The following is a 123,031-nucleotide window of genomic DNA, read 5'->3' on the forward strand; positions in this document are numbered from 1 at the left end:
AGAGAAATGACAGTGTTTCTTTCTCAAAAATGAATGGAAAACAAGTTATGTCATTTTTCTACTCAGCTGTTAGAGGAAGAGGGAGAAGGGAAGAGGGAGTCAGGACCAGGGTGCCTTTTGTGTGCATGTGAGCATATCTTGTGCAGAACACCACAAATCAAAACAGAGATTCAATAGTGGTGTTTTTTAAACTTCAGGATCATGAGGTCCATGGCAACTGCATTCTCTTAGGAGGACTAGAGAGACAAAATCTATCAAGGATGTCTCCTGCAATCCCTTGTCTTTGGTCACCTACAGCCATGACCATGGGTGTCTTCAGTTTTGAAACAGAGTACAATTTTAAAAACAGGTACAAATCAAGGAAGTCTTTGATTACTTGGATTTCAGGCCATCTGGCATGACAACTGATGCTGTGGTGTGAGCTCAGCAAAGATGTAGATTTCAAGGTGGGTGCACTCATCAGAATATGCTTTTGAAGGAATTTGGTTTGATGCCTGGTTATGCTATTATGCTTATTATGCTATTATGCTTAGATACCATGAATGTGTCACCTCTAGGTCCAGGTGGAGACGAGGAAATTCTGATGGCTGGTTTTGAACAAGAGAAGTTCTTTCATCCAGCAGGGCTAACTGGGAAATCAACCATGCTGAGATTTCAAAGGTTATAATGTTTATTCCAACAGCTTCCAGTGACTGGGGAGGAGATTGTTCTGAAGGGAATACCATAAAGACAAGAAATAGAGCCTGATAATCAGACTGTGTGCTGCTCTCATAGATCCAATCAAGGGAGTGTTAAACACCCACTGCTCTTCAAGCCTCACCCCAATAAAAAAATACTTGTTTTGTCCCTGTTGAATATTACCATAGAATCATAGAAAGGTTAGAGATCATTTTGTTCCACCCCTACTGCCATGGGCAGGGACATCTTCCACTATTACACTAGAGAATCTTAGTTCAACACAGAATCATGTAGGCCAGTCCCCTGAATGCCATGCCCCAACACAGCTGTGGGCAGCATTCCTCCTATTTCAGAAATCCATTGGTGTAATTACTGTGTCACATCTTTGCTAATCAGTGGAGCTAGACCACATTGAGTGGAGGGAGAATTCACTCCACTGTTGCACCCTGGCTTCTGGAGTTACTTTCTTCCCTAAAATAAAGCATGGTCTAGTAGCCCATTGTCAAAGTTTCACACATCCCTCCCTGTTCATTATGCACATGCATTGGAGTCTGTCAGAGCAGAAGCCAGAAAGCCTGAGAGAGACCAGCACTAAGGTCAGGCAGAGGACACCTGGGATTCTCCCTAACATTCCCTGCAGCTACACTGCTGCTCATAGAGACAAGGATTCATTCAGTAAAATCATTTTCACTACCTGGCACACGTGATGTCATGGCAACCCTGGTTCCTCAGTGTTAGTATTTTAATTTCTCTGCCCAAAACCAGTGTATCAGTATTTGCCACCATACCAGTGTACTGCAAGACTGCAGTTCGTCAAAGAAATCTAAAATATCATCAGATGCATGAGAGTGTGCATTACTGCATTTATTCTACAGCAAGAAATTCCCTGCTTCTGCATTCTTTTCCTGGAACTTCAGCTTCATGTGCTATGAGAGCTGATCACATCTAAGCACAGGAAGATGATGGGATTGTACACAAAGCCTGTAACTGTAACCTCATTAAAAAATGCCTTTAAATTTTTGAGAACGGATCTCTGGGTCATCATTTTAAAGATTCTATCCTATGCATACAGTAAAAAAATTATGCTCTTTGTTACTGGGAAAAACCAAGGAAGATGTTGACTGATGAGAAGAGCAGAAGAAGTAAAAATAGATGCAGAGAACAGAAAGAAGGAGGGGGAAGAGTATAAAAGGACTGAGCCAGGGAAAGAGCAGATGCAGAAGTGGTGATGAAAGCAGAGCAGAGAAAAAAGAGATATAGAAGTACAACTAAATTACAATCACAGGCACCTTCATTTGGAGCACTGTTTAGCAGCCCAAATGTCACAACTATTTTGGACAAGGAATGAAAACCATGTAGTCCAGAGAGGAAGGCACATACACTCCCTGTACACATGTGGCACTAGACCTCCATTTATACATGCTTCAATGACAGCATGAGACATTTTGATCAATACCTACTCTGACTGAATCCTGGAAAGTTAAAACTTTACTGCAATGTCCTGGATAACCTCTGCCAGTGCTTCAGATAGTCACTGAAATACCTCAAAGTCCTTCCTGGAACACCGTCAGCAGTGGGGCAGTGACATCACCCAGCTTGCAGGCACATCCTACGTAACAGCACTGATAAAGTTATGCAGAAAACCACAACCTACTTTTAAGATCCTGTGGGGAATAGAAAAGGTAGAAAACTCTCAGAAGCTGTGTGAAAGCCAAACTCAGAATAGAAGAATGCAAGAATACAGATATACAAGGACAAGAAACAATAAGGCTGTGTTTTTAAGCTGTGTAGAGATAGGTTTTAGAAATTATGTTAAGCAAGATAATAGAAAAATGTAAGTTTAATAATAATCCTTTGTTTTTAAGCTGACAACAAGCAAGCATTGTTAAAAGTAAGGTGTAAGCATAACTTTAGTAATTGGCTTAAGAAGATGCCTGTGAGGTTTTAATAGTATCCTATTGGCTAGAAATCTTTTAGAAAGATCTTGTGGTGAAGAAAATTTTGTCTGTTGTTGTTATGGTGAGAGCTTTCACCATCTCCACTGCCTCACCTGCAATGAGGCTGATGCACTGAAATAAAATCTCTAAGAGCACCACACCTGCAGCCCTGTCCTGTTATTACTATAAAGATCCAACAGATCCTTACAGACATGCCTCTTGCTGAATGAAAGTGTGCCTGTCAACAAGCTTGGGCAGCAACCATCCCCCTGCTTGTTATCTCACTTGATGCAGCATCATATCGAACCAAATATATGTCCCCCAGACAAAACTACTAAGACTAGATAGCCCTAAGCAGCAAGGGTGCAAACCAGTCAGCTTCACACCTAGGGCCAGGAGACTGCCACACCAGCCTTGTCTTCCACTCTCCATGCCAGGAGAAGGTGGGGATCCCCACAGCCCTGCATTTGGGGATACTTGAGCCTCTGCTCACTGGAGACCCCACAGCAGAGACTGCAACAGGGAAGCAGGCAGTGACAGCTCACAGCACATTGCACAGATGTTAATGGAAAGGCTTGGCTCACAGCAGAAGATGGCAAGAATTAAAAGGCTCAGTTTTGGAGACTGAATAAATAGTGGATTTTTTTTTTTTAAGATCAGATTGAGACCACTTTATGGGGCAGTTAGAGATGCTGAGGCTCCTCTATATGTGGTACAATTACATTCCAGGTCAGGACACTAAATTACATGTAACTTTTTCTCTGACAGTTCCCATATTTTGGCTTTTGTTGCTGTTGGCTTTTTTCCCCTTCGCTTTATTAATCTTTCTTCTTCCTCCCACACCCACTTTCATCTTCTTCTTTTATCTCCCTCTTCCAGATTTCCTCTTTTTTTGTCCAAAAGGTGGGAAATGTACTCAATGAAACATGTCCTTTCCCAGACCTCCAGATCAACTTAGTGAGCTGTAGGCTGAATTTGAGACATGGGAAAAGTCAATTCAATCAACAGGGCTTCTACCTTTTGGCAATTCATTAAAGCCATGCACAACATATTATACTCCCCTCCCTCAGTATTTCCACGGACAGTAAGCTATTTTTACCATCTTGATCCCAGGAACAATTATAAATAAATGTAGTACTGGGTACTGTAGAATACAACAACTAGGGGAATCTGCACTCATTGCTAAGATAGCAGCTGGAACAGCAGAAGAAAGTAGAGACATGGAGAAAGAAGGGAAAATTGAAATGAGAGAAGAAAATTTGGTGGTTGCATGCCACTCATCTTTGCCTGTTGGAGAACATCAGGTACCACACATTGATCTTGCAATGAAACCACACCATACTACTACTTGCAGATGACAGCCTGACTCTCAGCATGCTGAGGGAAAGCAGCACAAGTGTGTCCCTGTACACAGGTGTGGGAACATCTGCTTGCCAGGATTTCAGCTCAGGATCTGAGACAGGCTTGGGGACTGAAAGGGGGCTCACCAATTTTCTCAAGCCCAGCTGAAGGAAAGGCAGCCAGAGGAAAAAGTATTCCTACATACTAATTTTCACAGTCTATATGCGGCTTCTCTCATCATTTTTCTTCTCACCCAGTCACCTTGGAGGCCAGTGAAGAGGTTACACCAAGCTCTACCTTCCTGTTCTGATAAATATGCCATAAATTCCACAGCATGTTTATCAGGATCCTTGCTAATGACTCAGAATAAGCAAGTATTTCAGCCATAAGATAAGACAAGCCAAGTTCACCAGAGGATATTTTACACAGTGGAACAAACAAGGTATATTTCCAGAGATGGGTGTAAAGGCTTAATAAGATGAAAATGTTCCCTCTCATGTTATCAGACAGGTGTAAACCACAAGGTCACTTCCTCTGTCAGCTGCACGTGCCTCAAGCTCTGCTTGGGAAGTCAGAAAAAGCCACAGAGGTTCTGTTTGTGATTTCCTCATTGCTGCACATCCCTCCCCTATGACTCAGTTTCCATTAAGCTTGGAAGCCAGCATTTCTAAATACTAATGAAAGGACTTTGCTTTAAGTTTCTAGATCCATTTTATGAGAATAAAGATGAAACTTTTAAATCTTATCAATGATGGTGTCAGTGCAGTGAAGAGGTCTGAGAGTGCTCCTCTCTAGCTATATACTCTCTAGTTATTTCTGAGGGGTAATTCCATTTTCAAAAAAAGGAGAAAAAAAAACCTGACATTAAAACCTCTTGCAGGGTTTTTAACATTGGACTGTATGATCCACTTTCATACTCTTTCTTTCTCAGTTTTATATTCAGTATTCCAAACAAGCTTTTTTTTTTTTTTTTTTTTTTTTTTTTTTTGTCTTTCTATCACATTTTTTTTTTGGCTGGGAACTCTTGGGACTGTAAAATATCACACTGTGGCCAGTGTAACAAAAATGCCAGCATTCATATATGTGAGAAGAAAGTGACAGAGAAATTCCCCTAGACCACTACTGTCCATCTTATGGGCAGCTTTGAGTAGAAGCAGCATGATCTGATGTAGAAGGGAATTCAGGTTCAAAATAACCCGTGAACCTTAACATGAAGTTGATCAAAGTCCACATGGGAGAATAAATATACATTTTGTATTTATATGAAAAATTATCTAATCTCAACAGATTTCATGTTTTTGTCTTTCCAAGACAATAGCAAATTATTTTTAGTGCCACTGAGAGACAGCTCTGCAGAAACTAAAACTCTGCAGGATCAGGGTGAGTTCAGAGTAGTAGCAGAGACCCAAGCACACTCCAAATGGACCAGTGAAAGTTGAGATCATCCTGGAAGGATGGATGGGACCTGGTGATTTCTCCATGCCTTTCTCCATTCTCCCTGCCATTGTTTTTGGAAACCCTTAGCAGTTACAATCTATTTATAGTTCACTCTGTTTTTGTAATTTATCTCTGCTATAACATCGTGTCCTTTGTCCTGACTGCACAATACCAACCCAAAGGAATTCTTCACAGCTGGGCTCTCACCTCCTGCTTTATTAATAGGAAGAAGGACCAAACTACTCTCCTCATGCTGCTTAGCAGGATGAACATGCTCTCTGCCCACAATCCAGCTCTTAGCAACACCACTTAAAATGGACATTTTTGGGTATGTGGCCCTACCACAGGGTACTTCAGTTCCTCAGTTGTTTTAATGTTTATTTGATTTTAAATGTCAGTGTATTTATTACATGGGATTTATTATATTTCCCTTTCCCTAGCGATCCTGAGTGTATTTAAGAAAAAAACATAGAGATGTAAATATCTGATGTGGAGATGCCAAGCAAGAATGATTCAACAAATTTAAAAATTAAGAAATTATTTACATTGGTCTAAGCCCCCCAAATCCTGAGTGAATGGATGAACTGAAACAAAGGCTGCTCAAGCTGAGTGTATCTGAAAAGGGTGCAGCAGTTATATCCTTTTTCCCATGGCTGGATGGAAAGTGTAACCCCTGTATTATGGGGAGCTGGCCCAGGTAAAATATTGTAGGTGGCAAAGGAATGAGATGAATTCTATGTTTCTAGGCTGAGCTTTCAGTCACCAAACCCAGGCCTTGTCAGAGGGGAGTGCAGTGACCAGGGACTTGGAGAGGTGGTCCCTGGCAGTGTCACCACGATGCAGCAGGAGGAAAGACCTGGGTACCACGAACTGGAAAGCATTGTCTGCAAAAAACTCTTCTTCCTGCTGCAAGGCTGCTGCCACTGCAGCTGGTCTCAGCAGGAGTGCAACCCTTGGCTCAGCCCTTGCAGACCTGCAGTAGCCAAGAGCTGAGGCTGCTGGATGATGAAGGGACATTATCAACCACAGACGAGGGATGGCACCACTGCTCCCCAGCTCCATGCTGCAGTGGAAGGGGAAAGTGAGAGGTCTTGTAACATCTGGGGTGGTGCCATTTGCTGCCAGGGTGGGTAGCATTCCTTGGGTGCAGGCCCACCATCCATCCTTCATCCATCCATCCTTCAGGGGAGCCAGTGTTTCCAGTCTCTCATATCTGCTGCTCCGCACCGAGATGAGGAGATGGGGAACGGACCAGTTTCAGTAAACAAGAAGTTCCTGGACTAACTGCCAGCTCCTTGAAACTTAGATTTAGGAGACTAATTCAGAGATGAACTTTATGAAAATATTTGGAGGATTAGTTCATATGGCATTTTTAGCAAAATGATAGCTGAAGAAAAGGAAAAATTATTTACTTTGGGTTTGTTTAATAAATGAAAAGAGGAACATTACTGTATGATTTCCATAAGTGCGTCAGTACTGCAGCTGGCAGCCTCCTGACCCCTCAAATTACTATCCTCCTCCAGCCCTGTGTTACAACAGCACACTGCTCCTGGGCCAGCAGAGCCAGGGAGATGTTTGTGTTCCTGCACAGCAAGCAGGCACCAGCATGGACCTCATCCTCTCCTCCTCTGCAGCAGGACTGCAGCCTCACCACCTTCCCATGGGGTGAGGGGGAGCAGAGCCCGTCCCAGACTCACTGCCCATCCAGCACAGGTGGCAGAGCAGGGATGCAAGGTAATAAACATGTTGGTGTGTGTGCCATACACCTCATGCTTGGCAGGTCCTTGCTGTCACTCTCCCAGCCTTCATCCCAGCATGGGGGAAGTTTAAAGGCAACTTCTCCAACCTCCTTCCACTTCAAAATCATTCTTCTTCCTTCCTTTCAGCAGCATGATTAAAATGGCAGTTTTAGTAAAGGACTAGGAATGTTTCATTTGCATTCTTCCTTGTAACAGCTTTTGCTCAGACAGGTGGCACTGCTAAGCAATTTGTCAGCTTTCAACAAGGAAGATCCTTGTTTATCTTCTCGAAGTCTAAAGTGTTCCCAGCCAATTCTTCACTGACTTTTCTTTATTCAGGGAAGTTTCTCTTTTGGTTTTCCCATCACATAATATTTTCTTCTTATATTATTCTGCTCCACTTCAACTTCCCTTCCTCTGAGAATGAATTTTCAGGGAAGTCCTGTTTGCTCCTGGACAAAACCAGAAACTTGAAAACCTCTGTATGCAATACGAGAAATCCCTTCTCCCACTGCTCTCCTATTCCATATAGCCAACAGTTCAGGAGGAAACACTAGCCCTGTGACCAACATAAGGATGCCTCAGGCATTGTGACCACAGTCCCAGCTGTGATCCCTGATAGCTCATACTGTGCCAAGATTTTCTGGAGATTCACTGACTCAGGCTGTGTCCAGACTTCTGTGTACAGAGACTGCAGAATTTTTGCAGGAGAGGATTAAAGCACATTCTCAAGAAGCATTTCTTAAGAGGCAATGGGCACAGGCATTGTTCCCACAGCATTTTTTTGAACACCAGGATACATCTTTCTAGCATGAGGGTGACTGAGCACTGGAACAAGTGGCCCAGAGAGGTTGTGAATTCTCCATTCTTGGAGATAACCAAAAGCTACCTACGAGTGATCCTGGTCAACATATTCTATGTGGCCCTGCTTGAGCAGGGGGGCTGGAGCAGGTGATCTTCAGAAATGCCTTTCAATCTCAACCAGTCTGTGATGATTCTGTGTTTCTTTTTCCTTGCAAAGCTCCAAGCTACAGCAGTCTATGTTACCTGTGCTAAGCCACTACCCTGGAAAGGAAAGCTGGGTTTCTCTGACTTCACCTCTGCTTTCTTATGCTTTTATCAGAAAATACTCTATGTGTGAAAAAAAAAAAAAAAAAAAAAAAAGAAAAAAGCACAGGACTTCCAAATAGCAGGAGGGGACTAAGGAGGCTGCAGAAGTGAGGGGAAGCATGATTGCTCATCCAGTGGCTGTCACTTTCAAGTACAGATAAATAATATTGAAGTTCTGCATTGTTGACTGTTACTGCAGGATTAATACTGCTACCACCTCCACATGTCATCTGTAGGGAGATGGCATTCCTGCACCCTCTCATTCAGCCTCTGTCTCTGATCACTCCTGGCACCTGCTTAGAAAACCTTGGCTCATTCCTTTGGAGCTTCTGAAAATTTTCAGACAGGCTTCAGCTTCTCACTTGCTATGCAGCAGTTTCATTTAGCAGACCTAGGAGCTATTTCTTAAGATTATTTTTCATAGATTTCACTGTTCCTGGGAACTCCGAGAAAACCACAGTGCAAACTAAAGTTTAAATAAAGTTGATATGTACTATCATGTGACTTACTTGAAAGCTTTCCTCTTAACCATTATCACCTTTAATTATCTCAGAGCACACACAAGTGTTATAGGATGTTCTTGATGAGGTCAGAGTTTGGGAGTCTGCAGTGTATTTCTCCCTGCTCAGTAGCTGTCAGATTTATTTTGCACTGGGCATGGGTTGGAAGTGTGGATCAGCCCAGCAGAGCACCTGTGTGTGAACCACCACAAAGTACATCCACCCTGGGAAAAGAGCTCCAGCATCCCAAACTCACTGAAATCCTGCTGGGTACTCTCCTTGATGGCTCCATTTCTATCTGCTACTCCCTTTGGCCTGTGGCATTCAAGAAAACAAGAAGTGAAGCCACACATATCCCACACACCAGAAGTGCCAGATGCAGAGGAGTGTCCATGCATGTCCAGCAGCAATATGAGGCACAGAGTCTCTGGTCAGAGTGGCTGTAAGGCTCCCAGTGCTGGGTAAAGGTGATGCACAAACATGCTCAGCTGTCCATGGTTTAGCCAGAAAGTACTGAAGGGCCCTAACAGTATCTGTGCTGGCTGGGATCCCTCTCTGTCTGTGGGTTGGGTACGACCTGTCATGCTGGGGCTGGCCTAAAACTGATGTGAAAGCAGAGCTGGCACAGAGCCTATGTCATGTGCTCCCATTCAACAGAAACGTGAGTTTGGGCTCCAGGCCAGTTTGGAATCCTGTCTGGACTGGGAACCAGCACTGGTGTCACTGGTGTGGGACAATTCTGCTGCAGAGGAAACACACCCTGAAATTCGGAGAGAAAGATGAGATCATGGTATCTTCTGCTCTAACCAAGGGGCAGATGCAGGTAAATATTAACATTGCTGTGATACAGATGTGACCTGGCCTGACAGGATTACATACATTGTGTGTTATGGAAGTGTATTACATGCAGTTGTGATATACATACTTTGTTGCACATGTGTCTAAGAATAGGCATTCACCTGGGTGGTCTCCACAGGTATGACTGTGTATAATCACCCTGCCCACCCACTTTCAACCTCAGGGACTCACTGATAATTTAATGGCAGTTTAGGGTCACAGTTTCCTTGTACACTCATAATCCATTTACTCTTGTATTTATGGGAGCAGCCCAGTAATTCAAAAGTTATCAGTAATCTCTTCTTCTGAATGGGCAGCTTGCTCCACAGGAGAGTCAGGACATGCATTTTACAAGGTGACTCAGTCCAAAATACCTCCCTTGCACAGCCTGTGCATTGTAAAACTGCCTGTGCTGCCAGCTCTGCATCCTGAGTCTTGGGAAAGCAGAGTGGGACCAGTGCTGTGGGCATGGCTGTCCATGCAGGTCATGGGACTCTGCTTGGCCATCACCTGCTGGGGAATGAATGCAAGACCCACACTGCCCCCATGTACACACACACAGGGACATGCTGCTGTGCCACTGTGGCTCCTTCTGTGAATGCTGCCTACACTTTGTCCTTACTTTTATCTTGACCTGATTCAGCTTAGTTTCAGTTCACTGAGACTGGCTCTTCACAGGGGGCTCCCCTGCCTTCACTTAGCTAGCTCTTCCCAAATCAAAAGTGGATCTTCTGTGGCTCAGCAGTGTCCTCGTGCTGGGTTTTTCTTTCATCCATACAAAGTTCAATGATCTCATTCCACCCACTCCCTTTGCTGTAAAGTGGCTCAGTTTTCCCATGGATATTTCACTTGAAAAGATGCTTGCTGAAGAGCCAGCCAGCCCTATGGTGCTCAAGGGTCACATCTCACTGAAGCACGTGGGGAGGTTGTTCCCATCCACCAGTGCTCCAAACAGGACATCTGGTGGTGACTGTCACTGCCTCATTGCTTCTTCCACCACTGATGCCCACCCACTGCCTCGTTTCTTACCCTGCAGGCCATTATGAAGGCACTTACTGCTGCAGGGAAGGGAGCACCAAAGCCCACTGGCCAGCACAGACACTGCAAATAGACAATCAGCATGGGAAGACTCAAGCAGAAAACATTGCTCTCTGTTTCTTATTTCCCATGGTATGCATTTGGCTTCAAACTTGCCTGCTAGCTAGTGTCCTCATGCTTGACTCTCCCACCTCCCTGACCAGCCTCTCTTAGTGTACTTCTAGCTAGTCCTGCTGCAATTTCTGCAGTCCTGGGGCTAAAGTGAAGCAGGGCTGTCTGCATTCATGATGGGTTGGTAGAGTTCTGTCCAAATTCTCTAGCAAAGATTGACTGCCTGTCTATGAATGTTGGGTCTGCATTTGTTTTGGACTTAAACTACTTCTTGCCATTGCTCCTTGATGGTTTTCTTTATCCTTGAAGACCCTGAGAAACTCTGTTTATTATGTTTGTATTACCTCACTTGTAGGTGCAAGTGAATTTGTGCCATCAGTATATTTTATTCTCTCAGAAGTGTAGACAGATAGCCAAATGTTCACAAAACCACATTACAAGATATCAAAACCCCAACATTTACAACACAGGCTAAGAAATGGAAATAAAAGTTGAGAGCAAGAACTCTTAGCTTGTCCTGAAGGGAAGACTTTGGAGCACCTGCCATGACAACTAGAGTTGGATACCTCCTCCTCTGCTGGGACAGCACATCATTTGGCTGTCAGAGGCATCAGACTCAAACACAAAACCTCACAGACCAATGTGCTGTTTCCCAGCTACAAAAGGACTGTTTTTCAAAGCAATTTGAGCAGGAGAGATAGCTTCATTTCACGCTGAGCAGGAAGTTCTTTTAGAAACATAAATGTCCAGTTCAATAACAATTGTGTAAACAAACACTGACAAACTGCATCACAGCTGTGTGCTTATGATACTTAACTCCCCAAAGATTCAAGCTTGCGAAATATATTTGAACTAGTTTTGCATTCTGAAAAAAAAAAAAATTCAAACCCAGAGTCAAGAAGTCTTTCCTTAAATCTGTTGCTAATTTGGGTTAATCCCCAATTACAATTTTCCTAGTTTGGTATTAAATGCTTTATTGTTCTTCTTAATAAGTGTTTTGTGTTTGATTCAAGCTTTCTGTCATTTAAACGGCAATTTATGATGCCAGGAGATATAAATGTATTCACTTATTTCACAGAAATGTTTGAATGATGAATTAGCTGAGCACCATATGGAAAATCCAAGAATATTGTTCATAATGACTCTGAAGTTGAAGTCTTCTGGCATGGTGTAGTTGGGGGAATTCTGTAACTGCCTGTCTCCACATTCACACCAGTGACCCTAACAGCTGCATGGTGATATGCAAGGAGCAAGGCTGTCGGAAATTCAGAAGAATCACTTCTCATGTTATACCACCTTTTATTCCATTAGGGCTGGTTTGCCTAAACCCAGCCCTCTGGTTAATGGCATTTTGCTGCCTTGAGGATCAAACAGGATTTCTGAAGGGGTTGGGCCAAAAACAGGGGTGGCAGGAGGAACCAAAGGGGACTGTCACAGATTGAGGCAGGGCCCCAATCTCACTTCTGTGAGAGAGGTGGGTTAGGGAATTTTGATGGGGAGCCATCGGTCTCAAAGGACAAAAGCAGTCTCTGCTCATGCCCCTCTGCTCCTGCCCATCCTCCCATGGCCAGGACACTGCTCCAGAGCAGTCTTGGCTGAGGAAACAGAGAGTCACCATCTTATTCAGACAGCCCCCACCCCTCAGAGAAGCATCCCTTTCTCCCCCTGCCATGGGCACCTCCGCAGAGCTGCCATTCCCACTGTGGGCCAGGACAGCTCCAGAAAGCAGGGATCTGGAGCCCCTGATGATGGCAGCAGTCACAAGGTGTGCTGCTCCCTTGTCACCTTCCCTCCTCCCAGCCTGCTCAGAGCAGCAGCACTGGGAGAGAGACCTGCAGAGGTGGGAACAGGACACCCTCATTCTGATCCCTGCAGGATCCCTGCAGGACAGCCTCAACCACTTTTGGTCCAGCTCTGAGCCTGGGGAGGTGCCAGGGATGGTCCCATGCCTCACCTGGCACGGTGCAGCTGTGGGGCCCTGTCTGAGCAGAGCAGTACCCAGTGATTGATTTGTGTAATCTAGGAACCTGTTGAGCAATCACACTCCCAGGGCCTTACTGCAAAATTAAATGACTACAATTAACTACATTTCAAAGTCTTGGAATAGGGCCAGTTCCAAACTGCAAACCTGCTTGCTGCTTGCTGGTTTTCTTTCTCCTATTTTCATTCTTTCTTCCCTTTTGGATTCACAAGCTTTCTTTGAGCTGTGCTTCATATGACACCTACTTGCTTCTGCCTTGTTATCCAGGCATGAAGCAGCTCCCACTCCTGCAGAGCTGGTGGTCCAAAGGAAGCTTCTGCAGGTGGGACAGAAGGAATTAATGTGTTTAAACCAACCCAGGAGTGACCCTGTCCAGGCTGAGAGCAGTGAAACAGGCAGCAGCCCCTGACAGGTAGCTCTGGGTGCAGTTACCCCAGATGACATGACAGCAGAGGCTACCCTCACCAGCAGCAGAAGTGTATTTAATGATGCAGCCTCAGCCCCCAGCTGACCCCAGCCTCAGCTGTTATCAAGTCCTCTGAGCAGGATCTAGCCTTGTAACACCCACACTGTTTGCACTGCTTGTCTCAGGCAGGTCCTGCTGCCTTCACAGCAGCTATCAGCAGTTCAACTGCACAGGAGAAATAACAAACCTAAGGCTCAGACTGCAAGCCCTGTGGGGATGGGGCTTGTCTTTTGCAGTCCCTGGGATGCTCAGCAGGAAGCCCTGGAAGCCATGGGCTTCCCAGTCTGGGTGGCTGTGGTGTCAGGCTGGGTAGGGACACAGGGATAACCACAGATGTGCTGTACCTGTGCTGTGACATCCCAGAGCTGGGAAGGCTGGTCTGCTCAGCTCCATCCTTGACTCTGCTGGTAGATGTAGTTACCCTCTGCAGACAGCTCTTGGAGGAGTTTTGTGAAGTGGATGGGTGGGTGTGTGGGCTCAGGAAAATTTTCTGATCTGCATTTTAAAAAAACTGTGTGTTTTCCCTGCAGTGCCTAGCACACCCTCCAGGCTCTGTGCCAGGAGTTACAGGGTTGCCTGGACTCCTTTGCTCACTTTGGTAACCTGTTATCAGTGCACCCTTTGATAAGAGCAGCTCTACAAACCCCAAGCACACTGTGGGGTGACCTTGCCATCTCCTTGGGAAGTCAGAACAAAGCAACCAGGGACCATGGCACAGGTTCACAACAAGCCAAGCTGCCCCAGGGCCAATTCCCTCTCCCTGGGCAGCACAAGCATCCTCATCCTGGCCCAAAGAGTGCTCACACTGCACTCCAGCAGCCCATGAGGCCAAATGCCAGTGGTACAGCAGCTCAGCATGCTGCTGGTCTTGGCAAAAGCCATGCCACCTCATGACTGCAGAAATGAAACCTGCAGAGGACCAACTCCATGAACATGCCATGCTCTGTGCCATGGCAGAGGCTGAGGAGTAAGAACTGTGCACTGAGCTCTTTTTGTCACCAAAGGAGATATCCCTAGGTTGCACAATACTAAGTGGTAATTAATGTGCAAGGAAGAAATGAGCTCAAGCTGTGACTTTTGGATCTAGATACAAATAATCTTAAACTAGAGGGGTTTGCCAAATATAGTATGATTATCATCTAAGAAAAATGTGTTGGTAGTATATGAGCCAACCATAAAGTACACTTTGTTTTTCTCAGTTATAAAATAAGTTCTCATGGTGCAAATAAATACCAAGTGCAAACACGAGCCTTTGTGAAATAACTTGAGCAAACTAGAAAGAAGGTGCATAGGCTCCCTCTACAGTCACTTCTTGGGTACCTAGCTCTCAGTGCTGACCTGAATAGCTGAGATCCCATGTCCCAAGCTCCAGCTGCTGTTAGCAGCTCTGTGTGCACAGATCTGCTATTAAGCACCACTGTAAGCTCCTGCTTCACATGTGGATGTATATCCAGAGGTGACTAGATGCTACATGTTCAACTTTTACATGGATGACATAAGCCCAAGTGAAGCCCTACCAAAAACTGCAAGATGGATGGGTTTTCCATCACCACAGGGACATCCTGCTTCTTCACTCTTCTTTCCAGCTTCTATCTTCCAGCAGACTGAGCCATGTAATCCTGTGCCTTCTTTTGTGCTGAATTTTCCCAATCCCTTCACTGAGCCCCTACAACCTACTTCTGCAGATTGGATTGGCCCCTGTCCACTTAGCAAGCTGACTCAATTTATGGTGTACAGGACCAGCAAGTGCCACAACAAGCTGTAGGAAAGGGGATGGTGCCTTTGCACCATGAAACCAGACTGGCTCAGCCTGGCTGGAGAACCTGCACCCCAATGCACAGGCAGTGCATCTCATGGGTGCATGATTTGCTGTTTGCATGGATGGGTCCAGTTATTTTCCATCACATTCCTCTGAATTAAGCATGTCCTGCTCAGGTACACAGTAGCATGTGATTATGACAGACAGCATGCTCAGAGCTCCCTGTTGAAAGTCTATGTTCTTGCATTCACAGGAAACAGAGCTATGATAGGATCCAAATACACAGTTTAGTACTGAACCAAAATCTTCACTAAGTGGCCAGGATGAAAGAATGACTCACTAGAAGGAAATCAATGCAGAAGTGTTTACTCATGCAAGGTTTGTAGGACAAATATGTCAGCATTCTCCTGGTCAGAAAGTCTGAATGGGGAAGTCTGTCTAAGGTACCTCTAGCAAACTGCTTTAGCCTAAATTCTCAAAGAATTGAAAACCAGTTTCTCTGAAAAGCTAACCTGCCAGATCTCTCTGCCTCAATTTCTCAGCCTTCATGAGTGATTTCATGAGAAGATGTTTTCAGATCTTTGAGTTGGGGCTATTGCTTGGCAGCCAACAGCTCTTTATACAACCATTATCAGTATGGCTTTCATCTGTAATTTTTTTACAGGAGTGTGGTAGGCTTGGCTTTGTCCACATTTCACCAGCCCTTGGAGCCTACACCTAAAGCTCAGGAAGGTCAGAGTACAGGAACAACTTTTGAAGGCTGACTTGTTTTAAAGCAGTCATGGTAATGCTTCACTACTGCAGGCTGAAGGGATTACTGATTATATCCAGAAAACCTGTCACACTTGACAGTGTTTCATGAGCCTGCCTCTGCAGAGTGATAAGGGTCTTCTGTCAGGGGCACAGATGCCCTCTGCTAACAGAGCTGCTCTGGCTTTCTGCCCTTTTCTCATCTGCCTGAATTACCTGCTATATGCTGATTGATGCTAATAAATGGGAAGGCTGGAGGCACTGGCTTACCTCTGTTACACCATCCCCAGTCAGGGTGATCTTTTCCCTCCTGGCTACCAGAAACAGCCTGCCTGACATCACCCCCCAGACCTGCCTGGCTGCTGTGAGGTGCTAAGAGGAATCAGGCAAAACTCTATGGGGGAGGGTGGTAAAGAGGAGGCACTGTGACTGTGGGACAGTGCTTGAGCCCATGCACAGCCATGTTTAGTTTTTCAGCACAGATGTCACCCTGGCAAGCTCTCATGCTGCCTCCATTTGCATGCACTCACATCCACCAGCAGAACTGCATGCATGCCCACTGCCTGCTCTGGCTCCAGCAAAGTGGGAAAGAAACATGCTAAAAACATCTTAAAGACACCATACTCAGGGATATCCAGGTAACAAGTCACCTGCCCTTATATTGGTGGGATGGACCACTCAGTTCCCCAAAGATCAGTGAGATCACACACAGGAGAATTTGGTCAGGATTATTCAAGGGCAGCTTGGATGACTGTAGCCAAAACCTTTGGGCATCTTGCAATATGTAAAGCTACTCGTGGACTCCCACTGTAGTACAACACTTTACTTCCTGGTGACAAAAGAGAATACTCAAGTGGCAGTGTAGGTTTTTGAGAAGAAATAACATAAATCATAATCAGAGATATAACCTTCTGCCAGCATAACTGGCATGTGAACACCACACTGGCAGCTCTCTTCTTGCTTTCTCCAGTATGAAACTGCAGTAGGCAGATTCAGGAAAGGGAGTAAAGCAGATTTCTAGATTTTATACATTTCTTGTTTCACTTAATTCAGTTTTGGCTGGAACAGGCTTTAGCTGTTTACCACTGCATCAAATATGTGAATTGCTGAGTAGTCTGTGGGCAGGAGGGTGCAAGGTTTAAAAGCTGCTGGTGCAGTGAGCTCCTTGAGCATTAACAGGAGGAATAGTCCCTTCTTTGCTTCTAATGAAACCAGACTGAACTCTTCAGTTGTACACAGTCAAGGGGCTGGTCTTTTCTAAGCTGCAAAAGATGTTTATTGCAAAGGAGCAGCCCCCTTTGTGATTCATGACATTTCCTAGGAATGCTGGTCATTGTAACTCAGGAGTGCTTGTTTTAGTAGCTCTTTTAAATTGTACTACTTATCACCACTGTTTTCCTCATTATTTAGTTTTGTGCTTCATAAAATTCAGAGATGTCACTGAGTGCTGTCAGGGGAAAACTACCCCAGGGACAGCAGCCTGCTCAGAGGTTCCCTTCAGAAGCACTAACCAAGCTACAGTGTCTTTGTCTGGCTTAGAAAGATTTGCAGATGACAGAAAAATGGCAGAATTTTCTAGGCAGATATCATTGCCCACAGATGTCTTTTGTCCAAATCTACACTTTTGGTGTCCAGCTGCACAGAACCTCTTCCAGTCCTCCATCACTGGAGGAAATGGGGAACAACATGAAAGGACCTTATGCAATCATGGCCATGGGAACACGACATTAATCACCCTGTCAAGTGAAGGAGGCTGAGGATAGCTCCTTTGCTTAGTCACATATTTACACATTAGCACTGTCTAATGAATTCTCTTTAAATGGTTGCAAACTGTTTGTGAGATGGGGGTGTATCTTCAGCAGCCTCTACCCTCTGCCTCCCCAGGGTGCAGGGCAGGCAGGAGGCAGAGGGCAGAGAGCAGGATGGGCATGCAAGGGCTGGTGACCAATCTCAGGGTCACTCTCAGTTCCCTGGGTGTGGGTCAGCTGCATGTGAACCCCTGCAAGTTCAGTTTGGTCACCTTTGACTCAGAGGCCCCAGCTCATGCTGCACTGACTAGTCTGCTCCCCATTTGAGGCACAACACTACTCTTTAACTCCTAAGTAGCTAAAAGAAATCTGCCCTGATGTGTTTTTGCGGTATTATTTTCTCCTATTCCCTCAGAAGCAGTCATCTATGTCCACTGTAATTTTAAGATTCTCCAGTTGTATATGCACATGGGGAAAAGGATCATACTGCTTTAATAGTATTTATGGCCTCTGAAAATACTGGACAGAGTAATTACCACCTGCCCCATACTGGTCACTGGCACATTCTCAATGACAGACTGAAATGTCCATAAGCTAAGACTCCAGATCTTGCATTTCAAGTATGTCATATATAAAACAAACTAACAACAGAAGGCAAAAAGAAGAGCCAAAGCATGTTCAGAAATGGCATTGAAGAAACAAAAGTTGCTATGCATGGCATGTCAATTGACAAAGTTAACAAATTATATGATTGTGAGTTTAAAGCAAACACCTCAGCTCTTATTTAAGCCTGCAGTGAAAGCCAAAGCCCTGGAAAGCAGCTAAGTTAGATACTTCCATGATTTGTGACACAAAGGTGCCAATCCTGGATGACATTTTAGAGCAGTAGTGTGGATACTTCACAGCTCCCGTGGGTAGGGTGTTCACATTTCCTTGCTTCACTATCATCACAAAAGAAGTCCATCTCCTTTTCCCTTGGGACAGGTGGGCTGGGGCAGAAAAGAGCTCTCCAGCTGTCCTTCACAGCAGGGAAACTGAGCTGAGCTGTTTGGTATGGCCCCAGCAAACTGGTCTGGGTTAGAAAAAGATTAAACAAACAGCCAAATGCTTTCATGCTTCTTTCTGTGCTGAAGGCTCATTACATGAGTGAATATTTCCGACTGTAGGGAAGTTATAGCCAATTTGCCCTCCTCCCTTGTTGGGTGTGTCCTGACAACCTATTAATTGTACCCATTCCCTTCAGGGAAAAGCCAGCCAAATCCTGAGCCTTTTGCCAGTGCTGATGAGGTGAGGGACACCCCAGCTCCTGGTTCCACCCAGCAGGGCCCATGGCAGCACCTCCATCTCCCACCTGGCACTGCTTTTGCAGCAAGGAAACACAGGGCTTGAGACAAGTCTTGGCATCTGGGAAGGAGATGATGCTCCAAGTGTCCTCCACATTTCAAGCAGATGGGTGATGACAAGAGGATGAGATTTTTTCTGAACTATTTTATTTGTTCTGTCAGAGTTTTCCTCCCTTTCTCACTCTTCTTATGTGTTGTTATGCAACCATTTTCTGGGGTGTAGCTTTCACAAGGTTGGAGAAAATCCAAACAAGATGTCAGCTAAAGAGGACAGAAGGTTTCTTTCCCTCTGTTTTCTAGCTGATGCCATTAGTTTCCTTCCTTCTCACACAGCCATGGTTTGTGGGGAATTCCCTGAGCTTCTCTCTGACTTAAAGTCAGTCATGTGTGAATTCTGGGTTTTTATTGGCTCCATGAGCATTGGCTACACAGCAGAGAGGTGGGTGGTGTGTAGACAGGTAGGAGATGAACTCTTTCCTCTGGTTGTTTGCTTTCTGATGTTGTTGAACAACATTCACAATTCAAAAGAAAATAAATGTCACCAAAGCCTGATTGAAAAGGTGTGTGTGTCACTTAAAAGGGAGATGGGTGCTGGTTTCTAAGGTCCTGCTTTCAAAGGCTGTTCTGACCCAAGAATCTACAAAAATGGGATGTGGATCCTTTTACAACGCTGAGGAATTCACACAAGTGAAGAGACTTTGTTTTCTCTCACAGGTGCAAACTGCAATGCAAGCTCCAAGATGAAATTTTAACTCTTGCACCAAGAACTATTTGCTCATCTTTGTGATAAATTTGTTTCACATTAATTTTAACAGTATCCAGATGGCCATAAATCAGTTTCATAATAGGAGTGTTTTTCTCAGATACAGAAATAGATGCAGTTGTTTCTTCCTAGATTTAATTTGATCCCACATTTTCTCAGCTGAGTCTGTATTTAGCCAGTCCTAGACATTATTGTCCCTCATTTCCTCTTTTCCATCACAATTATCATTGTGGATTGTTTTATTAAGTTAGACTCTGAATGAATTTAATGCTCTGTAGCTGACCTGCCTCTACATATTAACTAATTTTTTCAGTAAAATAACAAGGGAGGATGAGACTGGAATTTGAAGAAATGGAGTTAACAGTGAATGAACAATCTTTCTGGAGATCCAGCCAGTCGTGAATTTTTAATTTTTTTTTTTACTTTGTATTCTCAATAACCTTTTCCTCCCAAGACTGCCCCAGTACTGTCTCTGTTGGACAGATACTGCTATTGTTCCCTTCTTTTCACTGTCCCACTCCTCCAAGGGGAAAGATCTCTGGGAAGGGGCAGGCCCATCCCCTGTAGTACTGCAGTGTCACAAAATTAGGATGAGACTCTCACTGATCCCTGCTCCCCAGTTTCAGTGCAGGCAAACCTGCACCACCAGTTAGCTTGTGCAGACAAATCTGCTTGTGAAGAAGCTCATCCATGCACAGATTGGACAGATTGCTTCCCCATCCTCATTAAATCATTACCACACTGCCAGTGAACCAAACCAGCTTTTTTACAAGTTTTCTGCTTAAATGGATTTTTCATCAGTAGATAGTGAATTATTGAAATAATTCATTGTGGACAAGCCTTGTGTGTGGCTACACTTTTGGCAAAAGAAGTTCTCAGGTGAAAGACATCAAATGACAAAAATCCTACATCCAGTCTTCTGTCCTGGGATGGAGCCCTCTGTCTGATTTCAAGAACAAAAGTGGACAGACTTATGACAAATTCAGCTTTTCTTCACATTTTGGAAGTTCTTTGTTTTGTTTTGTTTTTTAATCAGAAACATTTGTTGCCTCCCTCATCCTCTCATTCCCTTAAATCCAAGTTCTTGTTTTCTGACTAATCCCCCAATAAATTTGAAAGCATTCAATCCTTTTTCCCAGAACTGAGGGGTGGTGATGCACCCTCACCCAGGCAAAATAGGACATGAAATAGCAGAGTAGTAGATTCCATGATTGTCAGAAGCATCACTCTTCAGTTCAGCTTTCCAAGCAATCATGTTCCCTAGCAAAGGAATTTCTTGCCACCATATGATGGTGAGAGCCAACAGAAACCAAAGCTTCCAAATTCATAGCCATTTATAGCCAAAATGCTCCTTTGTGTCTCTCTCTGTCAAAATACTGAAGGATCTTTTTACAAAGGCTTTTTGTGAGGCAGGAGTATGAGAAGACATGAGGGAGTAGGATATAATTCCTCCTAAGATAAACACCTGCATGTCAGAGTGTTGAGGGGTCTTCACTCTGCTCACACCACCCTGTCTCAGCTCACTGCTGCTCCTGCACTGAGAGCACCCAAGAGCAACACAAAACACCACAACCAGGATGTTTTGTGCTCAGGGTAAAAACAAAATATCTCAGATGTGGTCTGATGAGGCTCTCGTGGGCTGAACTTTAAGGCAAGTCAAAAATGTCTCTATGGGCTCATGAGAGGATGAAGTTTGAGTGATGGGATTGGTACTATTACTGTGTCACATTACCTCCCTTAAAATCTTGGTGCTGTTGGCTGGTCTATAATTCAGCTCCTGCCACCCAGCACTGCCACTGTAGAGCTCACTGTGGGAGCCCAAGGCATCCATAAGCCCCTTTTCCCTCCCAGTTTTGCTCCTCTTCTTCCAGAGAAATAAGTACAAACAATAAGCACCTCTGAGCCCAGGCTGGCTTTTAAGATTTGGCATTCCAGAATTTGACTAGGTATTAGGCAAGTTGAAAAATAAAAAAAAGGTGGAGGCAGTGAATCCTCAGGATGTGTTGGGCTGTGTACAACTGCATGAACATTCAGGATCAGTGACAGGGAAAGGGCAGAAAGCCCCATCACAGACACCCCAGCACAAACAATAACAGGACACCTTGCCATGCATATTAAAGCACATTAAAGTTTGTGTTTATGCATGAATATTTTCCTAATGCCCTGAGCTTGATTATTCACATGGCCAAACTCAAACATCTGTCACAAATAAGTACTGAGGCAGGGGAGAAAGATCAGCATGGCTTTTAAAGTAGTTTTCCCTCCATACCATGGTGGAAGATCACTGCTGTAGTGCCTTTGAAGGTTGAAGAGTCCTCTCCACAGCTCTTGGGAAGCTGTGATTCACATCATGTTCATCAACTTATATTTATTCTCTGGATTTGAATTTGCCTCCTGACCAGTTCTAGTTGTAGAAGAAGGCCCAATTTCTTAATATTTTAAAATATTAGGGATGTAGGATGACACAGTGCCGTAGAGTAGGGATGGGATAGGAGCACAGAAGTGTCAAACAACAGCCATACTTGCATGGTGGCATTTGGATTTAGGTGCTGACAGCAACAGCAGAGGATAATAACAGTGCTTAGAAAGGTGCAGCCCTTGGCCACAAGACCATCTGCCCATCAGATGATGCCATGGTGAACACCAGAAAATTTGTAAAAGTAAAGTTGGTTGGCCAAAACCCAGTTGGTGAAGTCTGGTGGGTATCCCAAAACATGGGGCTTTTATGTTCTCTTCAGGCACAGTTGATATAAAGTCCAGGTTTAAGTAATTAGGTGAGGGGCAGAGTCTTGTTTAGGGGTCAGTCCCACTTTCATTAACCTGGCCCTGTTTACTTGCTCCCAGGCTCCTTGCCAGAGTCAGATGGTGCTTGGTCCTGAAGTGCTCCTTCCCAAGCTCCAGGGACAGCCCTGGTTATGCTCCAGCATAACAGGAGCAGACAGGCTTCAGCAGCTCTTTAGGGGAAGGCAAGCTGTCAAACTGTGTTACCTGGGGCAGGATTTGAGCTTCACTCACAGCCTGGGGGTGGCACACTCCTACCACCCCCCAGGACACAGTGCTGCTGCTGCTCCCCATGTTGAGAGCAGCCACGTGCAGCTGGACCAGCTCTTGCATCCCTTTGACTTCCCAGCTCCAGGAAGCAATCCATGGATGGGCAAGGGTCACCAGCAAAGAAATGAGTGAAGGACATTTGCCCTTGTGTTTGTTAAGCTGCCACCAGAAGCAGATGCCACTATCACATCATTGCAAAGCAAAGGTGTGCCAGAGCCTGCCACCTGCTGTGGCAGTAGCAGAGTTTATGGGAATAAATACCAGTGTGATGGGTAAGGGTCTTGGGACTCAGCTTCTGTAGTTATTCATTTATTCATCTCAGTCTTTGCTTTGCTTGACTTGCTTCTAACCCACAACCACCCCCATTTTCTGTCTGCAGAGTTTTCAACAGTTTTTATATCAAAGTCAGAAGTTCTGACAGATTTCTTTTAGTGCAGAGCAGAGATATGTCTTCAACCACAGCAAGACATCAGCTCTACCAGACACATAATTACACCCCCCACTGTTCTTCTTGCCCTCTCAGGACAAGAAGCAAATACTAGATTTGCAGCTGCCCAGGCCAAAGTCATGTCATTCCTGATCTGTCCCTGCTCTTCTCAGGGCAGCCTTGCCATGGCCCTGCCTCACTGGACAACATGCTTCCCTGCCCTGGAGGCCCCCACAGCAGCACTGAACATTAACTGAGGCTCAGGTCAGTTGAAAGAGGTGCAAGGTCACTGCGATGCAATCCTGGGGGAATTTCACCCTGCCTGCTAGAGTCCAGCAGTGTCTTGCTCAACTGGGAGTTCTCTCCCTGCAGCTGATTATCTATAGGCAGAGGTATTTTGCAGCCTGCTCACAGTATCCTTATGGAAAACCAGAGCTTTCCAGCAATAGGGACCAGCAAAACAAAGAGGGAAGGGGAGCCACTGTCCCTGTTTTGCCCTGCAGCCATAGGTCTGCTACAGTCGCTCAACAGGATGGACTAGGAAGTTTCTGAAGGTGCTGGACATTTCCTGGAAGACCCTGTGCTGTTCTTGATTCTCCTTGATGCACAGGACCCTTTGTCAGGGTCCTGCAAGTCCCCAGGCCTGATCCCAGCTCACTCCAAAGGAATGCCCCTGCAGGGCACATGTATAATGCTATTACCTTATGAAGGACTATGAGTATTTCTCCTATGCACTCTTTTTCGTGCTCTGGAGTTGCCACATGCCCATCCTTGTGAGCAGCCAAGAAAATAGGAGGAAAAAAAAATCAATTTTTTAAAAACTCTCTGAAAGTTGTCACACAATTGAACAAGGTTACCTTGATTCTATAATGGAGATAAATCTCTTGTATTATGCTGCCTCCTCTTAAGAAAAACCAACAAAGTCAGACTTCATGGAGACTCACAAAGTTTTGTTGGTATGGATCCTGCCATACTCAAATTAACACCTCTTGAAGTCCACACAGCTGGTACAAAAATTTCCCAGCCCTAAAATACATTTCTCTCTATGTACAGAGGGGAAGCAGCTATGCAGCAATAGGGACAATCCTATCAGAAAATCCTAAATGCTGTAAATAAAGGATATGCATAGAAATTGAAATAAGAGAGGCAGGACTTTTGAGAGGGTATTTATTCTAAGTGGTATTTCCATGCTACTGCCCTGAAGCAGACTGCCCAGCAAGAGTTATGCCTTCTTCAGCCACGTGCTACTTCTGATCCTTCTGATCTGACCTGGAGATAGATTTTGTTGGCCTTTGGAGCACTTTGCCTGCAAGAGTAATAAGACATGAACATCAGCCAGGAATGAAGCTGTTCAGGGAGAACCTAGCTTCAAGTTCTTCACCTGCTCAGCCTTGGCCTCCAGGAAATGATCATATGTATTCCCTTAGGTTTGCTCTGGCTCCTCAGCAGATACTGGCCCTTCCCACACCAAATGTGAAGCTGCTCTCAAGACTTCCCTTTTTTCTGTTCAATTGTTAAGGGTTTTTTAAACACAAATATCATTTATAGTGGTGTTGGAGCACATTTGAGAGACTAGTGCAGCTATTCACAAGCCAGTAAAGGCCTAGGTTACTTGTTTTCAAGATGCCTAGGTAGACACGGGGTGAAATGAGTCCAGAATTTGTCCAGTGAGAGTCTGGAAATTACCCAGCAACTTCTTAGAAACAAACAAGGCAGCCAAGTAACCCCCGGGATTCCCTCTGGACAGGGATTTTGCCAAATTTCAAGTGAAAACTGCTACAAGTTCATCATCATGACTCACCTGTGAAAGCTTTCAACATCCTCCACAGTCTCAGGCAAAACTCTTCCTTTGGTTTCAGGCAGAAGCAGCACCAATGCACCGGCAATTACACCAAGCACAGCTTCAAAACAGAGGCACAAAGAGCTTGTAAGCATTTATCAACCACTTGCTACTGCCAGAAAGAATGGACTTGTCAAAGGCATTTTGTTTTCTCCTTCACACAAGATGTGCACCTCAGGTTTCTATATGCAAATCTGCCACACTGGTGCAAAAATGGAGAATGTAGCTGCCCTGTGGAGACAGCACCTAGCCAAGTCCTCTTGTGAGTTATGCATGAGCTAGGACACCTCAAACTGGACAGATCCTTCCTTTATAGAGGAAAGAACCCTTTTTAGTGCTAGAGCATGTCAGGAAAGCAATTCCATCTTTATACTATTCACATAAGATTAGAAAATGTATACACAATGTATTATCTTTTAAGCAATATGATCAAATTCTCCTCTGATAATTTCCTTTATTCAGTTTGCACATGTTTGGCATGTATTTTAAATCTACTAAGTGCCCTTCTAGATGTCCTGTCTGTTAAAATCTTCATATTGCCATTCAAGGTATTTTTTCTATAAATAATGTGCTTACCTAAAGATTCATAGAAGTGTTTCAGGCCCTGACCTGAGAGTTCAGGTCACTAGTCTGCAAAACTTATCTTGCATTTATTTACTAGCCACTTTCCAAGCAGCTGGAGAAGAGCCAGCTAACAAAGTGTCAGAAAAGCTGAAGCATAACAGCCATACTTGTACTGCATTAAATAGGCAACTACATGAAATTCTAGGGTTTGACTGCTGGACTGAGACAAGATAACTCACAGAAGAGCTGTAAATCAGCTCTTTAATCCATCAAATATTAAGCTCATCAAATTTTTTCTGAGCTCTTTGCCATCTGTCAAATGTGTATTCCATTCTACTTTGTTTAAAATGCAAGGAGAAATCTTAGGGGCGAGGAAGACATGAGTGCATAAACAAGTTCCAGCTCATCATAAACTGAAGGCTAAGGCCCTGTAGAGAGCAAAGGGCTTCTGCTGAACTCAAAGCAGCTATGTTGGTGGCTTTTTCCTCCCTTTGGAAATTGTTTCCCCCCCTGCACCCTCGAGGGGTAAGGAGGTAAGGTGGCACTTACTGAAGACAATCAGTGGCAGATCGTGCCAGATCTCCACCAGTCTGTAGACAATGAATGGCACGATGACTCCGCCAATATCACACAAAGAGGAGCAAACCATCACCCCGAGATTCCTAGTTTGGCAGCAAAGGGATCATGTTAGTGTCAGAGTACTGCTGGAAGGGGATGGATCACAGCTCTCACCCTCCCACAGGACAGATCCAGGCACTTTGAGGAACTTCAGATCCCTCACCCACCCCGGTTCTCCCAAATTTTCCCTTTTTTCAGTCGTGTGAGTTTCCCCTTGTCTAAAAGTACATTTCTTTTCTTTATTAAGCTACGTTTTTAAAGCATTTTAATTGTGCTTGACCTACTTTATGTTCAACAGTACCTGTGTATTTCTGACACATTTAAGGATAACTTAATTTAGCATAAAACATCAGCCTCAACTATTTGTTTCCAGGCCAAATGCCAGCTGGGGAGAGGATGCACCCACCTGATATAAGTTGGATACAGTTCTGTATTTACAAAGCAAACCATTTCAAAAGCCATTGTAATTCCCATTCTCCCAATGCAAGCAGTAATCACTTTTAACCAATGTAGATCTGTAGAGAAAATACATTCAACATATTTAAAAGCATCCCAGTGACTTAGCAGGTGTCCATAACTACAACAGTGTTATTTTGTGGGGCCTCTGATCCCATGCCAGTCGATGTTTTTAAGGCATGTTGGATTTTTTCTGTTTCACCCGTGTGAGCGAGGGAACGGGAACAGTGAGCACGGCACGAGCAGCAGCAAAGGGACCCTCACAAAGCAGCATGGAGGCTCCAGAGGACAGGGTGGGAAGCCCCCACAGGGCTTCTCTCCGGTGTCTCACCCTCTGGGATGAGGGCTGTGGCCAGGCAGGCAGCCCCAGCCACCAGGTTTGACAGGGCCCAGGGGTAGCGCCGCCCCACGCGGTCGATGGTGACGATGATGATGATGGCGGCTGGGAACTCAACAAGTGCAGAGTAGAGGAAATCCAGGTACATGTTCTCAGCAGCCATTCCCATGTGCATGATGAGCCCTTGGTAGAGGATGGAGCTCGTGAACCTGAGCAGAGAAGAGCATCCTGGATTTGTTAGATAGTAAGAGAACAGATATCCGTGCCCTGGTGAGTTTTCAAATCCAGAGCTCCAAAACCAGCTCTCTACTGTTGTATTCTTACCAGTTGTACATCAAAATAAGTGTGTTTTTTCTTATCTGTGGTGTCCTGAAAAGGTCAATCAGTGAGGGATTCTGCTTTCCACAATCTTCCTCTTCAAATTTAATATCCTATGGAAGAGCCAGTACATAGTACATTAAATTTCTGTGGGAAGAACTGATGCAAGAGATGCTTACACGCACAAACAAACCCTGAGCTCACCTTAAAATGGGAAGGCATCTTTTTCTGATTTTTTTTAGCGATATTTCTGACAATTTTCATAGCTTTGTCATTTTTTCCTTGAGATATCAGCCACCTGGGAGACTCTGGGAGGCACCTACAATGCAGGTGGATGCCATTATACAACAAAACATAAAGCCTACCTATTCTCCCGTGGGTGGAGACTCTGGAGGGATTAAATAGAGGTAGACAGATTTTTTTGTTTGTTTGTTTTGTTTTGTTTTATGTGCTACTTCCCTCTCCCCCAGTTAGGAGAAGTATATCCCATGGCTGAGATTGGAAGAGGAACAGTTGAGGTCGTGCCTTTAGTCAAAGAGGAATTTGCTAAAGATAAATCAGGGAGGAGCTCCTCTTAGGGAGCCATTTTTCACTTCTACCAATACAGGTTAAGAAGTACTAATTAAGTTAAAACTGGCTCACCAATTAAAAAATATGGAAGAAGGAAGGTAACAAATTTCTTTCTACTATTCCTAACTTATTGACCCATCCAGACAATTTCTCAAATCCGAAGCACTCAAACCAAAAAATATTGATTAAAAGGAGAGGAGAGAAACTAAAACAAAGGAGTACCCACTTGCTTTTTTTGGTTGGACCACAAAAACCTGCAACTTTTCTGCCTTAAAAGAACATGCTAACAACCTGTTACAGTTCTGTTAGCATTAGACAATCTGTCAATAACCATATTTTCAGTGTAAGACCAACCAAGTTATGCCAATGCACCTATTTTCATTTATGGATTAAAAAAAGAATAACGTATACTAATCCAATTTTCCCAGGGCTCTGCTGTTCAAAGACAAGGTCAGGTGAGCGCACAGGCTAGGGTTCCACAAGATCTCAGTGCTATTTCCCTCTCCTTTTTGCTGGGAACCTCCTCCTTGCCCCAAGAGCGGTGCGCGCCCCGGAGCGCCCGGTCTCTGTGAGTACCAGGCCTCGGGAAGCAGGAGCAGCGGGTGCTTGGGGTCAGAGGTACGAGAAAAGGCATTACCAGTAGTAGAGCAGGAGGAAGCAGGTGGGCAGGGTGACAGTGAGCTGCAGCCAGCGCCAGTGAGGGATGGCGTAGGCGATGGCGTCGAAGGCCAGGAGCCCGACGGAGAAAGCCGCCTGGTAGAGGATCCCCACGGTGCGCCGGTACTGCGGGCCGACCACCTCCGTCACTGCCAACGGGACGGGCACGGTGAGGGCTGCTGCACCCGCGGGGATGCTGCAGCACCAGCGCTGTGGGAGCGCCTTGGAGAAACCTGGCCACCCTGGCTTCCCGGCACAATGCCTCCAGACAAACCCCTGCTGCTTTCCTGGCTCTGGCAGGGAGGAGAGCAGTGCTGCTGGCCGTGCACTGAGACACCCAGGGATGGCCTCTGCTGCCGAGAACCCAGCAAATCAGGCACTCCTCAAAGTGCACAGATTGTCTGGTGAAATCTAACACCAACCCAACAACAAAGCTGAATATTTTGTTTCCAAAGCACAGGTGTTCAGCCTGCATCCCTCTCCAAGACATAAGGAAAGCCTGTATCACAGGATGGCACAGAGCTCCCAGGCCAGGCTGGGGTCACTGTCCACCTGCACTCTGCATCTCCACCCACAGCAAAGACCCACACACTCAGCCTTGCTGATACAGAGTTAAAAGGAACAGGCAGGCACAAGCACACTCAACATTTTGCATCCAGTTGTGCAACTTCAAGAAAGCAAACTCATTAGAAAAAAAAACAGTAAGGAACTAATTAGCAGCCAAATGAATTTCTGAGTTTTGGAATAACAGATTAGCTAATTCCGCTCAGCCAAATTATGCACAAAGACATCTCCTCAGGCTCAGCAGGACTGAGCTAGAACCAGCTGAAGAGTAGACAAATGCCCCAGAGGAGCAAGATACCAAGGTTGTTCTGTCCTTGTATCCTTGCCTGGATATTTAGTACTGGCCACCCTTAGGGGGAATATACAAATTTAAGGGGCTTTGGGGCTGGTTCAGGATCTTTTTCATAAGAGAGTTTCAAGAGAATCCAGGAGTAACAGGATGTAGCAGAGAGAGAATATCAGGATAGGGCAAGTCATTGTCCTGAAAGGGACTTCGTGCTCTAAAATGGCTAAAGTTCCCCAGAAGAGGGGATGGAGATTTCATATGTGCCAGGAAAAGATTTAAGAGGCCAAGCAAACATCCAGAAATGCCCAGGATGGAATAATTCGTGTCTTAGCAGAAGACAGTCTGGACTGTGGGATAGGTGATTTTATTTTATTTATATCAGACATCTGGATAACTGAATTAACAAGATTTCCATTCTGAAAGACTTAATGGAAGTTTAGGGCACTGACTTTTACATTTTTACCACTCTCACAGTGAGTTGCATCTTTCAGAGACATTTGGTAAAGCCACCTAATCCAGTAAAGGTTCTATTGATCAGCTTTTAAAATAGTTAATCTGCTGCTTCACTGATTGTTTGCCACTGATATTCTGCACAAGGGACTGAACTTCACTCCAGAAAAATCAGAGAAGTCCCAGGCAGCTCTGCTCTGAACCAGAAAGTGGTCCTGACTTGGCCCAGACCCAGCCTGGCTGCACAGCTGTGCCTCACCAGCAGACACAGCTGGGGCAGGGCACTGGGAGAGGCACCCACACAGGCTGGCTCCTCCGTGGCTTGGCCAGGAATCCCAGTGGATACACACAGGTTCACTAACACCTTGTCCTTTTATCAGCACGTACATGCTGTTCTTCAGTTATTTTTAGGTTCTGAACCCTCTGTTTGCCCTTTAATGCTCTTTGTGTCATAAAAATGCCTCAAGTTTTCCCCACCCTCTGCCTGCTTCTTTAATGGCCTCCTCTGTCACCATTCTGTCTGTGCCTGGGCCAGAGGGGCTGTGTCTGCCTGCTCACCTTTCCCAGCCAGAGCCTGATGGAAGGAAGAAGAGCCATGGAGCCCACACAGATCTGCAAAGGTGAGCTGCACCATAGGGAAAGCCCATCCTGAGGTAAGAGCCCTAATGTACCACCACTCACTCAAACTTGGAAGGCTACTGCTGTTTCTCCCTAATGACAGTGCTTGAAAACATCCTGAGAAGTCAAAGAGGGAGAAAACTCCTTCATGAAACACTAATGGGAGGCATTTTTAAAATGGCTTTTTTTTTTTCCAAGTTTTTTGGAGTTGAGTTTTGTTCCTTCATCTTCTGCAGCTGGGAGAAGGTCCTGAACTCACCCAGGATGTAGCCTGCAGTCCAGCAGCCCTTGCTGACCAGCCCCTGCAAGAACCGGATGATGACTATCCACAGGTAGGTGGGCACGAAGACCAGAAGGATTCCACACACAACGTTTGCAGCAATTGTTGTTAAAAGGCAAAATTTACGGCCAAACCTGGATTGGAAAATGATAGGCATGAAGCAAACCACTAGCCATGGAAGCATTTTAAACTAGTAAGAGCTTTGTGTACCTTCAGGGGGAAAAACCCACAATTTTGCTATGCAAAATAGAGATATTCTGTTTTTCTTTGCCCATTACTCACTTGTCTGCTTTCCTATGCCATGAAAGGTTACTGTGCCTGTTGCTCAGCAATTCCACAAAAATTTTAAAGAAAAAAATAATAGTCCCATGTTTACATATATTACATTGGGACTGAAGAATAAGTATGGGTTAATATTATGACTCTGATATTTCCACACACACAAGATTTATAAGGGATTTTTTACCACAACCTTAGCCTTTAAAACACTAGTAATGTATGGACCTACTTGTGGGTGGGCTGCATTTCACAGCTGGAGAAAGTCAGAGCCTGTTCTTACTAACTAGGCAGAATAGGAGCAAGATGAAAATGGACCCTCAACTACTGGCATTTGTTACTTTTTAACCCCAGGTGCCTGAGCCAGAGGGTCTGGCTCTGCTGGCTCTGAACAGAGAGCTAGAGTGATTATCTGCTTTTTCCACAGTAGCTGCTGCTGTACACATCTGGCATCTAAGCTTCTCCAAAAGAAGCAAAATATTTCCAAGCTGCAGCAGCACAGAGTGTGACAGATTAAGTGGGAGACCCAAACCAGCATTTCCTGGCTTTGGTTAACACCTGAGGGCTCTGATGTGGCACAGGAGGAAGTTTGGGGTGCGCAGTTCTAAAAAAGCCCTCGTGGGCTCTGCAGGGCTCACTGAGCAGATCTGTGCTAACCACCAGCTACAACCTAAAAGGCAAGACACTGGCTCATGCTGCAAATGAACATCCAGGGGGATGACCTTGTGTTCAGAAGAGCAGAGATGATATCAGTTGCACAACCTCTCGTCTAAGTTTGGCTGCTGAACATGGATAAGGCAGGTCAGAGGGATTTGCTGCCAGCCCACACCTACCTGTCTGCAATGTAGCCAATGTTGATGGAGCCAATAAAAAACCCGGCATTCACAGCAGACTGAAAGAGATCCAGCTTCCAGGAGTCCTCACACACCAGGTCAAACTAAAGGAGCAACCACAGTCAGGGACAAGAGAGGGAAATGAGGAGCTGGCTCACGTCCACAACTCTTCAGTTAAAGATTTAAACTTGTTTCTGGGTCAATGACTGTTTTGTCAGCACACCAAAATCCTACTAACTTAACTGATTGTCCAACATTAAAAACTGGAACAAACCCTTGAGCAGTTTACTGGTATTTCCCATTCATGCCCCATCTCTCTTTCCTGGAAAGAGCATAAGTGAGTTATTATCTGTCAAAACCAGCACCAGGTTTGCCCTCATAGATCAAGTCAGCACGGATGTGATGATCACTGAGTTTTTCAGACAGCTTTTTTTTGTGGCTGATGGTGAACATTTCTAAGCAATTCTTGTTGCCTCATACCCTGGCATAGCAGAGTAGTCCTCACAGAGCACTCAGGAGTAAGTGTGATGCCTTCACCAAAAGCATCTTAGATGCCTTCAAGAGCCTGCCTTGTCCCACAACCCATGGAGCACTGGTCTCCTGGAGGAGGGTGGAAGTATCTGCATCTGCCCTGAAGCCATAGCCTTTTATCTCTGCTCTGGTTTTTGCTCAACTGTGTTGCTGTATATGTCTGGAGAGCAGATATTTTTATCCAGGGCCAAGCTGTATAACACATGGGTACCCACATACATTTGCCATCTACTCTTGTCTGATCTTACTTGTAGAAATACATAAAAGCTACTGCAGAAAAAGTTATTGCAAAAACCTCTCTAAATATGACTGAGAATCCCTTCCCTTCTTCCTGGTAGCTGGGTTTAGTTGAATTTATGCATCCACAGTTAACACAATACCAAAAATTTTTTCTGATGCTCTATGGGACTTCCCATGAGGATGTTCTTCCGTATGCAAACTTTTCCTTTGAAATAACACAGTTTACACAGCATTATCCTTTCCTTAGTGCTCAGAGCAGAGGACAAAATAACAGAGCCTGAGGAGTTTCAGAGAAAGTCACAGCTGGAAACTCACTAACAAAATGCAGTTATGTGACATATCTGGTTATCCCCTGCAGGGAGTGCCCCATGGGCCTGGCTTTGCACCCCCTTCAGCAGGAGAGGGGAGACAACTGATGTGAGAGCATGACTGCATGAGCCCCCACAGACAGCGAGTGCCCAGCTTCCCACAGCCTCAGGAGATGATGGTCCACAGGATCTGCTGGAGCCTTTTCCAGCGGGATGTGCCTGCTGAGCTGCTGCTGTGCAAGCAGCCTGGGTCACCCTGCATTTGAGGTGCCTCACTTCCTCACTTTCATATCTCACAGCCTGTAAGTCACTGAAAGAAGCACACTTAGGCTGCACCCCCTTATATCTAGGGCCAATCTCTTACAAAACTGAATGAATGAATGCAGAAGTTGCTAGAGCACAGATTTTAACTGCTCCTGCTAAGTGGGAAAGAATCCTGACCACCTCTAAACATTTGGTGAAACTTTCTATGGTGAGATCAAGCTTGTTATCCCAGTTACTGGTTTATTCTTAAAGTTAAAGCACTGCTAAAGTACAGCAAGTAGCTTAAATAGCACTTTCAGTTTATTCACATTCCTTCTGAGAATACAAAAGATATTGTCTTTTCTACAGTTTATTCCTGAATTAAGCTGTTTAATTGTGGGAGGCAATACCTTTCCCCACACTGATTGCCATCCGTTTTTATTTAAAACCGACTTTAAAACACTTCGTTCTTAAGAAATAAAAAGAAATTTAAAAATTTTAAATAAATAAGAAAAATTAATTTAAAAAAAATAAGGGGGTGGGGGGAAGAAGTTAAGGCCTTTGCATTGGCCAGTTTTGTTTGCAGCACTGCTAGCTGCACTGTTTACACACCTTCACCAATCGGACCTCTCCTGTGACAGGAATTTCATTCAGAACTGGACTTTACCTGGGGATTTATTTGCTGAAATATGCTTTGCTCCCCAGCTGGAGATATAAGCCTCCCGAGCAGCCAAGGCAACACTCCACAGCAAGGACAGAGGGAAGACGAATCTCAACCCCCAGGCGCAAGATCTCAGCGAGAGACAATCCCTTCCCCAGGTAAGCAGGGGGGGCTCGAACCCAGCCAGGGCTCCGCCGCCCCTCTCCCAGCCCTCGCCGTGCCCAGAGGGGACGGGCAAGGGGCTGTTTGTACCTCTGTGACGAGCGAGCTGCCGGGGGAGTCGTAGAGCCAGCCGTCCCGGCAGGGCCCGAGCGGCACGGCGCGGCCGCCGCCCCCCAGGCTGCCCAGCGGGTCGCTGCAGCTGATGCCCGTCGCGTTCCAGTCCACCTCGTACCTCCGGCAGCGGCTGCTGAAGCTGCCCCCGTGGCCATCCCACTCGGGAACCGTCAGATTCAGCTGCTGCTCCAGGCTCCAGCCGCAGCGCTGGCTCAGCTCGGCCACGCCGGGGCTGGAGCAGCGGTGCTCGGGGGTGAACCCAAAGAAGACGACCCCCACGTACACCGGGGTGAAGGAAGCGGACAGCAAACACAGGACAAAAAAGGTTTGCTTCTGGAACCTGTCAAACTCTCCAATGTGCTCTAAAATGTCATCCAGGGTTGGCATTTTGGCATTAAAAACCTCAACCAGGTCCTCTCTGCTGCACTGATATATTTAGCTGGCAGCCAAGCTACTTAAGTACCTTTAACAAAGATATTTGACCAAAAGTCAAGAGTAACTCTATAAATTATTAAACTACATGTTGCAAGCTCTATTTTTCCAGTTTCATTTGAAATCAGACCTTAATTCACCCAGAGAGAATTTGCCTTTAACCCTTAATCAGTGCACTTATACATTCCTGTTCTCTAGAAAAGCCCCTATGGGTCACAGCCTTTCAGTTTTCATTTGGGGTTTTGGTTTGTTTTTTTAATTAGGCAAGTCAGCTCCTCAAATAATAGGCATTTCTAAGGAGCAAACATCAATGGAAAATTCTACCAACCTACAAGCAACACGTGGGTTTCGCACAGAATGGCTGGGCACCACCTGTGAGCAAAGCCTCTTAACCAGGATCTGTGAAAAATAGGTGTGTACACTCTGAAAAAGAAGTGTCTATCATTGAGCCATACAGGAGTAAAGGAAGAGCTTTCCTGAAAACTCCTATATCATGTGTGTCTCACCCTCACCCTCCACACACTTCCATTCCTGAGGAAAACCTCTCCCCACCTGTATCGGGAACACAGTTTTCACCTGACCACATTTTTGCAGTGATACAAAAGAGAAAAAAAATTCACCACAAAACTATGCACTGGGAATGGCTGTGGAAAGTCACAATATACAGTATCTATGGCCAAAATAGCTATTATTTTTTAGCACAGAAGACCTATAGGACTTTAGGCAGACTTCATTGCAGGCATCACAAATAAATGCAGTTATATTAGCCTCCAGTGGTACATTGTCCTGCCTAGGGTAGATACCAGCTACTCCCAAATCTTCTGCTGACAACAGCACCTTTCCATCAGAAAGAAAAACATGAGTGAGGGTAACCTTTAAAAGACATTAAAAAAGGTGAAAAATTATCTGGAAATCAATTGGAATAGCTTAGGCAACAAGGAAAAAAATTAAAGACACAGTACACCGAAAAAAAAATACAAAACAAAAGTAGCTTAGAATGCCATTCTAACCCAGGCATTGAAACAGAACTTGGTCTCACTGCTCATCAGCTACAGACCAAGAGTGGCCTGAGGAGCTACGAAGGCTGTTTTGCAGATCAGTACTTCAAGGTCATTCCCCATATCATGTTTTCTCCTCTCCTGCTTCATCCTCTTCTCCGTCAGGAACATCTACACCAAGCTAAAGAACTCCTCTCCTGGCCACTCACAGCTGTGTCACCCTCAGCCAAGCACAGCACCACCCCACACCAGACCTTTGCCTCCCCAGCTACAGGAGCTCCCTGTGCAGCTGGGGAGAGGAACAGAAGAGCACAGCAGTCACCCATGAGAGCCAGCCCCCACAAACCTCCCTCAGCAGGAGGATGTGTGCTCTCAGCTGGGGCCAAGGGAACTGAAGTCAAGGCCTGCCTGGGAAGTGGGTGAAGCTAAGACATTAGGCTGCATCTTAAAAATGCACCCAAAAAACCCTCATATCACTTCTCCAACAGCTTTATTTAAACAGTTGGTAATGGTGTGCAAAAGTTTCCCTTGAACTGCAAAAGTTCAATCCAGACTGGGCCAGTTTTCCCCATTTCCCACCATTCTTTCTGCAGCCAGCCCAGGGGGGCTCTGTGGGACTCTGCCAGGCAGGTGGCTTTCTTAGGGACACTTCCCAAGGAGTCATGATGCTGACTGGCAGAAATAATTTCACGCAGTTGGTTCATGGATCAAACTCCAAAATGCCAGCCTTGATGACCTGGGAAAGTGAAGAACCCTCTGATATGCATTAAGAGAACAGCTGCAATGATAACAGTATTAAAAATACATCTCAAGCCTCTCACTTTTCCAAGCTCTCCTAATTATAAATATATAAATATATAAAAAATGCTGATTTAAGTTTGAAGAGATGCAGCTTAAGTCAAACTGATTTACAGCTGCACTGGTAACAATACAAGAGGAAGAAAACCCAAGTCTGATTAAAGAAAGAATATATCACTAGGGCCTACCTATATATTCTGATCTTTGTCATCGAACATTGGCTCTCATTTTGAGTGACATGATTAAGGTATTAACCACCACAGCAGGAAAGGGTCTCACCAGGCTGGTGAACAGCAACAGAATAGTGCAAGAAAGATTTCAGACTTGAGATGTGGGATTTGGAATACCCACTTCATATCTTTTATTGAAATTGCTGAATATTTTATATTACACTATTTTGATTCAAAATGGAGTTTTTATAAAAAGAAACCATTGTTGAAACTGAATAAGCCAGCCAAAAGGAACAACAAAAAGTTTCAAAAAATTCTGACCAATGCATGTTCCTGTACAATGCTTTGAAATCCCATTATTGTCCATAACTTTATTTAGGAAACATATATAGAGGTGCAAGACTGCTAGAGAAAAACTGACTTGTGTTTATTACCAGCAACATTTCAAATCAATGACCATGGCCAGGATTCATAGCATACCAACTAGAAATTAGGTTATCAGAAAATATTGGGCCAAATTTATTTTCTTGAAATTAATACCAGAGAGAGGTATTATGCAGACTAGGGCTCCTGTAGTCCTTGGGTTTTTCTTGGTGATGACAAACTTGGTATTGCAGACTGTATTATAGGAACTCTGCCTCTACCTCCTTGAAAACTCTGGTTCTCTGTGCAGTTGGCCTAGTCCAGCCATAATCAAGGAAAAAAAAAAAAAAAAAAAAATCTTTGGGTGCTTGTCAGCTGCTCAGGCAAATACTGATGAAGTCAGTCATATGACCAGTACCAAAAAAAAGAAAAAATACCATGCGAAGAACAGCAACCATTTCAGGCTAAAGCTATACAGAATTGTACCTTTCAGTCCACACCTTTGAACCAATGATCTGTTTAAATTAGAATGGATGCTCAAATTTACAGGATAAATTAGACCAGTTCCAAAATTTACATCAAATCATCCCAACACACAAAAGTTATACTTTTCCTTGTCTCACAATGGGTGAGCCCATAGAAGAATACCCTGCCGGCAGGAAGAACATGTTACTATTAAGCAAACCTGAGTAGTGAGGATCAATAAATACAAGGAGTTAAAATGATAGTAGTCAGATAACTTGAGTCTCAGAAGCCAGGAGCTTCATTGAGCCTTAATCCTTTCCTTTCAAAGGCTTCTCTTTTTTAAGCAAGCATTTAACATCTATGCTGAGACTTTAAAAAAAAAAAAAATCCTGGCTAGAGAGAGTCAACTAAGTCAGCCAACTGGATGTTAGAAATCCAGTCATTACTGAACAGATCATTGTAAACAACCAAGAAATCTTTCTCCTCTTCCCTTTTCAATGGTTTCTTGTTAAAGGCAAAATTCAGAAAAATCTTTCAGGCTGAAGTCCTCGTATTTGGTTGGAAATGCTGTCCCGTAATATATAATCTCTCTATATATATTTGATTAGGCACAAGAGGGGTTATTAAATATTCAACAAGTCCTCATCACTATCATCATGAAACGATGCTGTATTTGTAGAGTTCTGTGCCTGCTGCTGGCCTGGCTTGGCTATTGCTTTCCTTTCCTTTCCTCCGTTCAGTAAATAAGATTTGCTATCGCTGCCAAAACTGTGTGGCTTCTTTTGTGGATGCTTGCTCTTGTCTAGTCCTCTTCCTGTTTGAATCTTTACATCTGGAATGGTTAACACTTCATCCTCACTGTCCAGGTCATCCACATGGAGAGAGGTAAGGGCTTCAGATGTAACAGATTTGGTAGCAATGTGACCATTCTCCTGCCCTCCTTTTGCTGTTCTTGGATTTGATGCTGCGACTTCCTCCATAAGCCACTCTGTCTCATTCTCATTAGCCTCTTCCTCACTGCTTATCTGCAAGAAAAGAAAAGAGGAGACTGTATCTGCCACTCTAGACCAACACACACACTGATCTCCCAAGTCAGACCCCACAGCATGCACAGCCTTGGTTTAAGGTAGCTGTGAGAGAGCTTTTCACTGTGCTGAAACACTTGGTTCTCTTCTTGTACATTTACATGTTATTTGGTGATTTATAGACTGCTCTTCCTTTCCTCAACTCTATCTTCCTTTCCCATTTCATAATATGAATACATACATATCTGCTATGTGGCCTTCCTGATGCCATACCATATAGTATGGTTTCCATACACTAAAGGAACTAGGAATTAAGGGGGTTATTTATTTATTAACAAAAGCTTCATATTAAGAAACAAATTTGATTTTGTCACTGTATTACCTTTGTGTATTTGTAGGAAACACCAGATGATCTTCTGCAGCAGTTTGTTATCTTGTTTATTACAATCTCCCTAAACAAAAGAAAGAATACGACATTAGGAAAACTATATCCACTTATTAGCCCTCACTTTTCTTCACTGGATTTTTACCATCAACATAAAGCATGGCAACAAATGAGCTGCAAACTATCACATTGACCCTGAATCACTCTATCAAAATCCAGTCTGGGATGATGTACATCTTCCCCCTTGCTACAGCCTCAGGCTGACTGCTTTGAAACCCCTCTGGCTTTCATACGTAAGGGAAAAATACCACAAAAGTTGTCTGGAAAGGAGAGGAACAGCAGGACTTGCACTTTTTCGTTGACACTGTTGTATGGATCTAGCCTGACACCACAAAATACTAACAATATTGTCATACTGTTTTATGCTTCTTAATTAGCAGTTGCCCACAAGAGAGGCTAGACCAACTCAGTATACACCCCAGCACTCTTTACAGAGACCTTCAGACAGTAATGGAGAATTTGAAGGAATCAGCATTTGACAGTTGATGTTGCCAACTGAAAAACAGAACATAAATCTCTGAAGTTTACTATTTCCCTTTCATTTCTGGCAGAAAACCAAATCTCGACAAAGAAACTTTCAAAGCCTCTTAATTTCTTACCTCCTCTCCTTTTTGTAGAACAGCAAGATTATGAGACATGCAGTGAGAACAACCAAGAGGACACTAAGCACAGCACCAACAGCCTGGCTTCTCCTTGAAAGACCTCTATGTGTTTGGGTCTCCTCATCTGCCTGGTGATGATTGTTTCCTGGATCACTGGTGGATCTAGCAACGTAAATTGAAATGTTCTATTGATAAATTTTGTTAAACTGGATTATAAACAGCAGATTAAAAGAAGACATGCCACACTATCCTGTCAGTCCAACCTAATAGCTGTTTGAACTGAATTTAGGGGATTTCATCTAAGCAAAAAACAACTTGAAAAACACAAATATATGTACTGTGTCTACATCCCACTATGCTATCAAATAGTGGATGAAGCTACAGTCAAGACTGCAGAGTACAATTAAGCATTCCAGAGCTTACACAGCAGCAGTTATCCACACAAAGCTGCTGTTTTAGAACCAAATCTGCACTTCAGCAAGCTGCAACAGCTAGAGAAATTATCTACCTTTCATCTGACTATGGCACTACAGACACAAAACTCCCTCAATAGGTTTGAATCAGAATCAAGAGTTTGCATGTGCTTTCAATCCAGCAATCTGAAAGCAAACACTCCCAGAAGCAGTCATTCCACTTTTCACAGTGAGGCTGCCTACCTGCCAAGAATGTTGTATAAGCTTCTAGATACAGAGACTCTGCTTTTAACACTGTCCCATCACTAATCAGTAGATTAGCTGATCATATTTAACTGCAGAAATACTTAATTATTCTTTGAAGACCTGTAATGATTTTCCATTTCAGGCTAAAGAAGTGGGCAGATAGAGAGGAAGGCCAGTCTTTGTCACTGCTTCAAATATTCCCAGTAAGGCAAGGAGGATCAAACACCTCACCCACAAACTGTTTGCTCCTCTCCATAACAGGAAACGGCACCTTCTGTTAGCTACAGTAGGTTTTACTTAGTGAAAACAATTATATTAATTCCACTGTGCCTCTCCAGCTTTAGATCCAGATCAGTTTGGCAAGATTTAATTTAGTAGTCATGTGCCCAACACTGCATAGATGATCATCAATTTATCTATAAGCCTACTGCTTTTTTAGCTTCTTCACTTTTCACTGCGACAAATAAATACCAGAAAGCCTTTTGCTGAGAAGTGCTGACAAAAGCTGCTTTCAGAAAACAGTTAACTACTCACATTAGTGGACACACAGCAGATGTGTACCAAGTAAATAAATACTGGCAATCTGCTGTCTCGTGAAGGAATTCGGGGATGCCTTCCTTCACTTCTGGATTGCAGTGGAAGAAAATGGTTGAAGACACAAACTTTGATTTATCTTTACCACATCTGGAGTCAGATGAAAATATGACATCCAAATCATCATCTACAAGGAGAAGAAAAAAATTGTAGTTTACTACTTCCTTGAGAACAGTCTGTAAACACTAGACCCTGGAAAGAAAAGTAGCTAGCTAAAGGAAATCATTGCTTATGCAGCATGAGCACAGATGAAAACAGGAAATTAAAATCTTCTATCTTGCATTGTTTTTACCAAAGTCTTTCAACTTCAAGTCTTTCAGTCTTCAAGTGTCAAGCCCTAACCCCTATTAAAGCCATATTTGCAACTGAGCTTACATAGCAAAACAAAACAAAACAAACAAACAAAAAACCACAAAAAAAACCCACAAAAAAAAAACAAACCAAAAGTAAAAAATCTAAAGTATGCTAGACAGTCTTTGGACAGCTTTACAGAAATGGATTAGCATAGATGTTGTGAACCAAGGACCAATTTCTGATGAAGCAATTCACAGAATATCAAGCAATTCTGTCTGGTGAGCATGTGCTTACCATCAACGTAGTATTTGGCATTTCTGGCAGACCCAACTCTCCGAACGCGCCGTTCATTAGTTTTCACCTGGCAGATGTTTGCTCCAAAGCATTCTGAGAAACTTGAGTTCATTATACCAGAAAGCTGAATTTGATACACATATTTATCACCATTTGTCCGTATGTCACCAGACGCTGTGTACAACCTGAGGAAACAGAGGACAAGTCTGTTCTTAAGTCTAAACTCCCAGGCTGGGGTTATTCCCAAGACATAAGACTGGAAGCAGCAATAGGTGCTATCACTGGTTGATTCCAGAGTAAGATGAGTGATCAGTTCAGCAAACAGAAAAGATGCAGGACTGTGGCTTCCTCGCTGACATAGAAGTAAGGATTATATTTAGCATAAATACAATGCTTAGCAAACACAGAAAGCAAATTTTTCCAGCTATACTGCCCTCAATATGTGAGTGAACACGTAAATACCTCCAAAGGTTTAAGATAATATGGAGATAAAAGCACAATTCGGTGGCTCATACACACTACTGACTGTGAGAACCATATGGTGTGCTCTGCAGCTATGATAAATGGCACAGTGTAGCAACCTTCTCCAGAAAGGTAGCTAGTTCTACCATTCTGTTGTTTTGGGGCTTTTTTACTCACTTGGAATAAACATCCCCCAAAGAAAAGTTCTTCCCAGTTGCAGGATTAATGACTGTTCCATTCACCACCTCTACCTCCTGCTGCTTCACAGCACAAGCTGCACGTGTGTCCCACGTGATGTAGTAAGCACAGTTTTCTTCATCAAACCTACCAAATAAACAACAGAGCTGATGATCCAGGAAAAAGCTACAAATTTTTAGCATCTTGATAAAAGGAAAAGACAACTGCTAACCCACATACGACAATGTCCTGCCTAAGCATCACACCTAGAGTAAGCTAAAATAGTCAAGAATTACACTGGATTTTTCTGCAGTTTCATGATTTTAGAAGACCTGGCTGCATCTGAACTTCCTACTGAAAATTCCAGAATTCCCACAGTGTATTAAAGGGTTTTATTGATATATTTTAGCTAGCAAACACATCAAACTGCTTTTTTGCAGCATGTTAAACCTGCCTTTTATTTAAGCAGGACAACAGGTATAAGCTAGTGTCCTGGTTCTGGCCACAACAGGGTAATATTCCTGCAGCAGCCAGGAAGGGCCATGGCCAGGACCCAGAGATTATCCTATACCAGCTCACATCATTGCTACGGACAGGGGGAAGGACATCTTTTCTAGGGAGAAGGGGTCTCTCCTGGGCCAATACAGCATGGCAGAGGAACCCCAATCATGTATCATCTTGTTCAAATCATTCAGCTCTTTCTTGTAACAACCTGTGTCATTGGTACTGCTGCTGTTACTGTTTCTTTTCTCATGTCATTTCTGTTTCCAGTAAATTGTTGTTATCTCAACCCATGATCTTTGCCTTTTGTGCCTCCTCCAGCTCCTCTCCAGCCTTTGGAAGGGGAAAAGGGGGAACAAGCAGCATGTAGTTTCAGTGGGAGCACTGACTTAGAGAATACCATTCCTAAACCATGACAGCTAGTCAGACATTTCTGCTTAGCTCTTTGATTCACACAGAGCATTTTGTTCAGTTTTCCAACTCTACAAGCAATACAGAGTTAATAACATCCAGACTAAGCAAAAAGTCCTAAAGTTTTCTTAATATTTGTGATCATGCATATATACCTTACTTTAGAGAGCTTCTGGTTAAATACACTGTATTGTGGTGGAAATAAACCAAACTTTATTAGCTCAATAACTTACCTACAGAAAATGTTCTTTAATAAACAGGTTTTGGGCATAGTTAAGAGTGATTGTACAATGACATGGGCTACTCACGCTGAAAACAGCAGCATCCAAGCCATTGTCAGATCTAATTCAGAAGCAGAATGCTTTATTTTTTTCCCATAAATTTTAAAATAAATACAAAGTATGATGTTTATGGCAATGAACAATTGCACAAACTCCAGAAGACCCTATGCCTTGCAAGTATAGACCATAGATTATTTTAGAGACTGTCCAACAAAGCAGACAGTCTCCGCCCTGGGATTTAAGGATTTACTAAAGAGGTACAAAAGAATCAACGGTGAAGACCGTGGTATGTAAATTCATTACTCACCTCTGCAGCATGGGCATGCCAACTGTTCGTGCACATTTCAGTTCAATAATTGTTGTTACTTTCTTATTTTTCCTACATTCTTGCCCACTGGAATAACTAATATACACTGTATCACCTAAAAGAAAAAAATGGTGACAAAAGGTTTTTGTAAGCAGCTGTCAGGAATTTCCTTTGCTCACTCCCTAGACTTCCTTACTTCCAGCATTCTTCTCTCCTGCATGGACCATATATCAATTATAGTACTTCAGTAAGTTGAGGCATTCACACTTGTGATCATTAAAAAAAAAAAAAAAATCACTCTTCAAATACTTTTGTTTTTACATTGTACCCTGTGTTCAGGTGCCCAGTGTGTCCATAACAAATGTTTACATTTAAGATATCATTTTTTTAAACATAAGAGTAAATGAAGATTCCCAATTATAAATTAACTCAGCCAATAAACACAGTCAATACATGTCAGTAAATGGATGGAAAATTTCCCTGAGCACCAACTTGAAAAATATTCCTTAAACTAGAAGCTTGAGTAAAGTTGAGATGATTGGTTTTCATTCATTTTCCTACAAGTAAAGCCAAATAATCATCCTTCACAAGCTACTTTAATTGAAGAAGTTAGCAGATGCAGAGTAAGTCTTTTCAAACTACATGAACAAAAATTACTTCCCCTCTGACAACTTCAGAATCACAGATTGGCTGAGGCTGGAAGGACCCCTGGAGGTCATATGGTCCAAACCCCCTGCTCAGGTGGGGTCACTTGGAGTCAGCAGTCCAGGATTATGTCCAGACAGCCTTTGAATATCTCCAAGGTAGGAAATCCACAACCTCCTTAGACAACCTGTGCCAGTGTTTCGGTATCCTCGCTGTAATAAAAGGGTTTCTTGATGTTCGATAGATAATTCATTTCTTACAGCTTTAATGACAACACTGTTTATTTGCTTCAATCTTTTCTCAGGGCTTAAAGGCCACATTTTGTTTCCATTTTTAAACAGAAGATTCACTGATAAAAATATTTCCAAATAAAGGCTTCAGAATAATTTAAGAAATGCTACAGCCAGGCTGTAAGATTTAAACCTTTAATCTCCAGCTGTCTACAGAAACAAAAAGTAACTTTACCTGTCACATTCAGCTTCTGTGTATGAACAAGTCCAAGAACTTGAACATCTCCATTGTAGCTTTTCCTGCAAATACTGGCTCTTTCAGGGCAGCCTGTGGGTCCCTCGTGTACCCTCTGACAGAGGTTCACATAATACCTATAGAGAACATGGTAGATAAAACTTCTTTAAAATTCATTTAGGCTAAACTGAAGAAGGGATACACAAACTTTAGAATCTTCATGGGAAGCTAGACAGGTTGCAAGAAACTAAATCTCACATTAGCTGACAGAATAAAACTAAGGTTTGGCAGATTACTTCTAACTACTATTTTCAAGTAAAAGACTGCACCAAAAAAAAAAAAAAAATTATCATTTATCAGATTAGGTCACTAGTTAGTATTGACCTAGATCCAAGCTTTTAAATAGCTTTTAGTTGAGACATATTCATCCTTTTAAAAGGGTTACCAACAGAGGGAAAGGGTAAGAATGAAGAATGTGATCACTCAGTCCCTTCAGATAAAATGGGCTCCTGTCTCAGTTGTTTTTTTTATTTATATGAACTGTTAAGCACTGACAGTTTTAAAACACTGAGCAGGGATTAAACAAACACTGTGCCACATTTTAACTGTACTGATAAGCAAACTGCTCCCTATGAGCTGCTCATTACTCACGAGTTCCCATTGTGGAAAAAGATCCATGATCCTGTCAGGGAAGAGAGCATTCTCAAGTCATATGTTCTGTGTTTTTGGACAAACTTGCACTCCATTTTCTTAGGAGGACAAACAGCTTGAGTCTTCCATTCAAATGTCACAGCACAACCAAGAGTCTCACTGAGAAGGTATGGGCTCCCAACACCAGCATTTTCATCACATGTAAAGATAATGGTAGATTCCTTTCTTGCAGTTGCTATAAGGTGAAAGGTTGGAAAAAAAGAAAAAGCATATTTTACAAGAGGCTTGCAGGCATGTATGAATTTTAGTGCAGCTAAATCTCTGTGTTAGCTAAGACCCTTGTACATGAAGTATAGGAAGTACTTACTGCTACTGCAGAATCCCCACTTTTCATCTCCCTGGTAGTTTTCAGTGGTAGCACACCATGGCCGACTCTTCCCTTCTGTAATACATTCCTCATAGGTCTTCCCTTTGTACTTGAAGGGGAACACACAGAGCTGTCCCTTTTCAGTCACTGAGAAGGAAAGGTATAATCCCATAACTACACACAGTAGAAGAGGCACATCCATATTCGGAACCTTATTCAAAGCCTGTACTTCAATACTAAAGAAAGGTCAGCAGCAGACAACAGAAATACTGAAACATTGAATTTAAAGCAAATTAAAAAAACAGATGCAGCACACAATTAGCTACAATGATCCCTACAGAAAAGTTGCACTGTCTCACAGAGCTGGATACATCTTGATGTTGCAGATTAGTATGAGGCTTGTGATTTAGCAAAACTACATGTTTCTACTGCTATATGTAAAATCTATGTCCCTTCTTCCTGTCACAACAAAATCTCGTATTTTAAGGGGAAAATATCCTGACAAGTTTTGAACATAAAGAATGGGTCTGCTCCAATCTCACCTGGAGGACACCGATCACCTCCTGTATATTGCAAGATGACTGTTTCATCCTGGTGGCTGTAGTCCATTCTCATTTCCTTTATGTTTCCAAAGGATGACACGCCACTTTTAGATGTCAGGCACACTGCCCCATCTCTGCATTTTCCCTGGGGCAAGCCTACACTGCACACACCAACGTGGTAATTGTTGGATCCAGAAAATACCTTTGTAGACAACAAGAAGCATCACAGCAAGTCTAGAGTCAATACTTACAGAATAAAACAAGAACTTCATAAACCAAGTCTCAGGCATCACATACATAATCCAGGAGGAAAAGATAACTAATTTTGCAAGTCTGTCCTTCCTTAATATGACAAAGCTGCAGATAACACACAGGACCACAGTTAAAATATGTTCAGACCTTCTTTTTCATTCAAGATTCTGTCAAAGGTGAAGATTTCTCATTCCTTTACCTATCACTGTGTCCATTAACTTCATTCTCAGAAACATTAAAATGTTATATTCTCTAATATTATTCCCTCTGTCAGAGGCCAAACAAGTATCAATATTGACCACAGCATATTTCAGCCTTTTCTCACACAGAATGCTTAAAAGAAACCATTCCTGTAGTTAAAACTTTTATAGCAATAGGCAATTTAAGATAGATAGATAGATAGATAGATAGATAGATAGATAGATAGATAGATAAAGTTGCGCCACAAGAAGGCATTACCTCAAATGATCTTCCAGAAAGGCTGGTCAGGTTAAATGTATAGTGTAGCTGTTCATCAATCACAGAGCAGCCCAAAGTTTTCACTTTATCAGGACACACAAGTGGAGTTTCCCACTCAAACACAAATGTGCAGTCGACTCTCCTTATCATCTTTGGCTTACCCTGTTACCAAAGAACACAGGAAGACACATTTAATTTTTGGAGAGTTTGTTGCTGTCTCTGCACTTTCCCCCTTCCCCAACAGTTAACCTCAGTTACTACCATGGCTAGACTTCAGTGATTGTAGGACAAACACCATATTATAACCAACACAAAAAAAAAAAACTTTAAAGGGAAGTGCATTCTACCTAGAACACAATCAAGGTACACAAGCTTTCTTCTTAATTAGGGTAGAGATTCTGATGTTCAGGTCAGTTGCAAGCAGCAAAAGTGTGAGAGCTGTGCTTCTTGATGACAGATAGCATTAAGAAATTTCACTGGGTTAAGGTTTAGAGAGAATACTGTTTACTTTATGTTTTAAACTGAAGTATTAGTATGGTCTCTGTAATATTCTGAGCTGCCTCAAGTTTCAGCTCATGCCCTATGTTGATGGAAAATGATTTCATGATCCTCAGCAAGGTCTAGTTTGACAAACATATCTATGTGCTTCTCTACAGTTCATTGAAGCATTTAAAAAAATTCAAGGATGTTAGATTCACATCACCATGGAAACTCAATTTAGTGCATGTTGACACAAAATAAAAACATAATCAACTAAATGCAAATTTTTAAAGTTGTGTGTGATTATGGAAAAGATTACAGCATAGGGGGAACACTTCGCAGTAATACCTGTACTGAACAATTACACTGGTTCTTGTGTTAGCTTGTGGTACAAGTAAAAACTTTAGGATCTAAACAAGGTGCAATACAGTGTTAAGTTTAATGTCAGCAATAAGTTATCATTACATTACTTCTGTGGAATCCAATCCTTGAAATCATAAGAACCTGTTACTCTCAAGCTTAAAGTTCACGCAATCAATAAAATTTTGGCCACTCAAGAATACAAAAATGATACTTCTTGAAGCAAGTCCATCCATACATTATAGAAACAAATCCTTGACTTAGCTTTAAACAAATCTAACACTGGTTACTACCCACTTTCCATTACACTCCAGTGTCAATGTAAGTTTAATAAATGTCTTACCATACTAGTTCCTTGGCTGCAGTGAAATACAATAACAGAAGTATAGTTCAATCCACTGCTTATCTGACAAGGAGTAGTGCTGTTGTAAGTGATGTAAACTTCATTTGCTGCCTTATTGAGCTGGGGAGGGTCAGTAACACGACCAATACCCTACACAAGCAAAAATACGTATTAATAGAATTACAGGACACACCTAGATTACAGACCAGCCCAGAGATTCAGATCAATTCAGATTCCCCTGTTGGGTTTACACAGCAGCACAACTATTGCACTTGCGAAAACTGCATTCTATACTCAAAAACAACCATTACATTTCAATCATAACAAAATACAAGTTGAGCAACTCCAAGCAGTTTTTGACTAAGCTTAACAAAAGCCAAGGAGTTTCTGCCTCTTAGAGGTACATTCTTCTGTACATCAACGTGCCAAATTCCTAACACATCATTTACAAATTGCATTAACAATGGAGTAAGGTCCCTAGATAAGAATGGAAATTAATGGAAAACAATTGCAGCTTTTTATGTATGTCTTTTAGAGCTTGCAAACAAGTCCACAAAAGCAAAAGCCTAGATCTCCCAAGGCAACAACACAGACAAGTTAGTCAATCCTCTTTAAAAGGCTTGCTATTTATGTAGTTGTCAAGCTCTTACACAAAAGATCTAAGTGCAATTTGAAGCATACTAGCATCTTGATTGCTTCCAATTGCAACAGGCAAAATCAATTAAGCCACAGATTGGCTAAAACATCCTGCTTCCCAGTATACGTATTTGGCACACAGCACTTTGGTACACAAATTTTTTCACTACATGAAAAAAATTCTCTGTAGCAATTTAGCACTGCATTGAATCTTCTGACATCCAAAAAGATCACTGGAGTTCAGTATAGGAAAATACTCCTTCATAGGGAAAAGCAATAAAAGGGAACTTTGCATTGGAGATTTTAATTCTGCATTCCGCTTCTTTAATCTGCTGGTTAAAACTGGGTCTCAAATGGTCAAGCCTCTGGTTCAAATTGGGGTCTCTAGGTAGGAACACTATATTAAACTATGAGGGAAATACACATTTCAGAGATTCCTGGTATAGTACTTACTATTGGCGATCCATTAACAGGAACCATGCAAACAGCTGCTCCAGGTGGGCAATTGACATCTTTGATAGGATTGAGAGGCTCACAGATGTTGATATAGAAGTCTGGAGAAACATCTGTAGTATCTTCATCCACAAATGCCTCATAATACCCAGTGCGATGGATCAGAGGAGACAGGTCAATAATGGAACTGCCATTCAGTACTGAGCACTTCACCTACAAGAAGGTACATTTGTTGCTCTTATTCTTTTATTACTTGCTTTGATTAATTGACAAACATCTTACCCTTCTTGGGGCCAGAAGCATGGCTACATTTAAAAGTTTCAAATGTAAGTAAAACAGCATTTGCTATAATTTTTGCTTGTCTATAGATACTATGCACCTACAAGCAGCATATGAAAAACCTGGATAATTTAAACATTCTTATGGAATGGAGTCTTTATCAGAACAATACCAAGACAAAGCTCTGGCAAATGTACTCCAGCATAAATAGTTACTATGATTACATAAGATCAGGCCCCATGCCTTCCCTCCTCATCTCCACCACCTCAAACAAACAACCTCGGTTATAAGAACATTATAGCAATGTAAAGTTAGTGTATTGCCAGTGTATGGCTTGAGTACTAACTTTCCTCAGAACCAATTTCCCACACTTTTAACATGCATAAACCTACTGAGAGTCTATGAGGAATTTGAGAAATCTGCTCTTCTTTAGATATTGGAAAAGGAACAACTGACAAAATTACCATTAAATTTCAGAACAAATAAATTTTGCTACCTAGATATCATTACACTGAAATAGCTTGGGTCACTGTGAAAAAAGGGATCAGAAGTGCACTAAGGGTCACCAAATGGAATTAACAGGCTAGGAATCACAGTGGGGTTAGGTATAGTTGATTTGTATTGCAGCATGGTACATATTACTGAAGGGGAAACCAGAATCGTGTGTAGCTGAAGGAGAGGATGTGACAGTTCCTGCTGGGAAAGGAAAATTGGAAGATGTTTTCCTAAATGGAAGGAAAAGCTATTGTAGTATTGTAGTACTGAAAAACAGTGATGAGGAGGAAAAACAACTTGTTGCAGAGAATGATAGTCACACTAGAGGTAATCAAAGCAGCAAAAAGAATGATTAGGCAGATTCACCAAAAAAACATTCAGGTATTAAGAAAATATCTAAATTCATCCAATAGTTCATTCAGACTTCTATTCCTAGTGCTGCCTTTTACTCCATGCACTCACCTGCTACGGGTCATTTTTAAGTAGCTAAAATTAACTACAGACTACCTCAAAGCATTGTCTGGAGCACCAGTTCAACTATCTGACCAGATTATATTGTTACAGCACATGTTGTACATCAGAAGCAGATTCTAAATTCACACCATCAAGGTTTATTGGGTTTTGCACTGAGCAAACTGATCATGTCTGGCCTGGCCTCTAGACACCTGCCTAGAAACAAAGACTAGCCCCATGCACAAAGATGTTATGCATCCTTAAGTCAACCTCATCTCTGCTGGCCTGCTGCACTGGAGGGTCTTCACCATTAATTCCCAACATGACACCCTTATGGCTTCCATCTGAACTGTATAGAGAAGCAGCTAAGTAGTTCCACAAAGGGGTTATTCTCAAATGTTATAAGTTTTAACTTGGCTCAACATGGAAAGCAGGAGTCAGTCAAGTATTGCTCACCTCTTGAAAATGTCAGTACAGAAAGCACTCAAGAACTTCTAGATGAACTTGAGCTCTGTACTATAGGAAGAAACCTTTCTTTCAAGGAATTTAAAATATACTGCTATTATATCTATAACTCCTCTCAAAAATTTTAAATCCCTCAAGTGCTTTCTGCAAAAGTAATTCTTACCTCTTCTTCACAAGCCAAGGAAGTATGCCAAGAGAAGTAACTAGTGCATGACTGCTCATCAAAAGACACTAAAACAGGCCGGCTCTCATCTCCAGCATCAGACTTGCATACAAAGCTAAAATAGCTTTTATATTTCAGTTCAGGGTCTGCAGGACAAGGATCTCCATCTTCATAGACAAGCTTTAACACCTGATCTTCATAACTTAAAATTTTACTCTGTTTTCCAGCATTAATTGGTTTTTGGCCACCTGTGATGCAGACAGCTAAAAAGAAAAAAACAAAAATTAGGAAAACAAATTAAGTCTGATGCAACTGCCCCGAAAAATTGCAACATACAATATGAAGAGAAGGAAACCTAAGATTTTAGTGTTACTTAAATTTTCCTAAGAAAGAAGGGCTTTGCCACACCATCCAGAATTGCCATTAAACTGAGCTGAACTGCACTGATACAAAGACCAAATATTGCCTATATTACTTCATCAACCAGCTGAATGTACTGCACCAATACATGCTTAAGCAGCCATAGACCAGTGTTTGGTTATCACTTCTCTGAAAACCAAACCTACCACAATGTCAGACAGATTATATATAATTTTATTAAGATGCATCTTAAAAACCAAATCAATTCAATATTTTCTTCTAACTCCACAATAATTTTCACAACGAATAATACTCCTATTTTAGCATCTAAAAGTTTAAGTATTATTTCATATTCAATTTGACAGAAGAGCTAGTAATTCAACCTGCAATTAAGCAGCTTTAAAAACAGTTAATTAAGCATAAAATTAACTTCTACCAATGTTTCAGAAGCACCCACAACAGAACACTAGAAGGAGAATTGGTAAAGGTTCGAAGTGCAGACACAAAGCCCAGTGCAGCTGCATTACAGCAATGCATCACTATGAAGTTCACTCTAGCTGGAAGATTATAATGTCTCCATTTTCACAGCATTAAAGACATGCAGTAGAAGCACCTACATTCCTGCCCTCATGTCCAAAAAAATACCCATTCATAGGAACTAAAGGGACTGGGACCTGAAGTGAGCCCATGTGAATGGTGTTTGGCATAAATACATAGTCTCATTTCCTAAAACAGCTTTAAGTTCTTTTCCTGGTCAGTACAGCCACCAGCTGTTCCTTTCACTCCTCCTGCATTTGCATTAAAACATCACATTTTACATTAAACTTGAGCATAAGCATTCCTTTTGGTTACCCAATAGTCAATGATTACAGTACCAGAGAGGATAAGTTGCTTACCAGCTCCATTAGCACATGAACTTTTAGCTTCAGCACAAACATTCAACTCAATTATTCTGTTGTGTGAATCGCTGATGGTATAGCCAGACTCTCGCTTTAATGATGTCAAATCAAAAAGGTGACCTACAGAGAGATTAAGGAACAATTTATTCTTTTTCAGACTCAAAATCAAGACATTTCTTTGTATTATAAGCTTTCAGTAATTTAATTTAGCAGGAAGGTTAACCAGACCCTATTGTCCTGCTCACTTAGAAAGACAAATAGTTACTTATTTGCATTAACAGCAGAAAAACTAGGTTTGAACTATCAACTATTTATGTTCCAAGGATCAGTTCCATCAGTAAGCTTGTTAGTCACTATCTAAAGGATGTGTCACACTGCCCTTTTCTAACAGTCACTCAAGAACACAAACACAGTAGTGCTGCTTCCAGCAGGCTCTTCCACATACAAAATCCTGAGGCCTCCTCCTTACCTGTTGCAGGATTGGTTACCCGACAGTCATTTTGCACATTGCTTTTAAGAGGACATGCAGCAGCAGTGAACCATAAGAAGGTATATTCACAATCTTCAATAGCAGTTATAAGTTCTGGCTTTGATTCCTAAACACAAAACAGTGGAGAGAGTGACATCTCTATAGAGTGACAGTGTAAGATTTCATGCCAACAGATTTATCCCTGCAGCCTGTAGCTGAGCTCAGTTCAAACACCAGTCCTAAAATCTGACAGATCATGGTCCAGTGAATTAAATCCAAGAACAGAGTATTTAACTGTGACAATTTCAAATACACAACAGTACATAATCATTATCAGGAGAAATAAAATTAATGAGAGGAAAGCTAAAGGTAGCCTAGGGCAACAGAAAATCCTAAAGTGGATTCAAGTCTCATCAAATAGGAGTACTCACTGGCAATGCATACAGATGTGCAAGAGTTAAGAGCCAACAGCATTATTCACTACTTGAAACATTTCCCAACTGCACTACATTCATCCTCAAGACATAAGCAGATGATCTGAAGCTATTACAGATGACAAAACTTGTGCTAACAGAGTGTACAAATTGATCTCTTAAAAATTGTTCGGCATCAAAAACTAAAGTACTTATAAGTGCTTCTGCTTGCATCAACACAAAATCCCAGCAGAAGGAACCCACTTACAATTCTGTTCTCATCACACTTGAGGCGCAATATTGTTGTTTTCCTCCGCATTTTATCTGGACACTGATCTCCATTAACGTATTTCAGGACAAAAGCGACACTTTCCCAACGAGGACCGTCAGCCACTTCCCCAAGACTGGTACATTTTGTACCCTCAATGAGGGAGGCAGCAGCATCAGAAGGGCAGGAGCCTATATAGATAAACAAAAACTGCATTATTACTCCAAAAGTTAGTAAGGTGTACTTGCCTGGAATAAAAGTCTACTACTCCACTTTCAGGTACATCACAGTTGATCTATTTCCAAGCCATTGTCCAAACCATACCCATTGGGGTGTATTTTCCCCAAAAATCAACAACTAGCAGCAATTGTCTTACTTTACCGAAGGTCATGCAAAAAGCAGTGGCACATAGCACAGGGGAAGTAGACTACTACAGAGTGGAAGGCTACAGTGTGTGGCCTTGCACTGCATGATTCATAGAGTCAGTCAGAAGATGTCATAAGGAAAATCTGAACTGATTATTTTAATCTTTCAGAGCTATAGCAAACTTTGGATAAAGGCAGAAGAGCCAGAGTGCCAAAGTTATCAAGAGAAGAGCTACTAGTGAACCTCACCTACTAAGCAGATAGAAATCAGGCTCATAATTTACCTTTCCCTCTGGTGTTAAAATCCCACCACTGTCTCCACATACTTTGCTTTGTGATTTATTTCACTCAGAACAGCCACCAGCATTACTGTCCTACCACTTGCCTTCCCTAGCTGTAGGAAGAATATATTTGTATTTTCACTTACGTGTAGCACCATACGGCACTAAGGGCTTGCAGACATTAATGTAGTATTTCTGGGTAGTAGCAGATATAGCAATGGCCTCCCAGTTCTCTCTGTGTCGTGTCAGGGATGAAAAGTCATAGAACCTTCCTTCATCATCCCTGTACGTAAGATTAAAGGCATGTAAAATAATTAAGCATTTTAAAGTTGCAATTATTAAGTGCAGACCTAGAATGAGGTTGGATGTTCAAATTCTGGGCCAAATATTAGCCACATTTGACCCCACATCCAAACTTCATGAGCTAATACTTGGTTGTGACAGACATAAATTACATTTTTCCTGAAACACTGCTTGATGAAGTTCCAAACAGACAGCGGTAGTCTTATTTAAATTAACTGTTATTAAATAACAACTAGACACTTGCAACAACCTAACATACTCAGCATTCAACCATCAATAAATACATTCCAAGCAGTTCCCTTTTATTATTCCCCAGAAGAATCTCAATTTTGGGGTTTTTTTCCCAACAAAATTAGTTTTCAGAAGCGCAAACTGCAGAAGTTATTTAAAATATTATGCATTGGCATTGAATGCTACAGTAGCTGGTGAAAACAATAGCTAAAGGGGCAGTGCTGTTGTACTGAATTGCAAGAAGGTTGTATTTGTCTCTCTCAGCATACAGCTCCATTTGAATTTTGTGGAAACAACTTACTTGTAGGAGCACTCAGTAGATTTAACAGGTGGGCAAGCATACTGAGTATGCCATTCAAACATGTAGGTGCAGTCTGGAGTTTCCTTCAAAAACACAGGCTGAAAAAACACAATACAAAATGAATTTGCTTTCTCATCTAGACACATCGAAATTTTGAAATGTCTCAGTGGTGTTTCAGGAAGATCCAGGAACACACACATTATCTTAGAGCCACACTACGTCTCTGACCAGCTAAAAAGCGTGGCTTCTCCAAACCTGAGTTTACCCACATGCACACTTCTGATAAAAGGGCAGCTGTTAGGAATTGCTGCCTCCACCATGAAATAAGAAGAGCAAAAGTAATTCTAGACACCATTGTTTAAGAGCAGTAAGGGAAGCACAAATACAGACAGATACTAAAAACAAGTAATCAGCTTATTTTAGTCTGGCCATGTAACACCTGCTTTCCTGCACATTCAACCTTCTACCTCTTACAAAGGAACAGCTGTTAATTGTGGAAGAACACCCCTTCCCTAATTCTCCAAGACCTTTGGTAATGATAGGCATCCCTTAAAGGAACAACATGCATTGATTCTCCTAAGCAATGATAAGGGTACCATCCATAAACAGCAGATTCAAAACATTCTTCCTTTTTTGTGCCCTCACAGACCTTTGAATCGCCTGTCTAAACTGTAAATGATTAGGCATGCTCAAGTTCTTCACCCTAACCTTCCATACTTTAAAAAAGAGGGCAACTCTGGAAGACAGTATGTACAGGAAGCATGTTTTGAAACTAACCTCAGATGTGGTCTTGTCACAGTAGAATAATATAGCAGTTGATCGTTCATATATTTTATGACATTTTTCTCCATTGGTGTAATTAATCATTATTAAACCGTTTTTGAAAGTCAGTTTGTCTGTACGTAAGCCTGGAAACAAAGAGTTGAGAAAAGTCAGCAGCTACAGTTAAACACACAACTGCAGTAATGCCTCTGACAACAGGGTCACATTAAGAAGTAAAATGTACAATTAAAGAATAGATAGACAGACCTCAACATTCCTCTAAAACTTGCAGTTCAGTTATTGAGGGACTATTACTCCAGCACAGTAAGGCTGAGCTCATTCATAATTGAGTGTCAAGGTAGCAGTGAGTTGCTTTATCTCATTAGATGTACTAGATTAGCAAGAACCATTCTTCTATTACATCCTGGTTAATCTTCCCATTCCCTAAGTTTGTTTAGGTAAGTGCAGTACCTGCTACTTTTTGGAAAGAAGGCACCGTCTTCTTTACTTGACATGATGCAACACCGTGATCCTCTTCACTGCAACGTTGTGTTATGTCTCCACAAACTCTGAAGTAGTAGTCATACTCATCTGTACTCACTTTGATGTCTTCATTGGAAAGTGGCTTCAGGTTAAAAACATGACCATACCTTGGATCTTTCACCTGGCAGTCATTTCCTTTAAAGAGAAGTTAAGAATTTAAAATACAAATTAAGATCTTATCAGCCTTGCCAAATATACTGGGGACAAATAAGGCTTACTGGACAAATAAGGACACAAAAATGAGTAGCTACTTTAGGGCAGTAACACTGAAGAACCATCCTAGTTCAGCTAAGCAACTCATTTCAGGAAGTCACCAATATCTAGACAGAATTATGTGACTATATATAAATGGCACATTTATTTCTATAACTGCCACTAAAGCAAGACACAAAAGTCACACTGTAGTTCAAAAACTGCCTCAGAGTGGTCTCAAGTTCTTCCTTCAGCTGCGCTGAAGGTTAAGTACAGAATCAGAGACACTAAGTCCAGAACTTGCTTAATTATCTGGAAAGAACAGCAAGGTCAAAGCAAAAGGTGTCCTATGTGTCAGTCTCGTATCTTCTTTTAACAGCTCTGAAGTTTGCTGAGTTAAGAAAACCATTGGTCAGAGGAAATATTTACTCCAACTTACAAATCTACAAAGATGGATATAAAAGAAGGTTTAGGAAAACTCTTGTTTCATGAGTCAAATTAGCTGATATACATCAGTGACTTTGCTGTTGATCAAGTCCTCAGTTTTAAAGTGACCCTTTGTTCAATACTCTGAAGATTTTTAAAAAACCATCAGATTGTATCACTTGAACATCATGCTTTTCTCAATCATACAAGTTGGTACCAAGCTAAAGACATCAGTTTTCCTCCCTTCAAAACCACAATTCAGTCATCAGAGCCCTGCACTGCACAGTCATTATGTGCTACAGAGTAGTAGTTTGTGAACATTCCTCATGCCACATCAGATCATCAGCAGTTTCAATAATGTCTAGGACTGTTGTGATAGATCCTTCACAGGAAGTCCAGATGTTTTATAAGGAATTATCTACAAACTCCAAAACAAAGCCTGCAAAGGCAGAGAAGACTCCTACACACTCAATCTTCCATCTAAGAGACAATCCAGATTGTGATTTCTTGTTGACCACCCTGGAGTCAAATACAAATTGAGACATCCCTCACTGGCCTCTTCCCCACTGTCTAACTAGGGTCAAGTTTAGTCTTACTTCCAATCTTTAGTAAGGAACAGGGAATGACTTGCCAGGCACAGAATCAATTCCGTTCTCATGAAACCTGATGCTTTACTAGCAAGTCTGTCTGTGATTTAACAGGGTAGTACAATGCATTCTCAAAATAGCATTATTACTCTATCTTCTTTCCCTAGGTAGCCAAGTACATTTGCCTGTCCTTTTAATTTGTACTTTTAATGTTAGATAGGATTTGTAGTTAGTTTAAAGCTCAGAATAGACATTCCTCCACAAGCCAATACTTTTGACAGAAAGATTCGTAGGGCAAGAAAGCAACATAGTTTCATTCAAGTATTTATTACTTGCACAGTTTGATTGATACTTCAAAGCTCAAATAACTTACCTTCTGCTTTGTGAACAGGACATGCTGCCAAGGTCCTCCAAACAAAGACAAACTCACAGTCACTCTCTTGCTCCAACACTGGTGATCCCTACAGAAAAGACCCAATTGAAGGAGGCTTACTAATAATTATACTGCAAGTCTCAAAACACACATGCATGACTTTTTTTTACTGCAGTTGCACAGCCTAAGCCTCTACTATCAAATTTCAGTATTTATGTTTAGCAAAAAGCTGCTTTTGGTGGCTCACAGGAGCCATGATAGTTCACTACTGTGTTCTACAGGTTCATTAAAACAGAGAGCTTTATTAAAAAGAGACAAGGAAAAACCCAGTATGTAACATTTTACTTTTTAGAACCAGTGTTCCCATTTTAAGAGGAGTGAGCATGGTCTATTTTGGTACAAGCACTAAAATCATTAATAGCAAGTAGAACAGAAAATCACCGTTGTTTGATCACACTGGAAGATTATACGTGTAGAATAACGCTGATTGTCTTTGCATGTGTCACCATTCAAGTAGATAATGCTTAACGACCCATCAGTAGCAGCCTGGGGGTTTATCTGAATGACTCCAAGATTCCTGCTTTTATCAGCGTATTTCACACAAGATCCTATGGCACCACCTTCAGGAAAAGAACTGCGTTTTAGTTCAAAGCTTTGACTACTAGAGTTAAATTGATTGTAATATAATATAACAGGGTGGCATTCAGAAAGCTTTGAAGTAAACGGTCTCGAAGGAGAACACAACACACACATATTCATCTATACAGTAAGAGACATTGTTTACCTAAAGCCTTTGAGGAATAGAACAAGTTATTCCTGCATACTGAAATCTTTCAAACTGCACTAATATATCTGGTTCCACAGATTCATTAAGGATTACAGTACAGTTAAATAAATTACACTGCCTAGAAATGCAGTAAGGCATGGCATAAGCTCCTCACTTTGGCCTCATTCAGTTAGAAAGCTTCAACATAATTTGACTTTCTGTACTAATTTCAGCTGAGTAGAGTTAATTTTCTTCACAGTGGTGAGTATGCAGCTGTGTTTTGGATTTGTGAACACAAGGTTGATAATATAGAGATTTTTTGTTATTGCTGAGCAGGGCTTACACAGAGCCAAGGCCTTTTCTGCTTTTCCTACTGTCACATGGCAAGGGAAGCTGGGGATGCACAGGAAACTGGGAGGAGACATAGCAGGGGCAGGAACCCAAACTGACCAAAGGGGTATTCCAGACCATATAACATCAGGCTCAGTATATAGAGTGGGGGCAAGAAGGAGGAAAGAGGAACTGGAATGATGGTGTCTGTCACCATTACATGTGAGGCAGCCCTGCCCTCCTGGACATGGCTGAACACCTGCCTGCCCAAGAGAAGCAGGGAATTAATGCCATGTTTTGCTTTGCTTGTGTGTCCAGCTTAAGCTTTGCCCATTAAATTGTCTTTACCTGAAACCACAAGTTCTCACCTTCACCCTTCTGATTTTCTCCCCAGTCCTGCTGGTGGGGAAGTGAGAAAGCAGCTGTATGGGGCTGATTGCTGGCTGGGGTTAAACTACGACACTTTCCTATTTTCTTTAAAAACAGTAAAATCTTACTAAAATACCCAGGGACATAATTCTGAATGTAAAGTCTTGCATCAGAAGACACAGGTTAAAAAGTGCTTGCTGCTTGGCTTACCAGGACATCCAGTCACGTAGGGCAAGGGCTTGCAGACATTCAAGAAAAACGTTCGCTTCTTTGCTTCCTTTGAAGTGTCTATAGCAACCCATGGCTCACCCTCTTTGCTCAAGTCACTTAAGTCATACTCATTACCAGCAGCATCTGGAAGAAATGCAGAAAGATGAGAGAACTAAATACTTGCAGCAGAATTAGATTTGAAATTATACCAGTTTCACTGAGGAACACACAATTCAAAATAATTTTCAGAATCACATTAGATACATATTAAGACAATGTACTGTTGCCACAAAAAGCTCACCATGCCAAATGCAGAACATAGTTCCCTTAACAGTTACTTCCTAAATGTAATTTCTCCACAATTCACAGGTGCATTTTTACAGATGTCAATACTAAATTAACTAATTTCCTTCAGAGTTGGGCTGAAGCAGCATCAATCACAATAATGATTAAGTGTTTTCAAAGTAATCACCAGCTTTCTTGTGTGTACCAAAACATTTTAAATTAGTTTCTTTCCCTGTTATTGTAAGTTAAGCCTGCTTCAACTTACCTCTTCTCCCACCCTACAACTCATACAAAGATTTTGTCTTAAAAATGTCTTCACAACAGGTATTCTTAAAGCCCTCCACTGAGCAGAAGTTTGCTGTTCAGCTAATCCACCCAACATGGGACCGAGCCCACCTAAATTCCAGTTACTTACCTGTAACCTGACAATCTACTGGAGCAGGAGCACAAGCCAGAGCTGTGTGAAACTCAAAGAAAGTGTCATGGAGGTCCAGCATGGTGTTTATCTCCTCACGCACAAACTTAAGCTCTCCAGGATATGAATCATTACAAATGAAAGTCACTCTGAACATGTCTGATGTTCCTATAAAACAAACATTTATCTCCTGATGGCTCTGTTTGAAACATTTAAGTTTGACCTAATACTTGACTTCAAAATGTTCTAACAGTTTCTTATTACTAACTGAGGATAACACTATCTTACTGCTTATGGGGTTTTAGCTGTAAATATGCAAGCCTTCTTTAGAGAGCTATGAAAAATTGCCTAGCAGCCACCACTATTTCTACAATTAAGACACCAAAATGCCTTGATACATTTCAAGAACATAATTACCTTCACTGACCATTGTTTTTTTTGTGTTTTGACATATATGAATAAACCGAAACACTTTAAAACATCACCAGTGGTAACAGCAGCTTTTAAATTACATCACACAAAGTTTTGGGTTTGGCGGTTCTGTTTGTTTGTAAGAAGTTCAGTGTAATGACTGCAGAACAAATAATAATGATCTTATCAAAGCACTGTATGTTTAGTTCTCAAGAAGTGACAGAATTTGTCAGTGAGAACTACACAGAGAATAGTATTTAGTAGTAGCTTAGTGGTGTTATACAATAAAGAATCTCTCAAAGCAAAATATGTAAGAGCTTAATCACTGTTACATATTATGCACAGAAATGTCACAACTGAGCAAATGAGATGGCATCCCAGCAATCTGTACACAGGACAAGCACACCGAAGCATTTGAGGTTCCTGAATCCAAAACCCAGTTTTCCCAATTTCTTTTGTTGTTAAGATGTCAATATTCCTTTCTATGAAGCTCAGTTTAAGTATAATTGGAGAGCATCTCATACCAAAAAGCTACACACACATTTTCATTCATTTTATCTGCAAGAGAGACTTCAATTCATTAAGTACGTGTAAATGAAGTATTAGAGTACTAATTTAAAAAAATCCATTCCATTCCAGAGTATAAGCTTACTAAAACTGACCTTTCAGATATGAAACAACTTTAGAGAGCATTATCCATGAAACTGAAAGCTATTACTTTACATAGAAAAAAAACGGAGGTAATTTTGTTTTCCCAATTTGACTATCCATTTCTCCATGCAAGGACCAGTATTTTTCATCTTCTAAGGAAAAAACCTTATACTGTATTGACTCACTGTGTTAGTTTTGAAATGAACATGTATTACTGAAAACTGAGCCATTACCATTCTGCATGACTTTATTTCTTCCTAAAATTTCCACGTGAGTCTACTTATTTAAGTGATACGAAGCCGCATATGCTTCAGCACACGAACAAAAGACAGAATGAAGATCACTCACACTAAGTTTTTACAATAAACTGTGTATTTCCTGAACGCACCTGATTCCACACGAAGAGGACCTCTGTAGGTAAGAGTTAGAAACCCTTCACTGGATAGATAAAGGGTTTTGTCCAATTCCAGCGGCCTCACAGGTGTCAGATCTCCTCTTTCACACCCAGCAGCTGTTTCGCCATTGATTTGACCACAATACGGCAAGCGTCCACAAATGTTTAGCTAGAAGTTTTGAAAATATGTAGATGTACATAGTATCAACTGCATCAGAAAAACAAGGTCCACATAGCCATTTCTACATCAGTAAAACCCTTGTCAAGAACTATTTCACACAACAGTTGTCTTGCAACCTGGAAATTACAGACTATAATTCAATTATAATACAGTAAGAGTATCCTCATTCTTCAGGTTACAGGGTCTACAAACTCTCCCCACCAGAAGTACAGTATGTGGCTCAGCAAGTTTATTCTTGGCCTAAATATACCACTACGGTATTATCTGTGACAGCCTAGGATTACTGACACATGCAGATTACATTAAAAACATTAAGATGAACAGACTAAATCCCTTTCTAGGCTTTCCCTGTCAATTTCTTCAGAATCAGCAGATAAATTGGTGGTACACAGAAGAGTCCATAAGAGGAAAACCACCTCAAAATGGCAGCCTCAAAAGTGTGGTTACCTTATGTTCACCAAGAACCAGAAGTTTAATGCTTTTAAGACCATCTAAGATGAATGAAGTTATCTTTCTTCCCTCAACCACAGTGCTTTCCTGCCAACTCATACTTCCTAAGAGGACTGAGTGAAAGCTCCACTAGATCACTAAGCAAGACAAAAAATGCAACAACAATGCTCACAAACAACAGATTGTACAGTCAAAATCCTTACCGAGAAAGTCTTCCCATTGCCAGTAACCGTATAGCCTGCCTCAGAAGCTAATGGCTGCAGGTTGAACAGAAAGCCAGTGTTGGGATCTCGCACAGAGCAGGACTGGAGAAAAAAGTTACAACAAAATTACTTTCTCCTTCTGCATTTCTTCTGTGTAGGCTTTAACTTCTTTCAAGAAACAAAGCAGTGATTTAGACATATTCCCAGCCTGCATACCAGAACACAGCTCTGGCAGTAGCTTCATTCAATTCTTTTGTTCATTTGTTCAATTCTTTTTGCCCATTGACATCAGCCACAACAACATATCAAAGTGGAATTTAACAGAAGGCATCTATCATATTAGCTAAGAGCAAGGAAATTTTAACTGAGGGCTGTCTTCACATTAATGTGCTTATGTTGAGACCTGTAAAGTAGAAGCAACTGAGTAGATTACACAGAATATTCTGCATTGGAAGGGACCCACATGGATCATTGAGTCCAACTCTTTAAAGTGCGGCTTGTATGGGGATCAAACAGGGATCAAACCCTTAACCTTGGTGTTATTAGCACCATGCTCCAACCAACTGAGCTAATCTCAGGGTTTAGTGTGAAAAAAGAAAAAAAAGTCTCATCTGATGATTTGCACAAAACAAGGACAATACATACCCTTACATAGGAACTCAGTTCTCTGAGCAATATAGCAAGGGAATTAAACATTAAACGAACGATTCAAGAGCAAGTAAACTGTTTTCAAGAGAAGGGATCCGAATACTTTGGTCAGAAGTTAGACATTTCAGAAACACATCAAAAATAAAGCAGTAAGATATCACATGACTACATCATGACCAACTTACGACTTCACTTTAGTTAGTTTTCTTCAAGAGCCATTTAAACACAGCAACCAAGAGTGCTAGAAAAGACAACTGTATGTTGAGACTACAAATACGATTCCCATTCTCCTTTCTCACCTGAGAATCATCTTTTGTTTCCTTGATTGGGCAAGCAGCCTCAGTTTCCCATAAGAAAGTGGCCACACAATCCAGAATAGCTATAAACCGTGGGCTGCTACTCTGGAAACAGATTGCAGAGGAAGACCAGAGTAAGTGTAATAGCTAACACTGCCACATTTGAGATTCCACCTTAAGAGAAACTGTCAGGTTCTTCTAAAATAATTCACTACGAAGACACACAATTCCCCCCACCACTTCCCTCCCCCCAATATATTTTGGAGGTTATCACTGAAAACTTTGTCTAGTTAAACACCATGTCACCAAGCCACTAGCCAAGAACTGAATCTGACATCCAAATATTCAGATTAAATTCGTATTTACTCTAGACATGTATAACTAAATCTTGTCTCAGTCTAAGCTTTGAGGAGTTTTGGGGTATAATACATAGTCCATAACTAAATTTGAAAAAACAAAAAACCAAAAAAACCCCAAAAAAAACCCAGCAAAAGTAAAGCAACTGAAGTCTGTTAGGTGAGGTAACAGAGTGACAGGAATATACACTCCATGTCAGTGTTCTCAGGCAAAAGCAAAGCAGTTTATAACTGCTCCATGTCACAGATTTTTCACCACATGTCTTGGGCTAAACATCATGTGGCTGAGGAAAGTAGGACATGCAGATTCAAAAAAACAGGAAGAACAAGTCTACACAAGTCTAAGTCTAATACTCCCCTCAGTCTAAACTTCAGTATGTGGAGCTGTATCCCCAAAAGCCCTACAGATTTAAGAATTCTAGAACCAGCAAGCTACGAAGCATGCAGAACCTAAGCCTGAGGATATAGGTTACAATATTTTTCTGCTTAAGAGTGTCCACAACGTTTGCAGTTCTAATTAGACTAGTCTGAAATATTATTGTTCATCAAGGCTGTTTGTTTTTATCTAGTTCATGTTTATGATAAAATACTCAGACATGTACTTCTCTAGCATTTAAATCAGCTTTGTTTTTACACCTCTATTTCAAACCCTCAAGAAGTCTCCCTTGCCACAAATCTGCTAAACACTACACATCTTCATGTGGCTTCATGTTACATGATGAGAAACCTACTACGATGAAATAACAACCGGAAGATGATTTTTCCTTACAAGAGTGCCCCTGGAACAAACAAAGTGGATGGTGGTGGTATAAGTAGTTGTCTTTCCATCAGCATTGATGCACACAGAGCCATTTGCATATGTTAGAGAAACATGTCCAGGTCTTTCAATTACTAGTTCTTTGCTGGCAACACCAAGATTACTAATAGAGGTGACTTCAGAGTAAGAAGCCTAGAATAAAGAAAAGCATGATAACAACTTTTAAAAAAATAGATACAACCAAAAAGAAGATACCTACTACAATACTCTTTTACACAGGTTGAGAATTTTGAAGATAACAAAGGTATAGCGATACCTCTACATTTCTCTCCCATTCTGTATTCAAGTTTCACATATTTAACAGAGCTCTTTAAAACAGTATGTGTAAGCCTCCAGGTGTTCTCAGCATTGACTTCAGGGATCTACCATGCTTAGCAAAGGCTAAAACTCCCTAACTGAAACTGAGCACTAGAGAGCCAGTAGGTGCTACTACCAAAGTCTAAAGTCATTGTCACTTCAACACAACTGGTGTTTCCTAGTTTTAAGAAACTACTTTAAGTCAATAGCAGCAACAAACAGAAGAACATACCTCCAAAACAGCTGTCCACAGAGCAGACTTCTGCACTTTAAATTTTTTTAACAACTCTGCATTTAGATTGACCCAATATGCTCACTTTTTACTCCACTATCTCAAGCAGTGAAGTAATGAAGCCATAAAGTCTCTCTACATGTAAAGTAAGCAGCCTTACACAACAAGGACTATTGCAAGCACAGGGAACAAGTAGTAATCATCTCTCAAGTGCTGTGGTGGCAATGACTGGTTTCAGTCACTAACACATCCCCTTTAACAGTAAGGAGGGAAGGTGTTCTCTTTATTTTATGGAAGGGATTAGGACAGCTTGGTGAGCCTCTAGTTCAGCTTTCCCTACAGCTCTGAACATCAGTGATGTCAGGCAGTGGGAAATGGGTCGATTCAGCCTTCTGTTGTAATCACTTCCATGATAAATTGTTATACTTCAGGACAATACAGAATTAGAAGCCCACTAGCCTTTTTTTTTTATTAATTTGCTTGGCAACACCTGCCTGATCTACTCCTCAGATCCCAAGAAAGCTAGGGAGGGTAGGGGTGCAACCAAAGATATTTAAACAAATTTTTTCCACAGTTGAATCTAAAACAAGCCAGAAGCATGACAAAATATCCAGAAGGACAGCCTGCTCCTAAAGAAATGTGTATTCCTAGAAGTCTCTGAGACTCCAGTAATTGATACAGAAGAGATGCAGCTTGTCTGCATCAGAGGGCAAAAATTTTGACTGTCAAACACAACATTGGTATACTTGTAAAAATTAAGGCTTTGGTCTTTGACAAGGTGGATAGGAGCTCTACCATTTTCCTATGGTTATGCAATCCGTATAGTACAAAGAATATCCCTTTGCACAAGGAGTCAGAATTCATGTGGTTGCATTAATTTCACTCATTCTGTTTCAATTTCACCCATGAGGCAAACAAGCTCTGAGCTGGGATGGAAAGGGTACTCACAGAAACATGCTTATATTCCATCTGACAGACAGATGCCCGCCGGTCACATCCTGGGACAGCAATCAGGGGTCGACAGACATTTATGTAGTACTTCTTGGGCTCACCTGGTCTTGAATTATCCATGGCATACCAGTTTTCACCTCTCTTCTCAGATTTTGCTAATCTGAGCAGAAAGAGAAACATCTACTCTAAGAAAACACATTCTTCATAGACTCTCTCTAGCTTTCTCAATTTTAAGAAATAGAGCAAGCCTAAGGCATTCCTGACTAACTTTTCCCCTTCATTTTTTAAGTACTACAATTAGAAAGAATACCAAGCTCCTGGGATACAGAGTAACCTTGACAAGGTAAAGTGTTTTTATAAGCAAAGCCATCCCAAAAAGTCCATTTATACCCTAGGAGGCAAGTCAGCATGCTAGAGGGATTTCAACATACTTGCAAGTTAAGACTGTCACAACAGGTGAAGTTTCTGGTGCTGTCTACACAGAAAATCAACTTCAGTCAGAACTACTAACCAGAATATCAAACTAGAATAGCTAGAAGTGACACTTCATGTGTCACTTTCCTACCTTGACAAGTCATATTGGTCCATGGTGTTGCGATCCGTCACAAGACATTCCAGCGGAATTTCTGGACAAGCATGTTCAGTGTACCACCTGAAGTTGTAGGTATAGTTATCTTCTTTCTACAAATGAGCAGAATAGGTCAGAGAGGCTTTCCACACTGACAACTTTGTGACTCACAGCTACTCCCTTATATTTCAAGCGTGCCATCTGCTCTTGGTTTTTGGGATATACCTTCTCAGACTGATTTGTGTCCATCTGTCCTGTTACAGATCTTGTCATTCCCTGCGCCATCAAAAGTGCTCTTGCCAAAAATACCTGCTCTGATTTTGTTAAACTGCTGTCTGCTGTGTACACAGTCCTACCATTTGTTACTTCTCAGCCAGTTTGGGTTTTTTCCTGCTAGAAATATAAGACAATCGAAAGCACTAATAATTGTATGGCCCAGGGACTAGAGGAGAATGAGGTAAGAATCTGGATCCAGGTAAACAGTTTACTGTTCACTGGTCAAGGAAAACTTTATAACTGCAACAAGAGTCAAATATGTCAAGAGAAATAACTACTTATTTTTGTCTGCTTTACACAGACTGGATATTTCCACACATAATACTCTGCTTGTGGTGACCTATTAGCTATTGTCAGTATTTCAGGATGGAGATCTTTCCTTCATATAGAACTTCTTACCTGATATTCAGGCTGACCTATTCCAGCATCACGGTCACACAGGAAAGTTATAAGGGTAGAGCGCTGTGTTTTATTCTCATTGTTGTATGCTGTACCATTTTTGTAGGTCAACTGAATCAGGCCATCATAATAAGAAAGTTTGGAACTGGGCAGTCCAAGACTCCAAAACTGATCCTTACTAGAAAAGAAAAAGTGAGTTTTGAGAGTGAACAGAATGCAAAATTAATTGTCTCTAGGAGAAGTCTTACAAATAGTAACCATGTAACATTATACAAGACACCATCACAATTAAGTGAGGTTGATTAGACCTCAGTAAGCTGGGATAAAAAGAACATGAATAGGTATCCTCCTTTGAAAAGGAAAAGAAGTCACATATTGCTTTAATACTCCTGTCGCTAAAAGGGTGAAAATACCATCCAGTTCTCATCCTCCAAAGCAGAAGTAAAACTGCAGACACAGTTGGGGTCAAACTGGCCTCATCCAATTACCTATGGGCAGTGAAGACCTAGCAGTGCACAACAGCTCTCTGATAGGTATCAGCTTTGGTTCAGGAGTGTTTCTGCACTCGGACTTAAGACTGACTATCAGATCTAGCTTGAACATCTTCCTCTGAAGAACATTTTTAGGGTCTACAGTGAACTGTGCTTGGCTGGAGAGTAACTCAGAGCCAGCTCAAGCACAGCTGCAAGTGTTTACACTGTACCCCATCTCTGGCAGCAGGCTGAACTGGAACTTGAAATGCACAGACACTACCTCAGACATAGTTTGTAGGAAACAAAAGCAATGATGCTGTCAGAGTACCAGTACACACTAAGACCATGCCTGCAACAGCTCATTTAGTAAGGAAGATCAAAATTGCTAAGGTTGAAAAGGACCTCCCAGATCATCAAGTACGACCATTAACTTAGCACCACCACCAAATCTTTACCACTGAACCATGTCCTCAAGTCCATATCCACACATTTTCTGAACACTTTCAGGGATGGCAATTCTACCACTTCCTTGGGCAGCCTGCTTCAATGCTTAACAACCCTTTCCATGAAGAAACTTTTCCTACTATCTAATCTAAACCTCCACAAGCACAACCTGAGGCCACCATATGTAACATATGGTACAACATCCAAGCTCTGGGCTTCACCTCTACCTAAGGCAACCCCTTCTCATCCCAAATGCAGCAAGCTCACATTCTTTAGGCCAGCTCTCGGAATACAGCTGACTCTCAATCTCTGGACCATAGGTTGCCTTAATACAGCTGCAGCAGTAATCTAGAGTTTACAGACCCTATGGATAACAAAATGGAGAGCAATAGGCACATTCCACCTCACAAGTTAGCTGTAAATCAGATTACATACATGTGCATTTGGCTTGAAACAGCTGGCAGTGTAATTACTGCAAATTATATGCTAATTACCTGAATCTATTACAGGTAGCACAGCAATTACTTTACATGCAAATTGTTCATTGTTGCACACCAACAACAACACATCATGCAACAAGAGATCTTCTCTTACAGACGAGAGCTAGTTACTCACCTCTGCACTTGGCAAGCTGCCGATTTTGTGTGACACAGGTTATCAGGCAGACTGCCACAGACACTTATGTGAAACAAGTAGTCCCCAGTATTAACTGTATAGTAACTTTTTGCCTTGGCCAGAGGTGATAAATCAAAAGAGAAGCCTGATCAGGAAAGAATAAACACTATCAGTTTAATTATGTCCTGGTATCTCTCATAGGTTTTGGTTCAGTCAGTCACATGGCTAGTTCACTTCCCCTGAGTAAGTCTCCATCTACATAATTACTGTTCCAGAAACAAAATGAACAAACTAAAAGCATAATTTCTTATACAGATTTACTTACTTCAGTAAAATACACATTACACCTATTTTCCTACATTCACTAGGGGAGTATTAAGCTCATGCTATTCTGATCTTCCACATTCATGTACTTAAAACTGCAGATGCTTAGCATTAGGTTGAATTCACTTGGCTCTTGAGTATCACAAGGACTTGTTGTGGCTTAAGTTCTATCCCTAGTGACCTTTCAATTTGCTGAACAGAAATACATACCTGCCTGAGGATCAGAGACCTGACAGTCATCTCCTTCCGTTTTAGACAGGACACATGCAGCAGCAGTATACCAGTCAAATGCATATGAACACTCACGCTCAGCCATCAAGATTGGAGCACTTTCTAGATCACCTGGTAACACAAGAGCCGTGTTACACATACAGACAGCCAGGCTGCCAACAGGAACTAGAAATCTACACCTAAGAAACTAATTTCTCCTCAAAAGCAGACCCAAGATAACTATTAAAAGTACCTCTTCTTTGAAAATGGAACCAAAATTATTTTTCACAATGTCTTTGCATCTTCCTTCCCAAAATAAAAGTTTATCCCAGAAGTAAAGGTGCAGGCCTCAATCTGATCCTGAGAACTATCACAATATTTGCAAAAAAAGTCTACTTTGATATAGTGTAACACCAGTTTTATATAAAGCAATATCTGTATTAGCAAACAGCACATAATCTGATCCTAACAGCTAGGACACTTGGAAGTTTCCAGCTCCTCAGGCTGAGGTAGAGGAAAAGAGGTTTTCTATTCTCCTGGGAGACAGTTAACTAGCGAGCTATTATAATCAACACAAACAATATTAACTTCTGTAACTTTTGCCTTTCATAAGCTGCCAGCAGTTTAGATACAAACCATATTTATTGAAAAAGAAGGCTAAAGTATCTGATCTCAGTTCAGAGCTACTCTTTCCCATCAAGACAATCTAGACAAAGAAAGTGCTTCATATAGCTTCCAGATATTTGTGGAGTTTTAAGCACTTCAGCATATTTTAATCATGTTTGGAAGAATCTTATTTCAAGAGTTTTTAAAGAGTACTTGCATAAAAGGTAAACAGAACTAAATACCTGCAATTACATTGCCATCATCCTAGTAAGTAAACCCCAATGCTTCAAGCTTTTGCATAGAAAGAGACAGAAGACAAAAGCACATGCTAATATTTAGCACTCATGTCTGGACTTATTAGATGACCTTCAGTTTTTAACTGGATCAATGAACAGGGTGTGGATGTTCTCACCTGGTCTGCATATTAGAGTGATGACCGTTCGGATTTTTTCTTTTTCTTTAGAAGGACAGCTGTCACCGTTTGAATAGATAAGTTGAATATTTTCTCCAACCTTTTTTGGAGAAGATACAAATGTTCCAAGATTCTTACTGTTGTTTTGCTTATCTAGAAAGATAGTAAATATAAAACTTTTGCTCCTCTGAAAAGAAGTGAAGCTTCTGTTAGACACTAAGACTTTTCACTTGCCTAGTTAATACAAAAACATCATTAGGAATTTGATTTTTCCTTTGCCAAAACCATCCTACAAAGCCTATGGTTGTTTAGTTAGAAAAAGACACTTGCATTCTCTCTTCAAGTGTCTCTGAGATCACAACAGAAATATGCTCCTAACTGCTGTTTCCTCAAATAAATGAAGGCACTGAGGACAACCAATCCCATTTGCACAAGCCTTCAGAGGCTTAAAAAAAAAGACAAATAACCAAAAAAACACCCCAGAAACACCACCAACAAAAACCCGACTCACCTACAGAGCAAACAGCAGCACCATCTGAACAGCTGAAAGCTCCTCCTCTCTTCCACACTTTATGGCAGACATTGATGTAGTAATGTTTCCTTCCTACCTCTGAAAAGCTACTGTCCACAGCTTCCCAGTTCTGGGCTGATTCTGAAATATAGAGGGTCATTAAGAATAAGTCATCTGGCTAAATTGTTTCAGCATCTCCATGCCAAAATGCCTTTTATTATAGAGTACTCCATATTTGTGTGATGACCTCTCCTTCAGAGCATCCCTCAGCACACAGAAGCCCTGACTTCAGCTCCATTCCCCCACCAACTGAGATGAGCACCTGCATCTGCTCCATGAAGACATAGCTGCCAAATCCTGCCATTTTTGGATGGATCCAAAGGTATCACCTTTGCACAAGCCACTGGGTGGAAGCTGCTGAACCATGGTGGATGGCACAGATTGCCCAGAGAGATAGTGGATGCCCCCTCCCTGGAAGTGTTCAAGGCCAGGCTGGATGGGGCTTAGAGCAACCTGGTCTAGTGGAAGATGTGCCTGCCCACAACATAGTGGTCAGGTTAGATGAATGGTCCCTTCCAACCCAAACTAAAACCACTTGTGATGGCAGCAAAGGCAGTCATGGACACTAAGGCTACTCAGTCTGTTTGGAATGACGGAAGCAAACACCCAGAACAACAAAAGCTGACTAATATTCAGCTAAAGAATTGCACTGGAGATGTAACAGTAAGGAAAGCTAGTTTTTATTACCATACCTGAACTGCGGATAAGAGGTGACAAGTCATAGTGTTTTCTCTTATCAGTAACTCTGCAAAGGAGATCTTTTTCCTCTTTAACACATGCATATTTTGTATCCCAAGTAAAAAAATAGGTGCAGTCAACTTCACCGGTGAATACTGGAGTTCCTCTACCATCATTATCTTAACATGGAAAATAGATGAACAGGTATGAGGTTTCTAATAGGGGAAGGGGAAAAAAGCAAGGAGACTTGAAGTCTAGCAATGAGCAAGGAAGACAAAAAGTCCTTTTGCTGCGGACTTGCATTTCTGTTTTTTTACCACTGGCTAAGAAAAAAAAGGCTCTTTTATAATTTTATCTTCTCAATCATCAGTGTAAATTTAGACTAGTGATGCTACTACACAACACATCCTATCAGCCATCGAAATTACTGCTTAATGCAACAATATTTATTTGTTGTGATAGCTGTGGCTCGAAGCAAGCATTCACTTTAGGCATGGGAGTCAAACCTAGAACAGAGCTGTCTCAGCTTGTTAAACTCACCTGCTGTTTCATTGCACTCGAAGTTTATGACAGTCATTCTCTGAAAGCCGGAACTACAGGCATCCCCATTCGGATAAATTAAAGTGAGATCCCCATCAGAGTATCTGAGTAAGAAGTCAGTTTTAGATAGGAATGTGGGGTCAGACAATCACATAGTGTACATCACAGAACAGAAATCATATTCTTGTTCATTTATTAATTGTCTCGTTCCAAGGGAAAACAAACGCTACTTCAACATCAATACTGATATTTCTACAGCAACACTGATTTTTCTGATCACTTTTCATTAATTTCTATAGAGATTAAAGAATGCTCTAAAGGTCCCCTAGGTATGGTGGGATATCTATTCCGACTAGTTTTTCGTGGAGGAGCAAGTCATACTTCCTGGAAGATCACTGCAACAAACCTGTCACAGAAAAAATGGAAGATCATATCTACATTAATTAATCTCTGCTTTACAATCTCATGCAAACTACTATCCCTATATGCCACTTGGGAATCAGCTTCTTCTGATACTGCTTTACACGTAAAACATGTAAAAAGGAGGACAATAGGCAGTGCAGTACAATCTGCAATTGGGACAACAAAATCAGTAGAAGTTTTCCTGTCTCAACAATGGCCTCTGACAGCAACCTCATTGGCTCCTCTGTTTGCTAATGCTATCTTGGTATACTGCTACAGTTCTAACAAAAAAGTGAGCAAAAAAGCTTGCATTTTGTATAGATTGTTGATTACGTGACAAGTAAGTAAGCATCAAAGCAGGGAACAAAGACCAATGAGACCAGTTAGCAGAGCTAAAGAACATTTACATACCTTAGGGTTTGGTTTGCAAATCTTCCTGCCACTTTTTGCTGGTTACTTGAAACTTTTACTTGGCAAGATGAAACGTATTCTGTATCATCTTTGCAGTTACCTGCACTGGTTTTCCCACATACATTCAAGTAATAGAAATACTCTCCTTTGTCATCTTTTGCTAAATATGGCTGGACATAATCTGAATGAATAAAAAACAAAAAAAGTGTTCTAACACACATCAGGACAGACATGGAACTCCAAATATCAAGAGAGGACATTTTTTCTATCCCTAAATAAGGAAATGCAAAACTGGGTAGGAAAAATCACAAAAACAAGAAAAATACTGAGCTTACCCGAAAATTGATTAAGTGGATTTAAATCAATGGAGATATCGTGTTGCTCATTAGTCAGACGACAGTTATTACTCTCCAGGTAATCCCTGTGACAGGCATACTCAGTAACCCACTCAATTTCATACCGGCAATTTGTTTTTGCTGTAAGTTTGGGACCTGCACTCTAAAACAGAAGTGAACAGAATTTAAATTATAAGGAGAGTTACTTGAAATATAATCTTTAAAGCAACAGTATCACATTCCTTTAGGATCAGTAACAAGTATTTCACCTCTAAATTACTTAAGTGCAAACGTTGGTTCTCTCAGAAATATGTGTTGAGAAGAAATAAAACAGGTCTTATAAATTATGTGGCAAACTATTACAAGTCTAAGTAGTAAAGCACCAGACATTAGCAGAAGGACAGCAGAAATAAGAGTACTTTTAAAAGTACTTTTCCTTTATGTGTTGGAAAAAGCAAAGATGTGTGCCCAAATGGCCTAAGCTTGGATTGTATGTGCCTCAGAGAAGTCCTCAGTGCAAGGAATAGAGGTCAAATGTTCTCTGAAGGCAAAGCAGACTTTCAGACACTGGTGTTTTTTTCTAGCAACTTTGATACCCTTAGTCCAAATCAACATATAGACATTTGAGAACTCTCTAGCCAACCCTTCTCTTAGATGAATTCTCTGTAGTGATACATTTTTGCACATCCAGGAGAAGCAGTGGTCTTGGTTCTCCTCACTTTAAAATGAAACACTATAAATTCATATTGTTTCATAAATCTGTATTTTTTGCCATCCACTGGAACAACTGGCAGATACACAGGTATCTTACAGGCACAAGTAACATCAGTAATATTACTCTTACTACAAAAGTGCATAGCTATAGCAAGGTAGTACAAAGTGACAGTAGACAAGAACCAGGTTTATTTCTGCAGAAAGGAGAGTGAAGTGTGGTACCTATCTAGGTCAGATGAGGGACTAAACATTAAACCAAGAATTAGTCAGACAAGAGTTCCCTCTTCACTAAGCTGCAATGCAAAGCACCACTATCTGAAATGGCAGAACATTAGAAATTGCCCTGTTCAAGAAGTGTAGGTTGTTGAAATTAGCCAGCATCACATTGAAGTGATTGCCACACTGCATTCAAGTTAGGCTAAAACTGTCCTGCATAAACGGAGTTGTTGCTGAACACTACAGATTTTACTCAAAGTTAAAAAGAATGAATGAGCCTGCTTAGTAAGTGACAGACTCTTGCCATGCAATGACACTTCTTAGCTACTTTTTTTCCCTGAGGAAGAATAGATCAATAAAGAAACCAAGTAACAGGCAACATGTCCAGCCTGACTGAAGAGGAAGAATGCTCATTAGCAAGCAAAGATCTGCGTCAATGTGCCCAGGATTAACTCTATGTTAAGCTCATCCTATGCTTAGAGAAAAGCCTTGAACCCGTAAAGGGACAACCAAATTCATCAATACAAGAGATCACACACTCCTGGGGAAATTTTATTCAAGTTTTTGTTATTTCTTAAGTTCTAGAAGACTTTAAGAGTATATATAGAATCTCACACTCTTCACAAGCTTCAAGCAGGGAATACTTACACTCTTCAGGTCTGAATAAAAATGAAAGATAATGCACACAAAAGTTAAAGACCAACCAATTAACACAAAACAAAATAGAAGTTACCTCTTCTCCCCTCTTTGATGGGCAAACAAAAGTGATTGTCACTGCTGGATTGTGGCCTAGGCAGAAACCTGGCCTTTCTTCGTCATGCTTGTATTGTCTCTCATAACTCAATACAAGCCTAGAAATAGAAAACAGACCAAAAAAAACAGTTAAGACACTGCACTGCACAGAAGGATACTCTTGAAACACTCAATCTTTGCTAGACACTCAAGCAAAATATACTAACATGGCCCTGCTCCCAATAACTTTTATGGAGATCCTCATTCCATTAATCTTAAGAGTCCATTAAAAATAAAAATTAAAATAGTCCCAGCAAAACTACTTAATACAGTATCTTCTGGTACCCTACTTAAGACTCTGCTGAATGCCTTGTGACTCATATTGTAGCAAGAATTTAGCTGATAATCACAAGAGCACAGGATAATCGCAGTTTTGCTCTCAAAACTACTGCTGGAGAGCAGATGTGGCAAATGTTCTTGCAACTTTTTAAAGCAATACCCACACTCTGGTTTTGCCACATTGCTGTACTTGACCATCTCTCTACATATAAACTCTTTCAATTCTGCCCCCAGAATTAACAGCAAAATTAACTCATCAGGAAATTGACAGGAGCAAGGCAACTGGATCAGATCAGGCGAAGCAGGAGTAAGAGAATAAACATGGTAATTATCTGACAGGGAGAGACAAATAGCAAGATGACTTGGATGAGAGAACAGGAAGATCACCACAACATCCCAGCTATGCATTATTATACTATGCAGTTTAACAGGCAGAAGACAACAGCTCCCAGAGCAGTGATGTTCTGGCTTCAGATAAGCCACACCTCTAGCTGGCCTCTTTGTACCTCAGGCCATAGATATCCAATCACCTTACTCCTTCCCAGGCTACTCTAGTCTGATAGAACATAGAGTGAATATTCCTGAAACACCAAATAGCTCTTCAATCCTAGCAGAGGTAAGTTTGCTTGCCTAGCACTTTTCTAGAGTACTAACAGTTACACTTCAGTATGAGAATAAGCTTGTGCTTCCTCAGGTGTAAGCTACTGCCTTGGTACAGAACACCTACTCACTTGTTTCATGCTGGAGAAAAGCCCTGCAACAAAGGACTAACAATTTCATTTGTAAACTAAAATAAAACCCTCAACACAGATAGGTCAGATCCTCCCTGTTATTAATTTATTCTGCTTATTTTCTTCAGCTGGTATCTGAAATAAAGAGAGCACTGCAGAAATCAACATGGGTACTATTGACACTACAGACAAGGCAAGCAAGCTTGGACAATCTGAAGCTCAGAAATACCAGCAGGTTAAGTTCATTCCCTGAGCCACATTAGTTTATTTGGGTGGCGTTTTAGCGTGTTTTTTTGTTTGTTTATAGTTTTCTTTTGTTGTTGGTGGAATTTTTTGTGGTGGGGTGGTTTTAGGGGGCTTTTTGGCTAGTTCATTTATTTTAGGGGGGTGGGATTTGCTGTTTTGTTAGTTTGGGTTTTTTTTACATCAAGCTATACTTACAACACAAAAGGTAGTAAACAGAAGCATCATCAAGAAAAGTATCCTGTAGTTTCACCAGCTCTGCCACCACAAGGAACACTTAAGTCTTGCATTGTTTATCTATTTCTTCTGTTAAGAACTCATTAATGCGAAAAAAAGCACAAAGGCAACATCTGGTCCTATTCTCAACTTTTAAAGTACTTCTGTGGAGTAGAGTGAGCCAAAAGCAGTGCACAAACCCAAAGTAATCCAAATAAATTTACCCTATGGGTCCTTAGACAGTAGGCAGACAGAACCAAATCTTATTGCATGGGCCAAGAGCACCAATCACCCTTTGCTTCTAAGAGTTCTGGAATTTTGTAAAAAGGAATCTCTCACAAAGGAGAAAATTTTATCTGCTATAGCAGCACTACAGAACACCTGACAGGCTGCTCTGACAGTATTTTTGAATAGTTTTCTGCTCCTGCTTCAACACTGAAGAGGTATTAATGTTATATTTTAGGAGACTCATCTGCTTCCAGACCAAATGACTGAAATCTCCACAGAAGTATTACCACAAAAACTGCATACCCGTCTTTGCCTTGAAGCTTCAGCTGCTCCTTCGGATGGCCAACATCGTACGCCAAACCGTCATGAAACAAGCAAGCGGCACTGCCAGCAGGGCACCTCCTGGCCTCTCCACTTGAACTTCCTGGTTATAGCACAGAGAAAAGAAGTTATAGGACTTAGTTTCTAAACCCTGCTCTACATGAAGTATCTTGCCATTTTATCTGGGGGTTCTCTTAAAAATAGTTCTAAATACAGGTTACATTAGAATGTAAAACTGACAAGACAAAGCCTGGATTGCTTGTGGTAATTTGTGCTGCCCTGCTTGGGGACAGTAACTTCATCCTTCCTGAAAAAGCAGCTGAAGCTACTTGCTAGTACAGTTGCTGGATACACAGGGCTTTGAAAACTTCTGAAAGTGTGCCAAGTATTTCTTTTTTTTCCCACAACCAAGTAACGTTAAACCTCTCTTTATAGGGAAGGTTTTATCCCCTTCTTTGTTTCCCATTAACCATCTAATTCAAAGCAGTCAGCAAAAAGTTTCATCCTATGTGAGATGTTTAAAAGAATAGACCTCCCACTAAAACTAGAAGTATTAAACCCTTACAGAGGCACAAAGCATATATTTAACTGCAGACTAAAAATTGCAGTGGGAGTACTGCTAAACAGTTAGTACAGCTAAACTAACCTTTTCAGCAAGTCTCAAATACATGATTTTGCTGGTTTAATTCCTTATACATATAGCTCTCAGCTGAGGGGAAAGTGCTAGCTATGCACCAGTACTTAGGCAAGCACCCAAACAGTATTTTAGATGCACCTCAGGACATTCATCAGGAACTGGGTAACAACCTGGAGTCCAAAGGAATAAATTTGGAGCACGTGAAGCCCTGTGAAAAATATTGGTTGTATTTGGCAGCAAGCAAACACATTCAAGACAAGCTGCATTCTCCCACCTAGAAAAAGTGGCTCTAAACTGTACTTGTGCATCCAGAAGGGGCATATCTCTGAACACCTCAATACTTGGAAGGTAGGGAGTTTGAAATAATTATCTAAGTCTTGAAATACTCATCTTTGCACATAGGACTTTAATGGAGGCAATAGCAAAGAACCACACTACAAGAAATTTACACACTGATAGGTGACACAAGCAACCATTCAAACCTATGTCCCTGCAGACATTTATGAACAAGGAATCGTCATCAGAATCATCCACCAAGTAGTGTCCTGAAACTTGGATGAGAGGATTCAAGTCATGTTTCTTGAAATCTTTATCAAACACATAGCAAGGGACCTAGAACAACAACAAAAAAATTACATGCAAACCATGCTACACAAGTAGGGGGAAGTTATGAACAGGCATATATGACACCCAGTTAGTAGGTGGAAAAGTTTTTTTACTTCTGGAAGCTCAAAGCTAGACATGCTGATAAAAATGAGGCATCCAAAGTTAGACGCTTGTGCTCCAGTTTTAGAAGAGTTTTACTATAAACAACCACAAATGAATAGAAAGGTTCAAGAGTTATTTAAAATTCTCAGCTCCACCAACTTCCAACATTTATGCTTTACATATCTAAGAAAAACAGGTTTATAGAGGTTGTTCGGATTAATTTGGGGTGGGGGCAGGTAGTTAGAGTAACATTGTCATGTATGTGAAGACTAATTTTGCATGAATAGTACATACAGTACCTCTTTCACAGGTTTAAACAAGTCTTTCTTGCAAGCCACAAAGGTCCTCCATTCAAAATAGTGCACACACTCTGTTGCTGTTACAAATTCAGGGGTACCCTATTTAAGTAAGAAAAAATAATGCTTTGAAAAACAGACTGTTTTTATTTTACATCTGTAGATTAAACATTAAAAAGTTTATTCAAGAGATTAAGCAAAACAGAATACAGCACATCACAGCACAAGGGCATACAGTTTCTTAATGGCACTTGTTAACAGCGAAATTGTTATATAACAGCTTTGTTGAGCAACTCAGGAAGATGCAGAATGCCAAATCCTTCATCTGCATATGCACCAATACTCAATGTGTGCCAGACTAATATGCAGTAACTGTATTCCATCTTTTAGAAGTGCTCACTATGCCAACTGATAATGACACAAGCACCAGTCATATCTGCTTACTAGAAAGGAAGACACCAACAGAAATGCATATAAATAGGTTAACACAGTGAGGCAATGCATGGTTTATCAGTTCCCTTTTATCCTAAACAACTGATTAGCAGCCTCTTCTGCTACACAGAAAGAACATCCCTGACCTTAGCTGCCTATTTTTATAGGTTTATGTTATACACATTTGTATATATTTCAAGATGGGGGTTCTACTATGGTTCAGAACTGGACGTTCAACAGAATGCCTCAGTGAAAACATAACAATTTTTCACTTTGCCCTCCATCATCTCAGCTAGAAGCAGTTTAGCATACTTAAACTGATTCCCTGTCTCATTTAACCTGCCATAAAAGGGGATGAAACAAGTTGTTCCAGACACTATTACAAAATCATTTTACTATATCATGAGATGAACAGGTATTAGAACTGAGCTAACCAGAAGTCTGAAGATCAGTATGATCTGGTGTTACAACTGAAGTTGAGCAATAATTTTTAATTTAGTTTAGAGAGTCATCTTCTGAAACAGAACAAGAAGCATTTAAGTCTCTGCTTCACTGGCACTTTGTTTAAATTGGCTGGATTTACAAGACGGGGTGTGCAATAGCATTGTCAGTGCCAACAGCAGCACCAATAAATATTTTTCCCGGATACACAAATGTGTGACCTGACCACAGTCTGTACTGAGCTCTCCTAACTGTTAAGTGTGTGGAGGCTGAAACTCCAAAGCACTTGTAAGTGAACTGCATGCACACAGGCCCCTAGAAACTTTTTGGGGGACTTCAACCAGACTTCAAACACGTTCTCACAAACAACTATTTCCTCAGGAGCTCAGCTGGTTCTATAAGCACTGTTAGTTCAACACTGTGCAGATCAAGCCTAAGGTTTACTGTTGTCAACTCTGCTGCCCTGTAACACAGGCCAGTCATTTTCTTCAACAGTGTTCTATTAAACAGTCATGCCAGGTCCACAGCAGCTGAGGCACAGCCCCAATTAAACATCAGCTCACACTGTTATGGTACCCTCTACGCTGTTGACTCATTCCTCCATATTAAGCTAAAAACTACTTCAGTGCCAACCATGTAAAAACATTAAAGACAAAGAAGAGCCCATAACCAGAGCTAAGCTGCAGACACGCAACAATTTTCTACTAGGACTGAATTTTGAAAGCCACAATAAATTATAACATTAATTTAACAGTAAAACATAACTGGTTCTTCTTTAAGCTATGAAGCTCAGTAATCAGGACCACCAAAAGTACAGCAAGTCTCCTAAAACAGCAAGTCAGAACTACTTGTCATTTCCATTGAAGATAATGTTATTTATACTTACCAGTGTTTTCCCACACAGGAAGTTAATATTGCTTTGAATTTGGTGTTCACTGTCCTGCTGCAAGCAGTTACGTGTAGTGTTGATCTCCAGAAGACTTTCAGAAACTTTTTGCAAGGCTAACTCACCTAGGGTTTAAAAATGAAAAGGCAGGGAGAAAAGGGTGTTATAATACAACACCTTCATAGAAGCTCAACAGACAGGGTCTAGTTTCAACCACTGAGCAGCACAAGACATACCAGCCCACCTGAAGACAGTACAATTAAAGATCTTTGTGGATTTTCTGATTTGGAATATCAAATCCAAGTTAAGACAACATTTGACATCTCTAATCACACTTCTACTTTCTTAAAGTTTTTTAGCAAACACTTTATAAAATAAGAGTACAACAGAAAGTGCTACTACAAACTAGTCACCTCCTTTAGGAACAAGAAAAGCTGTTACCAACTAGTTTCAATCAAAATTCACTCCTTCCTCCTACCAGCTTCTATTTATCAGTTTCTCAGCATTTATATCAATTATAATAATAGCATCAGCACAAGATGAGAGAGAGTCTATCATAGAATGGTTTTGCTTAGAAGGGACCTCTCTGCAATAAGCAGGGACACCTTCAACTAGATCAGCTGCTCAGAGCCCTGTTCAGCCTGACCTTAAACATTTTCGGGATGGGGCACCTGCAACCTCTCTGGACAACTTGTTACAGTGCCTCACCACCATCATCATAAAGAAATGTACTCCTTATATCAAGTGTGAATCTACTCTCCTTTGATTTAAAATTATTACCTCTTGACCTATAACTACAGGCCCTGCTAAGTCTGTCCTCGTTTTCCTTGTAAGCCTCCTACAGGCACTGGAATGCTGCAATAAGGTCTCCCTGCAGTCTTCTCTTCCCCAAGCTAACCAGTCTCAACTCTCTCACTCTACCTTCATAGGAAAAGTGCTTCAGCCCTATGAGCATTCTCGTGACCCTCCTCTGGACCTGCTCCAACAGGTCTATGACTTTCCTGCACTGAGGACCCCAAAACTGGATGCAGTAGTCCAGGTGTGGTCTCACCAGAGAGAAAGGAGGGGCAGAATCACCTCCCTCCACCTGCTGGCCACATGGCTTTTCATACAGCTGGCTTTCTGGGCTGCACTGCTGGCTCCATTTAATCTTTAACCTACTTAATGAAGAACACACTGGTGCCCGTGCATTGGCACTGCTGGCACAAACCCAACTCGGATCCACTGCCTCAGTGTAAATTCCTCACATCTCCCAACGCCTTTAGCACAAATCAAATGCTGCATGAGGAGCTTTGTCACTGCACACTGTTCTCCTCCCCCAGCACTTGACATGAATAGGAAAGGTGGAGCACATTTCAAGTCATGATGAGTATCAGCTCAGGCCACTGAAATGTTCCTGCTCAAGCCTATTTTGGTTAATATTAAACATCAACTGCTTTCAGATCTTACATGCTAACTCCAGCCTGTTCTGTTTTGGTTTTTTGGGTTTTTTTGCGAAGTAGATTTTAATTCTGCAACAAGTTTGGCTTGAACTACAGAAAATGCTATAAAGTATGAACATGGATCAGCTTCCCCCTTTCCATTTTAGTTTATTTCTACTCTAGGGAGAAAGCAAGTCAAATCTGTAATCATTGCAGATAGCAGCTTTGCACCTAGACCAAATGTTGTCTCATTTTAAAAAGCACACTTGTAGGAACTTTGCCCAGCCTGCTACCTCCTCACCCAAGGCATGCAAAACTACACTGCACCCATGTAATATAGCCTAGAGAACAGAAGAGGAGCAGAAGTCAAAAAACTGGGCAGAAAGATGATACATGTGGTTTGTGCCTTTTTTATTTCCTGTGTTATCAAAAGGCCATATTCAGGCTCTACATCTTCCAGCACTGATGCTAGCCAAAGTGCCATGCAGCTCTCTGAAATCTAAGAGCTACATACTGCTTTGAGAGCAAGAGTGTTACTTATCACATGATTGCTTAGAAGATACTTAGACTAGCAGAAGGAAGCCAACACAACTTTCTAGGCAAGAGATACATATAGCAACAATATGCACATGACTTAAAACCTCTCCCTTTAGCAGGGAACTTATGGCAGCGCCATCTGAGGACTTAGTGCTCTGTAAGCACTAGCTTCTCTCTGTGCTAAAAACACAGTACATTGCATTAAAGGCACTTGTGAGCTGATTCCAATTTTCTCAGTTAAAGTAATATTCAAAAAACAAATTCAGCCTGTATATCTTGTTTAGTACAGGCCAACACATATGCTCTCCTCCCCCTTGCATGCTTACAATTAGCTTGGGAACTTGCTAAAAGTTTTAGTAAGAGTCTCTTCAGGGCATATGCCTCATCACACCCTTGTTCACAGAGCAGGGAATATCAACCCCTCATATCAGCTTCCTTCCAGAGCTGCCACCACTTTTACTGTAGCAAGCTCCCTCTACAATCATCACTTATGTTTCTTGACTTCAGAGATATGTTCTTCCACAAAGCAACACACTACAAATCAGCTAGTACTGTTCACAAAAATTAGCACCAAATACTTCACATTACTCAGTTGCATTAAATCAGCATCAAGGCACTGTCCACAATACCTTTTGCTCATTGACTCCATCTGTTTAACTACTTAGCAAGAAAAAGGCCATCATGGAAGATATCTAATCAGTTGTCCAGAAGAAAGTGGCATTTAGGTGGCAGCTATCATTTAATGTCCACTCATCCTACAGCAGCTGGACAAAGTGCACATTTCACCATCAGGTTAAAAGACACTTTAAGTAATATCTCCATTTTCAAGGAGCAGTCCAAGTACATGACACATGAGTCACCAGGTATCATGGTAAGTTAAAAAGTTAAATAACTACCATGTCGTTTCCATCCTCACTGATGTTCATGAACTAATTGCCTACCCTTGAAATCTTCTAGGATTAATCAATAAAAGTGCAGAGGAGAAGCCTTTGGGGTCTCCGTGCAAACCCTGATATATCACTGACACAGTTTAGATTAGCCACAAGGCTTCCCTGGGATACAGACTGATTACTGCCACAGAGCATATGGCCTTAACACACCTCAAACATGGGAGCAACAAACAGTTTTACAGCTGTCACCCTTGCACAGCTAATATTTAAAAAACAAAACAATTGTTTGCATTGGATTTTTTTTCTGAAAGAATGAAGAAGAGAACTGATCAAGCCCATATTTGAAGAAAGCTTACAACTTAACAAAATTTATCAGTTGACAAATTGCCCTTCTTCCCCCAAATAAAAGTCCTTCATCTGCCCACAGCTTTGGCATACAGGTAACCTCATGTCATCTGGATTGCTTGAAGACAAGTATGTGGTTTAGCTGGTTTAGGTAACTGGGACTCTACACCTCCCTAGACCTGGATCAGAGAGATTCCTCTTTTCTCAATAGGAGTGATTTTTCTTTTTTTTAATTTTTTAAGAAACAACCTTGATAACACATTACCATGATCTAAACTCACTGTGATGGTGATGAAGCTCCAAGGCATTTAGAGGCATGAGCAAGAACAAAACTTGGACAATCTGACCAATAGAACAAAGCAAAATTTGATGACAATGCTCATCTTGATTTCCTCACTTTATTGCAGGGTAATTAAAAGCATCCCACTTGAACAAGATTCATGGCTTGACCTTTGAAAGTAATTTCAAACTGCCTTGGCAAGACCGCAATGTATCTGTTGCTAAATCCTCTTCCACCCAGTAGCACTGAGGCACCCAGGAACTCGAGGTTTGCATACAGAGGAATATTTGATACTGCTCAGTCATCATCCAGCTCTGTTCTCCCTTTCTCCACAAGAAGTGTGGAACAAAACCTACACAAGCCTCTAGCTCTCACACTTCTCTAGGGAGAACAGACTTCCTCAATCTCACTCCACCTGCCACATTCCAGTCTCACCCAAAGCAGCATGTTAAAATAGACACTCAGATGCTGCTTTCTTTTCTAATCCACAGGCAACAGAAGCCTCAACAGCATATGAGCTGAGACCCCATCAGCAGGAAATAAAAATGTGTTTCATTCCTAAAACTTACAACAAGAACACAAGACTAACAAAAATACAAGAAATAAGTACAAGAATAACAGCATCAAGTGCTCTAACATGCCATACTCCTCAGAGAAGATGCTACACTGATATGCAGTTGTAGTCTGAAACCAAATGCAATCTAACCAGTCATCCCAGGGAACTCTGGAGCCTGAATATACCTTTATTCATGCACCTAGTAATTCTGTAAGCCTGAGTCCCAACATTAACAGTTGTTTGAAACGCACTGCTTGACCACAGACTAAAACCAAAGTACCTCTACTGTTAATAGAGGTGTGGGGAGAATGGAAGCTGACTAGCTGCTGTGCATTGGCATATAGATGAGAAATACCTTCCTCCACATCATATTCTGGCAGTTCAAGCTCAAGCAATTCAATGAAGACTCACAGCTTATTTTAAGAGCTGTCTGCCGAGGGCCAGCAAGATTGGCATGCATGTTAAATCAGACCTCTGATCTGAAGATACTGTGAAGGAGTCTGAAGAGATATTGCTCTTCAGAAAGCTATTACTTTGTTCTATTAGAAGTTACAGTCAGCTATGAGAAAGCCTCTTGAACAGTACTCAAATATTCCTGTTTTTTAGGCAAAACACAAAACCAACCTTGATAGTGACAAACATCCATGAAAATAATAACATGAACTCATGAAAAAATACTATTTAGAGCACAAGGTGCTTCTGACTGATGAAATCACGTGTGTGTATAGGAATGCACCAGTTTCATATTTAGATCAGCATGCACAAGTCCGCCTCTCCTCAGAATACCAAGGACATCTGTGAACTACTGAAGCCGTCACCAGATTTGACAAGTGTAACCACAACCAGAAAACTGCATGGAATTAACTTCCTGTGTGGAACAACTTGAAGACAACACCCCAGACACTTAGCAATACTCCCAAGACTGCATTACAGAGAGTAACCTGCCTCTGAACAAAGACCTGATATTACATCAGGCTAGGCTGAGCATACTTTAGAGCTGTAACTCAAGCTCTATCCTTGTTCAGCATTTATGAAGTTTCAGTATTGTGTTCAGTATTTACAAAGATGTGCACAGTCCATATCCTGCCACAGGTAAATGCACTTATTCTATTGAAGGTAGCCTTGCACACTTACCTACAGACAGATAGGTCTTCTTCTTGATGTCATATGCACAGACTGCACTTGTCCTTCCACATTCTTCAACACCAGAACAGAAATTTATTTTATAAAGCACGTCTTTGTCTGCATCAATTGCTTCCCAAGTGTAACTGAAAAGACAAAAATGTCTGTCAGTTGGTATTCAAGTTGCCTGAATTGCATATTACCTAGATAGATAGAGTCCCTGAAATAACCAAGTTGAAGGCTAAGAGCACCACTAAACTTAAATTCCTATTCATGTCCTCTATTTGTAAATACCAGAAATAATTGCTATTTTGCTGGGACTAAAAGTAAAACAGATTTAACCACTTGTGGAATGCAACATCGAGTCATTTTTCCCTCTCTTGAACATCCAATTATCTATTCTTTCCCATCAAACCTCTGTGAGGCCCACTCTGACTAAGGATCATCACCTTGATACGTTATCCTTGACTGCCTAATAAAATTCTCAGATGTCTTTGGCAGGCTGGACACTACTGCACCTTAGTGCTCTGCCCAACAACAGTGGCAGAAGTGCTAAGTCTAAGTGGAATAGAGCAGTAGAGCCACCCAGCTTCAGGGTCAAAATTGGAGTTGAGAGTCTTACAGTACTCACCAAAAGATGCTAACAATGCTTATTAGGGCCTTGCTGCACCTTTAGGCATTATATACATGCCAACAGCAGGAAACGAAGCAGAGCTATCCTCAAGACACCAAGTGAAAGATCACACTACCTAGCTACAGGCATATCAAAAAGCCAGCTGTCTAAAAACTGGAAAAGGAACACGAAGCTTGGGTTAAATATAACTGGGAATAAATCTGAGTAACAGCAGAAAAAAAATCAAATGCAGCACAGTTCAGAGGCAGAGCAAGGATTCCTTCCCCTCACAGCAAGCAGTATGACTGCAGTGAAATGTCGCATGACACAGCACAGCTCAGTTTTGAGGCAGGCCCAGGTCATCTAGTTTAGAGCCAGGAGCTCTTTAGACAGCCTGGCTTACTATCAGGGTACTCTGGCCAAGCTCTGCGAAAAAAGCGCAACTCAATAAATGTTTGCTGTTACCTTGGCTCAGCTTCCCCTCTTCTGGCACTGGCAGCAGCCTGCATCCTCTGAACACTTGATTTTTGCAATGTAACAGATTCCCCAGCTTCCTTTCTATTCCAACTGGCAACTTCAGTAGGATTAATACAGACTCATCAACTCATCAGAAAACTGAGGACACCATAGTGACTAACATTCCTGTTACTTAGAACTCACATAAAATTTAGTGCACCTATCTGACCCACAGAAGCATCTGTCTTAATGTACAAATCTCAGTTGATAAGAAGCTTCACCCATTAGGTTTGTTTGCCTTAATCTCTAGGTCTTATGTGCTGCACCACTCAGCATTATCATACTCCAGATCCCCCCAGGAGGGGAAACCATTCCTGCTCAGCTCTGAACTCCAGTCCTTGGATGAGAAAGGGGCAACAGTTCAGCTATTTAAATTTTAAATCCTCTGAGAACTCCTCTCAAACCCAGTGCATCCCATAGCTAATCAAAGAGCCAGTAGTAAGATATCACATACTTTTCCATTTTAAATTACTGACTATGGCGCTCTTGGATTCCTGTACTACAGCAGCCGTGTTCATTTCAGACTGCTAGTGGCTGCAACAAGTTAGGGACAAACACAAGTGTTCCCTGTGAACTGAAAAAACAAAGAAAATCTCTGAGGCTTTATATCCTAATATAAGAATCAAAAATAACTTGCCAGGTATTGAGTCATACCCAAAACACCAATAAAAGTATGTATTCAAGGACTGTGTCTCAATCCTAGACAAATACTTGCCATTATTCTTTCCTCATAAGCAGGCAGACCTGACCTTTTACAATCATACTGATTAGTTCTCTCAGCTAGTCTGTTGCATTTCTGAAGTGAAAAACGGCAATACTGAAGCAGGAGAATGATGAGAATTTAGCTACAGTACAGAATAACCAAAGTTCAGCAACAGAATAAAGCTTCTCAGCACACAAAGAAAAACTCAGAAAAACCTGACTATCTTCAAGGGCTCTGAAAACAGCAAGAAATTAAAACCAAAGCTGATTTTATATCAAGGCGAAAACACATTTCAATCCAAACTAAAATTCTTCACAATGAAGCCTCAGAAAGTTAGCATTTCTCAAATTAAGAACTGAAAATTTCTCAAGGGTTCCGGTACTCTTTTTTTTTTACTGGTTTTGGAAGATGACAAAAACACAACATATAATACCAAGGCACAAAATTTTAGATCAAGCTGGGGTGTTCTTCAGTATGTTGTTGGTTTTTATAGAGACCTTGCAAGTTAAAATCTGTTTGTGAATGGAACAAGAATTTACACAACAGAATTATCACTCAGAGATTAAGGTTTTGCTTTCCCAGTTCTCTGTTATGAAACAGAGGAAATCAGCATCTTCAAGTCAGTTCACCCACATGCCAGAAGCAAAAGAGAAACAAGACAAGCAGCTTACAGAACAGAAGAAAAGCAGCCACTGAAACCAGACCGTCCCTCTGCCCTGTCACAGGCCCCTGGACAGGAAAGGCTGAGGGATCCAGTCTGCACAAAAAGATGAAATCCAATGCTCCAAACCACAACTTCAGGGGCACATAGAAGTGAAAATCAGAGTAGTATAGAAAAATGTATAGTATTTTTCATAGTAGAAAATCAGCAGTTTCAGAGTAGTATTACTTTCATGGAGTTACAGAGATTTCTATTTTTTCTAATGTGTGGGAGGAGCAAGGTGGGATTTATTCATAGTAACAGCAGCCTGGATGTAGCCTTCGCAGCTGTTCTCAGAGAGATGCAAAGTACTTCCACATTAAAAGTAAGAATTACTTCTCACACAACTAAGACTCCTGGCATTAAAACAGTACCTGGGAATAGTTTCAAGTTGCATGTGCTCTACTTTCCAGTAAGATATAAGTTGACCTCTCAGCTGCAATCCATAATGGAAACAATCTGTTGGCAATAACATTGCCCATCCTGACCACGTGTGTCACATGGGACAGCTTGCCCAGCTTGCTCAGCATTCACCTCCACCAGTGGTGATGCCTGATGTAATCACCTCTTTGCCAGGGCCAGACAAAGTTATCTTGTTTGAAGGGCTTAAGCTATCCTGCTTCAATGCAGTTGAGCTAGTTCAGGGAGCTGTTATATCAGCACCTTTAAAAAGCAACAGACATGATCATGGGGTGGAGTGTGATGCAACCTCTGATCCAGGGGGCTCAGTACAGATGCTACTTCACAGCTCAAACCATTCAAACAGGTATTTCTGGAGCAGTTCAAGGTCAGGGCTCAAACATGCTGTCTGCCCTGAATAAAACTGTCAAACAGTTATTTTTGCTGAAACCACAACATGACGCTTGTTTTCTGATAAACCCAACTGTGAATTACCCCACAATTAAAGGGATGAAACACATACCCAAGTCAATCCCCCCAGGGTAGGTTCTCCTGTCTTCTGCCAGTGCTGCTGGCCCAAGCACCTGACACAAGCTGGGCCCAGGGACTGTCCTCTCTCAAAATTAACTCAGCAAAAACAACAGGTGTGCGTGCATGTGTGTGATGGGGAGACTGAGCCTGGCCAGTTCCCTGTCTGGCTCAGGGTGGTTTCTGGCCATGCACCAGCAGTGGGAGGCACAGAAGGAGGCAGGGCCATCTCAGACCACTGTCAAAAGCAGTTCTGCAAGCAAGGTCCAAACGAGTTATTGGTAACAACCTTGCTTGCAGGTCAACCCTTCCAGCTACCTAGCATTGTTTTTGAGACACTGAAGCAATCACATAAAAAACAAAATTAATCTACTTTTCAGCAAGCAGCAACACCAAATGACAACTCTGGTTTTTTTTAACCAATCAAAGAAACAATATGAAAAAAAATAACATGAGGAAGGGAAAAGCAAGCCTAGTTTACCTTGTGATGAGAAGCTGAGGCACTGAAGTCAAGCAAGGTGCAAAAGGCTAACTCGTCTCCCAACAATTTCATCCATATGCCAGAGCCACTTTGAGGTCTGAGCACTAGGGAACCACTTCAAATCAGCAGAGCACCAGAGAGACTACTGCCACCAATCTCCAACAATAGTTCAAGCTTTTTGGTTCTCAAACTGTTACCCAAGTGATGAATGCTGGGAAGAACAGTGCACCCTGCTCCAAACAGCTGTAAGGCATAGTCATAAAGAATCATGTGTTTCCTCTCTGGAGAATGCACTGAAATAACTCATTTTGCTTAGGGGGTGTTATACAGACGACCTGGCAGAAAGACAAGGCAACCTACAACCACAGAGCTGGAAAGCAGATTCACATGCGATTATGCATCTGCATGAGTTTCTGCCCAGATGCTTCTCAGCTATCAGAGCACTGCAGAGATTAAACGAGTATCCAAACCTCTTTACCAGCAGTTTCAACCAGCACAGTCTCAGGCACACAAGGTCAGGAACAATTTCCAGGATGGCCACTGTAAATTTGAAGCTTGCAGCTCACTTGCCACAGAAATCACTGTTAGATATACCTACCATTTTCACACGAATGTGTATGGTAAAGAAATCTCCATGTCAAAGCAAGCTCTCCTTACAGAAAATGAATGCTTGAATGGCAAGAAGTACAGCCATCACTATGCCTCAAGAGCTTTTTAATCCATCCCTACCCATGCTTAATTCTGCTCTAGCTCACTCATCCCCTTTTCCAACCACCACTCACACTGTGTATCTTCGGGCAAGTCTTCTTGTGAGTGCATCATGCATGACAGTCTTACAGCTACACCACAAGCTCTTCTGCTTTTTGCATCTAGGAGACATTTCATCTTTCACACCACACTCCAAACCACAGCTACTACACCATTCTACAGAATGCTTGAAAAAGGGGTAATCATCTGAAGTGTAAGTATGCAAGAGCTATAGGAGGCGGCTCATGTGCTGAGAAATCACATTCAGACATCACAACAGCAGCTTCCCAGGCACATGAAACAACCAGTAATATCTTATTTATGACATCCCTCACTTAAATATGTCAAGCAATTAATGGAGCTGAATGAGTGCACCCAAAGGTCACCTCTCTGTACTCAGCATGTGCTTCTTCACCAAGGCTGAGCAGAATGCTTGGGGTTTCAAGGGTTTCAAGCAGCACAGATGAGCACAGTTGTGGTTTCACAACAACGGCTGAAAAGACAGTGTTTTGAATGAACAGAAGTGTAGGTAAAGTCAGCTGCAGGAGCTGTGTTAATAAAAACTATGCATTTAACATAAAAAACCAAAATTTGAAGTCTGTGTAATAGCAATCCTGTGTTGTACAGCAGTTAGAGAATCCTTTATATCCACAATCTAAAAATCACTGAATTTATGCACCAGCTCCTACCCTTGCAAGGGGGCAAAAACACCACCAGTCAAATCATTTCTCATGTAGTATAGATTTTCAGGCAAAACAGCCCACAGAGAAGGCAGTTTGTATTTGCTGTCTATGATCACACACAAAACATATTCTGCATTTTTTTAGAAAGAAAGCTACACAGCAACTTTTGCAGTATTATGTGAAAGGTGAACCCAAACTGTCAAGATTTCTTTTGAAGTAGATGGACTTAAATATCATGTCACAAAATTAACTCTAGTTCCAGAATTTTTCCAGCATTTTAACATGAGAGATATAATGGGAAAAAGAAAAACTGGGAGGGACCAAGCTAGCCAGTAACTTCCTACATCCAACCAGCTCCCTGTATTCTTTCCCAGGTACTCATACTGCAGCAATTCTGGAGAAACCCCCCCACAGAAGATAAAAAAAGAATTCCAACTGCAAGTCACATGACAGCCACAGTCAGCTGTCGGAGTACACAAGAACAAAGGAGAAAGCATAACAAAATCAGTGACTGAAGCCATGCCATCAGACAAAGTTTCAGAGAATGAAAGGTTTTCTTCTTCCCCCAGACCATCCAAGCATACCAGCAGTAAGGCTACACAAAACAAACAATGAAAGCCTCCAACTCAAGTTTAAGTAGCCTCATGCTACAGTTATTGCGCAAAACAGTTCTGACACCTTTCCTGCTCCCTGCAAAACAGCTTTCCTACTCTTACTTAAAGGAGAGCCAGTGCCTCCTCTAATGCCCAGCAATTTCCTTCTTTGCCCACCTTTTTACATTTACACACCAGCATGACAGCTGCACTTTCACCAGCACACGAAACGTAGGACACCGTTTCTAAATAGTGGTAAAACAAATAGAAACCTTGTTTTAAGCCAGTACAAAAATAAGTTGGTCAGGGACTTGTCCTGCACACCGACATTGTAACTTTTGGCTGAGAAATCCACCAGCAGTGTGTTTGTATTGCCTGCATCATTCCTCACTTGGCACAGTTTTTTGGCAACTGTACCCAAGAAGAAACTTCACCACTGAACTCCATGGGGACTTCTCACCTACCAGACCACAAGTTCTTATGTTTTTTTCTTTTACTCATTATGGATTACTGGACATAAGTCCTTCAAAGCAATTTTTTCCCACCATAGCACAATAGCTATGGTGGGGAAAGATATGCTTTTGAAGCAGTCCATCTTAAAAGGAAACCTGCTCATTGTGCTATCTATGTGCAAATTATTTTCACTTGCCAGTAACAAAATGAAACCAGCTGAAGTAATTTGCATCCAAAATGAGACTGCATGTCTCTCCATAGCACTCTCAAATATTCCTTTAGTCATAGAAACACAACAAAGCCAAGACAGACATTGACAGGACTTAACATTACTCTCAGAGTAAGAACTGCTTGACAGCCAAATAATTTAGGACGAGTTTTCATTTAAAAAAAAAAGCAAAAAAACACCACCATCAAAAATCACTGAGAGTAGCTAAATTCTCTCCAGAAGCTACACAACAGTTTCTCATTTTTGTCTCAATTCTGCAATTAGAGTGATCATCTGACAAAACCACAAAACCAATTTTTGCCACCCGTATGGGTTATTCTTGCAATTCAACCAACTTTATTTCCCCTTTTTCATCATTTAAAAACATCATATCCCAGATTCTGCCAGCCCATTCCCTCCAGCGATCCAACCTTCACCCTCAGTGCTAGATTCACTCTGCTACACTGGTGCAATCGCAGTGACATTGATTGAAATAATGTATTCTTGTATGCACCCTGTATATTCTGGCTAAATAATTAAGAAATTAAGACGGGCAAAATATTGGTGCTAGATTAAATTCATGGCTGAAATTGGAGCAGAAAAATGCCAAGACATGAGTAATGGTGACATGTCCACGTGCTAAGTTTCCCAAAGCTTTCTTAACTCAGCTGTAAGTAACCGAAAGGCAGTGGCAGTGGCGATATCCTTAGCAAGAAGCCAACTCTCAAGTGACACCCCTTCCAAAACAACAACACTTTTGTGTTTTTCATACTAGACCGATCACAGGCGACTCGCACAGAGTAAGTCTAGTCATCCTCCCCCCCGCAAGTTTCCTGCATCTGCAGAGATCCAGGCAGCGAGGTCCGGAGGGCACCGGCCCCTCGGGCTCCAGCCCTGCTGCGTGGACCAGCCTCGGCCTCTCGCCCAGGGCCACGGCCGCCGCTTCCCCCGGACAGCCCCGGCCTGACCCTTCCCGGAACGGGCTCCAATAGCCCGGGCGGCCGGGCCCGCGCTGCCGAGCCCCGGCGCTGCGCTCCCGCGGAGGGCAGGAGCGGCACGGGCACCAAGAGACACCCCCCTGCCCGTGCCCCCCGCTACAGCCCCTGTCCGGCCGCCCCAGCGACCGCCCACCTGCACAGGTCCTGGTAGGAGTCGGGCAGCGCCGCGGCGGCGGGCGGCAGCAGCGCCAGGAGGGCGCCGAGGAGCAGCGAGGCCATGGGCGCCATGGGCCGGGCTGCCCCGGGACGTCAGGCGGCGCCGGCAGCGCGTCATGTGACCGGCGCGCGCCCCGCCCCGCCACGTGACCGCCGCCATGTGCGGCGCGGCGCTCACGTGATGCGGCCCCCAGCAGCCTCACAAACCCCAGGGCGGCCCGTGAGGTGAGGCCGCCGCGCTGCCACACCGCAGTACCCCGACACCGCCACACCGCCACACCGCAGTACCCCGACACCGCCACACTGCCACACCGCAGTACCCCGACACCGGCACACCGCAGTACCCCGACACCGCCACCCGCGGCACTCCTGTACCCGGGGCTGCGCCCACGCCACCTGCCCGCCCGGCTGAGGAGCGCGGGGCTCCCCCCGTGGCGCTCGGCCCGTGGGGCGCGCTGCCCCTGGGCTGCAGTGTGCCGGTGCGTGTCCTGCGGAGGGCAACAAAGTTTAAGGCACTGGAGCGAGTCTTAGCCAGGACAGGTTGAGGGAGCTGGGCTTTGAGAAGAGACCTCGTCGATGTACATAAGTATTTTAAGGGGGAGTGCTAGGAGGATATTTCCAGGCTCTCCTTGATAGAACAAAGCAATAAGGCAAGAGATAACGGGCATAAACTGATGCACAGGAAGCTCCAGCTGAACATGAGGAAGAACTTTACAGCGCGGGTGACCACGCACTGGAACAGACTGTCCAGAGAGGTTGTGGAGTCTCCCTCACTGGGGATACTCAAGATCCCCCTGGACACAGTCCTGTGCCATGTGCTGTGGGCTGACCCTGCTCGAGCAGGGGGGTCTGAGCAGATGATCCACTGTGGTCCCTTCTGACCAGAACCATTCTGTGTTTCTGTGGCTTGGTGGTTGAGTCAAAGAAATGCTTTTTGGGAAACGTTAAGTGGGGTTTTCAATAAGTTATTCGAAATGTGCAGTGAAATCTTGTGGGAGATCAGGAACTAAACCCATTAGGGATGAAGACTGAGGAGGCAATGATAGTGATGTGGTTGGTTGTCTCACTGCAAGAACTATTACTGCAGCAGGGAAGCTGGTGTGGTGTAGAAATTACCCCCATTTCAAACAGAGCAGGAGGGGAGGCTTGCACAAGGCAGCAGCCTTGTCAGCAGGAACTGTCCTATCTCCACTACCTCCTGACCTACAGAGAAAAGCAATCCAGCCTGGAGCTTGCATAATTATTTCCAAGATTTTGCGAATTTTAACTGCAATGTAAAAGAGGTAAAATAAAAAGAGGTAATTAATTATCAGTAAATTTTTATGAAAGTACAGTTAAGAAGAAAAGCACCTTTGAGAGTGGTAAGAGGCATAAAGGTGGGAGAGGGCAAGAAAACTAAAAATTACACTCATTAAACAGGCCCCTGTCTTGTGTGAAGAAATCCTTTTCTCTAGTTATGGGTGCTTCCCAAAAGCCATTTGAATAAAAAAACCCCTAAAAAGGCCTACAGCTGAAATAGTTTTTCTTGCCCCATTCCCTAGCATCCGTGAGAAAGAGGCAGCACTGAAGATCTGCCTCTCTGGCAGTCCAGCCTGATTCCAGGCTGCTGTGTTCTCCTTTCCCTCTATTTTCTTTCAGATACAACCTACTTTATGGTAGCCTTAGTTCTGCAGCAAGCAGGGCAGTCAGCTGGCTAAGATGCTGCTCTGGCTGAAAGCTGACATACTATTCTGATTGTTTTGTGCAAGTCTGCAGCTGTACCTGTCACCTGACTTACTTGGCTCACTGCATATCTGCACAAACACAACCACCAGTTCCAGAAGGGGGAGAGGAACTTCAGAAAAAGAATAAAAGGGACTGAGTAAATGCTATTGTCCTCTACAGCATTCTGCTACCATATAATGGATTATTGTCAATTCTTTGTCTTTTGTTTTAACCTTCAGTGGGTTCCTGAAAGTTCCAGATTTGTTTACCCAAGAATCCCTCATCTGCTTTTCTGACTCCAGCCTGTATAGCTTAAAGACAAGTTTGATGGCACCAACTCAAAGGCTTGAAAAGACAAAAGCAGTTGACAGAAAGAATACCAAGTCTGTTATTTCTGTGATTATGTTTGTTAAACTTTGCTGCTCTGCTGGCAGGACTGGCATAACTCACTTTTACACAGAGCAGTGCAAATAGAAAAGACTTGGTGGAAATCCTGTCTCTGCTTACCAAGTTGAACTAAAAATGTATCAGCCAGGAAATTTACTACAGACAGCAGAGCAGGCAGGCATTCTGTAGCTGCTGGTCTTATTAGCTACCCAGGTTTCTGCAAATTCCAAAATTTTCTTTGTGTAGATTTAGGTGCCTGAGTGACTCCACTGAAGACAATGTGACAGCTCACCTTGGAAACATTAAGAATAGATATAAATATTGCTGTGCCAGGGCCTGGCAGTGCAGAAACAGTTAATTTCATTTATCTGGTAAGAGCCAAGTCAAAGCTGTTAACTGACAAAAGAATGGAGAAGTTTAGAGTGGCATTCTTTACTCTTTGTACTGCTGTGAATACTTAGGCCTCTGTATTTGCACAAGACTTCAGAGCAGTTTCTTTGCATACAGAGAAAAGTATGTGAACAGCTACCTAGAAAGGAATTGAAATACCTGGGGGAAAAATCCCAATTAGAAAGAAAAGGAAACCAACCAGAAATTCTCCTTTCATTTGCCTTGCTAATACAAAAGCATCAATCCAGCAATGAACCAATGTTGCAACACAGCAAGGGTGCTGCAGAAATACTGGAATACACAATGTAAGTGCAAATACCTTTAAAACAAAATGAAGTAAAAGTTGCAAATTCCAATCATGTGGCTGTTTCCATTTCCTACATATTTTCCTTAACCTTTATAATCCGGTGAATGCAGCCATTCTCTCAAGATTCATGGATTTTCTGCCATCCTTAAAACTATTGTCAGGAGCTATGTGTCAGTCATTTTTGTATCCTAAACTGTGTTTTGCAAATAGCCCATAGGAATATGCCACTCTAAGTATCATTTATAAATAATAAATATTTACCTCCCATCCTTAATCACACTGGCATCTCAGCTAACCACGTACCATGGCAAAGTGTTAAAATATTCTGAAATTATGTAATTGTTGTAATCTTACCTTTTCCTTTCCCTCAGGAGAAGTTCAGCACAATGGCTGCTAGTTCTGTGGAGTAAATCCCAATACACCTGAAAGTCAGGGTGTGATTTCCATGTTATGGATGGTTTTCAGTAGGCACAGTGTCATGAATAAGTGATGGGTACACAGGTTCTCCAGGATTCTTCTTTTCTTCTTGCCAGGTATCAAATGTCATGTCATTTCTTGTTCTTCTGATCACAGTCTTGCTTCATGTGGCCACTGTTGCTGTGCAGGTCAGGCTGGCTGAGAAGCAGCTCACTTTTACTGTCTCAGTTCCTTTTAACACTCACATCTGATGTCTATTATCTTCAGCAATAGAAACCAAAAAAAAAATTCAGCATCCAGAGCTGTTTTTACATTTGATTGTGGGAAATTCCTTCTCCAGTGAGGTTTGGACAGTTTATTTCTATCTGTCTGTAAGCTATATTATGTTAAAGTAATTTTATACTTCATGGAAACTTCCTAAGGCTCCTCCATGGAGCTGCGCAGTTTTTCAGAAGGCACAGATGTGCCACTCACTGGGTAATTTCCCTTTCTTTCCTCTTCTCTTGCTTGCTGTACTGTACTTCAATCTTCCTAATATTACTCCCATTGCCATTACTTCTGAATGCTGTTTATTCTTTTTGCTGCTTGTCCAGTCTTTCACCTTTTCGCTAGTGCTTTCTACTTCTTTCTGTTCTACTCTCCTTAGCATTTTTAGAGGCAAGCTCTTGATAAGAGCTACCTTCTGATTTGTTGTGATGAGTTATCCTGCTTTACCACAATTCCTGTTGGGGAAAATGGGCCCTGATGACCTTGTTTTGCAGACTTAGGTTTAGGCTTCCCAGTGCAGTTAGGGAGATAATTAATGACATTCCCTAATCTAGATGGTACTGTTCAATGATACTGTAGAAGAACATCAACTTTGTCTGAACACTTTGACTTTATGTGAAATCTTTTGGGAAAGTCCTTACGTGCTGTACTTGGTGTTTGCACTGAAAAGGGCACTGTTTTGTGCTGTGGCTTAGAAGGTTGGTGTTGATAATATAGAGATGTTTTGGTTATTGCTGAGCAGGGCTTACACAGCATCAAGGTCTTTTCTGCCTCTCATCCCCACCACCACCGAGAGGGCTGGGGCTGCACAGGGTGCTGGGAGGGGACACAGAACAGCCAGCCCCAGCTGACCATAGGATATCCCACACCATACACCATCATGCATGCATGCAGAGCTGGGGGGAGAAGGGGGAGATGTTTGTGGGGACAGTGTTTGTCTTCTCCAGTCACTGTTGCGCATGATGAAGCCCAGCTTTCCTGGGGATGGCTGAACACCTGCCTGCCAGTTGGCAGCAGGGAATGAATGCCTTGTTCACTTTGCTCGTGGCCTGGCTTATGCTTTCCCTATTAAATTGTCTTTATCTCAGCCTTTCTCACTTTTTACCCTTCCAGTTCTCTCCTGCATCCCCTGGAGGGGAGTGAGCAAGCAGCTCATGGGGCTTGGTTGCCAGCCGGGTCCAAACCACAACACTAACCTAGAGTAGCTGAAAACAGCTGTGGATCCGTGGCTGGAAGAGGTGCAAGCTGGTACAAGATATGTAAAGATCACTTTTTAAAGATGGCAAAAACCTGCAGATATCTCGTGCAGAGCTGAAGTGAAAAAAATGAATCATCTGGAAGTCTTACTGCCTCCATCATGTTGTACTTTTATTATAAGACAATAGGCAGCATTTCTTTTCCTAATTCAGTAGTTATTTCACTTAATTCAGTAGTATTATGTAAGGAAATACATTGTCATCTGTTCCTTCTTGTTACAAGGTAGCTGATAAATTTCTGGTTTGCTGTATTTTTCCTGTATTATTCTTCATGATGGGAAATAAAGAAAAAGAGATTCTTCTTTCTCATGTAGCCAAAGGGCACTAAAATCAAAATGCTGTTTTCAGCATCACACTTAAAAATTAACAAACTTCATACACAGCAGAGAAATTACCAAATTGGTTTTGTTTAAAGCATCAAGGCTCAACCTACTTTTTTTTTTTCCTAGTTCTCTCGGGAGAAAAGAACTGAGCAAGGAATTTCTTGCATGATGCACTATTTGTGGAGGACTAAAAATATGTGGTATACTTTATTCAGATGATTCTTCAATCCCCTGCCTTATTTATTGATATATTCTGATGATACTTGTATATATTCTGTCCATGCATATATATTTGTTTTTATAGCCACATTCATAAATAGGTTTAGGCCAGTATTAAACTTCTTCTAGACGTGCATTTTATCTCCATTACATTTGTCTGTATAACATTTTAAGGTATCTGAAGTAGAAGAAAGAAGTTTACGTATTAACTTACTTAGAAGAAAAGTAACGATCATTTTTTTTTATATAATAGATACCACATTGTCATGGATGTTTTATATTCCCAAGTTGCTGAAGGAGATAAAGAAGTATCAGTGTATCCATGAAGGCCCAGGAAAGCCATTACAGTATTGAATAAATGGTTCAATTAGAGATTCACATTAGGTCATAAAAACTGGTTGCACATGTGGATGACAAGAGAAGAAGATCTCCATACTGCACAGTTTTGGATCTGTAAACATTGCCATATGAATCAGTGCAGTAATCCAGATTTTCCTTGCCTTTTTTCAGTCAGAGCCAGAGTAAAATGAACAGGAAGTGTATAAATATGATAGTGAATGTGATAAGAAATATGCATCAGATAGACATGGGATGACAACTGTCTGAAGAGTTTTCTGGCATTTTTTCCTGTACTGACATGACATTTGAAGATACGGTGTTACAAATTGTTACATATCTTTACATATTAAAAAAGATGTTACAATAGGGAAGAAAATCTTACAGTTCACCCTTACTGAAGTGAGTAAACACCATAGTAGAAAAATTGCTAGTAGTAAATAATGGTATTATCAGTTATTGCCTTAGCAGCTGAAATAAAGTAGTATTAGGAAATACCATATATGTTCTCATCCAAAATAGGGCAGAAGGTTTGTCCCATACAAGAGAGAAAGTAGTCTTCTCTGTATATTATTTGTCTTAACTTTTACCTTTTCAATGTTCTAATGTGTTCTCAAGCCTCAGAGCCAGCTCTCTGTGGTGTTGAAACAGGTGTTGGAACTTTCTCATGAGCTATCTGTAGTTCATCTTAGAAGCCTTCAATAAAACTCCTTGGAGGGATTTTCTGTGTCTTTTCTTTCTTGCCACTCCACACAAAGCAATAATGAGAAGACGGACACTGTTTGGTGATGGGCAGTGATGCTGAAAGCTTGTTGAGTCTTTTTGGCAGTGTTTGTTATCCCAGTGCTACAGGAGGGACGTGATGTCATGAGAATGGCCAAGAGAAGAACGTGATGGCTGCAGTGACTCTGAGTAGAAAGGGTGGGAGGCATCAAACCTCCGCAGAGGTTTACAAGCATTATGTGCACAGTGAAACTGAGTGGAGTACACAGTAGGAAACTCAAGAAGGATAGAAAGCTGAGAGATGCATGGCATATATTTCACTGTGTCTGCCCAAGGAGTTAAAATAGCTGTGCTATAGGCTTAGAGTCTTCTGCCACAGGGGTTAAACAAGGGAGAACCCACAGGATGGCACATGCAGTAGCTGAATGGTGCTTTGGGAGGTGACATCAAATCCAGACACAGAAAAGTACAGAGAAAAGCTTCCCCACACTGAATGCTGCTGAGAAACAGAGGCCAGTGTTGTACTGAACTACTATCTATACTGACAGATAAAAGAACCAAAAGAGAGGTGATAATATAAAGAATAAAGTTAGTAAGCAGAGCTATATTTACAGAGGACCTCAGCCAGGTCAAAGTTAGCAATAGAGATGTTGTTTAATGTTCAGACACTGGTCTGACAGGCTCAGCCTGTCCCCTGGCTAAGGGCAGGTCCATTCCAGGCCAAGCCCAGGGGAAGAAAAAAAAATAAATAAATTAGTCCAAACAAAAATGACTGGTTGTATATATTTATTTTCACAAAATAATTACATTTTGCTGTAGTATATAATTGAGTATAGTCATTGAGCTTAGCATATGTGTCCATCTGAAATGCTTGACTTGTAACAGAGAACATTTTCCTATAAATAATATAAAAAATCTGAAACATGTATGTTACTCTTGAGTTTAAAAATAAATCCAGATAGACCAAAGACAACATAAAACATAAAACACCCTCCTTTAATGCATTTAAGCAAATGGGAGTTTTGTTCTAGATAGAACAGTGACACCAATATGTTCCCTCCCATCTCCTGCACATAGCTGTTAAGTTTAGCATCTCTTTGTAGACTATACATAAAATACTGATTCTGCAAGTATTTCAATTCTTTACCTCAAAAATCTGTTAGCTTTTATCATTAAAATTGACATATATCTACTATAATGTCCATTTTACAAGAGCCATATTTTTATAAAGCAAATTCTTAACAGAGAAATAAATAATTAAAAGTTACGCCAATTCCAGAGATGCTTTGTGTCCAGCTCTAAGAGAAAAGAATTAGTTGGTTTGTATTGCATTTTGCTTAGTAGTGCTAGAATGATGGAATCCAAGTAAGAATTTCATCCTCCTGTTCCTGAAGACAATCATTTAGAATAACCCTGAAATACTTCTGTGAAAGTGTTGAAGTTGTAAAAAACTCATACAACTTCTGTGGAGGTCAGACGTTTTTGTTGAGAAATCCATTGAAAGGTACCAAGTGTAAAGATTTCTAGGCCAAAGTGTTTCTGAGCTGGTAACTGTTGAAGGCTTGGAGAGGATGAGAAAGAAGGATGATACATGTTTGCTCTGTTCCTTCTCCTCCATAGGCATCTGCTTGTGAACACTGCTGGAGACAGGATTTGGGGCCTGCTGGATACAGCCACAGCCACTCCCTCCCCTTTCCTAACCTTCATATTTCTGAAACAACTGAAGCAAGGACTCTAGAAATACTTAACGAAAATAGCAACAGGTCCAGTCTTGTGTATTTAATGAGGCAAGAGTCCAGTTTGGATAAAAAAATAGGTTGCAATCACATAATTTAAAATGGAATGGTTATATGCAAGGAAGAACTATTAGAAACATGCAGGCTATCTCAGTACCTCTTCTTTGAATTCAAACTTTTGCACCTATAATACTTTTGTTTGAATGTGCATCCTGATGCTTCATCTTTTAGGCTTGTGTGAGTCAACTAGAAAAGAAAATAATTCCATGTAGACATCACACAAGTGCCTGGGCAGCCAAATAGAAAGCCAACTGGCTTTCCAGTTGGATGGGTAGCTAGAAACCCTGTGTAGTGAATTTTAATGAATTATTTCTGCATGAAGCTGAGAAGAAAAGCAGCAGGTTACACAAATAGCAGGCAGCATTGTATGGTGTGAGTAACACACAAGTTCACACTGAATTTCTGCTTTCCCCTCGACCTGGTGCCATCTGAGAATATCTTCTGCAGGCCATTATCATCACTGCAACATCTGCTCATAAACCCAGTGTATGGATCATGCACAGCAGGAGGACTTGAGAAGGAGTCTCTCTGAAGTGCATATGGAGCCAGACAATCTAGGGTTTTTGGAGGACACTGAAAATGAACTGTCCCTCTTACCCTCGCTGCACAAAGTGACCTGAGGCATTTTACCAGGAAATGCTGTGGACTTGTGGATTGTTCTCATGCTAGGGAAGGGAAGTTTGTTGTTTGCAGCAACCAGTACAAATGGGAAGCATTTCAGCTTCCCTTAGAGGATTTCCCAGGGTATGGTCCAGGCTAGAAATAAAGTGGGCAATATCTCATTCCTCACTTCTCTGCCCTTGTTGTCAAAAGGATAGATCACAAAATCTGTGAGTTATTGAGGAAAGCTGCCGCATAAACTTATCACCATCGTTTTGGGCCTGAAACAGCAGCCTGCCTAGTACCATCCTCTCCATCCAGGGGGTAGCTACAAAAGCAAAACTCTTCTGTGCTTAGGGAAGTGACTTGTCTGCTTGTATTTCTCGTCATACTTTTATGTACACAATATTCACTAGTATCAAGTTGATCAGAAGCCTGGTAAAGAGAGTTTTAACAAAGCAAACTCTATACTGGGAGTTACTTTCCTGAATAATTCCTTGTCTTGACTGCAAAACAAAATTACATCCTTATTGCCCCAGATATTACAAGAGATAATCAAGAGATAGTTGCTCTTCTGAAGTGCCTGTTGTGCAAATGTGAGAGCACAACACTGGAAGCAAGATAATATAACTCTCGTTTTACAGGCAGAAAAGAGTGGCACAGACAAATTAGATACCAATACTGCATTAAAATAGAACCCACATCTCTAAACTCCATAGCTAGTACTTGACCCACAAGACAACCTCTCCTGTTCTGCACCGCTACAGAGTGCTTAAACCATCTGTGCACAGCGGTACTCCAATCTCTCCCAGAGTTGCAAATAATATTTAAAGATGCAAGCTGGTGGAGAATCACATTCTTGTTGTTCAACAAATTGTCACATTTTCCCTGTCTTGGTTTTTTTTTGTGTCTTTAATCATGGAATCATGTGCTTGTTAGTTCCCCTTGTACTACAGACTGTCTGCACAGAGAACAGTCACCAGGTGCTATGGTAAAGAAAAAAGAACATCCCTAAATTATTTATATCTATTCACTGGGAAATACTAACAATTTTTCAATTCCTATAAGTTCATTCTTATTTGTCCTTCTGGATGTTCTTTTCACGCTGATTGCCCTTCTGCATATTATTGCCTCTTCAGATCTACTGCCTTCTATGCATGCATAGTGATCCTTAACCCAAGCCTGTTGTAATAATCTGGTTATGTTTGAGCACTGTAAATCATATGCCTTACATCACCTAAATGACTCTGAGAGAACTGGGTTACATGTGTGGTTACAGCAGAAGCATGTGTTGAAGATGCTTACTGCAATGCTGCCCCTCTGGTTTTCTGTGTGATTATTGTAGAGGGTTTTGAGGTAAGGGTAGGGAACAGCTTTAAAGGAAAGTCTGGGTTTTTTTTCGTGGAGACTAGATCTACCCTACTATTTAAGTTAATAGCGTTCATCAGTGCTGACAAATTTCCTGACAGTCCCCCAGGTCTCAGCAGCTGCATGCACACACATTACACATGTGTAATCACACTCACTTTTCCCCCTTGCCCTCCCTCACAAGGTGTCCACAGACCTACTTGCCCTATCCTGCACTCCCATCAGCAGGGGCGTGCAGCTCAGCTGATGTGTCATTCCAACAGCACAATAGATCTCTGCTCTAAGAGAGAAGCAGGCTCTACTCATCTACTGCCTGAACCAGTAGACATGACAAGCCTGGGACTAGAGTTTCCAAGGCAAGAAACTGGGACAAGTGGAGAGGCTGTCATAGATAAAGGTTTTGATGGAGTGAGGGACTCAGGAAGGTGTAGGAGTAACCTCTTCCTTCTCCAAGTCTTTTCTACAAATGACACATTGCAACACTATAATGTAAGGAGGAAGGGGCACGTGTAGAAAGATCATTTATCTTTCTGAGATCTCTTCTTTGCATGAATTCCCATCCAATCTCTGTCTAAACCTACAATCTTCCTTATTCCAGGACTGGCAGTCTTTCAACAAAGGAGGGGTGGATTGTATTTTTCTTTCCCCAGTTAGCTATTAAGTGTGCCAATGGAAACTTGGCGGGAAGCTGAAGATGCTGCTTTTGCTTGTGAGGGGAGGTCTCAGTTCCTGCTTAATTTGGAGCTCCGTGGGGGCCTGAAGCAAATGCATGTCTCTTTGAAAGTGCCACAGTGCTCTGACTGCCAAGATCTCCCATGCTCTGTGTGATAAAGCTCATCTGGCCCAATCCTCTCTTTCCTATTGTCCTCTGCACTCTGCAGCTTAGTTGGCTGTAGTTGGGCAAGCAGCCCTGGGAATTAAACTCCACAAAATACCAGCCCCAGTACCCTGGCATACAATAGAGGGAGGCAGGCAGGAACACTGTGGCTGGTGTGTAGCTCCAGTCATTCATTGTGTGAGGCACCTTTCTTTTTTCTGTTTTTCCAAAACTGGTTGTTATAAAACAGAGAGGCCACACAGGGAATATATATTCTCCAAAGAAGAGATAAATACTAAGTATGTTGCTGGAACAGCAAACGTTGGGACTGACTTTCTCATAGACTCCTTGAATATCTAAACCTACAGGAATGCTGACATTTTGAGGATAAGCCAGCCCCACCCTTCATAATTAGGGCAAAAGCCCTCTGTGAGTTGGCAACATCCCTGTGTTGCCAGATACACCTATGTGTCAAGTACCAAATTATCCAAGGACCCAGAGACATTTCAATGTCAGTGGAAATTATGCAATATATACTTTGAAGCAAATTCTGTAGTTTAACAACAGATAAATTTGGCCATTTAATATATACTTGAATGTCTTGCTAGATCAAAGTTACACCGTATGTGCTTGGCTATGTATGGGGACTTGCTGTCATACATGGATTTCTTCCTCTGTTTCCTCCAGGGAGCAGCTCATTTGCGCACTTAAACAAGCTGGAAACAGTTGAAACTAAATCCCAGTATGTAATATGAATCCTGTGTTTAGTGGGTCTGACTTTTAAAAATGCAAACGCACAGAGGCCCTGATGACTTCAATAGCATTTATGGGTGCTCGGTGCTTTTATAAATGTCACACTATTTATAACATATTTCTGTGTCCTTTTTTATTATATTCTCTGTTGGCCTGTCTCTTTTTCACAGTGGTATCTTTGATTGGCATAGTCACATCAGGTTGTAGCACGTGTTTGAATAATTAGAGAAATACAAATTTAAAAAAAACTAAACAAATAAAAGTTATCTTTATTCTAGTCCATGTTTTTCCATTGCTCAACCACCGAAGATAACAATACAATTTCACACCTCTTTTTACATTCTATGAAAAATACTTTTAGTTTTGCAGTGGTTTGTTAAACATTCCACGTCCAACTATTTGCCCCTAGAGTTTCCCCCCTAAGCTTTAGAAAATTGTTTCGGCTATATCCAAACTCATGCCAACTTCCTGGCTTCTCGGCCGCAAGCCGTCAGTGAGAGCTCTGCTAAGAACCACTTTGAGGCTCTCCTTGAACCTCTTCTTCTTGCTGCTTCCTACAAAGAAGTAAACCAGGGGGTTGATGCTACTGTTGACGGTGGAGAGAACAATGGTGACATGGTTCTGCTGACTGAGCAAAGATGACCAGTGGTGGTAATTCAGAAGATACAGCAGCCTCATAGGCATGGCAAAGATGAGGAAGACGATGACTGTGACCACAATGATGATGTAGAGCTTTGACGAATGAGGCCTCAGGGAGTTACGGTGAATCCTGATAACCAAGATCAGGCTGGACAGAATCATTAGAGGAATGAAGATCATGAAAGTCAGGATCCATGTGAAGATGAGCAGTGCTTGGCAATGGTTGCCGTCGTCGAATTGTTCCTTGGTTGAATCATCTTTGCATGTTAAATATTCGGCTACTGTCATGAAAAAAGACAGAGTCCACAGAATTGCACACACAATTGCCGATTGGTGCTGTGACCGATGGCATCGGTACCAGATGGGGTAAACAATAGACAGACACCTCTCAATACTGATGGCTGTCAGGAGATAGAGCCCAGTATTATAGCCAAGAAGGAAGACAATAGATAGTGTGGTGGTTACATAATAGTAAAAACCATACGCGAATCCAAAACCAGCAATGTACTCAATTGACAAAATAAACGTACAAAGCAGTAAGGAGATATCAGCAATGGACAAGTGTGTGATGTACGCAGTGAATGGGTTTCTTTTGATCTGGAAGCAGAGGCACCAGAGGACAATTCCATTTTCACAAAAACCCAGGAAGGAGATGATCATAATTACCCAAAGTGGGGTCAATATCTCCCAGACCCTTTCCTGTGTAGAAATGTTTCTGTGCATTGAGATGTTCTCTGTGCCTTCGCTGGGATGAAACGTTATGTTTGACTCATCCATGGGGAAAGCTCAAGTTTGGATAGCACAGCTCTTCCTTCTGTAAATATGTATAAAAATATACTGTGAGCATTGTGTGCTCCCCCCCTCCCCCTTTTCCTTCTGTTCTGTGGACCCTGAGTTTCTGGTCATACATGAAAGCCTCAGCAAAAGGAACACCAGCTTTGATATACTGATGCTAGCTAAAACCCAGTTGGAACTGCTATTGGCAAAGTTAAAGACCACTAAACCCATCATGCTAGCAGAAATCCTGAGCTGCCTTCTCTAAAGGGCTCAGTCTGTGAGTGCTAAACCACAGCTAAAGAGATTCTCTTAAAGGGCTCTTGGACAAGCAATGTCTCCATCACATTGAACTGCTTCATTATATAGTCGTGACAAATGGCATTGGTAGTTCTTGTTAGAGCCCTAGATTGTTCCCAGACAGGTTTCTTCAGTTCCTATTGAAGTTAATGCCATTAATTTTAAGTTAAACATATGCATTTGAAGTGAACTTGGCTTATAGGTATTTTGGTTTAAAAAAAAAAACATTGATACCAACATCAGTTTTCCAGAAAGGGATTTAATTAAGTAAAAATAATGTGTAGTTTCTCAGCATTGTATTCCCTCCAAGTACAGAGGTGGAGGGAAGGCAAAATGGCACTGTTTTGAGAGAACAATTTCTTACCTGCTTTAAGTGCCATTTATCACAGTGTAACATAATTTAAACATGTTCACACACTCTGGACACTTGAAATGACTACAGGTATCTTGCAAACATCATAAATCTAACCCATCACAAGGAGATACTGTTCATCACATTGTGTTCATCATCATCATCACCACAAGCTGCTCAGGTTCCCTGCCATTGTTATAATGGTTTTAACTGTTGTTTTCTGAGTTATGGGGTAACTTCTCCTTTTGCATGTTTCCTTTTATCTCATAACAGAGAGTTAGAGGCATTGGCTTCTGCTGATATTCATTCAAATATTTAATACCCCGTTCCCAGCTGCCCTGTGATGATATACAGTCACATTCAGGACATTTTTGCATTTACTGATGTTAATAGGGACTAACTGTTGACAATAAGCTTACCTAGCTGGCTTGGTTCATCTATATAAGTTACCTTGCTAAGTATTGTGCCAAAATGAGAGTTTACTCATACTGTCAAGTAGTTAAGAACATCAAATACAAGGTAAAGAAGTTTTACTTCTGCATTTACTTCTGCAATGATTATTTAAAGAGAGCCATTCACCTAGTCATAGTTTTTCTCTCATGAACCTTGCATTTCCTGGTTTCAAAACAGCTCCTTAAGATAGGATATCACAGTCTAAGAATGAGCATTCTGTAAACAGCCCAGCAAGCCTCAGGCCTTGCTAGCATTTAAACCTGTGCAAAAATGTTGATGATGATCCCACCTGTATTCTGACCATGCCACCACCTGAAACAGTTGAAGGCAACAAACAACATAGATGGAGATGTGATAGAGGAATGTGAATGCAACAAGTAAATGCAGTGACCAGAATGAGTGGCAAGCCCCCCAAAAGCAGTGTTCTGCAAAAACTGCAGAGGGAAGGTGCTCAAACAGTGTGCTGCTGGAAGTACAGTAAAGATTCACAGGAAAAAAAAGGAGAAACTATCTACTTCAAGAGTTAAAACAAATAGGAAAGTGAAAAGAGAATGAAAAGTATGAAAAAAGGGTTTTTTTCAAGGATAAAAAAAAGAGTATGAAAATATTCAAGCAAGTTCTTGATTTGTATCACTGTAGGAAAGGAGTTTTCTCTCTGGAGAGTAAAAGAGGAAAAAGTTCTCGACTTACTAAGGTCATTCCCACATGACAGCATTCAGAGATGAGGATGGAATGAATCCTCTTCTTCCAGATACATCCATGGTTTGTTCAGATTTCCCTGAGGCTGCTGAAGAACTTCCTTGAAGAAGCTGAAGTTTACCTTCTCCAACCATTTGCCTTTGATGAGAGGGGGAACAAATAGTGACTCTGACCATGACTCAAAAAGAAGTGTGCAGTCCTCCCATTGCTCCAAAAGTCTGAGGCATGCCAAATAAAGGGTCCCAGGATCATCATCTGAGGCTGAGCTTCAAATGGCATCACTCAGTAGCTGGCAACTCATCTAGCTGAAAGCCTGGGATTTAACTCTTGTGGGAACTGAAGGGCAGTATATGGAAAGTTGTCCTGAGCTGCTACAATACCAGGAGACCTAGTTAAAACAAACAAACTTGAAGGGAGTAGAGAATCTATTTGGGGATGTTAATATCCAAAGAAAAAATATCTCAATTTAGAATTGTGCCACCACATGCCATCTAAAAAAAAAAGTCAATTCACAAATTCGTTTTATATTTTTTGATAAGAGAAAACAAGAAAGTGAGAAGGACAAAGAGAGAATGAAAAAGAAGGAAATAGAAAAAAGAAGGTGAAGAAGGTGAAGAAGGGAAGGGAAGGGAAGGGAAGGGAAGGGAAGGGAAGGGAAGGGAAGGAAGGAAGGAAGGAAGGAAGGAAGGAAGGAAGGAAGGAAGGAAGGAAGGAAGGAAGGAAGGAAGGAAGGAAGGAAGGAAGGAAGGAAGGAAGGAAGGAAGGAAGGAAGGAAGGGAGGGAGGGAAGGGAGGAAGGAAAAGAGAGAGAAAGAGAGAGAGAGAAAGAAAGAAAGAAAGAAAGAAAGAAAGAAAGAAAGAAAGAAAGAAAGAAAGAAAGAAAGAAAGAAAGAAAGAAAGAAAGAAAGAAAGAAAGAAAGAAAGAAAGAAAAAGAAAGAAAGAAAGAAAGAAAGAAAGAAAGAAAGAAAGAAAGAAAGAGAAAGAAAGAAAGAGATTATAGAGCAAAGAACATAGCCCATCATTGTGTTAGTCTCATACATCCATTCCTTTAGGTAAAATCTGTATCTTGAGATTATTGGACCAAAAAAACCAACACTGAACCAAAAACCTTTTAATGAGATTTAAACAGTCTCCCCTGAAAAGTTCAAACACAACTAGGAGATTGAAAGTCTCCTGAGGATGCCCCTTTTTTGCCCCAAGTATTAGGTTGTTTTTATATTCAGATATTAGCAGAACAAACATTCTTAGCCAAATAAGGAGAGAGTTTGCTTGGTCTTCTCCTTTAAATGTTTCACTAAAACTACCAAATCCCCAAACGGGAACAACAACTAACTAATGTGAGAAATAAATGACCCCAAAGGGAGGGTCAGAATAAAGTTAGGAAATGAACAGAGTGAAATAAAACAACTTCTGACTGTATTTTGTTGGCTTAAGTTGTAATCTACCTTACGTTCAACACCTATGGGACCAAAAATTTCCAGGTACCTCTGAAAAAGGAAAAAACCTGCTCCTTTCCCCAAAAAGGAAATATACATACAAGTAATGAGAAGAAGAATTGTAGGAATTTGTTAACATGTGAAGTGTAACCAGGTACTTGTGTTTGCAGCCCACTGCAATCCAAAATTGGGAATTCCCTGGCTTCCCAGTCTCCAAGAGGCAGTTGGTTTGTGAGACCTCCCTCAGGCACGCAGCACCTCCTTCATGACTGATCCCATCTGCTGGCCAGGGCACCAGTGAAACCTGGTCTTGAGGGGAACAGGCCACAAATACACCTTATCCTTGGTGATTTTGGGAGTGAGAGAAAGGTTGAATAGTGGTCTTTATATCATCTGCTGCCAAGAGTTGGAGCAGCTATTTCTGAATCAGATTAAGTATTCAGATATGAGCAAGGGGGCTACAATAGCAAAATGTGGAACTTGGACTGATCTTGGGACTAGAAATTAGTACTGACAGTAAAGACATGATGGGCAATATGGAAACACTTTTAATTTTTATCTAAATTGAATATACAGCAATATATCACAAAAATGAAAATTTATCCTAAAATCTTTCTCTCTGACACTAACTTGGTGGGACAGAGCATCTTTGCAGTAGATGTAAACTGAGTGGACTAACACTTGCAAGTATCCTGTATAGTAGTGTTACCTTTCATCATTTTTCTCAGAGACTTTGAATAATTTCATGTTTTCCCATCTGCAATTCCTGCAAGCAGAAGGAAACCTGTAAACAACTTCCAATTCATTCATTAAAAACAACCCAACAGCCTTGGATTTATAAACCAGATTAGAGGGGCTGATGTGGTTGGTACAGGTGGCAGTGTATAAAAAAAGCTTCTGTATACCCAGGAGTCAGATTTCCCACTATATAATTACATGAGCCATAACCAAAACCCCTCAGGGATGAGCTTTGGTAGCACTTTCAGGAAGTGCAATTTTTCCTGATGGTCATTCATTCATTACCACTTTCCAGCTGAAATTCATTCCTTAATTATTCAGCTCTAACAAAGGTTATGTAGTAATAGGACAAAGGGAGATGGCTTTGAACTGAAACAGAGTGGGTTTAGATCAGATATTAGGAAAAATTCTTTACTGTGAGGATGGTGAGGCACTGGAATGAGTTTCCCAGAGAAGCTGGGGATGCCCCATGCCTGGAAATTCTAGGCCAGGTTGGCTGGGGCTCTGAGCAACCTGATCTAGTGGAAGGTGTCTCTGCCTATGGCAAGGAGATTGGAACTGGATGATTTTTAAGGTCCCTTCCAACACAAACCACTCTGTGACTCCACAAAATGCTTGGATCCTGAGGGTCTTAAGACCCCTGACAGAGACTGGAAGAGCCATGATGACTTATGGATATTCCTCAGTAGGTGATATGAGAGTGTTATTAAAGCAGGAGTTAAGCATGGAGTGAGCTTAAGAATTAAGGTTACCCTAACCCAAAACTCCCCACAGAACTTGCTGGACATCTTTTATCCTACTCATACCAGCCATGATTCTGGCATGTACCAGTTCCCTGAAGGGTGGTAGCTGATGGATTGTGCTTTATAGGCAACAGGAGTGAAAGCTGGCTTTATTGCTGGTTTCTGCAAAACAAGGTGAAAATATATGTCACCAGCAAGTTTTGAAGCCAACATAGGTCATCTGTTAATAGATAAAAATTAAGGTTATGTTTGGAGTTAAAATTCTAGAAAGCATAAGACAAATACAACTAAGTCCAGAATTAGTGTAAGGCTGAAAGCTCCTTGGTGGCTGCTCAGCTCCTGTAAGGGCAGTTGTAAAATCCTATTAGTGGTAATCATAGGATTGTGTTTTCATGAGAACAGTATGGAATTGCAGGCTCTAAATCAAGGCTTCCTGCTTAATCCTGTAATCCTACTGAGAAATTTTGACAGCTAAAGCTGGTAGAGGTGAATTAATCGTATTATTTTGTGGGTAGTTGAGACCTACCACATTTTGTTTATGAAAGTGGATTTAGGGCCTGAAAGCCAAGTGTACTGCAGAAAACAGGGAAGAACCTTACCTGAGGAAAGAATAAGGCATATAGTGAGAGATAGGGTGGTTTACAGTTGTTGGGACCATACAGGCTCCTGAAATAGTTTGCCAAGGCTGTTTTCAGATTACTTTTCTGTTCTTTGTCAGAGATATTTTTGAATGATGACTGAATTTTAGGTTTTGCTCTGAAAATAAAAAAAGGGCAAATTAATAAAAATTAATTAATAAAAAAGGGCAATTAATAGCAGAAAAAAAGGCAGGGCCAGGCGAGCCCCAAGCTGCTGTGCAGATCTCTGGAAGCACAGTGAGGTGTCTGGCCATTACTGTGGTGGTGTAGCCCAGGCTGGTGGAAGGTCAGAGGACTTGTTCACATGTTTACTTTATGGACTGACTGTCTCATGAGCAAGGGAGGATTTGGAGATGTTCCTGCTCCTGATTTGAGCCACACCTTCTTTTTTCTGACCTGCACAGCTCTGGGTGGCAAGGCAGGGCTCAGCACTAGGGGTGATGTCAGCAGCAGCCAGAGCAGATCTCCAGCCTGGCATCCTCAGGGCAGGGCATGTGCTGCTCACCCACACCTCAGCTGGGTTCTGGGGGGACACAGCCAGCTCCACTGCCCACAGCCAGAGGGGAAAGTGGCCAGTTTGGCTAGAGAGGCTGTACAGACCCATTCACACAGCACCAGATGTCTGTCTGTGTTTACCCACCTGGGTGGCAGCATGTGCAGTGTTCTGGATCTGAGCTCGTACCTCTGTGTCACTTCACAGCAGCTGAGGAAGCAGCCAGAGTAAATTGCAGTGAGTTTCCCAAATCATAGAAAGTATCAGCAAGTGAGGATCTCTTAGTGTTGCTGTGGGCTGGGGAAAACTAGTGTAAAATAACAAGGTTTCCTAATGCCCATATTTATCCCCTATATCCTTGGGTTTCAGGGGATCCCCAGCTGTCTGCAGACCTACCTTCACTCATAACATGCATAGCAGGTGCTTGATCTTACCTTGAAGACAGGAGTCTGTCCCCAGTGGAAATCTACCCTTGCTAAAACCATTCTCAGTCTAATTTCCCTCTTGGTCTGGTCACTGATGGCACAAATGCTTGCAGCAAACCCAGCATTGTCACACATCAAAGGAGAAAATACACTGCACCTGCCTGCTGGCAGCCCCTACAGCAGCCAAGCCTTGGGGCCACCACTGCTGTGTAGTGTAAGACAATACAGGAAACAGTGTTTTCTCTCTACATTTTCATTTTGTATGTGTAAAACAATACAGGAAACCACTGGGGAGACAACAGGGTAAGAATGGCAGTAATAACTTGGCGTATATGGTTAGTATAGGTGGTTTAAATCACTTCAGCTTTAGTTGTGCAAAGCAGAAGTTACACATTAGACAATGTGACTGAGGCATGATAGAGATGAGTCAGAACTTCCCATGATAAAATAAATGTTGGAAGGAAAACTCTGAATGCCAATTAGGCAATAGTGCATATAGAGTAAGACATTTTGTATTACTGATAAAGTTAATGAAAGAAAGAAGGGTTTGGAACCGTGGTGCTCTCTCTTTCAACCTGTGTTTTTTCTGGATGTTCCCAGCAGCATATGTCCAAATCCTTCTTGAGACACTGTTGCTTGTCAGACTAAGATATATCTGTCAAGTGCCTGCCCTAGTAAGAAAGATTGCCCTGAAATAATCTTTACTCTAGACTGCACTAATCTGTCTTTTGTCTTTTACCCCTGTTTACTTTTAATCTGTACCATGTATTTATAGTTTGCATGCATTTCCAGCCTATCACAGAAATTAGCCATTATTCTTTATTTGCCCTCTGTACTGCAGGAATAGGTGGTTAAGTAAGATGCTTGATGCATGTTACTGTGAAACCTGAATCTCTTTTGTGCAGCTGACTGAACACTTAGGATTTTTCACCTGAAGTCTGGTGGCTCACCTGTCTCTCTGTCCTCTGCACAAGAGAAATAGCTATACTGCTGAGGATTCCTTGTACTGGAAAATTGTTTAAAAGGATGACAAGTGGTTTATGGAGGCACCTGGAGTTAAAAAAAAATTGATGTAGATGACACAGCTGTTGTTAACGGCCCTTTCTGGACATTTTTTGGAATCAGCCAGGATAGATCTGTGACTCCTCAGGGCAACATCTTTACAAGTCATCTAATGACATGCTGAAAATGGAACTACTGTGTGACTGTAGTTAGATAATAAGCAGTAAACAATTAGGCCTTTATAATGACATGCCTGAATGAGGTGTGTATTAATATGTATTGTTGGGGTTTAAAGAAGGAATTTCCATCAGAACTGTAAAAGTGATGTAAATTTCGATGAATTAATTCAATATTTTAAAAACCAAAATTTCAGTGCTGTGTTGGGTGTGTGTATATCACATTGTGGTTCTGCAGGAAAACTGTAGCCCAGTTTTCTCATGCTTCATTTCTCCTTTTTGAACAGAACTTCCTACAGTGCATCATGGAATATGACTTTGTATTACAATCCTCTTTTCTCTTGGTGTCCAGCTGGGAGCATGACTGATAGAGAGCCAGAGCACAGAGCATCAAAATATCATAGCAGAAGGGAAGTATTTCTTCCTGCTTTAGGATTTTTCCCAAATGCTGAATTTTTAAATGAAGAGTCTCAAGTAGCTAAACATTTTCCTTTGAGTACAGTTCTATTATTTCTAAACTGCTTCTAATACCCATCTCTTTCCAAAGACAAAACATAGACTCAGAGATAATTTTTATTTTTCAAGGTGCTTACTGCATGAAGTCAGAAGGTCACCGAGTGAAAACACTGAACTGTCTCTTCTATCAAGTGTACATAAACATATGGAGTGGATCTAGAGTCCTAAAATATAAAAAATACCATTATATTTTAAAATTCATTTATTTTAAAAATGAAATTGTTAAAGTGCAGCAAGAGTACAGGACAGTGACTCTGAGGGTAGAAATCATGAGGTCTGGGTTTGCTCTGTTTCAGACTGCCTCAATATCATCAAAATTCCTCCTCTGCAAAATGGGAGTAGCATGGGAGTACCAACTTCAAATCTGTGACACACTTCTCTAATATTGTAATATAAATACTAAAAATACAAGGAATTTACTGCTTCAACCTCACAAAAACAATAATAAATTAGTTTGGTTCTATTACAGGAAACCAAGGGGTCTTGGCTTTTATGTATATAATTCTACCTTTTTCAACTTCCTCCTTTATACCTTCGACAGAAGTGGGACAAGATGCTCAGCTGTGGTAGTCATCACATGGAAATCCATGTCATTAAACCAGATAATAATTCAGGACCTGCACATGAACAAAGGCTTCTCTTGAGGACTTTGATTTCAGGATTTCTGTCTCCTGCAGTGTAGTGGTACATCTTGCCAAAGTGCCAGCATAAACATCTATATTGTGTGTGTTTGCTTTCAGAAATGGTGTTGACTGGTCCTCTTCTATTCATGTTTTGATTTGGTCACAAAGTTTTTGCCCTACAGAGTTGAGATAACACTAAATAGGCTGTGTAGTGGACAACAACCAACCAAATTCCAGCTGCCTGAAATTCTGTGTTCTTTAGGCATTCCACTTACTCTTCCTGGATGAAAACATGAGTTTCCTTCTTCCTCTGAGCTGGAGGGGTTAAAGACACCACTGCTTTCTCCTTCTCCTTAACAGGGACTTCCAACAACTAAAACATGTTCAGAGTCAATTGAAGTTTCAATCTTTATTTAATAGAAAATATTTTCCTTGAATTTAGATGTTCCAGGGACTACTGCTGCCTCTATTTCCTGATGACCACATTTCCCAAGACTACATTTTTTATTCCTGGTGATACTTTGCCCTTATCTTTTGATGACAAGGACCCATGATTTTCCTTGCCCTGTGAGCAGCACAGCAGCATCTCTGTGTGGCTCTTGGCCATGCAGTAGGTGTTGCTGATCACAGTGGAGGCAGATGCAGGTAGGGCTCCAGGGCATGTCCCAGGAGGGCAGCCCTGTCTGTCTGTGCACCCAAGGTGGGATGGGGTGGCCCTGAGACAGCTGTGCAGAGCAGAAATGTTCAGGTTACCACCAGCCCCAGGCCAACACAGTCCCACAGGACATAGCCCTGGCAACAGAGCACTTTGACTGCACTTTCACTGCTCACAAGGCACCTACATGAAAAAAGACTGAAGGTTGGTGGCTCTGTATCATCTATCCTGTTTCTCTTTCTCATTACCTTATTTTTTTCTCTCTCTCTGATCCTGGCTTAATCTTTTAATACTTTGTTGTGGTTTACATGCACCCACATTCCCACTGATGAATACACATTTTCAGTGAGGTGGAGGAGCAGGGTTTATGAGCATGACTCAGGGCACACTTAAATACACTTAATGAGTTTTCTGCAACTGCATTGTTTATCCAACTACGTGGATTATTCTGCTGTGGTACAAAGAGATCAGACTCTAATCTGAGACATACTCTCAGCAAAGATCCTACAACCATGAATCAATGGAAGGGGAGAGTGTCAGTCACAGAGCTATACAGCTCCTCCTCATCAGGCTGAGTGCACCAATCACCCAGATCACTGTATAGCATGTAATATGCATAATGTTTATACACATATCTTGCCAAAATCAAACTTAGCAACCTCCCAGGTGAAGAAAGGCTTGGTTTCTGGCAATAGGGTATTTTTTTTGAGGGACAGAGATGGGGGAAGGAAGAATCAGCAAGAGTCTAGAATGCAGTTGGTTGTGTAGAAGGCATAGGAGTCAGAAGAAAAAAAGTAGATTAAGAGATTTGTAAAATAACCTGATGATCTGCATCTCTTTTTTTTCACTGGAAAGTTTTGGAGCCATTGTGATGGCTGAAGAGCAGAATCAGAGCTGTCTTTTGACAGTGCACAGAGATGGAGTCCAGCACTCAGAGCTGGAAGGTAACTCCAGTGGCAGTCCTGAAGCAGAGGCTCCTGCAGCACCACATCAGGATGGCACAGCAGTGGGGCTCACTGCAGCCACTGCAGCCCCTATCTCTTGCACCATGGCTGTTGGTCCAATGACTCTGCTGGGACAGAGTTTCACCTGTGATAGTCTCAGTGGGCATCTACTAATTCTGTTTGGGCAGAGTTAAACTGCAGTACAGAATATGTGAGCCCAAAACCAGGGAATGAGCCCCAGGTGCTTCCTGATCCCAGCTAACTTGTTTTACAGGGGTTTCTTGCATCCTCTCAGCTACTTAAGCAAGCTATTATCTGCACCTCAGGTTGGGATCAGGATGCAGGCTCTGAATACAAAGGCTTTGTATGGTATATAAACCACAAACTCTTCTGAAGGGCAAGCTCAAGTCAGGATGGCATGAGAATGTGTCTTAAATGCCACCTAAATTCTAGCTTGTGTTCAGGCACTTTATTGAAGCAAGGCTTCAATTCTTCAGTTTTCACATTTTCATCAGCTGGGAAGAAACAGCTGAGGGGTGGTACTGCCTGTTCCATGACTGCAGATGTAAATCTGTCTCGGCACGTTCATTAAACTGTAGGTGCGTGATTCCTGAAGGAACGTTGTGCCTGGCAAAACCAGGCCAGGCTTTTCAAGCATTCATCTCCTAGTGTCAGTGGTGAAACAGACTTCCTTGGTGGGGAACATGTGATTGATTAAGCCTAATTATCCCTTCTGGCTTCCAAGAACAGGCTTTATGTTGATGCGAGAGGAGATGCAGTCTCTGCCCTAATTCCCAGCCAAGAGCGCTTCCCACTGCAGTAACTGGCACGCTCTGTCACTGGCAATACTCACACTCTCCCTTGTTCCTCACACATCTCAAATACACCATTATGTCACAGGCACATCACCTCCTTGTATCGCTCTCGGATGTGGCTGTTGTAGCAACACGAGCAAATGATGTGTTTGTGCACTTCAAAGCCTTTCTTTCCATAGAAAGTGTTGCATAAGAGTCTAAATTCTTCTGAAATCGGCCCTCTCTTCTAGAGGCCAAGCTCAGATGAGGATTTGGAAACACTTCTGGGGAAAGGAGGGTCAGCATTTTCTTTTTGGGCATCTGCCCTGGTCTTTTCAGCTCTTGGATAGCTGCACAGTCTGATGGCTGTGGAAGCCAGAGATGTCCTCCTGGGGCTAGGCAAAGGCTTGGGAGGCTGAATCAACTGATTGACAGCTGATTTGAAAACAAACAGACCTTAAAATAGTATTTTTGCCATTACATTGGCTGCAGACTTTCAGCCCTGTGTTGAATTGGGCCAAGCAGAATGAACAAAATAAGCAGTACTGAAATGACTCTTCTGCCTCCTTTGTATACCATATTACTCCAGTGTCCGCAACTCTGGGTGTTTCTATTTCCCTCTTCCTTCCTTATTGCTTTTTTCTTCTGCTCTGTTCCTTCTCTCCAAGGGAGGAGATTCTGCAGCTCTCCCTTGAGATGTTCAATTTCTTCTTGTCAACACCTGAAGTGCCAGACAGGACTTTAGAGAATGGAAAAATGAAAAGAAGATTGATGCAAAAGAAAAAATACTCTAAGGCAAAAAGGCATGGGACTTTTCCCTTAACTTCAGTGCTACAGAGCCATCAAAGCATAAGTAAAACCAATATGGGGAGTGTGGAGAGTGCAGACATCTTCAGGATCTCCCTGTCATGTCCTCTCTGCATTTCTACTCAGCAAGCCAGTAGTCTGATCATAACCTGCTTCAGCCCCTTCTCCTGTCACACCACCAGCAGTTAATGTTCTTCCCAGTCTACATGCCCATTTCAAACTCACCCACTGGCTCCAGGGGGCTGCCTTCACCCCCTCTTGCAGTGTGCTCCTTCTACCTCAGGGAGAAAATTTATTTTTGTCCAATTGTTTATGTAAAGTCTTTATTTGGTAGAGGTCTTCCAGGACACAGACATACACGCAAAACATGGAATCTCAGAAGTTTCTTCTCCTTCCTAATTTAGGCAAAAAACCTTCTCTGTCACCTTAACCCTTTAGATACACTGAGCATTGAAGAAATGTTACCTTTTTGGCAGCATTATGCTGTCCTTCCAGTTACAAATCAGCCCCAGAACTTGTCCAAGTGCATGTGGTGACCTGCCTCAGCTTCATCTTTCACTTTCCTCCCTCATGGCTCATCTACAGACTTGAACACCACTAACACACTTGGCAAAGAAGTCATGAGCTGGATTAGCTGGGGTGTCCCCTCACCATGAGCATGGCGGTTGTCACTGAATGTCTGCAATTCTTCACATGCAGAAGTACCCATTATCTGCAAAAAGTAACATGCTAGTGTTTTTCAAGATAAAAATAATTATGTCTAATACATATCTCAAACATTTTAATTACCACAGCAGCTCCCACTGAAACCTCCAGCAAAGCTCATCTCTTGGCTTGACTGGGAGCAGGACCCAGACTGATACTTGTTTGAATGTTGACTTACACTTATTGTTCTGAAAAACTGAGGAAAATTGCCTGTGAAGCACACTTTTTCCCTCCAGTTAGGAAATGAAATGATTACTTCTGTTGGACGTTATCTGGAAATGTCAGAGTGACTTGGCCTGGCTGACAAGATTTTATCACCTCTAGCATGACAGTGAAACTGGGCTAGAAACTGATCATAGCCAGAGGACTATGGCTTCTGGACAGCCTGGAATAAGAACAGGCAGAAAATCCTGAATACTTTCAGGAAAGAATATGATCAGTTTAAAGATGGGGGGTTTTAAATTATTTTTAATTGCAATAACAAGAAATTCAGCTTTTCAAAGTAAGAGCTCCCTTCTAGTCCTACATTCCTTCTTGTGCATATGTATTATCTTACTTCAGTGTAGTGCAAAAAAACGTCAGCATATTCTCCTTTGCATCTCTTCTGCCCTTGGAAATTCTGGGTTTGAGCACTTTCTCTGCAGGTGTGGAAAGTCTGCTTATTTGGCTTTAATCTAGTTTGTGCGTATGTCTGTGACTTTCCATTCCTGTACAACCAGTGGAGCCTTCAGCATCCCATTTGCTTCCCTTTTCAGGTCTTGCAAGAGTTGTGTGAGAAAGAGGATGGCTCCTGCAAGTTCCTGAAGACCAAAGCAGCCTCAAACAACTGTAATAGCAAGAATACACCCTTGTGCCCACAGTTCCTCCTTCACAGGAAACAAAAAGCACGTGAGGCTGCCACAAGGCTCACATTCAGCCCCAGCAAGAAGGACATGGGGATGGGAGTGTGGGTGCCAGGAGCATAAAGCAAGAGTCTTAGCAAATGCCTCTGAGCCACTTTGCTTACAAGGGAAGAGAAATAATTTGAATTATAATACTTGTTGTCTTATTGTTTTAAATCAATGCTACCTAGTAGTCAATTTTTTTCTGTCTTTTTTTTTATAATAAATAGAGTACACAAATAAGTATTTAAACAGCCTAAAGAGTTTCTGCCATTTCATTCAAAACTCAGCGATCAAATGCACCAAAATAAAGATTTTAAACTTTTTTTATAGTCTCATTTTAAAGAGCAATGGCAGGGTTTTATTTTCACATATATACTCTAAAAATACCCTTGCACATTTGCTGTTAGATCTCTGAAAGCAGACTGATAAGGTGGTGCTTTGCCTTTGTTGACAGGAGATAACCCAGGACACACAGGGGAAGGTCAAAGTGACAGAGCTGAGTACTCAGCCCTTCCTCACAACACAGGCATTGAGGCTGAGTCTCCTTGCCTTGAGACACAGCCTCGGGGAGCACAAGACCAGGACACAATCAAGTTTTGCACTTTTCTGGTGGATATAGAGAACCAGTTGAAATCAGACCACTGGAGCTGGAGAGATCAGTGCTGCACCCCAACTGGGTCCTTGGAGGCAAATTACATCAGAGTTCATGACTTGTGGAAAATGTAGGACCTATTCCCACCAAACTTTGAACATCATCAGCTGCTATTACCATAAATGGGGTAAAAGATGCTTGGTGCTTTGTACTTTTCCAAGTCTATGTAAATATGAGCAAACTACACTAGATAGCAAAAGGTGAAAGATTGAATGATACTGTGAGTTATCTTTACATACTTGTGTATATTTATTAACACAGTGCATTAATTACCATTTTGACACAGAGAGACTGATCAATGACTTTATGTTCTCTAAAAAAATTACAGACTGTTCAGTTATGTAAATAAGACTTTATCCAGATGTTGATTTTTTTTCTTTGATGGTAGTTACAACTTTATCAGATTGGTTTCCATGTTAAGTACTTAGTAGCTGATGAATCACATTGTAATTCAGGTGATTTTCCAATAGGTTATATTTCCTGGGTCTTTATCAAAAGAGGAAGGAGCATCTTTCCATTTTTCCTTGGTTTCAGTGGGATGGAGGATTTCATGAAATAAAGGTCTCTCAAACTGCTTGCTCAGGATCCTGGGAGCAAGAACAATACAATAATTATTTTCAGTCATTGATTACCTCATTTTTAACCCACTCATAGTTCCCTCCAGTTTGATCTTATTCATCACTGTCTAAAAATGCCTCTGAATGAAGCTTGACCTTGCCACAGTGGTCAGTGCCATGGCATTCCTCATCTTTGCTGTGCTGTCAGACTCACAACCACTGTGAAACAAAGGCTTCCTTCACTGCTGCCACTCAGGCTCCTGCACATTGCTGCTTCATTCAGGATCACCACCAGCAGTGCAAAACCCCTAACCTCCTCCTGTGTCAGGGGATGAAAGGAGATGAGAATTGTATAAACCATTCAGAGAGCCCTGCAGAAAGTCTTAATGGATGGGACATGGGGAGAAAGGTGAGAGCAGAAACATAGCCAGGACTGGTTGAAAACTCAGAAGTTTAGTTAAAGCCTCTTGAAGGGATGCACTCTGCAGGTGGACATGTTTTTCAGATTTTTGAAGACTATAATGACAGGAAATTGCTACATGATATCACCCAGGAAGAGGCACAGTTTTCAGCACAAGTGGACTCGAGGGGCAGGTGAAACCAGTGGTGGGTGGTGGTGTCAGATCTGCAGTGTGACAAAAGCAAGCATTTTGCCATTGGCAAGGAAAAGGTTTTTGAGGGGAAAAAAAGTAAACTTCATGTTTTTTGTTTTCAAAAATAGTCCCAGTTTTTGTGGTGAAAACTCCATTTGTCAGTGAATTTGGGATTTCTTGGAGAAACATTTAAACCCACTAAATCCTCTAAAGTTTAATAAGATATAGCATTTCACATCTCAAAAGATGGAGCACAAGTGGCCAGAAAGCTGATGCTTGGGTATTGCAAGAATAAGGAGTGAAGGAAGGAATTCTCAATCCACCCTACCAGGTAGGCACCCTGCTTCTGGCTAGAAAATTAAAATCACACAGGGTCCCTGCCAGAGTGATTCGAGGGAAATTTCCCCCCAGTCTTTGCCCCAACTGAACCAGCCAGCTGAGCAGACTAAAAGGGCCAGAGAAGCCAGCTCCAGCTCAGAGGGCTGGTTCCTGCACCTGTGGCAAACTGGGAGCAGAGTAGGGCAACCATGGGTGTGTTCAGCTTCCTGGGACACCTGCCTGGCAATAACACCTGTGAACACAGAGCCAGCACCATCCCCACAGTAGAAAAACTGTGTTGGTGTCAGAAGGAATCCATAGTTACAGAGGAAGCTGCATTAATTTCTGAACTTCAGAGCTGCAGGAGAGTAGCAGGAAAGAAACACTGACCCTTACTGTAGATTGCCAGGTCCACACGTCAGCTGCTCCAGCCCCCTTGCCCAACTCTGGTGGGATTTGTGGTGAATGTGGCAGATTAGAGGGTGAATGTGCAAAACCCTGAGAGAAGTGGTGACCTTCAGTGAGGAGAAACTCATGTGCAGCTGAAGTGCCAAAATCTCACATCTAAAGACAGTTTTCCTCTGCAGATCACCATCAGCAAACCCTTTCACATCACCTCCAGCTCCCAGTTACCTATTCCTGCCCATTCTCTCAAAATCCAACTTTTTCTCCCAGTCCCTCTTCCCTGCTGAGGAGTAAAGTCCATCTCTCTCCTGTGCTTGCTGCTCCAGGGATGTGGTGGGGGCCAAAAACTGGAAGAAAGGGAGAACCAGGGTTCACAGATTCACAGAAGATTTTGAGTTGGAAGGGACCCACAAGGATCATTGAGTCCTGATCTCAAGCATATATCCCATATAGGGACTGAACCCACAGCCTGTGTGTCATCACTGCCATGCTGTGATCAGCTGAGCCAATCTCAGGGTCAGGGTCCTCTCGCCCTGCCAGCAATGAGGCTGCTAATCCTGGCATGTGTGCCAGGAGCTCCTGGCCACTGCTCTAGCACAAGTACTCAGAAGGAGCTGACAGGCAAGCGCATCTTCCTTGGGAGCGGCCGGCAGCAGGGGGATGGGGCGGTGCTTTGTGAAGCCCAGCCCTGCCCCGTGCTCGATTTGAGCCCACCATGAGCCAGCAGCCTCTGACAGGCGCCCTTTGCTCCTCCAGGTGCCTCCTTCAGCAGTGACACCGCTGGAAGCATGCAGGTACAGGAGGGTAAGTTCAGCAGGGAGCAGATGTAGAATCAAAGGTGCCAGCCAGACTACAAGTGACAGGTGCCTGTGGAACTGGGAAGAGCTCTGGCTGCAGTTTTGTTCCCCCATCACTGTGCACTACTCGTGTTAAGTTCTGGTACGTTTTGGA

The 123,031-nt window shown here is 41.9% G+C and overlaps 3 protein-coding genes and 1 long non-coding RNA gene across 4 annotated transcripts; 1 reads left to right on the top strand and 3 right to left on the bottom strand.

Moving 5' to 3' along the window:
* Positions 1 to 24,166: 24,166 nt before the first annotated feature.
* On the bottom strand, positions 24,167 to 34,559 carry LOC130251455 (solute carrier family 22 member 2-like). The gene is made up of 11 exons (XM_056488075.1): positions 33,919 to 34,559; positions 31,684 to 31,787; positions 30,554 to 30,708; positions 28,357 to 28,525; positions 27,354 to 27,468; positions 27,156 to 27,262; positions 26,826 to 27,040; positions 26,445 to 26,553; positions 25,970 to 26,082; positions 24,818 to 24,917; positions 24,167 to 24,322 (listed from the first exon to the last, which is right to left on the bottom strand). Exons 1-11 carry the CDS (start codon positions 34,327 to 34,329, stop codon positions 24,250 to 24,252), a joined length of 1,671 nt encoding a protein of 556 aa, XP_056344050.1. The 5' UTR covers positions 34,330 to 34,559; the 3' UTR covers positions 24,167 to 24,249.
* LOC130251458 (uncharacterized) lies at positions 33,719 to 39,488 on the top strand. The gene is made up of 3 exons (XR_008840157.1): positions 33,719 to 34,267; positions 34,638 to 34,786; positions 39,256 to 39,488. It is a non-coding gene; the product is annotated as an uncharacterized LOC130251458 (long non-coding RNA).
* IGF2R (insulin like growth factor 2 receptor) lies at positions 36,495 to 93,321 on the bottom strand. The gene is made up of 48 exons (XM_056488066.1): positions 93,074 to 93,321; positions 85,331 to 85,464; positions 80,168 to 80,292; positions 78,412 to 78,510; positions 77,887 to 78,016; positions 76,750 to 76,870; positions 74,691 to 74,808; positions 73,028 to 73,190; positions 72,693 to 72,873; positions 71,880 to 71,983; positions 71,354 to 71,518; positions 70,602 to 70,742; positions 70,091 to 70,243; positions 69,073 to 69,204; positions 68,539 to 68,683; positions 67,007 to 67,184; positions 66,329 to 66,444; positions 65,761 to 65,923; positions 64,236 to 64,415; positions 63,114 to 63,215; positions 62,167 to 62,268; positions 61,327 to 61,501; positions 59,877 to 60,044; positions 59,177 to 59,320; positions 57,943 to 58,121; positions 57,502 to 57,589; positions 55,852 to 56,058; positions 55,396 to 55,526; positions 54,619 to 54,716; positions 53,930 to 54,066; positions 53,138 to 53,328; positions 52,457 to 52,583; positions 51,985 to 52,107; positions 50,729 to 50,991; positions 48,874 to 49,086; positions 47,785 to 47,934; positions 46,602 to 46,763; positions 45,891 to 46,092; positions 45,349 to 45,495; positions 44,982 to 45,216; positions 44,331 to 44,467; positions 43,221 to 43,335; positions 41,721 to 41,867; positions 41,082 to 41,266; positions 40,434 to 40,620; positions 39,238 to 39,402; positions 38,576 to 38,645; positions 36,495 to 38,193 (listed from the first exon to the last, which is right to left on the bottom strand). Exons 1-48 carry the CDS (start codon positions 93,166 to 93,168, stop codon positions 37,792 to 37,794), a joined length of 7,395 nt encoding a protein of 2,464 aa, XP_056344041.1. The 5' UTR covers positions 93,169 to 93,321; the 3' UTR covers positions 36,495 to 37,791.
* Positions 93,322 to 105,055: 11,734 nt separating this feature from the next.
* Positions 105,056 to 106,175, bottom strand: MAS1 (MAS1 proto-oncogene, G protein-coupled receptor). Its single transcript, XM_056488077.1, has one exon. The coding sequence runs from the start codon at positions 106,173 to 106,175 to the stop codon at positions 105,186 to 105,188; it is 990 nt and encodes a 329-aa protein (XP_056344052.1). The 3' UTR covers positions 105,056 to 105,185.
* Positions 106,176 to 123,031: the final 16,856 nt, after the last annotated feature.

This window comes from Oenanthe melanoleuca, chromosome 3 (genome assembly GCF_029582105.1).
Source record: "Oenanthe melanoleuca isolate GR-GAL-2019-014 chromosome 3, OMel1.0, whole genome shotgun sequence".
NCBI classification, from domain to species: Eukaryota; Metazoa; Chordata; class Aves; order Passeriformes; family Muscicapidae; genus Oenanthe; species Oenanthe melanoleuca.

Excerpts from the sequence above, each read along its gene's own strand:
- MAS1 (XM_056488077.1), bottom strand. The coding sequence starts at position 106,175 with ATGGATGAGTCAAACATAACGTTTCATCCCAGCGAAGGCACAGAGAAC.
- IGF2R (XM_056488066.1), bottom strand. The coding sequence starts at position 93,168 with ATGGCGCCCATGGCCTCGCTGCTCCTCGGCGCCCTCCTGGCGCTGCTG. Across the intron at positions 71,984-72,692 it reads TTTGCAAACCAAACCCTAAG|ATACTCTGATGGGGATCTCA; the intron begins GTATGTAAATGT and ends CTTCTTACTCAG. Across the intron at positions 46,093-46,601 it reads TTTCTGGAAGATCATTTGAG|GTATTTTCTGGATCCAACAA; the intron begins GTAATGCCTTCT and ends TTGTCTACAAAG.
- LOC130251455 (XM_056488075.1), bottom strand. The coding sequence starts at position 34,329 with ATGCCAACCCTGGATGACATTTTAGAGCACATTGGAGAGTTTGACAGG. Across the intron at positions 27,469-28,356 it reads TTCCTCCTGCTCTACTACTG|GTGCCTCCCAGAGTCTCCCA; the intron begins GTAATGCCTTTT and ends CCTGCATTGTAG. Across the intron at positions 27,041-27,155 it reads CTTATTTTGATGTACAACTG|GTTCACGAGCTCCATCCTCT; the intron begins GTAAGAATACAA and ends TTCTCTGCTCAG.